This window comes from Ictidomys tridecemlineatus, unplaced genomic scaffold, assembly GCF_052094955.1.
Source record: "Ictidomys tridecemlineatus isolate mIctTri1 unplaced genomic scaffold, mIctTri1.hap1 Scaffold_132, whole genome shotgun sequence".
NCBI classification, from domain to species: domain Eukaryota; kingdom Metazoa; phylum Chordata; class Mammalia; order Rodentia; family Sciuridae; genus Ictidomys; species Ictidomys tridecemlineatus.
Window position 1 is genome coordinate 1 of NW_027521185.1, and position 144,179 is coordinate 144,179.

Sequence of the window (144,179 nt, forward strand, 5' to 3'; positions counted from 1 at the left end):
TGTTCTAGAATTCTCACTTCAGCTGATTATTTTCTAGAGTTTTAAATTGTATAGTAATTGATGCCCACCAACACTGAAACATCTTTGGGCAGCTCTTTGTAGTGGCTGTAGAATATGCAAACTGCTAGGCTAGGACAGTTCTTAGATTAGATGGACTGAATGGATAAAGTCATCCTGTTTGTTGTTGCTGTTCCTAAAATTTCTTTATAATCTCAGGGGCCATAAAATCACTTCTGTTGCTTGTTGGACTTCATTGTTGGTAAAGAGAGTTCTTAGGATTTAAGCTGTGACAGCAGTTCACTGATTACAGAGAACTCATTTGTTTTGAACTCTGCCTTCTCATTGTATTTCCCATTACATGCATCCCTCATGGCTTAGAAATGCATGTGATGAGGAGAGGAAATCACTCATCCCTACTACATTGAACTGCCTCCCCCACCCCCGGAACCCCCGCAGAATATTATGAAGATTTAATTAGGAATGGAAATTTTTTAAAAACATGTCCATTCATACTATGGCTCCTTTTATATCAATTTGCTTACTAGTAGCAAGAAGGAAGACTAGATAATATACACATAATCCTGAGAGAGATCTTAGTGACTGTGAAACCCTGATGAAGAGAAAGGTGTATACCTTGTTGAATTTTGTTTTCAGTTTGTTCTTGTGGTAATAATAATGTGAGGAGCCTCCTTAATATCATTCTTTATTCCATTCAATGTACTTGTATCTCAGTAAGATACTTTAAAACTGATTCATTTTTCTCAATGCTGCAGGATCTTCCAGCTTCTCCTGAGCAAATGATTAAGAGTTAAATTTCTGAAACATAGGTGTAGATATTAAGAGCTGGAGGATCCTATAAGTGATACCTTGCCTTTCCCTACTTATGTTCAGAGCAAATTGAGAGAGACCCAAGAGTCAGGCAGTTGGAGACCAAATTGTCACCATTTTTACTCATTATGCTTTTTAAAGAATATGACCCATGTTAAAAAAAGAAAGAAAGAATAGACTTTCTAACACCGTAGACTAGAAAAAGACAGATTTACTCAGCCATAGATGGAGTTAGGCAGTGGGGGTTGGAGGAGGGTAATCTGGTTGACCTCAAAGATTCTTTAGAACCAATCCTGAATTTGGGAGCGTGGATGAGTTTGCTTTTGTGATACTTTGTTATTGACACATTAATGGTTTTCTTTTCCTTACAGGAGACAGATTTTGTTTGTTTTGATGTTGGAGGAGATGATTTTGATAATTATAACGTAGAAGAACTTCTAGGATTTTGGGAATTGTATGATTCTGCAAATGAAGATTCTGAGAAAGCTATAGAAAAAGTGGGACAATTTCCTGAAGTCTCCCAGGATGTTGAACCTGAACCTAAACCAGTAGTAGCAAACTCACAACAAATTGAAAGTGCATTCTCAGAAAACACTGTGGATCTTGAGGAACAATTTTTGGCTCAGAAGAACCATCCTCATGCAGATAGTCAAACAGATAATGCTCAGGGTGAACAAACTTCACTTGAACTTTTTGAAGAAATACTACCAGATAAATTGAAAGTGCCAGAAAGTGAAAATAACAAAACCAGCAACATTTCTCAGGTCTCAAACGAACAGGAGAAGACTGATGCTTATAAACTTTTGAAAAAAGAAATCAATCCTTATCTAGAAACCAAAGAAAACAAACAAGAAATGAATATAATTTGGAAGATTTTAAAGAAAACTGAAACCACAGCCAAAAGGGTAGACATTTCTCAGGTCTCAAACGAACAGGAGAAGACTGATGCTTATAAACTTTTGAAAAAAGAAATCAATCCTTATCTAGAAACCAAAGAAAACAAACAAGAAATGAGTATAATTTGGAAGATTTTAAAGAAAACTGAAACCACAGCCAAAAGGGTAGACATGATGGACAAGGAACGAGGTGATATGGAAATGGGAAAGGAGGAAAGTCCTCTGGCAGATGAGGCTTCTTTATAAATTTGACTGTATAGTTCAGTCATCCTTTAAATGGGATGAAAACAATTAACCCTCCCGTATCCTTGCCCAGTTGTTCTCATGGGCTCATGCCAGGACATGGAGGGCAGTGTTGACGTATCTGGAACTGTGTGCTGAGGGGGAGTGCTGATCATTGGGCTTAAGTGGGGGTAGATAGTGTCATCCATCTGGCTCAATGCATTCTTCTCCCTTGTAGAGATGCAGCCATCCCATGAAGATGATTTTCCTAAAGAGAACACAAATCGTCTTAATAGAAATCTTCATGAAGAGCCAAACCTCCTGCGTCATCATTTTAATATGAACCATCCTGAAGAGCCCAGCCTCTTGAATCAACCTGTGACTGAGGACATGGGTGTTTCAGAAGTGTCTCAGATCCCAAATACTGAGAAAGTAGACCCAGGTAAAGCTTGCCAATTTTTCTCTACAAAGTAGAGGCATTACCATAATAAAGGCTTTCAAGGATATTTGTTGCCAAAGGTACGAAATAGAGCAGAGAGTGATATAGGTACATGTGAGTTCAAAAAAAAAAAATATCTTAAGTGAGAGAAAAGCAAGAATAAAGATGACTAGAAATCAAAAATAGGCCAGAGACTGTAACTCACCTAAAAGCAAATGTTTAGGTATGACTAGCTTGTGTAAACCATTTACAACTAAAATATTTTTCTTCAAAGGCCTTATGCTCTAAAACTGTAGTTTTCAACCAGACCAACAGCACCAGAAACTCTAGGGGTGGGACCCACAATCTGTGTTTAGCAGGCCTTCCAGGAAAGTCTGGCCTAGTACAAGTTAGCTTGAATAATCACTGTTCATAGTCTCATAAATTCTGTGTTTTTCTTCCCTTTTCTTCTAAATGGAATATAATATAGCTCAAGTCCTGTTTTGACTTGCTTCCTGGACATGGTAATTAAACTTTTTCAAATGCAGTCAATGGTCCAGATCTTTATACTATATACTTACAGCAAACAGTACAGAACTGCAATCGATTTTAGATTGACACTTACGAATACTTCATCATAGTGCACAGTATCCAGTGGGAGATGAGAAACAATTTTTCAAAAAAATCCCCAATAATGGCATCAACAGCATTCTACTTTTGTGTTGCTCACTCTCATTTTATCAGTAAATTAGATGATGACTAATTGTTTATTTTAATCCATCCAGTATGGTGCTATGAAGCCATAATTACTGTATTTTGTGTTTTTAAAGGTTCTGGTCTGTAAGCATAGCTATAAGCATTATCCTGCACCAGTGCAGGGCTTGGCAGCACTGATCTGAACCTCCCCCCCCACCATCTGCACACACAGAGTGTAGGAGAACTCATAGCAAGGGGGGATTCAGTTAATTTGAGAAGGAATAACATATGAGTTCTCCCATTTTCCAGAAGACATTGCATCCATATATGAACACTACTGACTTCTGAACTGTCTTTAACTCTATAAGGTTATGAAAATGAATCACGCACCATTACAATTTGTTATTTTCATGATCCAAAACTTTCAAGAATAGGGAAAACTTGACTTACAAAATTAAGAATGAATTATTTCCCTGGCCTTTTAAGTTCCACCACAAAATGATGTCAATGACCTTTAATAGGTAAAATCTTCCCTAATGTCATTTAATGTGTCTCAGGTGCTGAGATGCTGAGCCAATGGGGCAGACTTCACCAGCAGTCAAATTCATAGACCAATAGTGAATGGAGGGCCTGGGGTTGTAGCTCAGTGGTAGAGCGCTTGTCTAACATATGAGGCACTGAGTTTGATTCTCAGCACTGCATACAAATAAATAAAATAAAGGTCCATCAAAAACTAAAAAAAAAAAAATTAGGCAAAAGCTTAAAAAAAATAGTAGTGAATAGAATCTCAGGGTTGAGAAAGACCTTAGAGGCAACTGGTCCAACTTCTTAATAACTGCATGCTGGACTCCTGCTGTTTAATCAAACATACCCCAGGCTCATGTAACTCATACTGAAATTCCACCCCTACAAGCTCTCAAGTCTAACTGGAATTCTACCTCATTCACAGAGCCTCAATGCAGGTCTGTACCCAATTCCCTTTAGTCTCTCTTGGTACTACTGTGTTCTTTTTAAATAGTTGTCATCTGTCCATTCAATAAATAATTGTTGAGTATCTCTGCCAGGTGCCAGATACTGTGTTAAGCCTTGGCCCATTCCACCTGCAAATCTGCAAACCAAGACTCCCTCTCTTTCAGCTTTCCTAAAATTTTAAACACAAAGTTTCACCAGCACTAAATCCATGTTTTTTGAATGTGACCCTGTCTATATATCTCTGGTTTTAAAAATTTTCCTTGAGTAAATATTGTTCTGGTAGCAGTTGTATGGCCATGGAAGTAGTGGAGAGTAGACTGGAGATTGTTCATTTTATAATTGAAGGGTTTGACAGCTCTAATTAGGATTTTGAAGTTTTCTTCTCTGTTGTGTTAATTGTCTTTAGGAGAGCCACATATTCCAGGCACTGTGACTCATATATTTAGTGAAACACTCGATGAATATTGAAACTGAAGAGAGACAATTCTTATTCTATAGCATAAAATAAAATAGCAATTTCCCCTTTCAATTTTAGAGCTACTTATAACAGAAGGTACTCCTGTTGATGCTGCTGATACAGAAAACCAACTAGAGATAAAGGTCGAAGAGCCAGCAGATGCCACCCTTTTGGACAACATACTTTTCTTGTTATATTCATTCTTGCTTTATTTGTCTAAGATGGTAAGTTTGACATAGTTTCTTCAATTAGAATGTTGATTATTTATTAGTTTTTAAGTGGCTTCTGGTCATGAAGTGAAAAACTTAAAATGTCTTTATGAAAATGACTCTTGACCCTTTGAATAGATAGCTCCTGAAACAAAAGCCATAGGGGTGTGGCTTTAATGGCTACTTGGTTTAGCACATGAGGAAGATTTGCTGTTTACCAAGGCTGGACATTTGCACACCTGTAAAAACTTGGTTCTTCCCCTTAGAACCTTTCATTCTGGCAGGGAGATAACAGCATTCACTTGAAACACAGTAAGATAATGGCAGAAAGAGAGGTATTTATTCGATGGTAGAACATTATTGTCCATAAATGCATTTATTATGGTTGGAAGGGTGATCAGTAAGGTCAGAAAGTGGTTGAGATGTGATTGAAGCACAGGCAAAAGGCAAACAGGAGTCTGACATGTGGTTTGTTGTTGATTAGACAGGCTGGGGTGGTGGGGGAAGCTGGCAGTCAGAAGAAATGTGTTCAGAGAAATGGAAACATGAAGAAAGGATATTTGGGGAGGGCAGGAGAATGTGAATAGTTGGTGTTGTAAAGTGTGAAGTTGGAGGGGGATGGGCCTGTTGGAGAGGCCAGCAAATCTTAAAGGAAGTCATGAGCCAAAGTAGCAGACCATTAATAGTGGGGATCCTTAGAAAGTTTTAAGAATGAAAGGAATTAGGTTAGATCTGTTTCTTAGAAAGAGTCACTTAAGGCTGATCTTTCTAAAGAAAATCATGATCCAAACAAGACATTTAATCTGTCTAGAAGCTTATCTAAGCATTTTAGGACTTACCTCCCCCCTATTGGTATTTGTTGATATTGGACTTTTAGAGTTTAATTATAGGAATGAGAAAGCTTTTAGAGGTTGGAGGATAAGATGGTCCTAGGGCCATTGTGACAGTAATCCTCCTCAACTGAAGTTGTTTCCTGTAGGTTGTGTTATTTCAAGGCTTGTGTAAGAAAGATGATGTTGTTGTTTTCCTTGTAAAATGTGTAGATTTTGAAGCCAGGTAGATCTGGTTTCAAATCCCAAGGTTATCATTTAGACGTGTGGGCAAATAACTAAACTTTTGAAAAAAGTTTTCCTCATCTGAAAAATGTAGATAATGCTTACTCCAATCATAAGAATTAAATGATTTGACAAGGTAAAATGTCTGGTGAGGTGTCTGGCATTTTGAAGGGTTTTACCCCTACACATGCCCTAATTCTCATGTAGACAGTCAGAAGGTGATATAAAGACAATGAATACCTGGGGAGGAAAGACCACCAGGGTGGAAAAGATGTGGTGGGGAGAAACAAATCATTTTTCAGTTGGCTCCATGTTTGTTCATGATGGTGGCAGCCACCTGGGTAAGGGGTATGTACGAGCCAGGCAGTTAGAATAATTATATTTCCAGTGATTAAAGCAGTCTTCTACAGTCATAATTTGATTATCAGAATGAATCAGCATCACTTGGAAAGTTAACAGCCTCATGATATGGGAAGGATTTCTTTATTCATATTTTTTAGGTATGCACAGAGCCCTCCTCTAGGTCTAGGTCAGGGGACATGAATGTGGTGCAGGTATGGTCAGTGATTGTACGGTGATAGGTAAGACATAGACGTGAGTGGCAAAGAAGAGGCACAATGTTAGGAGACTGATTTGAAAGGAGATTTCAAAAAGGCATTTTGATGGCCCAGTATGTACAGGACATTGTGTGAGGACTAAAAGAGTCTAACAGGTGTAAGGTATGATTGTGATTTTTGAAAGCCTTAAGAAAAGGACTTAACAAATATATGCAAAAATTATGAACAAGTCAATGTAAAATCTTAAACAAGTAGTATGATATCTGATAGGACTGGAGAGTAATAGGCTCTGATGTGTTTGGGAGATGTGCACCAATCAGATTCATTGATCAATGGAATCTTAGCAGAATCTTAGTGTTAGAAGAAACCTTGGAAGGCTGTTAGTCTAGTTTCTCACTCATTGCTGTTATTTTCTTTACTGTGGCCCTGACGAATAGTTATGAGGCCTGTACACCAGTATTTCCTAGCATGAGTCACTCTCTTACAAGGCTATATGTTCTTCTGTTGTCTAGTTCATCCTTGTATTGACTCCAAATTTTCCTCCACATGATTTCCTCTATAAAATTGAATTCTTTTCTACATAGAAATCCTTTAAATATTTGAAGTTATATCTTAATTTAAAAATTATTTTTAGTATTTTTATCATGGAAACTTTCAAATAAGAGCAGAGAGAATAGTAGGGAACTATAGGTAACCATAACATACTGTATATTTTAGAATACTAGAAAAAAAGATTGTGAAAGTTTTACCATAAAGAAATGATGTTTGAGGAGGTAGATATATTTAACTGATTTAAACATTACATAGTGTATACATGCATCAAAATGTCATGTTACCTACTTCAATAATTATAATGTTTGTTTCTATGTACTAGTTAAAAAATAAATTTAATTAGAAAAGCTTTAAAGAAAAGCATAGAGAATAGTATAATGAACCCACGGGCCATCACACAACTTAACAGTAATTCCTTGATAGCCAATATCAGTGAGTTTTTAAAATTTGTTCTAATTGGTTATACATGATAGCAGAATGCATTTCAATTCATTGTATATAAATGGAACAAAACTTTTCCTAGTTGTACACAACACGTGTAGTCCTACATGTACCTCGGGTAATGTGGTTCATCTCATTCCACCATCTTTCCTATCCCTCTTCCCCCTCACCTGTCCTACCTCCCCTTTGCCCAAAGTTCCTCCATTCTTTCCATGCCCCTTACCACCCACCTCACCCCCATTATGGATCAGCATCCACTTTCAGAGAGAACATACAGCTTTTGGTTTTGGGGATTGGCTTACTTCCCTTAACCTGATATTCCCATTCACCCGCAGATGCCATAATTTTTTTCTCTTTTAATGCTATAAGTAATATTCCATTTCATATATGTACCACAGTTTCTTTATCCATTCATCTGCTGAAGGGTTGGTTCCACAAAACTATGGAATACTTCACAAATGTGGGTGTCATCCTTGCTCGGGGACTATGCTGATTTTTTCTGTATTGTTCCAATTTTAGTATATGTGCTGCCAAAGCAAGCACACTCTGAGTTTTAACAAATGTAGATACCCATGTAAAAACTACCATAATAAAGATATAGAACAGTTTTTTTTTTTCACTGGAAAAGGGGTTTCCTTGGGATCCTTCCCAGTGAGTGCCTTCACCAACTGTTCCAGGCAACCATTGATAACTTTTTTTTTAAACTATAGATTCATTTTTCCTACAGTACTGTTTCATATATATGCCACTATAAGTGGACTCATATCTAGGAGTGCAATTGCCTCCTACGTTTAATGTATGTTTTTGTCTTATGTGATACTGTCAAGCCATGCTAAAAAATGACCACAATCATTTTATACTTCCACCAGCAATTTAGGAGACTTCCACTTGACTTCATCTTCACTAGCACTTGGGCCATTTTAGTGGGTATGTCTTTGTGAGTGTATTTCCTGATAATTAATGATATTGAGTGACCTTTTTTTTTCTTTTGAGATAGGGTCTCATTAACTTCCTTAGGCCCTTGATAAGTTGCCAGCCTCACACTTGGGATCTTCCTGCCTCAACCTGGGATTGATTGCTGGGATTACAGATATGTGCCATGATGCCAGGATCAAATACTTCTTCATGAGCTTGTTGACCATACTGTTTTTGTACGTCAACTCTCTCTGGCTAGCTGGAATCCAGACTTCTCCCAGCTCAGTGCCAACTGTGGGATTGGTTAGCTTATAGTTGTTCTTGGCCCTCACAGGTACTGCTTAGAATGTAGCCCCAAACTGAAGACCACCTCCATGCAGATTTCTGGAACTCTTTTTCTTTGTGGCTCCCATGTTTCTGGTAGTTTTCTCTACATATTTTTGGCTGCTTAATCTCCTGGAACTCTGGTCTCTCTCTCCTCAGTGAGACTGTTGTGCCCCATTTGTGTTCCCCTTTTCAAACTGAGGTCTAGAGGGTGCCTCCAGGTAGAATGCTCACCTATTTGTTCTCCTGCTCTTAGGGGTGACAGTTGCATGTTCCTTGTGGCTTTCTATCTGAAAAATAGCTCTTTAAAAATCTTTTTTGACTGGGCATGATGGCACATGCCTTAATCCTAGTGGCTCGGGAGGCTGAGACAGGAGGATCACAAGTTCAAAGCCAAAAGTGAGGTGCTAAGTAACTCAGTGAGACCCTGTCTCTAAATAAAATACAAAATGGGGCTGAGACTGGGGATGTGGCTCAGTGATCAAGTGCTCCTGAGTTCAATCCCTGGTACCAATATATATATTCCAACTTTCTGGTTGCTTTCAGTGGGAGAACAAGTCTCATATAAGTTACTCTCTATTGATTTCTCCTTTTGTTGTAACTTTTTGCAATAATTGAAAAAAATATGTTTGTGGGACTTCTAGGATATATTGTAGTTAGGGTGAATAAATGACATCCCCCTGGTACAACAATTTAACCTGTTTTCTCTATTGCCTTTTTTTTTGGTGGTGCTGGGGATTGAACCTCGGGCTCCATGCATTCTAGGCAAGTGCTGAGCTAACAACCTCAGTCTCTCTCTGTTGCTTTATATTTCTTGGAAATTGGTAGTCAGGTTTAGGTTCAATTCTGTTTCTTATGAAAATTTAATAGGAAATATTGCATTGACATCTGCATGTCCTCTCCTTTGATGTTGACTACTAGTCAACAGTGACCTTGGTGAGATTTGCTAATATATTACAGGTTGCAAAATAGCAATGGTCTGAATTGCTGGGATTTTTCTTTCTTCATTTAAAGGCTGGGATGCCTATACAAATAAAAATTTATGATTGATTATTCTTTCTTTTTTTTGGTACTGGGGATTAAACTCAGGGGCACTTGGCTAATGAGCCATATCCTCAGCCCTATTTTGTATTTTATTTATATACAGGGTCTCACTGAGTTGCTTTAGCAATTCACTTTTGCTGAGGCTGACTTTGAACTTGCTATCTTCCCTCCTCAGCCTCCCAAGCTACTGGGATTGCAAGTGTGTGCCACAGCGCCTGGCTATGATTGATTATTCTTTACACAGATATTCGGTTTGTATAGTTAAGGCAGGAGATAAACATTTGATTCCTTTTCTTCATTTAAACACTTTTCAAAATAGTAAGGTATTATTCTAGCATTATCAAATGATACCCAAAGTGGCTTTTGAAATCTTTTTAACTTTTATTTAAGAGTCAATATGATGTCATACATTTAAAAATATTTGGTGTGTTTAATCCAGTTAGGAATAGTAATTGTTCTTATCTGATGCTCAATTTCTCCCCCTTTTGCCTTGTAGAAGCCTCTTTATCTTGGCTCCTGGGACCCTTTGCCACCACCTAGTGGTCATTGTTACCTGTTTCCCTTGCTTTTGAACTATGAGATGTTCCAAGTTCATCTTAAACATTTCCTATCCAGACCTTGAAGGAACTATTTCTCTAAAAGAACTTTGGTTTCTTTCAATAGGAAATGATATTTAGAGGCTACATTCCAAGTACTAGGATTGCTTATTGCTCAAATTGACTGTCATTTGTAAGCCATTTTAGTGAACAAAGCTCAGAAATATGTGGGGATTTTTGATCATGTCATTTAGATAATTCCCATGAAAATTCAGGATGTTAGAGAGATTTTACTTCACTTCATCTATCTTAGATTTGTGTTTTCTTTCTCTGATGTTGGAGTTCCAGTTTTCAATGACATAAATATAATTGTTTACAGTCTTGTGCCACTTAATGACATTTTGGTCATTAGTGCATAATAATGGAGCTAAAAAATTCTTGACACCTAGTATTTTTAATCTTTTTTGTGTTTTGATATGTTTAGATATATAAACATTTACAATGTTACAATTGTCTACAGAATTCAGTATAATAATATAGGTTTTTATCACCAAAGCGATGATATACCATATATGAATACCTACGTGTGGAAATGGCTATATTTTCTAGGTTTGTATAAGTATACTCAATGATGTTTACACACTGAAATTGCCTAAGATGTGTTTCTCAGAATTTATTCCCATTATTAAGCAACACACGACTATATTTATGTTGCTTAAAATACTTTCAGGAATGTATTCCTGAAATGAAATGAAATTCTCTTGTCTTTAAGCTATATCCCACTAAAGTATGTTTGAAATAATTCATTTCTGTGGTTTGTCACCAACATGATATCACAGGTTGTTTCATTCTTGCTTTCAATATTTAGGTGTTAATTTTTAAAGATTTTTTTATTTATTTTACAATTATTTAAATATTTAGAAGAGCCAAAGTTAATTTGTGAAAATAAGTTGTTTCTGTTTTCTGGTACTGGTGATTGAACCCAGGGCTCCTATCCACTGAGCCACATACCTAGGCTCTTTATTTTTTATTTAGAGATAGTTCTCACTAAGTTGCGTAGGGACTTGCTAAGTTGCTGAGGCTAGCTTTGAACTTGTGATTCTCCTGCCTGATTTTGAAAGAACTCTAGCTTTTGCCCAGTTCTGTCTATCCTGATATTACTCTCTTTTATAGTTAACTTTTAAAATTTATTTCATTATGCATTCTGCTATTAAAAAAATAAGCAAATGAGAAAAGGGATATGCAGCTCAGTGGTAGAGCACTTGCCCACCACACAGGAGGCCATGTGTTCAATCCCCAGCACCATAAAAAGAAAAAGAAAAGCAAATGATTTTTACATCTAGCTATGATAGCTTTATATAGGTACTGGCTTCACCTTCCCAACTGAAACAACTAAAATAAATATGAAAAAAAACCCACAAACATATAAAATTTTAAGATCCAGTAACATTGAAGATCAAGCAACAAAGAATGATTCTGGAAACATAAAGAACAAATGCTATGAGCTCTTTAGTTGCCCCAGCTTTTACTATGTTAAGAGATTCCCAAGCCATGACAAAGAAGGGGAAGTCAGGCAGAACCAGAGGATACCATGAATTGAGAGATGGTGCTGAGATTCCAGGAAAACCAAAGTGACTAGAATTCACAGGGTGGAGTACCAAAAGAAGGTTGCTACATTGAGAGACATTCTGGAAATCTGTGAAAGGCTCTCTGAGTGTTCAGCAGGGTATTGATCTGCACATAAGTGTGATGAAACTGCTTAGCAAGTCAGAGAAACCATCTTAAGTGATTAGAAGGAACAGGTCTTAACACAGGGACCAGAATAGCACCTGGAAAAAACTATCTAAGGAAGTTGGGTAGAATAATCAGAAGGGTGTTACCTCGGACTGACTATTACAATTTATGTCATACCTAACAAATATTCAGACCCAAGAGAATCAAATTGTTTCCAGTAATTTAATTGTATACGAAATATTAAGAATAGTAATTCGTAATGTATGGCATCGAATCAAAGCTTACCAGGCATGCAAAGAAGCAAGAAAAATACAATCCACAATGATGAGGAGAAGAATCATCCAATCAAAGCCAACTGAGAACTATCGGAGATGTTAGAATGAGGTAATGGCATTTTTTAAAAAGTCATTACTACTATATTTCGTGTGTTAAAAAGGTAAAAAGAGATATAGAAGATATATTTTAAGAAAATCAGACTTCTAGAGTTGAAAATATATGATAAACACAGTGGATGGGATTAATGCCAGAATAAGCATTGTGATGAAATTGTTAGTGAACTTGAGGACATAGCAGGAGAAGTACCCCAAATGAAACAGGGAAAATTTCTTCTGTTAAAGAAAAGTGAACCAGAGCATCAGTGAGCTGTGGGACAGTTTCAAGTTGAGCTATGAGAGGTATTCAGAAAAATATTTTAAGAAATGATGGCCAAAAATTTGTGGAAACTGTACATCTGCAGATCCAAGATATTAAATGGGACTACAGTACAAAAAGCATGAATAAAGCTATATCAAGGTATATTATATCATAAATAAATTGCTCAAAACCAGTGATAAAGAGCAATCTTAGCAGTTAGAGAAGACATTTATGTAGAGAAGAACTAAGGATGACATCAGATTTCTTGTCAGAAATTAGGCATAAGAGAATATAGTGGAGTGATACCTTTAATATATTTGAAGAGTAATAATGTTGGCCAATAATATCATGCCCAGTGAAATATCTTTCTAAAATGAAGACTTGTACTGACATACAAGCTGAAAGAATTCACCTACACTTGCACCAAGACAGCAGATGGAAATAATGGAATAAAGGAGTAAAGAACACTGAAAATGGTGACTGTGTGCATAAATATTTAAAATAATTTTTCTTATTTGAACATTTTAAAAAGTCATTGACTGTTTAAAGACAAATATCAGTGTAGTATGGGACTTAGAAAACATGTAAAGTAAAATACATGACAACAGTATAAATCTCAGAAGGGTAGTAACTATTGTAACGTTCTTATTGAATATGTGAAGTAATATAGTATCATCTGAAGGTAGATTGTGACAAATTAAAGATGTATATTCTAAACCCTGAAGCACTAAGATTAGAAAACAGAGTTATAGCTTAATAAGCCAATAGAGGAATCACTAAAAATACCGATAGTGGTATTTCTGCAAAAGAAGACAGAAAGAAAAGAAAAAGAACAAAGAACAGAAGGAACAAATAGAAGATTATATTAAGCTTACACCTATGCACGGCAGTAATCCTATTAAGTGGAAAGTATCTAAATACATCAGTTAAAAACAGAGATTGTCATATTGCCTAAAGAAGCAAGACCCAAATAGATGTCTAAGGGAATAACACTGTAAATAGAAAGACACAAAGAAGTCAAAATTAAAATGATTGAACAAGGTATCTCATGTTAAACACTAGTCAAAGGAAATCTGGAGTAGCTACATTAAACCAAAAGAGGTTGTGGGGCAAAATATATCATCAGGACTAAAGAAAGTTATTTCCTAATGATAAACGAATCAGTCAAGATTATATAATAAACCTAAATGCTTGTACTTTTAATATTAGACCTTCAAAATACATGAAGTATCAAAATTGATAGAATTATGAGGAAAATGATGAATCCTATAGATTACATTTAGAGATTTCAATATCCTCTCCTCAGCAATTGGCAGAAAACGAAAAATAAAAGTAAGGTTGTAGAAAGTGTGAATGACATAATCAATCCATCCATTTGAAATTAATTGACATTTATAGAAAACCCCCAAGGAGCTTAGTGCACATGGAACATTTACCAAGATAAACTATATTCTGGATCTTAAAAAAATTATCAGTAAATATAAAAGTATTCAAAGTCAGGCAAAGCTTATTCTCTGAACACAATAAAATGATAAATCAATAATGGAAAAATCTGGAAAATTCTCAAATATTTGAAAACTTAAGTGCCAGGCTGCTATCTGCTATCTATCTATATCTATATGTATATCTGTATCTATCTATCATATATATATATTTGGTATAAATGAACAACACAGTACATTTATTTTTATGTGGTGTTGGGGATCAAACCCAGTGCCTCACACATGTGAGGCAAGCACTTTACCACTGAGCTACAACCTTAGCCCCCACTGCTAAATAATTTTTGAGTCAAATAAATCAGAGAAGAAATTCATATTTTGAGTTGAATAAAACTGAAAACAACATATCCATTTGTGCAATGTCACTAAAGTGTTATTGGAAAACTTATAGCACTACCAGGCCCAAGATAGCTTTATTAAAAAATAAGTCTCCAGTCATTGACTTAGTTCCTACTATGAGAAACTAGAAAAGGAAAAATAAGTTAATCTCCAAGTAAGCAAGAAAAAAAGATATAATAAAGACCATAAGTCAGTAAAATTTAAAAAAAAAAGGAAAATAAGAGAAAATCAATGAAACCCAAAGCTAGTTCTTTAAGATGAATAAAATTGATCAACATCTAGTGAGGGAAATAAAAGAGGAGACACGGGTTACCAATATTCGCAATCAGAGAAGGGATATCACTACAGATTTCACAGATACTAGACTGATAATGGGGATATTATGAACAGTTTATGTTAATTAACTTGACAATTTAGATGAAATGAAGAAATTTTATTTAAGCCACAAATTGCAAAAGTTCACTCAAGAAAAACAGACAATTTCATAAACCTTGTTGACTATTAAAGAAATTGAAGGTATAGGTAAAAACCTTTCTTCAAAGAAAAAAATATAAGACCAAGATAGCTTTATTGGTGATCCAATTAAACCTGAAAGGAAGAAATGATATTAATTCCTAATAGTAGTAGTAATACTAAACCCTTGTAGAATATTAAAGCAAGGAAATAGTTCTCCTATGAATCCAGTGTTATCACTACACCAAACCAAGACAAAGATATAATAAGAAAAGAAAACCACATACCTCTCATGGGATCTCCAATGAATCTGTACAGAAATCCTAAACAAAAATTTAAGTCAAATACAACAATATGTAAAAGGAAAATACATCATAGACAAAAACTAGACGGATGATGGGGATTTATGTCAAGAATCCAAAATTTATTTAACATTTGAAAATCAATGAAATTTACCACATTGATGTACCTAAAAGCACAATCTTTGTGTTTAGCTTGAGAGATACAAAACAAGCATTTAAAAAATATAGCAGAGGGGGAAAATGTTGGGGAGTAATATTGGCCAAATTATATTGTTATTTTGTGTGCATGTACAAGTAGGTGACAATAAATCGCATCGACATGTAAAAAAAAATCAGCCCTGATTATTAATTAAAAAAATTTTTTAGATGTTGATTAACTTTTATTTTATTCACTTATTTATATGCGGTGCTGAGATTTGAACCCATTGCCTCACACATGCTAGGCAAGTGCTCTACCACTGAGTATCAACCCCAGCCCCTCAGCATTGATTATTGATGTAGAAAAACAAACAACAAACTAGGAATAGAAGGGAGCTTAAAACATCCTCTGAAAAAATGCAGCTAACCTCATACTTAATGGTTGATAATTGAATACTTTTCCCCAAGATCAGAAACCAAACAGAGATGTCTACTCTCATTACATCTATTCAGCATTGTACTGGGGTGCAGTAAGGAAATAGCTAGTATACTAAGGCAAGAAAAAGAAATAAAATGCACTCAGATTGGAAAGGAAGAAATAAAATTCTCTTTTCTTTTCAGATAACTTGAATATATATATAGATACAATCTGGTATGATCTAGAAAAAAGCTATTGTAAGGTTGACAGATAAAATTTACATCTAAAAGCAATTATATTTTCTATATATTAACAATGAATAATTAGAAATTGAAATTTTAAAGATTTCCATGTACAATAGAATAAAAATATGAAGTATTTAAACATAAACGTGGCAAAAACTAAAATGTATATATTAAAAACTATAAAATATTGCTGATAGAATTTAAAGAGAACCTAAATGGAGAGATATACCTAATTTATGAGTCAGAAGACTAAGGTGTCCATTCATCCCAGTTTAATCACCAGAGTCAACATTATTCCAATCAAAATCCCTGCAGAGTTTTGTAGAAAATGACAAGCTGATTGCAACGTGGCTTCAAGACTTAATCTAGGGCTGGGGATGTAGCTCAGTGGTAGAGGACTTGCCTAGCATATGCAAGGTCCTGTGTTCAATCCCTAGTACCATACAAAGAGGAAAAAAAATATTCTAAAGCTACAGTAATCAGGATTGCAGACAAAACATCAAGAATTCAGAGATAGATACACAATATATATGGCAACAGTCATTGACAAAGATGGAAAGACAAGTAGAGAATGGAAAGTTTTTTCAGCAAATGGTACTGAAATTACTGCATATTTATATGCAAAATATTGATCCATGCCTTGCATTAGACACCTGAATTAACTCACAGACTTAAATATTAAACTCAAAACTACAAAACCTCTAGGAAAAAAAGTAAGAGAAAAAATTTTGTTGAACTTAGGTTTGGCAAAGATTTCTTAAATTTGACAACAAAAGCATTAAAAAGGATTTGACAATGTGGGATTCATCAAACTAAAACCTCTGTAATTCAAAATACACTTTGAAGTCAATGAAATAGACAAAACACAAGCTGGGAGGAAATTACTGTAAAGCATTTATCAAGACTTGCATCAAGGATATATGAAGAACTCTTAGAACGCATTAGAAAAAAATATAGTCCTGTAAAATAACACTTCATCAAAGAAGATAAACAGATAGTAAATACATTAAAAATGCTTGACATAATTATCAGGGAAATGCAATTTTGAAGCATAAGAGTTACCACTACACACTTATTAAATATCTAATATTAAAGACAATTGTGCTGAGTGGTTGGAGAAGAGATGGAGGAACTGGATGGGTACACATCTGGTGGGGATATAAAGTGGTAGAATCACCTTCTTAAAAAGGTAAACATACACCAGTCATATCCAACCATTCTTTTCCAAAGAAAAGATAAGTTATATAGCAATAGGAGGAATTTTATATCAGTGTTCTTGGCTATTTTATTTGTAAAAGCCCCAAACTGGAAAAAAATCCAAATGTCTATCAATAGATGATAGACAAATTGTGGTATGTACATGTAATGAAATGCTACTCAGCAATAAAAATAGATGATAGATAAACTGATGTAGATGAATCTCAAATTATGCTGAATAAGAGAAGCCATAGAAAATACAATATATTATCCCATACACATAAAACTTGAGGAATACAAAGCAATCTATTAAGATAAGACATTTTGCTGGAGGAATGGGAAAGTGGGGGGCAAGAAAGAGGGGTGACAAAGGGCAAAATTACCTAGAGAATGAGAATAATTTTGGAAGTAAAGGATGTGTATATTATCTTGATTATAATGGTGATTTCATAATTTCATGTTAAAATTCATCAAATTGCACACTTTAAATACATGTAATTTATTGCATGTCAGTTTTACCTCAAAGCTATAAGAAATAATATATTCATCTTTTTTCATTTTCTAAGATACAAATAGTATTCTATAAATATTTTTCTCTACTTCATTTTTAAAAAATGTATTCCGGAAACCAGCTCTTAGCAGTATTTAAAATTATTTTCTTTCTTCTTTGGTTTATTCAACAACTTTCATTGATGACGGTTGTTTCAGCCTTTTGTGACCATCTTGTATTGTTATAATTAATGCTTGAATAACATAGTTTTGTAAATACAAGTTTTAAACATTTGTTGTTGTATTCCCAGTATCTTTAGAAATTAGGGCTGGTGGACTATAGCTCAGCAGTAGAGCACTTGCCCAAGATACCCTTCCCCAGCACTGAAAAAGTTAAAAAAAAAAGTGGGATTGTTGAGTTAATAGGTAAATATATAAGCAGTTTTGGGAGATGTTGCCAAATCTCATTCATAAGGGTTGTATCATTTTGTATACTTATTAGCAGTGTCTGAGAATTTGTATTCCCCCACATTCTCTCACCTACTGAGTATGTTTTCAAACGTTTGGATCTTGCCAATGCAAGTGAGAAATGGTGTCTTGGTGTGGTTTAATTTGTATTTTGTTCATTATGAGCTAAGCAGAGCATGTTTCCATATGTTATAGCTATTTGCATTTCTTTTCCTGAGATCTGTTTATTTCTTCAGCCCATTTTTGTATAGGTTTGCTGGCCATTTTATTTATAATGTTCTTTATATTTCAGGAACATGATTCTTTGGACAATAATATGTTGCAAATATTTTTTCTCAGTTTGTCATTGTCAAACTGCGTGTGTGTGTGTGTGTGTGTGTGTGTGTGTGTGTGTGTAGCAGGTTTAGATACAGCCAGGAAAGATTTTTTCAATGAGGCAGGTTTTGCCCACTCATAATACATAGAAAATTTCACTTAATATTTTCTAGTACTTGTTTATTTTCTATTTTTACATTCATGTTTCTTATCCATTTGTAGTTTATCTTTTGAATAAGTAGAGAAAAATCCAATTTTATAATTTTCCATGTGGTAACGCTACTTATTAGAAAGTCTATTTTCCCCAAACTAACTTTTATTGTACCCCAAATGTCCAGTTGGTTCTGTTTCTGGATTCTCTATTCTGTCCCACAATCTCTATGTATTCCTGGGCTTGGACGAGGGTACATGAATTAATTATATAGTCTGCCCTCCCTGTACCCTTCATTGCTCTTCTTTTTCAGTGCTTTCCTGCTTATTCTTGTTCTTTTGAATTGAATATATTCAACTTGACGACAGATTTTTAAAGATCCACAGATGTTCATTTCCTCCCCAAGTTAAATGTCCCCAGTTTCTTCAATTTTTAGCACGTGCTTTTCGGGCTATTCATGATTCTGTTCTTTTCCACAAGTCATGCAACCCTAAAATGTGGCATCCAGAAATGAAGCCACCGGCGTGGGGTGATAATGACATGATTCCTTAGGGTTAGGCTTTTTTAAAAAGAGTGTCATCCACGAGTGAGCAGGGAAGGAAAGCCCAGCAGTAGTCTTTTAGAAGGGAGCAGGAGAAGCTTCTCCTCTTCTGTCTGCACTTTTGGGGCAGGTAGGTACCTGGTGTCTCAACACGTTGACAAAAGGGTTTTGCTCTGGGAGGGGCTGGGAGGCCTGACTTTCTCCTTTTTCCTAGTCTCTGCCTATAATCCCCTTCTGCTAGTTCCCTGGCTTCCTCCAGGGCCTTCTAAATCGCCGGTCCTCTCCTAGTTCCGGGGACAGGTGAGCCTCTTTCCTTCTGGAGTCCTTTCATTTGGACTCTTCCGCTTGGCTCTACTGGCGCTGTCCCCCGCCGGGCTCCGCAGTTGGTTCTTCCCGCTCCCCGCCACGCCCCTCAGCATCCTCTGTCTGCTCACTGCAGTCCACCCAGGGGCTTCCTCTGCCTTGGGCGGAAAGCGCCTGTGGTGGAGGAAGGCAAAGTTCACTCCCAGTACCCGCCCCCTGCGCTGGGTCCTACTGAAGTAGGAAACGGTGAAAGAGAGGGTCCTGTGCTGTTCTGCAGGGAAGCGTCGCTTCCACTCAGCTGTCCATAAACCATGGACTCAGTACCTGCCACTGTGCCTTCTGTCACTGTTTCCCTGGGGGACCCAGAGCTCCTGGGACCCCTGTCGGGTGGCTGAGTTCTGGCAGAGTGGGTGCACTGACTGTCGTGGCGACGGAGAAATGGAGTGTGTCAGGCCCAAGGCAGGCAGGACGTGACTGTATGGTTAAGCGAGGCCGGTGAGAGTGTACTTGAGCTTTCCCCACTTGCACTTTTTTTTTTTTTGACGGAATAGAGGTGACAACCTCATGTTACGTTCTGAAATGCAGCCAACAATCCAAACAGCTAATGTTACTACAGGTCTTTTCCCTAAGGAGACTGCTGGGGAATTGGGCCCAAGTGACAGTTATCTCCTATTACGTGTAGAGGGCGGTGAAAACAGGGAAGAGTAGGCAGGTGTTTACTGCACTGCCTTTGAGCAACCATTTAAAATTAGGCTCTGAATTTTATAGAAGGATGTTAAATTCAGAGAAGTTTATCTAAGCCAGTTTTCAAGAGTTGTCTGAAATTACATGTCACGTATCTGTATATAAGAGTGGAATGGAAGTAAGATTTAAAATCTTATACATATATCGTCATTGTTTTTATTTGTTGCCATAAAATTAATTAGTTCTTTCATATATTTAAGTTTTGTCTTAAATGAATATTTTAAATTATAAAAACCAGGTTATCTAAGAGAAAAGAATGATCCAGAGGGATTCTAGCCAGGTGTTAGACAATGTGATGATATAGGGCCTGTTACAAACTGGAAATGTATGCTCAATTTAAAGTATTTAGATTCGGGCTGGGGTTGTGGTTCAGTAGAGCGCTTGCCTAGCATACATGAGGCACTGGGTTCGATTCTCAGCACCATATAAAAACAAAACAATGTGTCCACCCTAAAACTAAAGATACATAAATAAATATTTTTAAAAAGTATTTAGATTCATTATACTTGAAAACACTGGAAGCAAACAAAAAATATGAGACTGCCAGTATCCTCTCTCTTGAAGAAGCTGTTGGAAACTATTGAGGAGGTGGATTTCTGATGAGGAAGTTGGTTTAGAATTGCCATGATTCTTTGTGACTGTTTTGTTATAAATTTAAGGTTTCCCATTTCTTCTAATTTGTCTGTTTAAGCTGTTTACTACATTGCCTGATGATACTCAACCTGGGCCTGATTTTTATGGACTACCATGGAAGCCTGTAGTATTCACTGTTTTCTTTGGGATTGTATCCTTTGTCATTTTCTCTTGGAGAACTGCTCTTGTGAGTAAATTAACTTACTTATACCTTAGCACATAAGCACAAGGATTATTTTATATAGTCACTGCCCCCCCCTTTTTTTTTCTTTTTCAATTGCTAAAACACAAAATAGTGGTTTAAGTCAAACTAACATTATAAAATAATTTAGTGTGGGTGCAGTTGGTAGAACTGGTAATTCTTACAGCCATCCTGACCAGTAGTTTCATATGTATCAGAAGTCTTAAAAGTGGGATAAAAGATGGGATAGGTTAGATAAATATCCTTTTATGTAGCATATATGTCTAGTAATCTATCTTAAAGAAATAACTATGCTTTGAAGATTTTTGGTAATGTTTTTCAATGGAACAGTGTATTAGATTGAAGACTTAGCACAACATAATTCATTTAGGGGTTATTGTATGTTCGATTAGTGGAATAGTAGGCAGATTTATTTATTTCAAAGCTTTGAGGTACAGAAAATGCTCACAATTAAATGTGAAGTGGGAAAAAAAAGCAGAAACTAAGATTTAAATGTTGATGAACTGTATGTTAATATAAACATACAAACAGGGGGAAATGCTACAAAGAAATACAGTAAAATGAGAAAAAGGAGATGATATAATTTTTCCAGTCTTTTATATAAATTTTTCCCAGATTTTATGATTTGATCATATGTACAGAAAATACCTTTTTATTTGGAAGTATAGATTATGTGTTGTCCAAAATCCATTAAATGTTTTGTTCATTAAGGTTTTTTTTTTTCCTGAGCAGAATTAGTCTATCTCTGTGTATGTGTGTACATATATGTATAAGTGTGTGTGTGTGTGTGTGTGTGTGTGTGTGTGTGTATGTGTGTGTATATATATATATATATATATATATATATATATATGCGCTTATACATACTTATGTTTGTACTGTAGGTCATTCTGTTTCATAGTTATTTAACATAATTGGAAGAAAATTATTTTAGGTAAATGGACTTTGCATATGAAAAGCCTAACAGTTAAAGAGGCCAAAAACATTGGATACAAATCTTTTCAAATCTGAGTGTTCTTTTTCTGATTTCTTAATTATTTCAGACATATCATTGTTAAGATAAGTTTCCTCTCCTTGTACAATTGAGTGTAAAATCTCTTAAAAAGTATTCCCTTCTTAAATAGAAGAATTGTTTGCCTGGATTCCTGTGAGGAATTTTCTAATCTCATTGAACTTTTTCTCAGCTAAAAGTAAAAAGGAAATAGAAGGATAAAGAGAAGGGAAAAACATGAAAACATTTTATATTTCTCTCTCTTGTTTCTTTCATTTCAAGAACCCTGGTACCTGTTTCTCTTTTCACTAGGTTATGTGGGATGTGGTTCCTAGCTTGTTGCTCCTCAGTTTCAGCATTTGACTTTAAAACTTTAGTCTCCCTACCTTAGATGACTGCTTTTATGCTACTTCCCATTTTCCTCTGTTGTCATTTTGAGTAAAAGGTTAGCAAGGCTATGACATTAAAGAAATGTTCATTTTTTTCTGTGTTGGAGTTTTCTGAATGCAATTTCCTGTTACGAAGATCCCCTGGATGATCTGTGGACACATCTGAATATCCCATCACCATTTATAACATTTGAAAGGACAAGTAATATGCTAAGTTACAAAGAAATTTAGTGATGTTTTAAAAAAATTTCTGCTTAGGTTTTATTATCAGGTAGTTTATTGCTGTTTTTTGGAAACGATTGTTTTTGTCCTTTCCAGAATATGTTAATTGTCATTTTTCTTATTGCTTGTGCATTTTCTTCAAGCAGTCTTTCCTTTCAGATTTCTTGCTATATATTTAGTGGTTTGCAGAAATAAGATGATGTAGCCTCTTAGTTTCTAAATTCAGCCAATAGCCAAATTTAAATTGGAGTTCTAAGATGTTTTCTGGTGAGTGAAAGTGGCATATCTTAGTACAAAGATTATGCATTTAATATTGTTTCCTCAGATTTATTTTGAATAGTCATTGTTTCTAGACTTTATCCTGGTTATTTAGAATTGTCAAGTAAATGATTTTGAGTATACACACACACACACACACACACACACACACACACACACATACACACATCTTTGCTGTGAAATAAGGTACATATCTTAGTGTTTTTATGTCAGAGGCTATTTATGAAATATCACTACCAATTAAATTTAAAAGGCTTGTTAACCTTTACTTATTTTTAATCCTATAAATTATTATCCTGAACCAGAATGTTATTAAATTCTCACTTGGTTATGATTCTGACTATTGTTTTAGGAATGCTGTTTCTATTGAGCAGATGTTTGACATCAAATTTAATCTTTTTTCTCTCTTCTAGGTAAAAGATAGAGTATATCAAGGTAAATTTTTAGGTTTCTTAAACTTGTAATAACCCTTTGTATTGGTGTTTGATGTGTGTTTTATTTATGTTAGAAGTAGATACAGTGACTTTTAATGTCTATTATCTTTTTTACCTCCTGAAAATTTTACTATTCCTAGGTTGCTAGCATGGATAATAGAGTAGATGATGATGGTTCCAACTCTGAGATAGGAGATAAAGAGGAGGAACAAATTGTGGATAGGGAGATGATGATAAGTTTTAATTTGGGGCAGATTAACTTTGAATATTGATGTAATGCAGATGTATTACATTTGAAGAGTATTTCTATGCTAATGATTTAATCATGCATTAAGTAATTGAGTAGATAATTTGAAGAATGGTAATGTGAATCAGTATGTTTTCATTTCTGTTTTTCTTTGCAAAGAATTAAATGATTCCATTTTCGGAAAAGAAAGTGTTTTGAGAAGGGGGGAATATCAAGCTACAACACTTTACTGTATTTCCCATCTGTGAAATAAGCTTAAATTGAAATATCATTTTGGATGAGAGGGGTTCCTGGGATTGAACTCTGGGGCACTCTACTGAGCCACATCGCCAACCCCCTATATTTAGAGACCAAGTCTCACTTAGTTGCTTAGTGTCTCGCTCTTGCTGAGGCTGGCTTTGAACTTGGAATCCTTCTAGCTCAGCCTCCTGAGCCACTGGGATTACAGGTGTGCACCACTGCACCCAGCAAAATATCATTGTTCTTATATTTTTCTTAAATTCTAATAATTTTTATACTCTTATTGCTAATAAGCATAGATTGCTTTTTAAAAGCATAATAGTTATGCTAAGAAGTATTTCCTCATAGTACCATATAACATGTCTTTGCTTTTAGTAGATTGAGTAATTGAATTTCATTTAGTGATTGTAATAATCTTGTGTATTTCCCCCTTTTAGTCAATGAACAGCAAATTTCCAAAAAGGTGAACAATTTCATGAAAGAAAATGAAGAACTAATGCAGAAATTGTCAAATTATGAACAGAAGGTATAATTATTTTTTTCTTTCTTTCTCCCTTGGTTCTAGCTTGAATCATTCCTACCTGTTTTAATTTAAAAATCATATTTTAAAATTTTTGTTTCATTATTTCCTACAAATCATCCAAATTCTAAACAGTCATATGTATTAAGTACTGCTTTCTTCTGGAAAGGGTCACTTGTCTGGAAGTAACTTGTATGGTAGCACTATAATTTGTGTATCTTAATTCTGAATGCTTTATTTACATAGATGAAGGAATCAAAGAAACAGGTCCAAGAGACCATGAAACAAAATATGATTCTTTCTGATGAAGCAACTAATTATAAGGTAAAAATCCCTTCTTTGGGGGGAATTACATTCTAAACTCAAAAGTAAATGTAATGAGTGAGTAATCTTGACACCTTTTTTTTCCAGGATAAAATGAAGCTTCTTGAAAAAGCTAAAGAACTTCTGGATGAGGGAGGTAAAAGTCTTCATGTTATGTTAGAATCTGAGAGAGAACAGAAAGCTAAGAATCAGGACTTGGTAAGAGTTTTGCTGCTAAGTATTACTGCAATTTGGCTTTTGAAATATTTTGTAAAATTGGTTAAGTTGAACTTAGTCCAGCTGTTAACTAAAGTAAGATTAGGAGTCAAGGAAGTTGAACCCACTTCTGCCCATTTTGTGGAACTTTTAAGTACTGATACAACAACTTAAAAAATTTTTACTTACATATTTCATTTTCAATTTCTATAAGTTTCTGTAATTACATAAAAGTTGCAAAAGATGGTAGAGAGTGTGTTCTGAAATATCCTACCCCCAAGTAAGCTTGATCACCTAGCTGAGGTAGTATTTATCAGATTTCTCCACTGTAAAAATTCTTTCCAATCCTTTTCATATTGTATTCTTTGGAAGTTACCATGCACAGCCCACAGTTAAAGTATGAAGAGTTACAAGCTCAGGATGCAGCTCATGGTAGAGCACTTGCCTAGCATGCATGAGGCCCAGGATTCAATCCCAGGCATTGCAAACAAAGATTGCAGATTTATGTCCACTTCCTTAAGGAGCAAGTATCTTTATAATTTTTTTGGAATTCTTCTGTATGTGAGATTAGTCTATTCTTCCTTAAATTTTATCATTTTTTACTTCAAATAAGAAAATTTTAAAAATGATCTTGGGAAATTTTTTTCTCTATCACTAGAAAAAAATTACTAATTTGAACTGGTTTACTTGAAACAGTAATTAATTAGTTAATTTTCTATGCTTTAAAACATTTTATTTACTTATTGCATTATGATTTTCTATACTTTGAACTTTTTTTCTGGTTATCTCATAAACAGTAAGGTTGTGGATGCCATGAAATATTTATGACTTCATTTTCCCTCATCTCTTTCAGTTTTTTATTTTTTGCTTAGTCCAAAGCTGGATCCCCTGCATTTACCTGATATGTAATGGGATGGCTTGACAAAAATTTTGTTGTGTTTATCTTTTTTAGTATATATATGTATGTGTACGTACACACACACACACACACACACACACATATATATCAGTATTTCTACTGAAATCCTAATGCATATTTTGTGTTCTGTTTTCACCTGGCAGATAATGGAAAATAAGAAATCTATAGAGAAGCTTAAAGATGTCATTTCAGTAAATACTTCTGAACTTTCAGAGGTAAAGCTGCCAACTATTGCTAACGGATATTAGTACTACATCTTAGTTTTGTTGCGGACCAAAAATTTGAGGTGTGCTAAAATGTGCAAAAAATGAGAACTATATGATTTCTTGTTTGGGAAAGTATAACTTTGTTTCTTCTTTGGAATTAATTCACTAACTGTAGTGTTTTTCATTAGCTTCAAATTCTCCTTACTGAAGCTAAGCTTCGTGAAGAGAAGGTGAAGTTGAAATGCTGTCAGCTTCAGAAAGAAAATACCATGCTTAAGAAGGAGAAAGAGCAGGTAAAGAAAATTTGATGTCATACATAATGTAAACTAGAGAAGTGAATATCATTATCTTGTATCTTTCTTGGATCTGTTTCTGAGGTAAGGAATTTTCATGCAGGACCTTTTCTAGATATGCAAAGTTTAAACAATGCTCCCCAAATTGAGTGCATATATATGGTCTCCATCTGTTTTGGATTTTTGGATTATTGCTTTTCTTATCAAATGTCAATCAGTTATTAACTTGCATAGCCTCAAAGAAAATTTTTAAACCAGAAAATTAAGTATTTTATGATCCTCTTTTGAATAGTTACTGATTCACCGGCCAAGGGAAGATTACATGATAAGGAATCTAAATTTAGGAGACAGTCATATGTGCCCAGCCATTCCTGCTGGAGATAAATTATTTGAATTGGCAGCAATTTTCTGGGGAATGCAATAAACAGGCTCAACTTCCTGATAGCTCTGATGTTCTTACTGCAGCTGTGAGAGTTGGGGCCACTCTGCCCTCTTCCTTAACCAAGGTCTCAACCCCCTCGATTGAGGCAGGCCACCGAGGAGTATGGCTCTCTATTTCTTTGTCTAAGTCTTGTAGTCCTGATATATCCAGTGCAGAAACCCCTCCCTAACCCATAGGAATTCATGTGTTTTGACTTTTCAGTTGCAGCAGGAAGTAAAAGACTGGAGTACATCACACGCTGAGCTCAGTGAACAAATGAAATCATTTGAGAAGACCCAGAAAGATTTACAAGTAGCTCTTAGTCAAAAAGATGATACTATTAATGTAAGTTTATACTCCAAATACATGTTTCATCTCATGAATTCTCCTGAAATCTTCTGAATTAAAATCGAGAGTCTTCCAACCTTTTGCTTCTTTTCCTAGGCTTTGACTAATCACATTACACAGTTGAATCGGTTTCAATGTGAATCTGAATCTGAGGATCAAAGTCGAGATGAGTCAGATGAATTAACCAATGGAGAGTTAGCAGGTAAGATCAGTCTCAGGGAGGTTGAATCCTTTTTTGCTTTCCTGTCTTACAGATGCCACTTTTCAGCTGGCTTAATTTTTTCTTAAGCTTCAGGGTTGTAGACACATATCACTGGATCTATAGATATGTCTGTTGCATTGGCAGAGGTGGGTTGTTGGGGTATAATGTAGCAATAGGCATGTGAAGAACACTGACTTTTTCTATCCTATTGAAAACTAGTAAGTACACTGCAGCTACAATAGTCATATCCTATACCTCTAAGTATTGAACATTATACAGTAAGAGAAATTTATTTCTTAACTTATGCAGATGATACTTGATTTTGATACTCATCATCTCTATGGCTCTGTGGTTTTAAGGTCCACAGTCAGTCCGGAGGCAGTTGGAACCATAAACTAAGGCTGTGAGAACAGAGGCTAGAGACTATCAGAAAGCTAGAGAGGGAGTGTAACAGTGTTTACTGATGAGGAAAATATTTCCAGATGTTTTCTCCCAAGTTGGATATTGCTTACATAGCAAGTATTTCAAACCACACCTGGTAGTAGATTCAGGGAGAAAATAGAGGATTGAATCTTTCTAAACAAGACACTTATTGCCCAGGTGAAGATAGATCTGAGAGAGAAGAAAAGCTTTTATCTTACAAGAATAGCATAGATAACATTTTAGTTGTGCAAACTAGAAATTCACCTTTTTTTTTAAGACAGACACAGTACTTTTATTTATTTTTATGCTGAGGATCAAACTCAGTGCCTCACACATTCTAGGTGAGCACTCTACCACTGAGCCACAACCCCAGTCTGAAATTCACCTCTCTCTCTTTTTTTTTAAAATCTAAGCTTGCAATTCTCTTAAAAGTCATTAGTCTAATCAGTATAATTATTTAATTGATTTTTTTCTTCCAGTATTTGAACACAATCATTCTTTAGTTTAGGGAAGTTAGGAGAATATAGAGTTAAAAGTAAGGAAAGAAAAAGCTAAAGTCTTTTGTTTATTAGGTGATCGGAACAAGAAGATCAAAGATCAAATTAAGCAGATGATGGATGTCTCTCAGGTATAGTTCTTTGTAAGAGTCCCATAGTACCTGTGAATTCTTCCTGTGCCTCACTTTTAAGAATACCTCTCTTTTCTGCAATTTTTAGACAAAAACTACAATATCAGTAGTTGAAGAGGATCTAAAACTTTTACAACTTAAGCTAAGAGCCTCGATGTCCATAAAATGTAATCTAGAAGGTGGGTTCTTCTTGAGAAGAAATTGCCATGTTGGAAAGACTTAAAAATTTATTGGAAAGATAAAGAATGGCTTCTTGCTTTCATGCTTTTTACTTTTCTTGGCACTACTCCCTCAAACAAGTTCTTAAGTCCTTGTACACATATAGAGATAAGCTGTTTTATCCTTTACAGACCAAATAAAGAAATTAGAAAGTGACTGCAATTCACTACGGTCTTCTAAAGTTGGACTGGAAGAGGAATGCAAAACTCTTAGGCAGAAAGTGGAGATTTTAAATGAACTCTACCAGCAAAATGAGATGGCACTAAAAAAGTAAGATTTCCATTGTTTGTTATTGTTATCATTGTGTGAACTAACAGATAATTTTATCTAGTAGAGATTTGTCTTTTTTCCTTTGTGTTTTGTTTCCTATAAGTTGCATTTTTCTTTCCGTCATCAGTCTTAAGAGTCCTGAGGTAGTTGGAACCATAAACTAAGGCTGTGAGGACATCGTAATCAATTGTCAAATTCATATGAAGGCAAGAAGTGGTAAACTGGTATTAACAGTCACTGATGTGGAAATACCTCTCAAAGATCTAGACCCTTTCTATGATCCCACTATTTTAATTTCCTTTCATTGTGATCAGTTATGTAATTCTAATATTTTGAACTTGTATCTCTAACTCTGGACCTTTAAAAATACTGTTTTGGAATGACATGTTTTAGTAGAATAAAAACTTCAAAAAGGAATAATATTTACTTATTGATGGTACAAGTTTTGGACTTGAGTATCTCAGATGTTCACACTAAAAATTGAACTGTGGCAAGGATTTTAGGAGTTACGATTACAGAAGTACTTGTTTGTAGTATATATTTATATATTAATCTTCTCAGTGTGGAGCTAGTTATTTTTTGGAAGTTCATTTGTAGTTTTTAATCCACAAAAATACTTGAATTCTCTAAAAATAGTTTTTTTGTGTCAGATTTTATTTGTTTGCACCTGATTTATTAACAAGATATATATATATATATATATATATATATATATATATATATATATATATATATATGTATGTATGTATATACAGACCTTCTTATAGACCTAACTATTTTTAGGTATTTTGACTTCTGTTGCCTAATTAATGCATTAAATATTGAAACCTTTCCATTAACTTTTCTAAAATTCTGTGATCTCCAAGCGACCTTTTTAGAATCTCAAATTTTTGTTCAGGCCAGTTCTAAATGCCTGGCCTGTTTCAAAGAAACATTTCTCATTTTATCACTTTTTTTTTCAAAAGAACACTTGTTTTCTCTGTCCCTACTAGTAATATGAATGACCTAAATGGCAATTAATTTTCTTTGTAATGCAGTTAAATTGTAGCACTATTTTCCTCAACTCCTCCAAAATTCATTCAGTCATCATCTGTGGTTTGTACTCTTTTTTTCTCATCCCCAGGTACTATGTTAGTTCATGCCTGTGTCATCTTTTCTGTTTCTAACCTAGGTCATCTGTCTTCATTCTCCATTATTTATATTTTTATATAATTTATTTCAAATTCTTAGTAATTTTCTCTATAGCCGCTTGAGTGGACTTTCTAAAATATAAGTCTGTCCATGTCAATATGTACCTGTGGTTTATGAAGAATTTGCTTTCTATTTGATGACCTGTTCTTTTTTTCTTCCTTGTATCTTTTTAATAGTTTAAATATTTTTAATTATTTTCCTCATCACCTGTATAAGCTTGATATAATCATAAATTATAATGGAATTATAATTATATAATTATAATTATAATTTTATTCATCTTCTCATAATTTAAAGGCCTTGGTATATATTCTGGATTTAATAAAAACCTGACATAGATTAATAGGTTTATTACTTGTTTTTATGGGCTTTAAGTAGCTCCTGAATCAGATAACTGTTGTGGCATCGTATGTTAGTACTTCATATACTGTGAACTCCACAAGACATTCATTCAATTTATACACATATTTAAAGTTTCTGTAGTTCTGCATTCTACACTGTTGGTTTCTTATTTGAAATTATTTTCATTCTATTTGAACATTGTCCTTTAATGATAGATTTGATTAGTGTATCAAAGTAGTACAAGGATAAACAGAGAATAGTATTTTATCCACTAAATATTGCTACCTTTATAATCTGTATTAGGTTGACATGAACTTCATGATTAGAGTTAAAACCAGTTTCCATTTTTAAAGGATCTTTCTTTTGGCTACTGAATTTTGACTGTTACTTAGTTTTAGCAATTTGAAAATATCCAATTAATTACCATCTGTTTTAATTTTTTTTCTTTAAGGAGTCCATTATCATTGTTGTTTGGTCTTATCTCCCTCCCCTAGTTCCTGTAGTCATTTCTCTCTTTTTTTAACAGTTGTATTGGGAAGTGCCTAGGTGTAGTTTTCCCCACCCCACCCACTTTTTCCTCTTGCAGTTATGTTGCTTGGGACCATTAAACATTTCTTGAATTTTCGAGTCTTTTTCTAAATGTTGATTTTACCTCATTCTCTCTTCTGATTATAATAATGCATATTAGAATTTGATTTCCCCTGCCTCCTACATTCTGGATTTACTTCTTCTGGATATTTTCTTCTGACCTGTCTTAAAAGCGGTAGGATTTATTTTACTTCCCAAATCTGATGTTAAAATCATTCATTGAGTTTAGGATTTTAAAAAGTTCAGGGTTTAAAATATTATTTTAGTTGTAGATGGACATAATATTTTATTTTATTTTTTATAGGATTTTTTTAAGAGAGAGAGAAAGATAATTTTAATATTTATTTTTTAGTTTTTGGCGGACACAACATCTTTGTTTGTATGTGGTGCTGAGGATTGAACCCAGGCTGCACACATGCCAGACGAGCGCCTTACTGCTTGAGCCACATCCCCAGCCCGACACAATATTTTATTTATTTTATGTGGTGTTGAGGACTGATCCCAGTGCCCCACACATGTGGGGCACGTGCTTCACCACTGAGCCACAACCCCAGTCCTATTTCAGTACTACAGCTCAAACCCAGGACCTTGAGCCATGTGCTCTACTATTGAGCTACCTCCCCAGACTCCTTGCTCTTTCTCATAAGGGACTAGTGTCTTACTGCTTTCCAAGCTATCTTTAATCTCATCATTCTGCCTCTGCCTCCAAGTATCTTCGACTGTATGTAGGTCACCACACCCAACTATTTCTTGGTTTTATAGTTTCTAATCCTTTGACAAAATTCATAATCTTTTTTTTTCCTCTTTTGTGGTGCTGGGGTTTGAACTCAGAGCCTTGTGCATGCAAGGCAGCACTCTACCAACTAAACTATATTCCCAGACCTGAAATTCATAATCTTGACTTTACTTTTTTGACTATATAAAGCACAGTGATTTTAAAACATGTGCGGTTAACCCCATTAGGTGGTTTCCTTTTCTGTGGGATTTTTTCTCACAGAATTTTGTCTTATGGAGTGCCTGGTCAGTTTTGATTGGCTAACATTGTTGTGATAATTATACATGAAATTTGAGGACTAAGATGAAGTTATCTTCTTATAGAAAAGTGTTGAGGTTACTTGAGTAAGATTGTCACTTCAAACTTAGTCAGCAATTAAGATAATTCAAAAATGACTTGTCTTTTCAATGTTTCAGTATTGTTACTTTTGGATTTTTTGCCTGTTCATCACTTAAGTGTGCAGTACTTTCTAATCTAAACTCAAAGGCTAGGGCTTTTATTAAGGGTCCCTTTATTTGTAGCCCCAAACACTTCTTTTTTCCTCTAAGCCCAGGAATTTGATGAAGGCTTAGTTCAGACTCATTATATCTTTGTGTTATCTTCAATATGTGGGTAAACCTAGGAGAAAAGTACCTTAAAGTGCCAGCTTTACTTGTAATTCTGAGATTCCTTTTTCTAATGGATCTTGGCCACATACATATATCTTCACTGCCTTTTTAGCTTGTATCCTTTCAAACACAATTTTATATTCTTATAAAGATGTTTTGATTGTTCTTAGTGCTCTCAGACTAACTCTTTGGTAATTGGAAACAAAATTCTCTCTGTCCTTCAAGATTCAGTTTTCTCCATATTCCTTCTTAAGCCAGTGGGGAAAATTATTATATTCCTTTAGGCGTCATTTATACCTGAAACAGTGAGCTCTTTTATTCTTTAGCATCTTACAAGGTAACTAGTATATTATAGCCACTCATAAAATACTTGCTGAAGAATTAAATGCGAAGCTATATAAGAATATATAATCCCCTTTTTCTATTTGGTATCAATAATCCTTTTTTACTATAGTTCTTCTGATTTATGGAAAATTAAGTTTCAAGTTAATTATCTTTTGAATTGGAACTATGGCTAAAGTAGTACAAGGATAGCAGAAAATAGTATTTTTAAAATCATTAAATGTGGCTACCTTTGTCTCAGTAGATGAACATCTTGAGTTTCATGATCAGAGTTAAAACTTGTCAGTAGATAATACTCTGATCGTGGGTCAGTTTGGCTTCTTTTTCTGGTTGACAGACATTATCAAAACTCAGATTTGTCTTTTTGCTTAATTGCAATTCTTTTGAAATATATATCTAAAGTGTGAAAAATGTTCTGTGGCTAATTGCATAGCTAAAAGACATATTCTAGAAGATTTTTTCTTTGATTGACTATATCTTTATTATGGTACCAGTCTTGGATTGAGAAAAGAGTTCCTCCATGACAAAGATATACTTAGTGTCCTACCCATGGCAGAAACGAGAAAAGAATTATCCCTTGCTTTATCCTAATATGTTTAATTATGTTAGGTTTATCAGTCCTGATCTTCCACATTGAAGTAAAGTGAGTTTTTATTATCTTACACACAGGAGACTTGCCCTTGGGGCACATGTTGTTTTCACGTTTATTTTATTTACTGGTAATTAGAGAATTAAGAGGAAAAATTAGAAAATGTAAGTGATTTGCCAGAGTTTGATTTACGAAATTGCAGGTTTGAATTCCTATTTTATGTGCCTAAGCATTTTATAGAATTGTGGGAAGTGATATTCACAGAGAGAAACTTTTGATTTGATAACTGGCTTTATTTTAGGAAAGTGAGCCAAGAAGAATATGAGAGACTAGAAAAAGAGCAGCAGCTGTCAGCTGCAGATGAAAAGGTGGTTTCCGCTGTACAGGAAGTTAAAAATTACAAGTGAGTTCAGTTTCTAAAGGAGGGTGTCAATGTCTAATAAACTAGTGGTGGCTTTCTTTTTTAATCTTTTTTTACATTATGTAGATAGAAGAAAATAGCATGGAAGTATAAATAACGAGAGGATATGAATACATTCAATTCACACAGGAGAAAAAATAAATTTCAACTTTACAAATGAAAAATGTTAACAAAAATTTACTTATACCCAATGGGCAAGACCATAGGGAACTTGGTCAATGCAAACAGTTCTGGGGGTTTTGTATGTTGTAGTAATTCTTTAAGAAATCAGTTTGCTGTGTGATGTATCAAGACCCACAAAAGTGTGGCATTTGATAGACCTTGGAAATCTTTTATGGATATAATTTGAAAAAAAGAAAAAAAGTTTTAAGGAGGAAGATATTTCTAGCAGAATTACTTGAGAACACACTGATGAACAGTTAAGGAAATTATAATTTATCATTCAGAATCTCTAGCAATTAAATGATAAAGAAGTTATTAGTATTGGGTCTTTATTTTATTTATTTATTTATTTATTTATTTATTTTTGGTGCTTTACTACTAAGCTACATCCTTAGACCTTTTTTTTTTTTTTTTTTTTACTTTGAGACAGGGTCTCAGTTGCATAGGTTCCCACTTAATTGCTGAGACTGACCTCAAACTTGTGATCCTCCTGCCTCAGCTTCCCAATCATTGGGATTACTGGCATGTGGCATTGCACCTGGCCTGTAGTATTAGTTTTGATCACACTGGATTCATATAACTATAGAAATGTTTTTCTTATGTATGATAAAGTCTTTAAACGTATAGCTGATGGAATAAAGGGAAAATGGTCAGAAATGTTTCAAATGTTATTCAATTGTTGTAATTCTTAGGCGGAGAATTGAAGAGATGGAAGAAGCATTACAGAAAACCAAGCACTCGTTTAAAAACCAGGTAGTCATTAATACTGTCCTGTAGTTGCAGAATTTCTTGATATCTAATACAGACAATTATAGGCTATTATAATGAGTCCCTAAAAACATATTTTTTAATGTATTGTCTTTTTCAGATTGCTATGCATGAGAAGAAAGCTCATGATAATTGGGTAAGATTTTTTTTCCCCTTTTCTTTATTTTGTGCATAGCCTACTGCTACTGAATTTGAATATTTTCTCTTTAATAGCTCAAAGCTCGTTCTGCAGAAAGAGCTATAGCTGAAGAGAAAAGGGAAGTTGCTAATTTGAGACAGAAGTATGTGATTTTGGTATCTTCCTATGTTTTATAGTGTTTTAAGGTTATGCTACATATTATCTATGAAGGAATAGATTGCTGTTTCATAATTCAGTCCATTCTTTCTCAATATTCAAGACTATTGGAAATGACCCAAAAGATCGCAGTGCGTCAAGATGAACCCGGGATTGTAAAACCTATGCTGGGAAGACCAGATTTACAAAATCCTCCTCAGAGAGGTAGGGGGCACTTTGTAAAAGGAGCTATTTTATTTCTTGGTGCAGAATGTATGTAAATTACTTTTTATTTCTGTGTGTAATGGTTATGAAATAATCTGAATGATTTGCTAAAGCAGGAGATGAGGGTTGGTGTCAGGGAGAAGGCTGCCTTAAAGTAGTAAGGTCTTTAGGTCCACTGAGCCATAATGGCTCTTTTGGTCCATCCCCCATGAGTGGTGGAGAATGTTCCCCTCCACTGACAGCAGAGCCAGCTGGGAGACCTCCTTCTGCTACTCTTAATCAAAAAGATATGCCTAGAAACGGATTTGGTGAACATTCACATGTTGCTTTATAGTAAACTGCTTCAAGGTTTTTTTTTCCCCTTTTGAATATTCTAATGAAAACATTGAATTTGGGCCTGTACAATATATAGAAGATAATTTCTTACTTTATCTTAGTGAATGTTTTCTGGAAAATCTGTTCTAGAATAGAAAACATTTTTTTTTCCTGGAGGTCCCTGTATTGTTTTTTTCTTTTAAATTTTACACTGCGAAGTGTAAACCTTTATCTTTAAATTAAATCTCTATGGTGTTCCTTTCCCAAATATTATAAAAGTAGCCTTAAACTTTATGTAGCATACATATTTCCAACATGAAATACTGAATCTTATTTCAAATTCTAAATAGGACTGTAGTCTTGGTAAGATTGGAAGTCAGGTTATACAGACTAAAGAAAAGCCAGCCTACACGTACTTTAAGTCTATAGCTTAAAGTTTAGGACCAGTACTTATTAATCTCCTGTTCTATCAACCCAAGGCAGTTCTTTATTTTACTTAAGTCTCTTCATAAATTGTGATTTACGTATTGGGCAACCCATTTAAAAAATATTTTTAATTGTAGATGGACATGATATCTTTATTTATTTTTTAAATGTGTGCTGAGAATCAAACCCAGTGCCTCACACATGCTAGGCAAACACTCTATAACTGAGCTATGACACCAACCCCTGGGCAACCCATTTTTCATGTTGCTTTCTAGTTATTGTTGAACCCTGACCTGTCCACCAGTGGTTTATTTCTTCTGAAAAATACATACAAGGGCTCTGATCTTTCTTTCCCAAGGTCAATGGATGGACCTTTACCTCGTACTGGTCTTCTGAGGCATCTGGGAAACCCGTTGCCTCTGGTAAAGGGACCAAGTAATTTCAAAGAATCTGTAATTGTGGATGGAGGATTTTTATTCTTTTCATGTTAGAATAGTCTGAATCCATTCTTTGATCTCTAACAGACTCAGGATGTGGTCCAGCTCACATGAACAGCAGCTCCAGAAGTTCTTCTCCAGCTAAGGTGACGAATGAGGGCAAGGTAAGTTCTGTAGTTACTGTGAATCATGTGGTCATGCAGGAACATGTAGCTTTCCTACAGTACTTGCTCTTTGCTTTATCCTTCTTTGTGTTCTATTTGTACTATCCCATTTGTTTTTTAAAAAGCAAACTGTTCCCCAAGAACCTGAGACCCCCTCAGTCTCCACCCTTACTTCTTTGACTGAGCATCCAGTTGGAGTAAGTACTTAGAGGTTGAGAACTGAATTGGGTTTTATTCTGTGCATTTATGGGAAGGATATTCAGAGCATGACACTGATCTTGTTTGCTTTAAACTGCATGCAATATTGAGCTTACTTTTCTCTTTAACTTGGGAATGTTGCTTAAGTGTGTACAACTATAATGAACTACAGAATGTGAAAAGTTATCACTCTAACTTTATATGGTGTTTTGTATTGAATGTTCTAAGGCAAAGTAAATTCATTATAAATTATATAATTCATCATTTTTATTTTTGTTTGGAAGAATGTTATTTAAGAATTCCTCCATTTGTGCAAACCCTATTTTGAGTGATTTGAATTAGATTGGTATCAGATTTTCTGTGAAACAATGATCATCTGAAATGACCTCTTGAGCCAGTCCCAAAAAATGGTCTCATTTGTTCACATAAGTGTATTCTCTTGTAACTGTGTTGCTATTATATCTAGTAGGTCTTCTGCAGCTCTATAATAAAATAAATTTTTAATTGTTTAGTTTCAAACCCACTACTCATAGGAAATGATAAATCAATATCTCAAATGGTGTACAGTAAATGAAAGTAAATATTAAAGGCTTGTCTTCCTAATTTGTGTATATAGCACTGTGATGGAAAATACTTCTCAAGTTCCAGTGTATATATATTTCAGAAATATACATCTCTAGAGAAATCTAAGGGCAGCTTAGATAAGACCCCAAACCCCTTTGTAGTAGAAGATTTAAAAGAGAGCAAAGACCCATTGTTAGAGAGGAATAGAGGTGGGAAAAGTATGGCTTGGAGGCAAACCTGGGATTGAGTTCCTTAATATGCAGTGTGGCCTTCAACAAATTATGATATCCCATTTGCTTTTGTTCCTTCTTATTTAAAACAAGACAGTCTACTTAAAGATCTCAGAGGTTGAATAATATATGAAAGACTTACTGAAGATATAGTAGAATAGTAGCTATTATTACATGAGTAGAGAATGGATTTTTCATTTTATTCTGTTCATTCTTAATATGGAAGTAATGAGCTATTGTGATGAAAGGGAAGTGATGGGGATGGGGGGACTCCCTTTGAAATAGATTGTAGTGAATACAGCATGACATACTGGTCAGAAATCACCTCTGTTAATAACCCCTGCCAGTCCTATTGCCTTTCCCTTTCCTGTGCAGATATAATCAGTAACAAACTGCTCCCTCTTGTGGCATCCTTCCAACTTCTGTAAGCTGTCAGTGGGAATACACAGGAGGGGTGGGTAGAGTTTTGTTGCACTGATGGTGTTCTCTGGACAGGTTTTGGGTTTTAGCTTTTATAGGTATTGGTACTTTGTCTTAATACATAGGAATTTTAAAACTTTTAACTGCTTTCAAATCTTAAATTGCAGGTTCATATGGCTATGAAAGGGCCCCCTCCTTTCTCAGGGGTACCCTTCATGGGACCCCTGATGGGACGGCCTCCACCACCTCCCATTTGGTATGGACCGCCACTTCAGCTCGGTGGGCCTTTTGGGCCTCGGCCAATTCCTCCACCATTTGGTATGATGATCTGAACAGTAGTGATTGACTTATAAATCACATTCATCTTCCACTTCTATTGCTTGCTAAAACAGTTGGTTGCTATCTCAGGTCTTAACAATGAAAGGATAAAGCTGAGTACATTTTAACTTTTCCTCCAGTTTTCTGGGACATATGGGACACTACATAATCTTATACTGAGATAGGCAATAGCTATCTCTCATAGACAAGGATAAGGGGCTATATACAGAAAAGCCAGAAATATTACTTCTGCAGATGTTTGTTGAAAATCTGTTGATATGCACTGCAATAGATGGAAAGGTGGATGAGACGCATGCCATAACTTAAAATTTTGTCACAGATATGAAAATCCTATAACATAGTTTGTAATCACCCATAATGGAAGCATAAGCAGTAGGTTATAGAATATAGAAAAGGAAAAGTCAAACCCTCCTTACCTTGAAAAAAGTCAGAGGGAAGTGTTAAAGAGGATTTAACAGTTACCTAATAAATGTTCCTGGTTTAATTAGGTGGCTGTGGAAGGCCTTTTCCAGGAGGGCATGCGTGCACCTTGATTCTGATGGCATGTGTAAAGTCCATGCTGAAATACTTCATGAATTTTTAATGGATACACTAATAGATAGTGAGCTTTCCTTTTATCAAAATTTCTTTGATGTAGTAAAGTTCTTATTTCATAATCTATCATCTTGTCATGGTAATACTTCCAAATATAAATGGAGCTCTTGTGAGATAGAAATAATTCTGCAATTATATAGTAGGGAAAGAAAAAAGACAAGCCTGGAGCTAGGTAGAGCCATGTTAAATCCTTAATATGTTGCTTCATGGCTGGTTGGTCAAAGGCTATAACCTAAACTTGTTCCATCTCAGTTTGCCTCATCTGGCAAGTCAGGATGTTCACCAGCTGATGTTCTAGGCTTGGGAGACATTAAAGACTATATTAACATACTTGAAATCACCCTAGTTCAGAAATTTCTGGTATTTACATAACTTCCTTTTTATTTTCCAGGTCCTGGTATGCGTCCACCAATAGGCTTCAGAGAATATGCACCAGGTGTTACACCTGGAAAATGGGATTTGCCTTTTGACCCTCGTGATTTTTTTCCAGGACCTGCACCAGCACCATTTAGACCTTTAGGCTCATTTGGCCCAAGAGAGTACTTCATTCCTGGTGCCCCATTACCACCTCCAACTCATGGTCCCCAAGACTATGGGCCACCACCTGCTGCAAAAGACTTAATGCCTTCAGGCTTTAAAGATGAAACTCCACCTAATTCTCAAGAGTAGTGAGGGCTGTTCACAGGCCTTAAAAACAGGGCCCATAAAATTAACCTCTGACACTTAGTCAGAGTTAAAGGATTATTGGATTATTGGCTTCAAAATATAAAAGTTTATTTTAAATGGTTTATGTTTTCAGAATGAAGCTGCCTTGGTGCAGTATACATTTTGAGCCAAAATATTTTCCCCCTAAATATCCCCCACTTAAGCTAGAGTATCCTTCCAATTTAAAAATGTGCAATAAGGAATACCTTTGTTTTAGTTAATGTAGCATATACAATTGCTAAATGATTTAGAATGTCATAATTATGGACATTTCCTGTGGAAATGCTTTAAGAACATGTATTTCCATTATCCTATTATTAGTGTATTCCAGTTGATAACAGAGAAATGGTGTTTTATAAGCTTGATATTTTTTCTCTTTCAATATCTGGTCGCAGAGACTGTTGGGCTAAAAATGTTTACTCAAAGATCATAAACATCATTTTCCTTCTTGCTGAAGTTCTTTGTTGTAATAGTTCATAAAAATTGTTTATTAATATTTCCCAAGTGTCTGTTGATTCATTGGATCGTCATGAGATTTTGTGCCATTGGGGAAGCATGTAAACGCACTCTCAGAACTGAAGATAGTGACTTGGCAGCATATGCCCTGTTGCTCACTGTTAAGGAGGCTGGACCTTGGTCAACTGTGGACTTCTACAGAGGATTTCTTTTACTTGTGAGAAGTCTTGTGGCTCTATTTTTGTAGCACATTCATGTACTTTTTTCTAACCACTGTCCATGTGAGAATGCTTTTCTGAGAATGAGTTTACATTAGTAGCAAGAGCTACTGCTTTTGCCATTATTGCATTGTAACAGTAAAATATAAGGTGGTATGTTGTGTCTATAAAAAATAAGGAAATTTCTTTTTAAAAATGTACACAACACACTCTTCTCTTTCCCATACCTTCCCACTGATTTTCAAGGAATATGATAAAAAAAATTAGAAAAGTATAATCCTCTAAGAATGAATGAAACTCTAAGGCCTATAATGTCTTTACTCAGCAACTACGGGCTGAATTAAATTCTTTTTTTTTTTTTGATAGATACTCAAACATATTTTATTTAAAAAACAATTAAAGAAAGTCCTGGATCTGTAACTACTGTCTTTAAAACAATGTTTCTAAGAACTAGCTCTCCAGAACTGTAATTTTAATTACGGCAATTTTAACAGTACATTTTAAGAGGTTTAAGATGTAAATAAAATTATAAAAGCCTGATACTTTTGTTTACTGCTAGACCATATTCTTCCATTCTTTTAAATTCTAGAAAGTAATAGGATTGTTGAAACCTAGAACATAACATATCATTGTTTTTTTATGTCCCCTAAGTATTCTCAAAATAGGGGCAAAAGCTTCAGTGTGAAACAAAATCTCTGTGAAACAAAATCTCTAAACTACTGAAGATAACTCAGAATAAAAATGAATTCTTCCTAAAGGACTCAAATTCTATCTACATAACCTCCATTTAATATTAGAAGCAGCAGCTGTGTGTAAGAGGAAAACCATATAATAGCTTATGCCATTTTTAACCATGTAAAATAAAATTTAAGTCACAAACACATTTTGAATGTATCTTTCAACCTCTACAGGACACAAGGCAATGCTGAAGTTACTTAACTTCTAATTTTAAAATAGCATTTAAATAAAAGTGATGTCAGCTAGGAAGATAGATTTTCAAGAAAAGGCAGATTTATTATTTTATTCAAAGCAACAGTAGTTTTCCCTCTAAAGCCTTTTTTGTATTTATTCTATTAGTAAGTTATAATGCGTTCTACGTAGTTTATCTGAGCAGTTCTGAACCCACCCATAGTTGCCTCTCCTTACATCCATCTGATTAATTGTACCACTTCTGTAGCAAAGCCCAAGGTAGCTGCCCATATACAGGTTGTGTAGAGAATACTGTCCCTTGATTCAAGTATACTTTTGTATCTCAAAAGTTTTAGAAGTCCTCTCCAGCAAGTTGTGTTTGAATTTAGTTACTAAAATCATTTCATTTGTGAAGCAGTAGTGTTTCAACCTGAAAGTATTATTGCTATAGTTGTAATTATTGTCCAGTAACTCATCTCCTCCCACACTAGAAAGTAAATTTAAACAACTAATTTGTGAGATACAGATTGCTTTGTGTTAACTGCTTCAAGATAAAATCACCTTTTTTTGGGGGGGGGAGGTTTGGTCATTCAGGTCTGAATTAAAGCTAAGCTGATGACAATGTTCAATTTAAGTTTGTTTAATGCTGATGAAAGACATTCATACAAAGCATCCTCTTTTTTTTTTCATATAACCCCATTCTTTGGTGGAAGCTGGGGTTGTGGCTCAGTGGTAGAGTACTTGCCTAGCACAGACAAGGCCCTGGGTTTAATCCTCAGCACCACATAAATAAATAGAGGTTAAATAAAAGCATTCTTATGTGAAGGATGCTAAATGTTTCTTCATATAAATTATCACTTTGAGGGGCTGGGGTTGCATGTGAGGCACTGGGTTTGATCCTCAGCACCACATATAAATATAAAGGTACTGTGTCCATCTACAACCAAAAAAAAAAAAAGGTTTGTTTTTTTTTAAAATTATCACTTTGATATACATGTTTTATAGTATGAGAGAACAGAAAGAACAATGTATCCGTTTTGCTACATTTTAATAGCAGATTTTAAGGGAGCAACATCAAACATCAGTAACATCAAACAAAAAGGTACTGAGTACTCCACAGGGTACAGACTGCTGCCAAGCACCTTGGAAAGTTTACATGACATGGAGAAGATGAGGCCCTTCTCTTGAGAAGTTTACAGTCTGGAAATTTTGACTACTCAGAGTTTCAGTTGAGTGAACATTTTATTAAGGCAAATTCTTCATTTCCTAGAACTACTGTAGACTGAACTATTTTTGCACTTGTGAAATTAACCCAATCCAGATGAAAGAAAAGATTAAATTTGGTTGATAATTCTTTCAGGCTCATATAGTTTTATGAGTCTAGTAAACAAAACTGACCTAACAGACAACTGAAAAATTAAAGACTAGATCTCTTGAAGTGCAAGGGCTAAAACAACTATTATTTGTTTTAAAAAGCAAACGGATGGTATGATTAGGGTTTACACTATTTTAAAAATAGGCCAAGTATTGCATTCCCTTCATGCATTGTTCATTTAAAATAGTGAATATTAAAATACGTGGGTTCTACATGTAACCCACAAAAAAGCTCCTCACAAATCTTTATGTTCTGTGTATCAAATATGCACCTTGTGTACTATGAAAGTTTTATTTATGTCTCATCAAGTTAAAAGTAATGTAAATAGTGAAATTATAATAGGCTAATGACCTGCATATTTTTATATGAATGTCAATATATCTAAATAGGAAATAAATGGCAGTCATATCTACCTATATTAAAAAAAATAAAATATCTTTCCAGATTTTTCATACTTGCCGAAGTCTGGCTTGGCACAAATCAGGAGCCACTTGTCAAAAAGAAACTAACTTTATTTTTAGAACTACAAACGCCAAACAAAACAGCTCCTCAGGGAAAAAACCCTCAGAGCCCAACTGCCACCACCGGCTTCCACAAGCCTCTCACCCCCACACCAGCCTCTCAGCCTCCCACAATCCTCCTGCTCTTGAGGCCGATTGGCTGGGTTGCGTGGGCAGAGCCAAAGAAGTCACCAATGAGCAGCTCCGTGGAGGAGCCAATCAGCTAGATGTTGCTGGGGCCGCTGTGAGCCAATCATCAGCTGGCAGTCTGAAGGGCAGGGAAACAGCCCAATGAACATCACCGCAGAGGAGCCAATCAGCTAGATGTTGCTGGGGCCACTGTGAGCCAATCATCAGCTGGCAGTCTGAAGCTTTCTGGCAGCTGGAAGTTTGCTGGGGCCCCTTTGGCTGTGGCTCTCAACACATACTCATCACTTTATATAAAGACAAGGTATGCAGGTTTTAAGGTTTCACAATCAGTTGTCAGAAAAACAGCAGTTGTTCCTAAAGTATCTCATTAGCATCTGACTCAATTTTTTAGATGACATGATTTAGAAGATGTAAACCCACTCCAAAATTTGTAATTATTCTGAGAGAGATGGTTTTAATGTTAACCCTAGAATCATTAATGTTAACCCTAGAAACAATAGCAATGTGATGTAGAACAACTAATCAACATGACTAAAAATGTGCTCACTTTCAGAAAAACAATCTGGTCATCTGGAAAAAAAAATCACAGCTACAATCTGGGGAACACTCCCATATAGGATATTGATCTGATCAAGGCACACTATTTCTAAGTAGAACTATCAGATGAGGGTGAATTTAGGCCAGCTCTAAGGAACAGCCTATAAGACAGACCATAACTAATCCAATTTCCTTTCAAAGCAATCTGGTACTATCCTACCCACTTCAATTCAAAAGTTTGAAGTTAATTCAAATCAAAAGACCATATTGGAGCAAAAGTGAGCAAATGTGTAAATCCTAGCACATTCTTATTGCTGTATTAAGTTTGAAGATGAGCATACCTACCACAGCAGTATTGTTCCAGGAAGCAGGGTAGGAACAGTGGTAAATTAGGAAATAGACTATTAATTGCACAATTAATAGGAAAGTAAAAACAAGTTTCAAAATCTACAATAAACCTGTATCCAAAGGAGTCATATCAATGAGGTGCTGGACTTTAGTTCTGTGGTACAGCTTTGCAATGGACTCACTGGCCTATAGGTACGGCTCACTTCCTGCCTCCTGAAGGATGAATATGCTACACAGAGCTATGATGGTTTCTACTGAGTGGTAAAATTCACAGAAATTAGACATTACTCATGTCAGAATCATTCCTTGTGCAAAGTTTGATGTAGATGAAGATAAAGTGGTTTCTTGGTCAATAACTGCAATTTCTTTTAAAGTCAGTGGGTTTCTTGTATCTGTAACCACAATAGATTTAAAATACTTTGATGATTGATCTACTCCAATGTTACATTCTCGATAAGAGGGACTAAGAAGAAACATGAACTAGTAACCATTAGAACAGTATGAATCCTATATGTATATCACTTACAGTTCTATTACAGTTGGCCCAGGTTTAATCTCATCCATCTCCATGAAAGCAAAACATTTGGTGCTGGTAAACCTTTTTGTAAGCTTGTAGTGTTTGAATTCAAAGAAGATAGCTGCACCTAAGGAATTAAAACAAACAACATAAGCCAGAGACCACACATTTCTTATGTGTCACCAGAAGCCTATGATTTTACAAAGTAACGTGTCAAACAGTCTGATGACACAACTGTTGATAACTCACTGTGGCTGTCACTCCAAGCTCTGGTACTAGCATGTCTGAGTGACATTTCTCCATATCATTTAATTCTACAAAGTACAACAAAATTTTATAGCAAGAATGTAAGTTATGTACACAGGTAGAATCATAAACTACCAAAGAATATAAAATATTAAATACTACAAGAAAAACAGAAGTTACTTAAGTATCAGCAGTACCTATAAAAATGGTTTCAATAAGCACCAATATTAGATAGAATAGAAATTTAAGAGTTCCTTTAAAAAAAATTCTACCTTATATCATTTCTCTCCCTCCTGAAACAACCACACCCAGATTGTCCTTTCCATATTCTTACAAACTAACTGCCAGTTATACTATCTTTTTACCCAATGCATCTTATTGAAAGAAAAAAAATAATTTAACTGTTAGAAAGTAATCATTAGGTTCCTAAAAGGACTTAAGGTAATTATTAGGGAACCTGCTTCCTTAACTCTGTATTATGAGAAAAACTTCCCTATCAAATAATATTTAACCACATTATTACACAACTAGATAATGCAACTGCTAATTCTCATATTTTAAAAAAATTGATTTGACTTTAAGTCAATATTCATAACTATGTGACATAAGATCTTGTGTTAAGTACACTATGAACACAAACCCAGATAAGTACTGTGTCCTTAAGAAGTCAGTAACTGATAATTACAAACCTTTGGTTAATTTTTCAATATGCTTCTGGAGCTCAATGTCCACATTAAAATGAACATATGTATCTTCTTTTCTTGAAGCCACAGGTGTATCTTGCACAGGAGTTAAATCTATGCCATTCAGATCTGGAGAAAAGTTTCTGCTTATGAGCATTCACATATACAGACGGAAAATATAGAAACTGCAAAGGTTACAGTTCCTAAAGAGGCATGGAAAGAGCTGAGAGGAGATTCTCAGGTTAAGAGATTCCTATTTGGTGTGAGCAAGTATGTGACAGTTGTTGAAGTTCATGGGGTATGTGGAGAGAAATGAATATAGACTGGATAGGAGACCTCATGAAGGGGACAAGGAAGCCTTTACATGGCCAAGTGGACAAAACTTGATCTTCATAGTGAAGTGGTAAAAAGAACAAACATGTTTTTCTTAGGGAATAGCCCACTATATTTTTCTATGCAAAAAAAAAAAAATCTGGAGTATTTAATTTGCCACAATGGAGCTCTGCCACCAATTTCTAACTTTGATCAAGTATGACTTATTTAGAAAAGCCTTTAAACCTAACCTTATCATAATTTCCCTGTTAAGAACCAAAAATGGATGAGAACAGCCAACAAAAACCCTTTTGTTAATGAATAATTTTTCATATATATTATCTAAATTCTGGTTATACTGTTTACAACATACCCTGAATTTACAACAACCAGATGGTACGTTATATATAGTTTTAATTTTCTGGTTTTTAAAATCTCAGTTTAGTCAAATGCAACATGGACTCATTTAATAACTCCTCAGTGTTTATGTGTTATTCATTTATGTGTCTCAAAAAGCTCAAAAACAATTTAGTACATTTAATAATTAAAAAATATTTACATAAAAATATTTCAGTATAACATATTCAAAGGTAATTTAACATTTACAACATCATTAAATATTTTTGTGTTTTAAGTATACTTTCTGAATGAGTATGCAGTTTTACAAATGGCCTATCAAACAATGTAAATATTTTCCAGTATACTATATATTTGATAACTGGTAACATCGGAATTTAAAAGTGTACCAGTATTAGTGCTGTGGATTCTGTTCTTTAAATAAATGTTTTTCTTTGTGGTCAATTGATAAAAGTTCCTCCATTTAATTTCAGCACCAATCTGTTCCTTTGGTGCAAAACTATAGATTAAAATAAGCCGTTTGTACTAACTATAGTTATTTCTGTAAAATGGTATAATTTATTCCTTAATCACATCATCATCCCACGGGATTGCTTTCAGGGCATGGATGTTATGGACGCACCCTACTTCCCTGTCCCCTGATTTTCATCTGCCTCTGTAGGACTCACCTAAGTAGATACCTCAGTAGCACAGGAAGAAGAAGGGGTTGAAGCAGGAGAGATGGGAAAACAGGACATTGGGCTTTGTGGAGAGAAATGAATATAGACTGGGTAGGAGAAGGTGAGGGGTGCTATTGTTAATCTACATCCTGAAGGCTGTAGCTGCTTTTAAGGATAATGTGTATGTTTAGTCTGCACGTTAGATGGAATCTGAAGAGCAAAAATCTATACAAACTCAAAAGCAAAAGTGAGTGTATAAGTAGGAAATATTTTTTGTAAGTCTTTCGAACTATGTTCTGTTATGATCTCTTCTAGGATTTTGCCTCATTATAGAATGCATTAAAGTAAGTTGTCACATATACAAGATCATCCCCTGTCAAAAACTTTGTCCCATATGAGAAAAAACATAATGCAATTTGCCAGTTATTTACCCTTTACACTAACTGTAATATAGGGATCGATGCACTGTCCAGCGTCTTTCAGACCAATTTTCTCAATCCTGATAGTGAGTAATGTCATTCCCGGTTCTGATGGCAACCTTGGTAATAAAGTATCTGGCAACAGAGAAACCTCAATAAAAGTTAGCTCCACCAATAATGCAGAGTAAATACTTTGACAAACAGAAGATATAGCCTACCTCTTAGGAACTAGCTAGGCATTATGTATTTTTATTTCCAAAATTCATGAACATCTGATGTTATACATTTTTAGAAAAATATTTAAATTTACACATAATATATCTGCATTTCCCAACCATACAATCACCTTTAAGCAGAAATAATAATTTCTATAATAATAGTATATAGTATGTATAATAAAAGTATGTTAAAAACATCACTTGAGGAAGCCCAATGATACATAATAGTATAATATGCTCACATAATATTTATATTCAATATGTACTTCTATATTATATTCAGCATCTTAATATGAAGTGGTAGAACAAAGACAAGAAAAGCTTTTAAAATACTTGTTATACTGTTCTAAAGTCTGAGACATTTAATATCACAGTTGATCAATACATTCTTCTCTTTAGTTACTCCTAATAAAGAAAATAATTTACAATTTGATATTTATGTTTTAATTTAACTAGATAGTCTAACTTCTATTCTTCATTCTATTTTGTATGATTTATTCCCTCAGAAATTAGTACTATACAGACTGACATATAAAATGGCCATTTGTATAACTGAACATTTTTTCCAAAACCAACTAAAATTTTTAAAACTAAAACCCACCCAGAACAACATGACAACATTCACCCACCAAGAACATATGAAGGAAGAAATCAACTGTTCAGTATGTTCCCTTTTTTGAAACTACCAATAGAGAACAGATGCAAATAAGCTGATTTTAATCAAGTATGTATACAGAACCTCAAAATACACTTAACAAAAGATTTTGGTTGATGTTTTTCAAGTTTCTATTCAACAATGTGTTATGCTACTTTTAATGATGAGTTATTTGAAATACATGAAGTAATCAACACACTACATTTGAAAATACACATTTGATTGATGGCAAATGTGGCTTGAGGAAATTTTGGGAGGTGATGGGAATGTTCTGAACTTGTATAGTGATGGCAGATGCAAAACTCTATAGAGGTGTCAAAAATCGATGAATTTTATACTTACAGAAGGGAAATGTTATGAAATGCAAATTGTACCTCAACAGTGCTGTTAAAAATGTATTACTTTCTAATTTAAACAAATATGAAGACAATACAGACAAATGCAATAATAGGAAGGCCTGGAGGCTGCATTCCACTGTTGCATTAACAAACCTAAATGGGCTCAGGCTGATATCATTAAATATATACATAATACCTTTTATGCATCTTCTTTGATTGACAAATGAGGGTACTTTTAGAAGAGGGGCTTGTACCTGGACATCTGGGATGAACTTCAGAAAGTTAAGAAACACTTCTGAAATTTTATGAAAAATGTGAATATGTATACATTTATATTTATATATATACATACATATTCATATGTATGTATATCATATATGAATTTTTCTGCAGAAAAGTTCATTCTATTATGTAGTACATGGCTGTATAAATATGCTACAGTTTATGTACACATTCTTGTGTTGATAGACATTTGAATTACTTCAAGTGTTTGGATATAGTTAACAGGCTATTATAAATACTCTTCTAACATCTTCTAGTGCCCATAAGCACCCATTTCTGAAACAGGGGAATCACTAAGTCACCTGGCATGTTACCTCCATACCTACTATGTAATGACAATCCATTTCCCAAGGTGGTTGTGCCAACTTTTATTCCTAGCCCAAGTGCAGTAGTGTTCCCATTGCTCCACATCCTCACTAGGTACTGTTTTCTCAGATTCTTCATGTTAGCCAATTTTGGTATAAAGAGATCAATCATTTTAATTTGCATTCCTCTGAAGATTAATAAGGTTGAGCACCTTTTAGAATAAATCAAATGTATGATTTCCTCTTTTCTGAAGTGTGTTCAATTATTTTGCTCGATTTTCTATTGAGATGTCTATCTTATTGAGCTGTAGGAGGTCTCTATTATTTTGCTGGACAAATGTTTTACAAATAGCTTCTTAGTAGTTTTCCTTTATAAAGACTTTTTGTTGAAGTAGAGCATATACATTTTAAAATGCACAAATTGTTAGTACAGTTTGCTGAACTTCCACAAAGTGAATACACCTGTATAACTAGTATCAGATCTAGGAAAGATATGATCAGCCTCCTGGGAGTGTCCTTCCCCCCACCCTATCCAATTCACTCTTCCAAAAGATAGCAACCATTGCTAACTTCTAACACCAAGTGTTAGTTTTGAATGTTAAGAATGACTTTTCTCTGCCATGGTGTCTTCTGATTATGATAAATACTTACTGCTAGTAATATTCAAATTTCTTAATATCTTCCTTTACAATCAGTGCTTTTTATGTCATATTTAAGAAAACTTACCCCACTCCAAAATCATAAAGGTATTATCTTGAAAGCATAGTTTTGCCATTCACACTTAATTCTATATGTCACATAGAATTATTGACTACGGTGTATAGTAGGAGCTTTAATTTTATTCAATTTCACATAAATACTCAATTGTCTCAGCACTACTCATTAAAAAGACTGACATTTTCCACCACTGATCTGCAGTCCCACCTCAATCATAAATCATGTGGCAATCACTTTCTGAGTTTTCTATTCTGTCTTACCGGACTGTTTATCCTCTTACCACTAATACAGTATCTTAATTCTACAGCTGTATAAAAGGTCCAGGAACTGCAATAAAAATTCAGATGAGTTTCAGAAAGAGTCTATCTTTATAAACTGCTTCTTCTAATTTATGAACTAGTATATATCTTTACATTTTAAAAATCATAACAATTATTTAATAGAATTTTATTTGACCTAAAAGCCTTCAGAAATAAAGACCTACAGATCCAGGGAAAACTCCTGTTTTTTTGTTTATGTTCCATGAAGAATGTATGGCCATGTAGAAATGACTGGAAAAGGGGGTGTGAGCTAATGGTAAAAGGCTGCCAGGGTCCCAGCAAGCCCTGTCTGGTCAGATTCTTCTTGGCCTCTCTGTATAGCTTTCTTTCCTACTGGACCTAAGGCAGGTCCTGTCTGGAATGAGGGTTTGTAAGGGAGGGGTAAGGGAGGGTAGGGGGACAGTAAGGGAATAGCAGGGAGGGAAGGAAAGAGAAAGAGAGAGAGAGCGCTTTCTAGGTTTTATGACTGGCTTTGGGAGAGAAGAATGAATGGACAGGAGGGCAGAGGAGAGCAGAGGCTTTGCTGCTGAGGTTGCTTTTGGGATTCCAATCTCCTTCAGTTAGAAGTTCTCAGCAGGCCAAAACCTCACCCTTTGGGCTATCATATTCTGATCTGACCCTGCCCACCTTCCCCCTCTCTCTCTCCCTCCTCCTCCCTTTCTCCTTTTAAGAAGGGAATTTGTAGATCTTTCCATCTTCTAAGATCTTCTTTGATTTCTCTCTTTAGGGTTCTGTAGTTTTCATTGTATAGATCTTTGACTTCTTTCATTGATTCTCAAGTATCATTTTTTTTGAGGTTATTGTGAATGGAGTAGTTTTCCTCATTTCCTTCTCAGAGGCTTTGTCACTGATATACAGAAATGCCTTTGATTTATGGGTATTGATTTATATCCTGCTCCTTTGCTGAATTCATTTACTATTTCTGGAAAGATCGACCTTGCTCTTGGATAGGCAGAATTAATATTATCAAAATGACCATACTACCAAAAGTGCTATATAGATTTAATGCAATTCCAATCAAAATCTCAATGGCATTCCTCATAGAAATAGAAAAAGCAATCATGAAATTCATCTGGAAAAATAAGAGACCAAGAATAGCTAAAGAAATCCTTAGCAGGAAGAGTGAAGCAGGGAGTATTGCTATATGAGACCTTAAACTATACTACACAGAAATAGTAACAAAAACAGCATGGTTTCAGCACTAAAACAGACTAGTAGGCCAATGGTACAGAATAGAGGACACAGAGACTAACCCACAAAATTACAATCATCTTATTTTAGACAAATGTGCCAAAAACATGCACTGGAGAAAACTGGAAATCCATATGCAACAAAATGAAATTAAACTCATAACTCTCACCATACACAAAACTTAACTCAAAATGGATCAAGGACCTAGGAATTAAGCCAGAGACTCTTCGTCTAATAGAAGAAAAAAGTAGGCCCTAAACTTCTTCATGTGGGTTAGACCACAACTTCCTTAATAAGACCCCTATGGCACAAGAATTAAAACCAGGAATCAATAAATGGGATGGATTCAAACTAAAAAGTTTTTTTGTCAGCAAAAGAAAACAATCCGTGAGGTGAACAGAGAGCCTACATCCTGGGAGAAAATTTTTACCCCTCACACATCAGATAGAGCACTAATCTCTAGGGTATAGAAAGAACTCAAAAGCTAAGCACTGAAAAAACAAGTAACCCAATCAAAAAATGGGCCAAGGACTTGAACAAACACTTCTCAGAAGAGGATATACAATCAATCAACAAATATATGAAAAAATTTTCAACATCTCTAGCAATCAGAGAAATGCAAATCAAAACTAAGATACAAATCCAGTCAGAATGGCAGCTATTATGAAGACAAACAACAATAAGTATTGAAGAGGATGTGGGGAAAAAGGCACACTCATACATTGCTGGTGGGACTGCAAATTGGTGCAGCCAATCTGGAAAGCAGTATGGAGATTCTTTGAAAATCTGGGAATGGAACCACCATTTGACCAAGCTATTTCTCTCCTTGGACTATACCCAAAGGACTTAAAAACAACATACTACAGGGACACAGCCACATCAATGTTTATAGCAGCACAATTCACAATAGCTAAACTGTGGAGCCAACCTACATGCCCTTAAGTGGATGAATGGATTTTAAAAAATGTGGCATATATACACTATGAACGTTTTTAAAAGAGAATAAAATCATGGCATTTGCAGGTAAATGGATGGCATTGGAGAAGATAATGCTAAGTGAAGTTAGTCAATCCCCCCAAAACAAATGCCAAATGTTTTCTCTGATATAAGGAGGCTGACTCATAATAGGGTAGGGAGGAGGAGCATGGGATGAATAGATGGATTCTAGATAGGGAAGAGGGGAGTGAGGGAAAGGAAGGAGGCAGGGGATTAGCCTCCTAATGAATGTGATGGACATCATTATCCAAAGAACATGTCTGAAGACACAAATTGGGTGTCAACCTACTTTATATAGAGAGATACGAAAAATTGTGGTATATATGTGTAATAAGAATTGTAATGCAAAAAAAACAAGTACATGAATAACGTGAATTGGCGTGAACATACTTTATACAAAGTTAAAAAAATTGTGCTCTATATGTGTAATAAGAATTGTCCATTGTCGTGTATTAAAAAAAATAAAATCAATAAAAGAAAAAGAAGGGAATGGGGAGTGGGTAGAGAAAAACTGTGGAATGAACCCAAACTAACTTTCCAATGCACATATGTGAATACACTATAATGAAACTCATCATTTTGAATATCTATAAGATACTAATTTTAAAAAATGTAAATAAATAGATCAGTAAAGTGGATGAAAGGGAACAGTGGGAGGGAGGATGAGGAGGGTGAAGGGACTGAACTGGAGCAAATTATATTCCATGCATTTATAATTAGTCCAAATGAATCTAATGTCAAGAATAACTATTATGAACAAATGAAAAAAAGAATAATGACTTCACTGTTTTTATAAAATGCATTCTCATAAACAATTCAATTGAGAGAAATGAAAAAAGTAAAAGAGAATGTATAATTCAACATCTCACAAACCATAACAATTATTAAGTCACTCTTCCATCTTTTTCTCTAATTTCAAGATGGCTCCAGTTTCATTTTCTTTTGATATTCTTTTATTTTTTCAACAAAGGTTTATTTTCTACATAAAATTCTTATATTTCTTTTGTTGAATTTATAATAAGGTCCTTGATATTATTTAATACTACTATAAATATTATAATAGTTCATTTTCTAAGCAACTATTATTTGTTTGAGATAGAATTGATTTGTCTGTACAGATTTTATATCCAGGAACCGCATTATCTTATTAATGAGTTATGAATAGGTTTTTGCATATATTCTCTATATATTCATAAATATGCAAATAAAGAACATCCCCCCTTTTATATTTCATTTTCTTGTCCTAGTGCAGTAGCTAGGGCTTCCAAAACAATGCTGATGAAAAGAAGTAATAGATAATCTTGTTTTGTTCAAATTCATCATTAAATGATTTTGGGCTGTAAATGTTATGTAGCCATGTTTTATCAAGTTAAGGATGTTTTTCTGTTCTTTGCCAAGAATTGTTTAAAATCAAGGCTGTATTTCAAATTTAACTGAAAACTTTTTCTGCATTGTTGACAACTTTATGAAATCTTTCCCTTAATTTGCTAATGTGAACTACCTTGATAAATTCTGCTAACAATAATTTGAAAAATCACTCATTAGTTCAGGGAGATTTTCTGAATTATTTTCCACAGCATCCTATGTTTATTCAGTCAATCTTCATTTGGCAGTTACATTATTTCTATTTTTTTATCATTATAAAAAACACCTAAACAGAGAATCTTGTGTATATGCATATGTTTTCCCCTCTTTTTCCTGTATTTTGGGGGTGCATCTTCAGAGTAAATTCTCAGGAATGGGATTGCTAAGGAAAAAATATGTACTTATATTTTGTTAGAGAATGCTCAATTCCCCTCCAAAGGAACTGTACCATTTTTCTATTCCCACCAGTGATTAATAAGTATCTATTTCCCCTAAGACTCTCCAACAGTAGCTTTAATTTATGTTTTTATTAAAAATAAAGTTGAGTATCTTTTTATATGTTTAACGGGTATTTTTAAAATGTGTGTGTGTGTGTGTGTGTGTGTGTGTGTGTGTGTGTGTGTGTGAACGCTCACGCGCTTGCTCATATTGTCTGTTCCTCTCATGTATTCTGCTTTGGTTATTACAATTAAAATTTTTCTTTATACATTAAGAATGTTGGGTTGGGATGTAGCTCAGTGGCAAAGTGTCTGCCTTGCATTTGCAAAATCCTGGAATCGAACCCCAGTTCTAAAAAAGACAAAAAAGAACCCACCCCACCCCACCCCCAAAAACCCCCAAGAATGTTACCTCTTTTATGTATTACCTCTTTACTACCTGTTTTGACATTCAAAAGATGATTGCTTTACAACTTTCAAAAAGTCTTTTTGATGTTAAGATTATTTTTTGCCAAGTTGATATTAAACTTGTTGTTACTTTGGGGTGAGTCAATTTTATAAGCTGTCATTATCTAGATCTTTCAGTTGAAATGGTAGGGCTGATGCTACATTCCTTACCAACAATCTTTTTGCCTGAGACTACACAGTAAGGTTTAATGTAATCATTATGCTTCAGATAATTTAATATGGAGGCAGTGATTTCAAGTCTGAATTTCTTGTTTAATTCAAGGTAGAATGTCAAACATTGTGTTCCATAATGAAGGAAGCTGACTGTAATTAAGATCATAGATTACATAGAAAGGTGCCTATTTAAGGTGTTTCAGAATGCTCTATGATGTGCTCTCTCTACATGGTCAACTCCTACATACTCAGTGAGTCCTAAATCTGGCCAGATTTATTGAACTCCCTCAGCCCTTCTTTTTTGCCAACCTACGACATTGGTGCACATCTCTAATCATAATCATGTGCTTTTGGCTCTGTCTTGCTGACTACACAATAAGCATCCTGAAAGGTGTGGGAACTGTTCCTTTTGTGGTATGCACAAGGAATAAACAGATCTTTGTTGAAGAAATATTTTATTGAATGAATGAATGAATGAATTTCCAGTTCTAGAGGTTATCATGCTCTAGTAAACAAATGGCTAGAGAATCTATATCAATGAGTGAAGAAATAATAAACATAAAAAAAGATCAAATACTAGAATAATACCATACCATCTATAGCTCCCAGGTAGATGAAAAAGGGTGCAAGGGTGCATGTTTTTGCATCAAAGATAGAACCATGATAGTTGTAAATTGAGCCAATGCATTAAAAGGAAGATTTCTAAGTGAAGAATTAACATATCCAATTACATAGTGTAATATGAGAACAAGTCAACTACATTCATAAAATTCGAAGACTAACAAGGATAAGAAAGAAATCACTACACACAATCCAGTGTAAACTGTGCTATTCCAGCTAAATCATCTGCTCTCAGATCTAGAGCAAAGATCAGAAGAAATGTTCTTCCACATGGAACTGCTATGTAAATAAGAAATAGCTAACACTTGTGAGTATTTGTGTTGTGCCACATACTATCCTACTCCTCTCATCTAATCCTCACAACAATAGTTTAGTTCTATTTTTCAGAGGTGAAAAGTGAGGCATAGAAAAACAAATTATCCATAATCACACAGCAGTTTGGCTACAGAGTCCATGCTTTTAACCGTCATGTCTCATTTTAACATTTTTATTTTAATTGTCCCTAAAGCCTTAAAAGGAACTGCAGGAGAACCTCCCCATCTCAAGCTTCTGCAAAGTTCCTTTTGCCATGTAAACATAACAGTCACAGGTTCCCAGGATTAGAATATAGACATTTTTGTGAGGCCACTATTTGTGCCTCATACTTTTAAATATGGAAAACTCTAAATAGCTACAGCTGTCCAAACCAAGTTTTCAATAACATCCCAGGGATGTTATTGAGCTGTCACTAAGAACTCCCAAGTAAGGGATTGATTAAAAAATAGTAACATTTGAACTTTGTACACTGAGCAGTGCACATTCACAGGAATGGACAGAGACCGAGTAGCCCAGATAGCAATATGATAGGTCTTTAACACTCATATAGCAGTGAGCAGCAGGACTGTGTTCATTTGGTTAATTCCACTTTCAGTTTTTACTGCAAGACAAAGGAAGCCATTGGTAGCTGGTGAGCCCCAAGTTGTACTGAACACAGAAAGCACGTCTTTTTCTGACTTATCTGCCCCCAACCACCTCTTATGCATCAACCAGAGCAAGCATGCTCTCACTGGTGTCAAAAAGAGTTGGAAGGAATTACTGAATTCAGTGTGATTTTCTGTGAGAGGAAGATTATAAGCCTAAACCTAAAGACAACTCTGATAAAATAATGACAATGAATTGGAAGGTTTGGAACCATTTTACCACACTACTGTAATAGGGGATACCAAAAAGTCCATCTTGTTGATGGAAACTGTTTATTAACAGGTGGTACTTGGGTAAAAACTTAAGTTGCTCTATTTCATTGTGCTTCATCTGTGGAAAACAATTTATGAAGGTAGCTATGGATCCCCCAAATGGCTGTTTGTTAAACATAGACAAGTTTGTTTAAGAATGTTTTAAAAACTGTGTAAAAGCATCTGACCTAGCCAAGAATGTTACAGCAACTGCCACTGTGGAGAGGAAAGGGAATTGTGCAAGTAAGGCCTCTGCCTCTGCTGGGCACCCAACAGCACTGACAGACCGAGCAATGAAACACCACTGTACCTGCAACAGGTACAGAAAAACAATGGGAGAACATCTGAAGCCCCTCACCCCCCCCGCCCATAACTTCTTTGTTCCAAGAGGGTGCTGAGAAAAATGAAGGTCTAAGTATCAAGTAGGATGGCCTCACATTCAATAGTCTCTGTGTAGCCATAGAGATCATGGAGAATCAGACAATAAAAGGACCACCAACCCGAGGATGAGTCTGGAGTGACATGGATATGAAGGTCAGTGGGATCCTTAAGGCCCTGTCCTCACATGCAGAAGAGGAAGTCATTCTTTTCTTTCAACTTTTTATTTTTGCTTTTTAAAAATTTCTATTGATTATATCTCATATCATACCATAAGGACAATTTCTAGTCCAAAATTGGAAATGGCATGACAGTCTTTGTTCCAAAATAGTACATTATTGTCTAGGTAAGAACATTAAAAGAGGAAAATTACCAAAGATTATATTTTTTTAAAACACTGATTTGAATTTGCTTTTTACATGATATTGTACAAATGTTTGTCACATGCATTTACTTCAATAAGAGGAGAGTCAGTCTTCATTTTGCCTTGGTGCTTGGTGAATTAAATGTCATGAATAAGGAGTACAAAATTTGTTGTCCATACTTTTAGGACAGAGATGGACCTGATATCTAAAATGTAAACTAAGCATTATCATATGTGTGTGATTATATATTTATGTCTTCTTTGTTTTAGATTTATCATACTTGCAATTAAATTCAGATGTTTGATACTACCAATTCAAAGTCTGTCACACACATTTTTAAGTGCACATTTCTTTGTAATTTTAAAATCCAATAAAAAGGATATATATAAAATAATATTTTCTATTATTTTGGGATAATTTTAACATAATTTAAAATAATGGTATTGTCAAATCATTATTTGGTCATAACATTTTGTAAATGGCACAAAACATGAAATGGGTCTTAAAAATCTAGCAAGAGAAAAATTTTGCAATTTGTACTGCACATCTGCAATTTGTACACACATACAAATTGTGTGAAAATATGAAAACACATGCACAATTTCTTTTGGTTGGTAACTGATTAGTAGTTGAGGAACTGCTCCAACCTTTCAAGATAAAGAGTAAAATCATAAGAAGTTTATTCACTTTGAAATTATATTAAAAGTTTGATAAAAATCTTAGGGGTCATTAGCATTCAAACAATAATATTTCTAGGTCTGTCAAAAATTATACTTTATTAAAGTTGTTTGTATATAGGTTATATGAGTATATTCTTGTTTTTATTTTCTTTATTGACTGGTACTAGAAATATGTATTTTTCTGTGTTCAGAAATATGTGATTTGGATAATGGCTGAATTCTTAAGTGTCACCATCATATCTGGAAAAAAATAATAAATACTCTCACAAAACCTAAGATGAATCAGTGGGTATATGCTTCATACACAGATGCCATTTAGCATGCAAGGAAGAGTTACTACAGGTGTTGGGTTAAAAATTTGAGTGGCCAGAGGACTTTCAAGAAAAAGCAGGCCTGGGGCTGGGGATGTGGCTCAAGCGGTAGCGCGCTCGCCTGGCATGCCTGCAGCCCGGGTTTGATCCTCAGCACCACATACAAACAAAGATGTTGTGTCCGCCAATAACTGAAAAATAAATATTAAACTTCTCTCTCTCTCCTCTCTCACTCTCTCTTTAAAAAAAAAGAAAGAAAAAGCAGGCCAGATGTTGCTTAGAGCCTTGATGAAGAGCCTACTCAATAGACATTTCCTCTGAACCAATTTCTGCAAAGCTCTGGAGAAAACCTTTTGACTTCAAGTGACAAGATTCATGGATTAAAAAACAAAACAAACAAAACAAAACAAACTGAGCCAGACATAGTGCTGCATGCCTGTAATCCCAACAACTTGGCAAGTTAAGGCAAGAGAGGCCAGCGTGGGCAACTTAGCAAAACCCTGTTTCAAAATAAAAAAAAAAAAATCAAAGAGCTGGGGAAGTAGCTAGGTGGTAGAGCATCCCTGACTTCAATCCCCAGTACTACAAACAAACATGTAGAAACAAATTATAAAAAAGAAATCTTTCAAAACTGCTTGAGAGTAATAGAATATTAACAAGCCTTAAAACTATTGAAAAACAGCTAGGAGAACTACCAGATAACATTGAATGGTACTTTCCTTTCCTTTCAATATAAGTACATGACTGGATGAGGGACTCTGGCTCTGACTGTTTGGCTCAGTCTGAGAATTTGAGACTTTGAGAGAAAGGATGTGCTCGGAGAGCCAGAGTCTATCTGCACACTTTGGTGGTATTTACTGTTTAACCCTAAATATATTCTGAAATTCTGTGAAATAAGGATGCCCTAATATTCATGGAACAGCAATGAATATTTTGTTGCAGTTTTCAACTTCCTATATGCATGGGTAAGAAAAAAACTGCACTTTAGCTGAAAATGAAATACATATTTGCTTAACTCTCAAGTTCAACTCAGAATTGAATATTTATGCAGGAAAGAAACAAGTACAGGTTTGATATTAAAGAAGTAAGATTCACTCTTCATTTTGAGTTTCAAAAAAACATTTTTTGTACATATCTAAGACTATATAAAAGATGAATAACCAATACAAATCTAGAATAATGTTGAGATTGCTAGGCTTATGTTTAGGTCACTCAGAAACGTTTTTTTTAAATTTTGTCTAAAATTGTGACATGGCTATTTCTGCACGTGGTACTAGGAAATGAATGTAGGGCTTCACACAGGTGAGGCAAGCACCCTACCACTGAGCTACATCCCTAGTTCTTTCTATTTTGAGACAAAGTCTCTCTAAGTTGCCCCCACTGGCCTCAAACTTGCAATCCTCCTGCCTCAATTTCTCAAGTAGCTAGGATTATAAGCATATAATCCTGGCCAGCTATTTTTTTAAAATTTGTATTACTTTGGTTTATCATTTAGAAGCTTTAATATTCAACATGATAAATAAATTTTCAGGTAATAAATAATAGGTTATAAATTTTTATCCTCTATTTAAATGAAATCTACTGAGATTACCTTAAGAAAATTAAACTACTATTTGGATTTAAGCCAGTTAGTGTTTAAAGCAGTACAAAAAAGTTACTGTCTTATGAGAATTGAAGGCTTTGAAAATGATAATAATGTCAAAGAAAGGTTCAACAATTTTTTATTCTTTTCAAGAAAGGTTGGATAAAAATCCATTTTTGATTTTAAATGGGAATAAACTACTCTTGATCATACCATATTCATATATTATACTTTATCTCATTAGCTTAACAGTAGTAGTGTTTACCATGTGTGTTTGTCAAAACTTATAAAGCTGTACATTAAAAAAGATGCCTTTTATATATGTAAGGGACACCTTAATAAATCTTTTTTTAAAAAGATCACAATAAGCTAGATGCTATAGCACAAGCCTGGAATCCAGGTGACTTGGGAGGCTGAGGCAGGAGGATCCCAAGTTTAAGACTAATCTCAGCAACTAAGTGAGGCCCTAAGCAACTAAGTGAAATACTGTCTCAAAATAAAAAATAAAAAGGGCTGAGGATGTGGCTCACTGGTAAAGTACCCCTGTGTTAAATCCTCAGTACCAAAAAAAAAAAGTACAACAAACTTACAATTATATAAATTACATAAAATAAAGGTAATAAAAATGTTATAATTCTTAGAAGCACCCTGCCATGATAATGTAGACACAACAGCCTTATCACGAATGAAATCTTGGATGTCCACAGTATAACAATTTTTTCCCATTCTACAATTAAGTTAAAGGTCAAATTGTCCTTCAATGACATTTTCAATTTTATAATGACACAGGCCCTGGAAAATATGATCAAAAATCAAATATAGCCAATTGAACTATATGTACTCTTTCTTACTTTGAGGAAAATAATTCATGGAATAGAAAGGTTTAGTGAGCTTTCTGTATCTCTGAAATAAAATACCAAAATGCTATATCAGAATAAAAAAATCTAATTACTTTGGGCTTAATCTTTCATAGCAAATAGACTTAATTTACAGAGTTTCTTTTCAACTCAGCAACCTGAACCCCATAAAGACCTGTCCATTTCATGACTTACATCATCTGCTTTAAGGATCTTGTTTGCTACAGAAGTATAACTAGTGAACAAATAACCAAACCCAGAAATTTATAGAACTGGAATCTATTTCAATTACAGCATGTGGTTTAAAAAGGAAATAAAAAATGCAGAAAAATTTTAGCAAATTTATTTACCTCATCATCTCAGCAATCTTGAATTTCCTACAAATATAACAAGTAAAATATAGCTCTTTATTCATAAAGACAAGCAGATTGGAAATAATTACCTTGTACCAAAGAAACACTAACAATAACATTTTATAGTGATTGTAATTTTTCTAATAATCCTATGGTGTAGGACTGTTAGCATCATTTATAGGTGATAATGAAAATACAGTAGCCACCACTACCCCAGCAAATGAAAAGTATAATGCCAAATGATTTGTATGTGGTGCCTAATTTTCATTGTAACCCTATGAATTAGACATTGTCAACATCTCCTTTTATAAAGAATTAAGTACAGTCACTTAACTACTGATTGGCAGATGTTAGACTCAAAAGCGCAGGTATCTTATTGGTCTAAGCCTATACTGTTTATATTTCAAACGTCTTCTACCAAAGAGTATTTAAATTACTGGAATATGACTTTAATTATGAAGTTTTCTGGATGATATGTATATTATATTTAATTATACCATAAAGCATAGAGTCTTTTAAAAAAATGCATCACAATAGTACAGTGCTATTTCTACACTTCCAAAAATGAACTAATTCATCAGAAGTAAAAACTGTGCACTGTATAAGAACAGAAGAAAGTATAGAAGTAGAAGAGGCAAATAATTTACTCAGGGTGCTTGACTAGGGTATTTTACAACCTTGTCAAGATCTTCCAAAAATAAAAAGGACTTGCTATGTATTCTTTATTTCCCTGTTAAGGGCAACTGTTTAGTATCTATTCCTCCAGGTCCAGGTTTCACAATCATATATGATTATTTAAAGAACAGCTAGATATATAAAGAAAAGAATTAACATAGCAAACAGTTACTCTTGAAAGCCTACTTACAATGTTGGTCTATGGCTAGCATCTGGGAACCTGGATTTCAGCAGGATTCCCATGATGCCCTGTTAAGAAGATCACTGTGCCTAAACCGTCCATGCAAACAATATGGTTTGTGCTGAACACTTGCTTTCTTCCTGGAGTCTGTAGTTTTGATTCACGCTAACCCCAATAAGTGTCTTGTGCACTGAATCTCTACAGTGCTTCCCCAATAGACAATATTTTTTCATTTCACAGGTGTGAAAGAATCTTGAGAGAATCAAGTACATATTTGACTCTGCTGGGAGAGGACTCTTAGAAGTTTGGTTTCCTCTGGAATTTGCCTGTGTGCCTTTACCCTTTGCTGATTTTGTTCTTATGTTTTCTTGTTGTAATGACTCAGAATACAACTGTGAGTACAGCTATATGCTGAGTCCTGTGGGTATTCCTAGCCAATCACTAAACATGGGATGTTTTGAGGATCCCTGACACAAATAGTAAGATACTTTCACAATAAACCGATAGCTACCGCTAACAGAATGGCCATGATAATTTGCTTAAGATTGGCAAACCTGGAGATGTTTTACCCGCCACTAACAAGTACAAAAGTAAGTTCCAAACACCTGACCTTGAATTATATAATGTACATTTTTTGAACCCACCAGGCACTCTAGCAGGAAAAGAATTAGGAGACCCTGCTCCAGCACCACCTTCTTCTTCATCTTCTTCAAATTCCAAATGCTCTTCCTCACCAGGGGCTAAAATTCTCCTATATAAAAAAGGACAGAAAAATTAGTGAGCTACTCCACTTAATACACCAGCTAACCCTCATAGCCACTAACTTCCCAGATAAGATGCTGATTATTAGGTTGATGTTGATATAAATGTCAATGTCAATCATCTCATTGCTACCAGTCATATCACCAATACCAAATTTGATAGGGAAAAAAATACAGAAATATTTGAAAAACAGGCATAAAATAGATAATAAAATCAGAAGACAAAATATGGATGCTTATTTATTTACCTTAATGGGCTAGGCTGAACATCAAATGGAAATTCTTTATTATATGTGAGAATATTTTTTAGGACTAGAATAAAGACATAGACAAACATTAGTCTTATATCTTAGTCTTACATGTTATGTAAGTCTTATATATTAGTTAGTCTTATATGTTATATCTTAAATTGATACTTTTAATCATATTTTATAGTGTATTAAGCACACATTAATATATGTATTTTAAATTCCGAGCTTCACTATCATTTTAAGACTCTGCAATTGACTACTGAGTGTCTTAGCAAAATAAAAATGTCCATAGTGGACTGCAGGTACCAGTATTTTCAGAGTACTGTAAGATCTCCAAGGAAAGTCTCAGAGCCCTCATAGAAAATGAACCATAAAATAGTTCTCCAATGTACAAGGTCCTAGGTGATATGGGGTACCAGTGAAAGAGAATACCTCTTCTCCTGAAGTATTTTAATTAAAAGATTGATACTGAAGATGACTAATTAAAGAGAAATAGATAATCACATCTTATTCTTTATCCTAAATAGATTTCCCTCAATACTTATCACACTGGTAAGGTTTGTAGCAGCAAGGTTATAATTCCAATATTCCTTTTATGATGAAATTTATTGTATATGTGTGCACACATATATACATGCATATATATATATATGTGTGTGTGTGTTTGTGTATATATATATATATATATATATATATATATATATATATATTTACACGTGTGTACACACACATACACATACACACACACACACAGCAGACTTTCTCCTCAGGGAAGTCATCAAACAACATAATGCTATCACTTCTTGTGTCCTGGTTGATTACTTTCTGGCATGTAAGCCTACAGACAGATGTTCTACAATTCTATCTGTATCTGGAAAAGTATTTTATGAAATTTATTGTTTCATTTCCCAATTTATGGGTTCCTAGTGACTACCTGCAATTATTTTAAGGTGAATATTTAGCATTATTAATTGGGCAACCCATGGTTTTTACTCTAATTACTCAGACTTTAATTTTGGAGTCTTGCAGATTTCAGTTAAAAGGAGTATGGCATATTGGGTTCCTAAATAAGGAAATTCAAAAAGAACAGGTTGTAATTACATTACTTATTCCAATAGGAGTCAATCATACAGTGAGAAAGAAGTTGGAAACTTGTACCCAGATTCTCATTACTCACTCTTATTCTCTCTCCCTTTAGCTCTTCTTCATCCTTTATCTCTTTCTTCTTCTTAACAAATGCATACCGAGTACTCACAATGTTCCAATCACTGTTTTAGGTGCTAAAGATACACAGTAATCAAGAACTCATATTTGGACCTTAGACCTTACTAAGGAAAAGTAAACAATAAATATGCCAACAAATAAACAAGATAATGTAAGATGTGATTAGTGGTATGAAGGATACAAGCAGGATGCTGTGTAAAAGCAGAGAGAACCTGGTAGAGTAGCTAAGGTAGACAGGGTGCCTTTCAAAACTAAACTGTAAGAAGACATTTGAGCCAAGACCTGAGATGAGAGGAATCATTCATAAGTGGCTCTAGCATAAGGCTTCCCAGGTATTAAAGAACAGGCTGGAGCAACAACAAAGGTTCCAAGTAGGAAACAGTTTGCCTTATTCAAGGCACAGAAAGGACTGTGGGAACTTAAGTCTGACAAGCAAAGGGGAAGCAGCAGGAGATCAAAGTAGAAGGTTTAAACCAAAACCTAGCCCTACAATTACAACAATAACTTGAACATTTACATAAATACTCTAATCTCCCCAGTTCTAAAATGAGAATGCTACTTCCTTTACAGGCTATTGAGAGAATTACAGCCTAAATAAATGTATACAAAATGGCAAGGGAAAATCTAAAATGGACATTCACTCTCTCCATGACCTTTTTGATCTAGTTGACTAGAATCCTAATATTTCTTATCTCACTAAGAAGTACTGTTTATTTTTTAATACAAGAACATCTTTTCTATACTTCTGCATGATCATTGTTACTAAACTATTAAATCAACTCAATATTAATAAGTAATATTAATAAATATTGATCACTTACACAACAATGGAATAGATACCAAGAATGGGGAGCAGGTAACAAAAAGATCATGTCTCACTCATACCAGAAACAAACACACAGAAATGATCATATTTTAATAAGAGTTTAATGAAATGAGCAAAAAAAATCAACCATTAAAAATGTATATAACAATAATTTTTAAAAGCTGATCCTGTTATGGTGGCATGTGTCTGTAATCCCAGGTACCAAAAGCCTGAGTCAGGAGGACTAGAAGTTCATCTGCCTAAGCAATGTAGGGAGACCCTGTCTCAAAATAAAAATAAAACAATAAAAGGGCTGGGGTTGTAGTTCAGTGGTAGAGTGCTTGCCTTGCACATGTGGCAATGGGTTCAATCCTTAGCACTACATGAAATGAATAAATAAAATAAAGGTATAGTGTCCATCTACAACTAAAAATGTTTTAAAAAATAAAAATAAAAAGGACTGGAAATATAGCTCAGTGGTAGAGCACCCCTGGGTTCAATCCCCAGTATGTCAAAAACAAACAAAAAAGTTGAAAAATATCTTGGTTATTAAGAATATCTTGGCTGAGTGTGGTAGTGCACACCTGTAATCCCAGAGGCTTAGGAGGATTAAGAATTCAAAGCCAGCCTCAGCAAAAGTGAGGCATAAGCAACTCAGTGAGACCCTGTCTCTAAATAAAATACAAAATAGGGCTGGGGATGTGGCTCAGTGGTTATCTTGCATTTGTATTGTAACAGAATAATTAAATAGTATTTTCATTTCTTTGGTATCAAAGCTCTGAAGAGGAAGTATTTGCTTTAGAATAATAGCTTTGTTATATTATTTTTACAAGTTAAAGTACTATGAAACATTTAATTTATGTGAATAGCTTTAGAACAAATTTAAATAGCTTTAAAACAAATTCTGTTTTACTTTCTACAACTGTATTATAGGTTTACATTTTCAACAACTATGGAATAACAGATTCTATTGTTCTTTTAAAATAGCTTAAACTTTACATAGAGTTTTCTTTCTACCAATACTAGCAATGATGTCTTAGGAGGAATTGAGGAGGAGCTTGAATTTTACAAAAGACATTATCATAAGTATGAAGCATTGGCTGATTTGGTAGGACTTACACACTTTGGATCACTACATGGCAGACATCTGATGCTACTCCACCATGGAAAATTCAGCACTCCCAGCCTTTCTCTTGGAGCACAGACCTACCAACCTCCTGAAGCTAACCCTCAAAAGATGACACACAGGCAAATATCAAAATGCATTTTGCTTTTGGTGACTGACGTGTTTCATTTTCGTGGTAGGAAAATGGGCAGCTGCCTCAATTTTGAAAGGTTATTTTTTAAATTATAGGAAAAGATTCCTTCAAAACATTCAAATCTATTTAACTCAACACAATCTTGCCAAGTTCATACTACATTTAAAGCATTCAATAGGCTCTGGGGTGGGGGAAGAGTTCATTCAAATCTCTTTGAGGACTAAAACAAATACAAGTGAAAATAACACATGTGAGAATCTGACAATGGATAGTTAAAATGATTCTATACAGGAGAGGAGGCAGAGTTTAATTTTGCCTCTATAGAGACAGCAGAGAAAGCTTTCAGGGAGAGGTGGGATTTCTGTGAAGCCTTGAAGGGTGGCTTAACAGAAGGGAATTTTGCAGGGTGGTGGTGGGGAGATATGCTTGAGTAAGCAGCAGTACATTACTGCAATTAACATAAGAAAAAATGGCTCAGACTTTCACAATCATAGTTTTAGTATTTTCAGCAGAATTTAAAAGATTTCAAAATGTTCAAGTAAAGAATACATCAGCCTAATAAACCAGCCAAGAGCTAGTGATGTAGCTCAGTGGTAGAGGATTTGCCTTATATGGGAAATGCCCCGGGTTCGATCCCCAGCACCACACACACGCATTAAATTTAAAAAAAAAAAAAACTTTTTTTAAAAGAAAGGAAACCAGTTAAGTTCAACATATTAAAAGTTAGAATTCACTATTTTCCTTAGAAGAGGCTTAACATTTTAAAAAGAAAGCTTGAATAAGTATACTTAATCTGAAATATTACTAAATACCAATTTGTAGAAAATATTTAATTCCAACTCAATAATTAACTCACAACAAGTGCCCTGCTTGGATAAATTCCAAATTACAGAGTCTACCCTACTGAAATACAGAATACTCACTTATGTTTCTTTGAGAAGCAACAGCAAATTAAAATCATCTAAAAAGATAACTATCAAGAAGGGAAAAGTACAAATGAAAAACATTATATAAAGTATAATAAAGTGGATCTCCAAAATACTCTTTCCATTTCTATTCCAAATCTTTTTTAAAAAGCCAAAAAAGTAATAGATTTTAACCTGATCTTCGACTAATACATGGGTCAATAATTTCTTAGGAATTTGAACTGGAGAGCTGTACTTAGGAATGATGTAGTACAGCACCACTACAGGTATTACTAACAGCATAGTGAAAGAACCAATCCAGGTGACCCTAAAACTCATTGCTGGGATTTACAAGCTAGTGTCGGTGTTGTCCTTAGCAGAATGTTACTGAGAGGATTCGAGTGCTTAGCATATAGATGCTATTCTAAAAAAAAAGGCAATTAATGAAAGATCTTGTGAGGCAATAGAAGTACTTGAGTATGCTCAGAGAAAGAGAAGAGATAATAAATATATGAAATAAACATCCACAGTCTTTACGGCCACTTTGTGTATCTATAAGATTCTTAAATTTTGTTTGGAAACAAACAACTAATAGGAAATAGTGACTGAATAAGAAGCCAAAATCCTAATAATTTTTATCATAAAAAACTGAGGGCTGGTGACATAGTTTATGGTAAAGCACTTGTCTAACATGCCCAAAGCCCTTAGTTCAATCCCCTGCATCATCTCTCTCTCTCTCTCTCTCTCTCTCTCTCTCTCTCTCTCTCTCTCACACACACACACACACACACACACACACTCACACACAAACATAATTTTCAGTAGAACCACCATATAAACAACTGTTGCAATCTTTTATTTAAAGCCATCAATGTGTTTTTCTCAAAATAATCTTATATGTAGCCAGTCATAAAAGATCATATATCATATGAGTCCATTTAAATAAAATGTCTACAATAGGACAATTTATAGACAGAAATCAAACTAATGGTTTCATAGGGCTGGGAATTGGAAGGGATTTTAGGGGGATGGCAAGAAGTGAATGACTGCTCATGGGAATAGGGTTTCTTCTTGTGGTGATGAAAATGTCCTAAAATTGATTGTGGTGATGTCTGCATAACTCTTCCAATTTACTAAAAAAATTGAGTGATACGTTAAATTGGTGAATTGTGCTTTATATAAATTATATCTCAATCTTATACAAAGTATTTATTAATGCTTTTGAGAAATAAAGTTTTAGGTATAAAAAAACCCCAAAATTTGTGAGAAATATTACATTGATTAGTATCCTTATATACATTGGATATAGGCATAAGAACTATTTCTGAATATAAGTTGTGTCTCTTATAACATCTCCAACTCTTATGATCTAGGGCTGGAGATGTAGCTCAGTGGTGAAATACTTGCCTAGCATGTGTGAGGTCATGGGTTTGATCCCCAGAACCACAAAGAAAACAAAACTTTATGATCTGGATTACGTAAAGAAACCAAAACTATTAAAATGACAGAATTCTTGCCATATTCAGAAGAATGGTGTTCTGAAGAAATGAAATATGATCATCTAAAACTGTGGAAAAGCCACCAGAATCACAACAAATCTGCTATGCATTCCTTTGTTGTTGTCTGTTGTTGTTGTTAACTTCTCTTTTCCAACCCAAACAACAGAAAATCAGATCCCCTTCAGTATACTCTGAGAATCCTTTTTCTATCCTGGATCTGCAATACAATCACATTTCAGCTATCTCAATAATATATGTCTTTGTTAGAATTGCTATAATGAATTAGATATTGGCAGTTTGTGGAATTTATAGGAACATTCTATTTAGTTCTTTTTTTGGCAGGGGGTACTGGGATTAAACTCAGGGGCACTTGACCACTGAGCCACATCCCCAGCCCTATTTTGTATTTTATTTAGAGACAGGGTCTCACTAAGTTGCTTAGTGCCTTGCTTTGCTAGGGTTGGCTTTGAATTTGATATCCTTCTGCCTCAGCCTCCCGAGCGGCTGTGATTACAGGCATGCGCCACTGTGCAAGGCTCTCTTTAGTTCTTAAATTAATATTTTATCTCTTACTCAAAGCATGTTTACATTAAAAGGATTGCACTAGTGTGAACTGAGATACACTGACAAATGTTCTGAGTTTTAGGCCCTGCTCAGTTACTGGAGATTGAAGTGAAACAGGACAAACAAATCATTTCATTTCTTTCCTCAATAGAGAATGTGATCACAAGTCTGAGACTCCTTTCTGTTTGAAAATGCTTTGATTTAAGATTCCCTACTTAAAAATCTTACTTAGTTGGATAAATAAAATCTACTATTCCCTAGTCACATAAATGCACTGAGATGTGCAATCTTATCTCAATAAAAAAAGAGTACAGGAGCTGGGTTATAGTTCAGTTGGCAGAGCATTTGCCTTGCATGTGTGAGGTACTGGATTCGATCCTCAACACCACATAAAAACAAACAAATAAAATAAAGGTATTGTATCTGTCTACAACTAAAAAAGTTTTTTTTTAAAAAAGGCTACATTAACTTACATTCATTCAGTTATTCACACTGTGCCTTTGCCCATACTGCAGACAGTTCTAAGAGAGCAATCATTTGAAACAGCAGAAAGGCTTTATTTGGGAATATCCTAACCAACAAGATAACTGAAGGAATTGTTTACTTTTTAAAATTTTGAAGAAGGGAAAAAAATGGAGACAACAAAAAAACACTTTGTAATGCATTCCCAACATTCAGACTGTAGTTTTCAATAACATGTAATGTGAATGGGCATTAATTACTGTAACCTTATATTCTCTACTGGACTCTACTGAAAATGTTTATCAAAATAATTATAATCTTATTAAAGCCATTAAGACAAATTAAAGGTTAATTTGGATATTTAGATGAAGTACAACATATATATTCTATAATAAAGATTAAATCCAAATGGTAATTAAAAATACAAATATTGTAGGAATTTTAAAAGCACCAAAAAATAAGAGAAATAAATCCAATCACTTTCTGTGCTAAACAATCTTAATATTCACAACAGATAAAACTCTCTTCCTAAAAAAATATCACTAAAAAATATAAAACAAAACTTACTTGGTTCTAGCTTCTTCAGGTCCTCCAGTTTAAATTCTTCCTGGGACTGTGTGGACTAAATTTAAAATATGCATATTATATCTTTTCATTACAAAGATTTCACTGCACCCCATGTCTTTTAAATGGCAAGAATAAAATATTTAAAATAAATATATTTCTTGTTTTAAAGGTAGAAAATAAAAAGTTCCAAACTGATTTTTGGAATATTCAAGCTAATAGAAACAGAAAAAATTAGAATCATATCTTTTATTTCTACCGTTTACAAAGTATGAACTAAATCATTTAAGTGTGAGTTCAACTGATCAATTCCAATTGTTATAAAACCCTTCTGAGATAATATTGCTTTGGGCATGAATGTCTAATATCTTATCAGAACAATTTAGAATAATTCATTTAAAAAAATCCATTTATCTGTAAAGCTGCACTTCGCAATTCCAAGCATGTTGCAATTTTGCCTATGGTTTTCTGTAGGAAAAAAAATGCTATAAATCCCAAGATAATTTTAACTGTCAGTTACTAAAATCAAGAATTTTTATTTATAAGAGATCTATAGGGACTGGGATTTTAGCTCAGTGGTTGAACACTTGCCTCACATGTGTGAGGCACTGGGCTCAATCCTCAGTACCACATAAAAAAAATAAATAAAACAAAGATATAGTGTCCATCTACAATTTAAAAAATTTACAAAAGAGATCTATACTTCTTTAAATAAATTATTATTCCTTTTCTAGCACCTTGCAGATTTTAGAGAAGAGAATCAGAAGACAAAGGGCTGAGAAGTGGGAGAGAGATGAGTATATATTCTCTTCTAAACTAATATGCCACAACCAATTCTAAATCAAGTTTGGTTTGGTGATAGGTCTAGATATGATTTAATTATATATAATTTAATTATATATTATTTTAATTATATATAATTTAATTATATATAATTTAATTAGATATGGTCTGCAGTTACACCTGGCAGCCAGAAATGCCTCCTGGGCAGGTATTATAAATAATATGTTCCTCAGAAATCAGGCTTCCAGGAAAGGAGGAGGTACAGACCACTTCACAGGTAGAGGTCACTGGAGTTTTAGGAAGGAAAGACCTTTTAAAGTCACTTAAGAGTTCTCTAATCTCTCATTTCTTATATAAGGAAAACCAGGCCCCAGAGCCAAAGCCAGGATGCAAGACTTAAGTCTTCTGACTCTAGGTCTCAGCTCTCTCCCCTAGGTCCTGCAGCCTCCTGGATCTTTTGGAGTACAAGATCTGGGGGTCTTTATAACCAAAGACAAGCTGGACAGCTATAAATTAAAGAATCAATAGCATTATCAACAACAACTCTAGTCTCAGAATAATAAAGAAAATGAAGAAAAAGTTAATTTTTTCCTCATCACTTAACAAGGTTCATTTTTTGATATTAACCTGTTTGTTTTGTAATTTTAAAATGTTTTAGGAGGTCAAAAGACTTTAATCTCAGGCCATGTGGTTCACAGGTTCTACTCCTGAGCAACAAATGCTGGAGAAATCTAACTAATTGAAGGCAAATAGGTGACTAAAATATGGGATCATTAAAACTTTTTTACATTTTTTATTGTCTTCATATTCATAACATACTTCATTAACTATTAATTTATGTACCTGGATATCTAAGATTCTATTCATCAAGATTTAGATATTTTAAGTCTTAATTCAATGATGCCAGCTGATCACTTCCTAATCAGTTCCTAGATAGATTTCACAAATCTTACAGAAGTGGGATAGTGTATAGTCTTTGTTCCTTTCCTTAAGCATATCAGCTATTTCCTTTGTGATAATTATTTTCCAGGACTAACATCCTAAGTGTCTTAAATCTATTGTGGATATTAGCACTTACTAAGGAAAAACGAAAAACACCCTTTCAAATTGTAGTAACATAATTTTTTAAAGTAGATTTTAAATATTTTAAAAATACAAATATATTTGGGCAAGAAATACAGCTAACCCTCTGGGGGCTTTTTCTCCCCAAACTCCTGGAACTAAGAATCAATAAACACAGGCCTATGGATTAAAAACTTGCTTAAGTTTAATTAAAAAGTTATGCAAAAAATTACTCCCATTTCCCCTTGTGCAAAAAAAGAAAAGTATTAATAAGACTGAATTAGGTCACCAGGGTTTTCACACTGCCTTTTCTTAAGAGATGAGGAAAAGGGGGATAGTAGAGGATAGGAAAGGTAGCAGAATACAACAGTTACTAATAGGGCATTATGTAAAATTGTGGCTGTGTAACCAATGTGATTCTGCAATCTGTATTTGGGGTAAAAATGGGAGTTCATAACCCACTTGAATCTAATGTATGAAATATGAAATGTCAAGAGCTTTGTAATGTTTTGAACAACCAATAATAAATAAATAAATAAATAAATAAAAATAAAATAAAATTTATTCAAAAAAAAGAGATGAAGAAAAGACTAACACATATTTTTCACTATCTACAAGATTAAAAATTGACTTAACACTACTTACTCTGAGCCAGGAGAAAATAGGTGTTGTTTCCTCCCATTTCTTCTCTTCTTTTAGAATAAGTTACTTTAAAGTATCCCCTTTTACATAATCTCTATCAGGGAATCAACTTGACATACAAAAATTTTAATTCAAGGAAGAAAGAACAGTAGTGAAACATTTTGCAATCTTATATGTTTATTTAGCTGACAGATCTGTATGCCAAGTTCTTGACTTGACCTAATTTTTTTTCCATTTGTTTTTTGGTTTTGGGGGTTTTGTGTGTGTTTTCCTTTTTGGTTTGAGAGGTGATACATAAAGAGTTATGAAAATTCAGAGTTAAGCATTGAGGTGGAATGCACTTATTCCCAATCCTTCTGTTTTTCCAAGTGACTCGGAACAAACTCCAGTCTATGGGTTACCCATGCTTTTCAACTAAAGTGTGGATGACTTCCGTTAGAGTTAAATAAGGCCTAAATAGTTAAGAAAAGAAATTCATTAAGTGATAAGTTATATATCTGTATAAATGTTCACTTAATGTTAGGCAAAGCATGATCAATCTGATTTTTTTTTACTTAAATATAACAGTTTTTTGTTTATTTTTCTGCTTAATGGACTCAAGAGCAATTTCATTTGGAATTGAATATATCTAGATATTATTTGATGGTACCTTTTGCTCTTCTGTGAATTCAGAATTGTTGTGTTGAGCTTGGGCCTCTTTTTGTAGATGTCTTGCTAATCTGTAAGAAAACATTTTTTTTAAGGACTGAAAGCAAACTATCTCAACTGCAACAAAGTAAAACAAATTAAATCTCTTAAAAACAATAAAGTACATAATACTTCGTTCTGTTTTTGAAGTAATTCCACATTTTCAAGGCAAATCTACATTACCCTGAGAATCAAACTTTTTACAAAAAAAAGTTTGTACAAAATAATGATGCAATAAGATACTTTTCATACCATTTCACTGGGACAAATTTCAGAATCTTAAAGCTGTAAAGAATCTCAAAAAGCACATAATTCAACTTTCTTTATTATGCACTAATTTCTTCTATAAACAACCAATAAATAGTTTTCTAGATTCTACTTTAACACTTCCAGTGAGCACCGATAAGAGTATCAACCATAGATACGTTATCATTCTATCATAATTAATTTCCCAATAAGATTTGCCCAAATCCAAATTACAGCCATGACAATAACTCCATCAAAATATGCTTTTGAAACATTTTTAATGGAAAATAAAGAAAAGCCGTCCACCAATCAAAAACAGAAAATACTGCTTGCCCAGTTATCATCATATCTAAAAATGGCAGGTAGGCCTTGAGTGAGTTTTCCAGGATGAATTTATGATGCTAGTCCAAGCTCAACAGTGAAGATCCAAAGCTATTTCTGAGACAGTAAAAGGCAAAAATTTACTCTTATGAAGAAAGAGGGGAAAAAAAGACCAATTTTAGACACAGTATTTGATTAGACATGTTTCTAAACAAGATATAAAAATGGCCAATAAACACATGAAAAGATATTCAGTATCATTAGACATCAGGGAAATGCATATCAGAATCATAAAATAATTACTTAGCACCCATGCAGATGGATATAATTTAAAAAAAAAAGAGAGAGATGAAGAAAATAATAGGTGTAGGGAGAGTACGAAAAAAACTGGAACCCTCATGCATTGCTGATGGGAATGTAAATTGGTGCCAGCCGTTGTGGAAAAGTTTAATATAGTTAAATACAGAGGAACTGTATGCTCCATCAACTCCTAGATGGATATATCCAAAAAACTAAAAATAAATGCTCGCACAAAGCACATGTACACAAATGTTTATAGCAGCATTATTTGTAATAATCAAAAAGTCATACAACCAAATTGTCCATCAATTAATGGATGAACAAAACGTGGTACATATATTCAGTAGAATATTATTCGGTCATAAAGAGGAATGAAACTCAGATAATATGCTAGCTACAGTATGAATGAACTTCAAAAAGATTATGCTATATAAAAGAAGTCAGATGTAAATGGTCATGTTATATGATTCCATTTACATGAAATGTCCAGGAAAGGTAAATTCATAGAGAAAGAAAGCAGATGAGTGGTTGCCAGGATATGGAGAAATTTAGAATGATTGACACCAGGTATGAAGTTTCTTCTGGGAGTAGGAGAAATTTTTAGGAATTACAATAGTGATGGTTATAACACACTGTGAATACATTAAAGACCACTTCACTGTACACATTAAAAATAGTGAGTTTTATGGTATATGCTAAAAAAATGCAAGAAAAAAGCTAGCAAAAGATTTTGAAAATAAGATTGCTATTTTGGTTGAGGTATAGGAGTAGGAATGGCAGCAAGTGCTAGCTAGAAAAAGGCAATTAAAAAAGAGAGTTCATCACAGTTCCAAAAAACAAGTACTAGATAAGAGTTCTACTCTATGCAATCATATCCTTAAAGATCAAGTAGTATTCTCAATGGTCTCTATCCTCTTTATGAAAAGTCTGCATCCTTTATCATTAAGCAATAAATTCTTACAAGAAATCTTAACATTTGCTAAGATAGCTCCACCATGTTACTTAGTCAAATTTTCATCCATTTACTTACTTGCTTCCAAAGCTGGAAACCACACAATATATTTTCCTAAAATGTCATTCACTTACTCACAGTCTCACAGTTTTATGAATTCTTATGCAGGAGAAGGTACAAATAAATATGGCCCATTGTCCTTTTTCTGGATTTGCTTTCTTTTTTTTAAACTCTTGCTGACCTATGTGGACTCTTAAAGGAATTCATGGTCTATACACCCTTAGCAATGTCAACTATACATCCCTGAGTTCAGGGAAGTTATAGTGTAATAGTTTCTTTATTTGAATATTTCTACATATAATTTGCTTAGTGTGGCTATCAACCTAAGCAGGATTCTTTTTTTTCTTTAAATAGTTTTGTTTTGTTATTTTTTTAGTTGTAGTTGGAGCCAATACCTTTTATTTTATGTATTTATTCTATGTGGTGCTGAGGATGGAACCCAGTGCCTTGCACATGCTAGGCAAGTACTCTACCAATAAGCCCAAGCTCCAGTCCCAGCCCCTAAGCAGGATTTTTGTCAGGAAAAAAAAAAGTATAGCTTTCAACTCCTGTTTAAATACTAATAATCAGGGCTGGGGTTGTGGCTCAGTGGTAGAGTGCTCGCCTGGCATGCACAAGGCACTGGGTTCGATCCTCAGCACCACATAAATGTAAAGAACACCTACAACTCAATAGGTAAGAGATAATTCAATTTAAAAAATAGGTAAAAGATTTGAACAGACATTTCACAAACAAGATTTACAGAGGGAAAAATAAGCATATGAAAAGACATTCAACATTATTAGACATTAGAAAAATGTAAATTAAACCTATAGTTAAGTATACTGATAATAGCTACAATCAAAAAAATAATAATAAATGCTGCTATACAGAGAAACAGAAAACCCCTTCATACTGCTGGTAGAGATATAAAATGGTACACCCAATTTGGAAAATTTGACAGCTACTGTAAAAAGTTACAAACTGAACATATGACTCAGCAATTCTACTTATAGGTATTTATTCAAGAGAAATGAAGAATGTGTCCACATAAAATATTGACATGAATGTTCAATGCAGTTTTATTGATAATAACCAAAATTCAAATGTCAACCAACTAATGAGTGAATAGGCACATAAAACATGAGACAGCCATACAATGTAATACTGTAAATTCACCAATAAAAAGGAATAAAATCATAATACATGCTAACCCTAACCCTAACCCCCAACACTAACCCAAAACCCTAAACCCTAACCCTAACCCAACCCTAACCCTAACCCCAACCCCTAACCCTAAACTCTAAACCCTACCCTCACCCTAATCCTAACCCTAAACCCCAAACCCTAACCCCAACCCCAACCCTAAACCTTAACCCCCTAACCCTAACCCCCTAACCCTAACCACCCCAACCCCAACCCCAACTCTAACCCTAACCCTAACAACCCTAACCCTAACAACCCTCACCCTAACAACCCTAACCCTAACCCTAACAACCCTAACCCTAACTACCCTAACCCTAACCCTAACCCTAACCCAACCCAACCCTAACCCTAACAACCCTCACCCTAACAACCCTAATCCTAACCCTAACAACCCTAACCCTAACTACCCTAACCCTAACCCTAACCCTAACCCAACCTAACCCTAACCCTAAATGCCTATTCTGTCTCTAGAAGCAGGTTTCTGCTCTCAAGGTTCTTGAGACAAGTTTTACTTATATAATTAACCAGAGAAGAAAATAAGGCTATGTATAATGAAATGCTGAATTAGCTAAATGAACACAAATGAAGTAAATTCAGAGTTAGGACAGGATCCAGGCTTGAAAAAAATTGGCTATTTGCAGAGATAGAATGTGGATAAATAGGTACCTTAAGATAAACAATAAAGCTGGGCCTGGTGGTATACACCTGTAATCCCAGTAGCTTGGTAGGCTGAATCAGGAGGATCATGAGTTCAAAATCAGCCTCAGCAAAAGCAAGGTGCTAAGCAACTCAGTGAGACCCTATCTCTAAATAAAATATAAAAAAGGATGGGGATGTGGCTTAGTGGTTGAGTGCCCCTGAGTTCAATCCCTGGTACCATCTCCCCCACAAAAAAAAAGATAAATAAGAAAGTTTTCAAACCCTGCTCTACAGGAATCCTCAGGATCTTGTGAAGGGCAGGGCTACTATGTAAAAGTGGAGAAAGGACACTGCCCCTGCTCCTACCCTGGACTTCAATCAAAAGAGCTCTACTTTTTCTTGAAGTCTGATACTGGGGCTGGGGATGTGGTTCAGTGGCAGCAAGCAAGCCCTGGGTTCATCCCCTGCACCACCAAAAATAAAATAAACAAATAAATAAATAGCGTGACAAGCTCCTTAATTTACAAATGCATTTTTTTAAAATCCATAGAGAAATGTCTCAAAGCTATGCAACTAATTAATGATACAGAACCCAGGTCTGAGGAGGGGCTTGAGGGGTCCTCTGAGCAGGGGCATTGAAGTCACACTTCTGTCCCCCTCTGGACTGCCATAGCCTTAATAACTGGCTGTTTCAAAGGGTCTTTTATGACAAGAGCCCTCTGCTACCCACACCCCCACAGGAGTCTTTCTTTTCCCTTCACCAGATTGGAAACTACAATGGTAGGTGCGATGGCTGGAGAAGGTGCTCAGAACCCAGAATAAGATTAGCTCACAGTCACTGACATCTCAGGGGCCCTGCAGACACAGAGGGGTGGTCCTGTGCATATGTATACACGTGGTCCTGTGCATATGTATACAGGTCCTGTGTTGTTGACCGGTGACTATTGGCCGGTGACGAGTCCTTGCTTCCCCGATGTTGAAGAATAACACCAAAGAAGCACGCCGAGGCAAGGTCAGAGTAGAAATTAGAAGTTTATTAAAGGACAGCAGAAAAGACTTCTCCCGGAGGAAGAAGGGGACCGAAGAGGTGGAATCTGTGGAAGTGCGGTTGTCTCCCCTTTTTATAGTTTTGGTGATGGAATGTAGGTTGGAGGGCCCAAGGGGTGGGACACAGGTGGGCCAAAGAAGTAATCTGATCAGGAAGGACTTCATTATCACTTCTTTGGGATGGACTTTGGCATAGGGCCTTTTTGGGACTTCATTAACATTCCATGAATTGTCCTGTGTTTTCCCTGAGTCATTCCCAGCATGGCCTCCATTTTGGATTTCACTCGATATTAGACCCAATTTACCTAACTACACTGACTACCTAACTTTAAATCTGGCTTCAGCATCACGCTATGATCCACTGAGTGACTGCAGCAGGCGGGAACACAGGCCATGCCCCTGGGGATCTAGCTGGAGGCCATGCAACCGCAGCTGCTTAATGGCCCAGTGTTCTTGTCCCCATCTTCCTTCGGCTGCCCCCACTGGTCACCTGCTCTTAGTGCCTGCCTGGGACATTCTAGTCCCCATCCCCTGGCAGATGGGCTTGGAGTGGTTGTCACAGCTGAACTGATGAGCTTCTCCCCTTTTCAAGGTGATGTCCCCTCTAGGCCTTCTATCTACCTGCACCTGGGGGGACATGGGGCTCTAGTAGCTTAGAGTTTTTCAGAGACACGCTCCTCCCAGCTGTGGCCATGCAGGCCAGTGTGTGTGATGCACAATGACAGACGCAGGGGTACATGAGCTCAGGCTTCATTCCTCCCCGCCACCTCGGTGTCTGTAGGAGACACGTTCTGGATCCCTCAGAAAGCCAAATGTGTGGCTGCTCAAGTTACTTATGTAAAGTGGCCATGTATTTGCACAGGACCTGTGTAAATCCTCCCGTGGGCTTCAAACCATCAGATTAGTTATAATACTCACTACGATGCATGTGCTACATAAATCGTTGTTTAGGGAAAGTCAAAAAGTCAAAAAAAGTCAAAAAAGAAAGTCAAAAGTGCATTTTGGTTTTGTTTTGTCTCTGCCAAGGATTGAGTGTGAGGAGGCAGAACCTGCCAGCAGGTGGACCAGCTGTGGCAGTGGCTATGCACAACCTGTGCTCCAGGTGGGTGAGCAGTGTTACTATGGTTCCTAGTACCTACCGGAGTCGGATGAAATAATTTGTGGAAGGAGAAGGGGCAGAGATGACTTGGTGATGGAAGGTGTTCCCAGAGGGCTGTCACAGTATTTCCAGAGCCAAGGTTACTGGGGTATTTCTTTCCAAAATGAGAAAAGTTTTCTCAAATAAAAGCTGGAGTAGATGAGAGATTTTAGAGGGCATGACCAACTTTCCTCCCTTGGTGACAGCTGCTTGGCCAGCATCCCACCTGCTGAGAAAACATGGTGCCCCGTGGGCCTGCCCCCATGCATTTGGAATGAAGGCAAAGGTGTCCTCAGTCCCACGTGGTTTAATGAAATTCAGGTGTCACTAGTTTGTTATAAATTAAAGATTAGTTTATGTTTTTCATTTGGCTCAAAAAACAAGGTGACAGCCAGTGGATTAATGTGATAGATGTTCAGGAAATCACATTAGCCCGACTCCTGTAATAAGGAAATGGGTGTGAGTAGACAGGAGAGGTCTCAGCAGGCATCATCTGCTGGCTCCCTTATGCCAAGGCAGGTGTGGGGCAGGCTTGTGAAACTCAAGGAGAGCCTGGTGGCACAGGGCTGGGTCAGCAGCCCAGGCTGGGACTGGAGGGCCCAAAGAGCAGGGATCAGAAATGCACTTCCCACATTTCCCTCTCGAGGGGGCCTCAGAGCCGGGGAAGCAGAGGCTGGTGGAGAACAGGCCAGACAGGTGCCCCTGGGGTGATTCTGCTACTATCCGGGGATGGCAGCTGGGGGGCATGGCCACAGGGCACAGTTCTGCCTGAATTAGGAGGATCTGAAAATTTGGTCTATGAGGATTCCTGAATTTTAGATTTTTTAATTTTTTTTAAGTAGTAGACAGAAACAATACCTTTATTTTATTTATTTAATTTTATGTGGTGCTGAGGATCCAACCCAGTGCCTCCCATTTGCCAGGCGAATGCTCTACCACTGAGCCTCAGCCCCAGCCCCCAACTTTAGATTTTGATAGCTAATCCTGAAAGGGTAAAGTTTCTAAACTGCAAAGCATGGGTTAATTCCTGAGGCAGTTAGGACAAGGCTCCACTGGCCATTTAGTTGAATTATGGCCTGGAGTCCTGTGCAATTCCTCACGTAGATATTCAGGGTCCAAACCAATCAGTTTAAATGTAACCCCCTCCTTAGGAAAGACCTATCACTCCAGCCAGCCCTGTTTCCGCCAATAAATGTACTAATCAAGTCTAAGAATTATTGTTTGATTTTCCCGAGGTGTAAGGTGATTTGTTAAAGGAGACTGTGATGTATGCAAAGCCCCCCCCCCCCAGTCCTCCCCAAAAAGTGTACTTAAGCATTGTTCAACTCCTGCTCTGGGCTTTGGGCTGCTCTTGCTTCTTGAGTGGGCCTAGAGTCTCAGCGCGCTGAATTGGATCCTAAATTTAAAAATCCCCTTGTGTGTTTTTCATGAAGCCAGTCACTTGTGGTCTCTTTCTCCGACGCTCCGCCGGACCCTTACAATCCAAAACATTCCCTGGCCTAGAACCTTCCAAATGATTGACACACTTGATCAAGGAGATCTTAAATTACAGTCATCTCTTAATGGCCCCCTTACAGGACCCCCCTGTCTCCAGTCCAGTGGTGCCATCTGAGAATGGAGGTGGGTGTTGTCAGACCTTCCTGGCAGTAATCCCATAATTAAGGAGGAGAGTGCTGCCCAGGGCAAGGCAGGCTGGGGTTGCTGCCCTCAGCCTCAGGGGCAAGGTGTACCCACTGAGCGTCCCTGGCCTGCTGTGAGGTGTGGCTTCCTCCCTGGAGGAGGCTGGAGGGGGAGAAGAGCTGAGAGGAGCGATGGTCAGCCCTGAATCAAAGGGTCCTGAGCTGTTCACACACCAGGACCATAGCAGACTGCCATGGGGGCCCAGCAGGGCTGCCCAGCAGGTGCTGGGGTTGCTGCCCTTGTTGTCCTGGCCCCGCAGTAGAACCGCTGGCTCACTACAGCACATGTCTTCCCCATGAACCACCCAGCCTCACAATGCTCCCCACCCCAGGGTGACTTTGAGGCCTGCTGTGGCTCCACTCCCAGGACACCTTGTCCTTGAGGTTTCTCTGGACCTGATGGCTCACTTACCCATGCTGGATCCTGTGCAGGAGTTAATAGAGCAGGCCTGGGGCTGCCACTCTCAGAAAGAGGCTTCCATGACACGTGGGACTTGGTTCTCTAGAGTGTGGCACCCCTTCTGTGCAGGATGGTGTAGTACACCCTACTGCTGTCACTGACAATGTGGTTCATGCTGAGCACCTGCTTCCAGAGGTGCCCGAGTGACCCACGTCCAGGACAGCCCTGGACCTTGAGCCTCTGAAGCGCAGCCTGACACGCAACTTGAACACAAGTGGTCACAGCTCCTTGCTGGAGGAACGAGGCTCATCCTGTGGGACCCTGCTGGGAGGGGACTCTGGAAAGGTCCTTCAGGTTTGCTCTGGACCTTGCTGATGTGGGCTGAGTTTTCTGTGTGTGCTTCTATGGTCACTCAGGCGGTTGGAAGCACCCAGATTCTTGCCCCTGTAGGCACAGGTGGAGGCTGCAGAGCCTCTGACAGCCCATGCCTGTCTCAGGGTGTCACTGTGGGGCCTTGGGAACAAATTGCAGGTCATCCTGAGCTGCAGCACGGCCAGCTTCTTCAAGGACCAGGCTTGTTCCACCCACGCTCTAGATCCCTTCTTAGCAAGGGAACAGGCACCCAAATCTCTGGCCCCAGGGGACTCAAGGACACAGGTGGCAAGGACACAGAGTCTGCTTGAGCCCTTCCTCTAGGGTAGAGCAACATAAATTTTCTGCTGCTGACATTCACTTGCTCAGGTGAGTATGACAGATAACAGGCAGGGGAGAAGAGGCAGAGACCAGGACCAGTGCAGAGCTGCCTAGTGGTGACAGCAGGCCACCCTCACATCCTGACCCCGGAGCAGAACAGCTGGCTATTACATCGTATGTTGTTCCTTTGGAAGGAATGATTTTCATGTTTTATAAAATACACTGTAGGGCTGGGCACCTCGGACCACAGTTTCCCACAGACTTTGGAGAACACCCACAGCAAGAGCTAAAGCCTTTGGCCTATGGCCCTAGTGACCCCAGGTGTCCTGCAGATTCAGTCAGGATGCCTTGGTGGCTGCCGCAGTCTGGCTGGGCACAAATCACGAGCCACTCAAGAAGGAACAAACTTTATTTCTGTTCTCCCTCGAATGCCACGCACATGGCCTTCTCCCGGGACACACCACATACCAACTGGAAATCCCTCCTCCGGCAATTCTCCAACCAATGAGAACTCCCCAGGAATCCCCACGAGAACTCCCAAGTAGCCAGCGCCTGAGGCGGACAGCAGGGGTCTAATATACAATTGTATACACAGCTTAACATAACCATCCCTGGCTTCACGTCTCAACCACTCCATTCTGGCAAAAATGCCATGCGTCATTCCAACTCAGCTATGGCTCTCAGCAGGTGGCCCTGTGCTCCTTGGTACGCAGCCATCTGCAGTTTCATACATTTAATTTAGTTGACTTGTTTTCTTGACTTAAATATTTACTCATGGTTTGTCCCATGAAAGGATGCATTTGATGTGCTAATTATACTTCCCCCTCAACCTACAATTAGAATATGGCGAGCAATTAAAAAGGAGGCTTGGAAACGAATACAACAAGGTGTTCTCAGTTGTAGAAACTCCGCGAGGGCCATAAGCACATTCACCCTGCTGTTACTTAAGTTCTTATTTCATGTTCACAAGAAAACGATGTGAATTGAGAAGCAAAGCACATGCCCACACCTCCCCAGGAATTCTCTCTGCTCTCCAGCGCACTCACACACTGGAGTAGCAATGACTGGCCTGCCTCCCTGTTCTTCTCCATCTCCACAAAAGCCAAGCAGTGTTCTGGGGCTGCGTTCCCAAGCTCCCTGAGGGCTCTGATGGTCCCCAGCATGTCCACCTGCCTGATTGCAGCTGAGTGGCTCCCCGCCTGCTGCCTGCCCCCCAGAGCCCCAGTTTCCTCATCTGTCAGAGGGAAGGGAGGCCTGCACGGGCCCCGGGCTCCTTTCCCAGGACAGCAAAACAAAGGGAGGCAAACAGGCTTGTCAGACCTTGAAGCGCGGTGAAAGTTGGGGTGTTCTGAGACCTACTGATTCCCCTGTCCCAGTTCTTCCAGGACTGTGCAGCGATGGTCCATTGGTTGCCATGGCAACCAACTCCAGGGAGCAGAGGAAATCTCCACCTCCTCCTGTACCACTGGCCCTGAAGTTGAACAGACATCGAGCCTCGCCCATGAGTGGACCCTGCTCGTGCTAAATGACTAGGTCATCACTGTGGTCAGAAAGGCTCATACTGTGCTCATACCTAGCACAGCCACATGATGACCAGTGACCAACACCATCTGGAGACGTAAGATGCTGCCCTCAGCCACACGCATGCTGCCCTTGTTCAGAGGGCGGCTTAGGTGTTTTTCCAAAGGACTCAGCAATGGGAGCAGCTCATCCTGCAGGTGCCTGAGGCCTCAGAAAAGAAAAATCAGCCCAATGAAACCAAATCAGGATTCAAGTCCAAATGATGGACCCATCATCATTCAGCAGGAAGCCAGTACCTCTGCACCCTTCCCTCTTTCCCAGCTCCTGACCCTCACTGGTCTGCTTTCTTCCCCTCTGGATTCACATATGCTGGACATTTCACACAGGCAGAGTCAGAAATAGGGGCTCACAAGGCAGTGCTGGTCACCATGGAATAAACCTTCCCAAGGTCCCTCAGCCAAAGAATGGCTAAGGAAAGGGTAGTCGTCCACATTCCGGGGTGTCCTCCAGCCCTGGAAAGGAAGGAAATTCAGACCCGTGCTATGGAATGGGCAAACCTGGGAACACCCAGCTAGCTTAAGAAGCCAGATCCGAAGGGTAGATATTTCCATGATTTTTTTTCACAGTTAGTTTTTCACAGAACATTCTATTAATTGAAAAAAAATCAAAAAAATTAAAAAGTAGGTGTCTTAAAAGTTGTAATAATATTTTTAAATTCAAATACTTCACTTATACCCCACACAGATGTTATTATAACTGCTTTCTTGACCTATTGAATCATCAAAATCAATTTTGTTAAAGCTTGGGTCACTGAGACATCCATGGAGCACACATGCAGAGACATATACAGTGCCTTCAGTCTCGGGCTTCAGTACGACCCACAGGGAACCTCACCTTGTCCTTATTTGACATTTTGACATTTTGTCCATCATGAATTTTTTTCCTGCATTTATTATAATGACCTGGAGCTTGATTGCTAGTGTCTGTGACACCCCTTCACTACTGTGTCTCAAGGAAAGCCCAAGTTTTCTTGCCAATCCCAGCATCTGCTGTTCCCCAGCTGCTGCTGATGAGATGCACTGATCATGAGGCTCAGGGAGAAGCTTCCCAGGGCTGATGCTGGGCCAGGCCTATTCAATGTCCATTTACTCCTCACCATGGTACCTAGCAGGAAGAGCGCAGGCATATCATGTTGAAGATGCAGCAGTTTTAGTCTTAGAGAAGCAAAGTCACTTGCTAAGCGGTAGGAAAACTGGACTTTAAACACAGCCTTTAGGTTCACGCAGAATCCACCCTCCTCTACCCCACTGTCCTGCTGTCCCCACAGCTTTGAATGCAGAAGGACGGTCACCTGGTCCCAGATTGTCTGGGACATTTCTGGCTTTACCACTCAAACATTTTTATCCCAGGGAAGCCCTGAGTCCTGTCACAGGGGACTGTAGGTCACCTTGTCAACAGGGCACAGGGACAGGGGTTTGCAGACCCAATTCAAGTCCTTGTCTCTGTGGCGAAGTCCCTTCGTGATGGGGCTTTCCTGTCCTCCTGCAAGGATTCTTCCTAGGATAGTCGTCCTTTCAACCCCTGTTTGGCTCTGATGCGGATTCATAAAAGAACAAAACAGGCAGGTTAATGTAACTGGAAAAAATAATCCAGCTTAGAGGAGAGCGACGCGGGGGTAACAAGTTTAGGATTTTTAGTACGAGGCATGTTACTGCTAATATGAAAACCGATGTCTGAGAAGGATGGGTTCTCCCCAGAGGTTCCCAGTCACAGGGGCTGGAAGGGGGAGCAGGGCGAGGAGGCGCTGGGGAGGTAGATGCTGGGCTGGAGCTCAGGCATCCTCTCCCCTGTAGCCAGAAGCCATGCACAGAGGCACGTGCAGAGGCCAGGGCCGTTTAGGAGGAAGATAGGTTTGGTGGCCGTTGAAGACACATAAGATTTACAGGGGAACAGAAAGCACTGGGAATGGAGACAAAGCCTGTAAGGCCCAAGCCCTCGAGAGGAGCAGCACGGAATGGAGAGAGTGGGGCCTGAGCCTTCTGTGAGAATGTTCTGGAAGGTCTCTTGTTCCCATGACCCAAGCCTGACAGACCATCAGATGTCCCATGTTCCCAATATCCCTGCCACTGGCTGATCCCTCCAGTGGTTGTGCTGCTGTTGCCCCTGGGTGGGCCCTTGAGTGCCCACGCTTGTGGGGTCTGATCTTCAGAGCTGGCGAGTCTCGCCCCTCCCCGTTCCTGAGGTCCAGCCCCACCTTCAGGAATCCCTCAGGAGGGCCCATTGATCTACTATGACACAACTCGTTTTGTTCTTCAAAGCCTAAGTATCAGGCTGCCCCCCCCCCAGCCCCATACACTCTGGTTCCTAAGCAAGACCTGCTTCAGAATTCCCTGGAAGGCTGTAAAAACAGGGATTGATGTGTTACCTGTTTACCATCCGAGTAGCACGTGCAGTGCCCTCCTCTCCTGGAGGTTGTCAATTGCACTTTGCAGCATGTGGTGGCTTTGACAAGATGGCCTTTTGTCAGGTGTGGCCACACCTGGCAGGTGGAACCTGAGATGATGGTCAATTGGTACCTTGGGGAACATTCACTATGTTGAATGAAGATATTTTTCTTCTCTGTGTTTTTCCCTGGGGAAAAAAATGGATTCAGACAGCAGCTCCTCCCCTCATTTAACCTGCCGCCAGCCCCCCTTGGCTGCCTGGTGGAGGGGGCTCCTTCTTGGCACCTGTTATTTGGGAGCCCCTGAGACCAGGAGCTGTAAGTGGAAGAACAGAACAGACCAAGGGAGGACTGTCAGAAAGCGACAGCCCAAGTCCCTGGCTGATGAGAGCTAAGCCTGCCTTCTTAAAAGGCAGAGAATCTGAACAAAAGAGCTCTTTACAAAAAAAATTTAAATGACTTCACAAATTTGGCAAGAAATTCCAAACTCTGTTCGAATGCCTAAGAAGCCATAGCTGCCCAAGGCCGTCCCTAATTACACTTCTGAAGTGGGCTTGAAACAATCCATTTCCATTATCTTTCTTTCTCAGTGGGTTCTGGGAGGGCCTGGGGAATCAATTGCAAAATTCAACTTCAAGTTTTCTTTGCAAGAAACCTGGTGACACGCAATTTAACTGAATTTCACTTGTTAGATACTAATGGAAGATCCGAGCAGGGGCTTGATAGACTGGGGGTTTTCTTTTTGCAGCTAACAAAAGCCAATTCCTGGGAGGTCACGAGTGTGAAGCATGGTTGGCATTCATCATTAGAGCCCTTTCAGTTAATCTTCGGTAAAACCTGGGTAAAACCACAAAGACCTAGAGTCAGCCTTGCAGCCATCATTGCTGGACACAGGAAAGGGGGAAGTGGCGTCTCCTTGGCGTCCAGGGACAAGAAGCCTCTAAGTCAATTATGAAATTGAGAATCCTGAACTTGGATTTACACAGGCAAGTCAGAGCAAGCCTGCTCCAGGCCTGGAGAATTGCCAAGGTGCGGAAGCTCCTGGAAATCACCTTGGAACCATGACCTGGTCCTGCAAGGTCAAGCTCCAAGGTGCCTCACTGGTTGGAAGTTTGGTAGCATGCTCATAATGCAAACCACTCAAGTCAGTATGGTTCAAGCTTATGGGTCTTAAGTCTTTTATTATAAATATATGTTTCATAGTAAATATATGAAATAAAAATTACTCAAGGACCAACTCTCTAAAGTCCACTGCCAAGGGCAACCAATATCATCACTTAGAAAGTATTCTACAGATTTTCTTTTGATCAGCCAAAAACATTTGGTCCTTAGAGCATATACATTTTAAATTACATAAGCATTTTGTTAATATTTATTATTAAGTATGTACCACTTGACTCATTATTTCCAGCTCCATTACTATTCCAAATGGTACACTGAATTATAAATTAGAAAAATCTGCCTCTTTGGTAAGATACTTAGCAGTAATCTGCAAGAAAATCACATGATACATGTTGAATGTTGCATGGACTATCAATATGAATGATCATCCCCCAGAGTTGTAAAGTGGGAAACCTGCCCAACTGGACTGTGGTCATCTGCCAATGTGGAACCTGTGTCATGGCCCCCGGTGAAAGTCTCAGGCTTAAAGACCTTGGTGGGCTTCCCTGGGTGAAAATGTTTCTTATGGATTGCTGAAGGTCACGGCTAGATGAGAAAACCACTTCCCATGTGACTCCCTGAGGAAGGGCTCTGGAGGTCTTAGCTCACTCCTCCATGCTTGGTACACCTCTTGCTGTCCCTCCTGTCCACCTGCAGGCATGAACCTTAGCCAGGACAGTGACTTTGAGTCCTTCTAGCAAATCATGGTGAATTGGTCTTGTGAGTCCTTCTAATAAATCCCAAGACTTGAAGGTGGTCATGAGACACACTTCATTTGGAAAATGGAATAAATATCCCCCAAGGTAAGACATTTCTCCCAGAATTATCCATTGTCACACAGCCACCAGCTGAGCACACTGCAGACTTGCTTAACGTGGTGCTCTGTTGTGACACCACAGGAACCAAAGGGAACAAAGCCTGGTGGTGTTACAGCACGGTCCATCCTGACCACACAGGCAAGTGTTGAAACCAGAGGTGACGGACAGCTGCAGCTTAGGTCCTCGGTGGGCATGACGAGCTGGCCCTTACCTCCTCATTTTACAGATGAAGTGATGCAGGCGAGGGAGGAGTCCATGTCCCCATGCAGCCTGATCAGACGCAGCTGGAGGGCCCATGGTACACCAGGCTCTGGGCATCACCTGGAGATAGAAGTACCCATCACCAGGACATCCATGCTGTGTCCAATCCATCAGCAGAAGGACCCCAACCTCCCTTCCCTTGAGTGACCACTGACACCTCTTCATAGATGGGTAGCCATGTGCCTTCCTGTCATGTCCTGTAGTCCTATGGACCCAGTCACCTCTTGGGGGACCTCACTGCTGCCCTGTAGTGGCGCCCCCTTCTCCGCCAATGCATCTTAATTAAGCTTTTACAAAGACCCTCACCATAATTGTTCTTTTTTTTTTAAGAGAGAGTGAGAGAGACAGAGAGAGAATTTTTTAAATATTTATGTTTTAGTTTTCGACAGACACAACATCTTTGTTTGTATGTGGTGTTGAGGATCGAACTTGGGCCGCATCCATGCCAGGCCAGCGTGATACCGCTTGAGCCACATCCCCAGCTCACCATAATTGTTCTTGTTAACAAGATGCCAGAAAAGATATCTGCAGAAAAGTTCCATGTGTTTAGAACGATCTATTTCCTGTTTCTCTGTCTTACAAAAAGCTCAGTTTAACCATGGACTTGATGATGTTGCTCCCGCTTTTGTGGTAAAACATGTAAAACCTCTGACGCTTCCAAAAAAAAAAAAAAAGTGACAAAACTTACTTTCTGAGAATTCAAAGAAAAAAAATTACTCTTATGTAGACTCTGGCAAAAATGTAGACGCATGGTCCAGAGAGTTTTAGGCAAGAGCCCCTCTGACCCGACAGCCTTGGCCATGTCCTTCCTCTCCCGACCTTGGTTTTCTCTGGCTTCCTGATCCTGCGTGATTGCACATCCACGGACCACTTTAAGAACCTGCCACCAGCCGAACACAGCAGGTATGGACATGGATGCTGGGGTAACCACCACGATGGCCTTCTCTCTCCTTCTTTTAATGTGGAAGCACGTCTTTCAGATGCCAACTCAACTTGGGAAAGAGAGCGGAAGGGAACGTCCCCTCCCACCAAGCCTCACCTGCCTCCTAAAAAAATGCTCTGCAGAGCCGGCCCTGCGTAGCTCTGCGCCTGGTGAGGCCCTAGGCTTGCTGTGCAGGAAGGAGGCACACTTAACACTCATTGGTCTGTGCAAGACATTCGGCCAGTCCTCCAGCTAGGTGGTCACTGAATGAACAAGGAAGGAGACCAGGTTCCAGGCTTCCAGCTTTCTGTTCTGCTGAGATGGGAGGGTAAACTCTGGGGACAGTGCCTGAGGACAGAACCTCACCCACCACCAGGGCAGCATCAGAGGACGAGGTCTGGATCCCCGCTCTGTTGACAGCCCCAGGAAAACAAGTCCGGGAGCCTGGGCACCCTGTTTCCTGCTCAGCTCCCACCCCATGGTCTGTAGGACATGATGAGGGCTCTGGGCTCTGTTCTGGGTGGATAGAAGGTATTGGAGGGTCTGGAGCAAAGGAGTGAGGCTGTTTGTATGGCATTTAGGAAGCAGCCCTGTGGCTGCTGTAGGGAATAAAGGGGAGATGCAAAAGCAACAGCCAGGGACTGCCAAACCCAACCTTGAATTTTTACAAAAGAAAGAAGATCATATGTTAAGATACACTTAATGAATCTAAAAAAAAATGTATAATCAGTATAAGAATTTAGGATTCTTTTGTAATTTTAGTACTTATGGCATTAGGAATTTTGAAATATAGTCTGTAGTACTTCACTTTCATGGTAATGAAAAAAAGTAAATGTTGTATATAAAATTTAGTATTTGGATGTTTAATTTTTTCTTTTGAAAGTCTGGGGATTTAACCTATAATTTAATGTATTCTAATAACCGTGTGCTTTACCACTGGATTACACCCTCACTCCAACTTAATATTTTTGTCACTTGATTTGAGATAGTTCTCACTTGAAGAAATTAGGAATTAGAACTGTGTAATCATTGAATAATCTTATATTCATTTTTTTATTAGGGATCCTGTTTGCCCTTTTTATAATCATCAATTAAGAAGCAAGCACCTGGCCATCAAAAAAACGAAAGAAATTCAGAAAAACATAGATGGATGGGAAGGCAAAGATATTGGACAGTGCTGCAATGAATTTATAATGGAAGGACCATTGACAAGAACTGGTGCTAAACATGAACGACATATTTTTCTCTTTGATGGCTTAATGATCAGCTGTAAACCTAATCATGGCCAGACCCCGCTTCCAGGTTATAGTAGTGCAGAATATAGATTAAAAGAGAAGTTTATCATGAGGAAAGTACAAATCTGTGATAAGGAAGATACTTGTGAGTGCAGACATGCTTTTGAATTAGTATCCAAAGACAGCATAATATTTGCTGCTAATTCTGCAGAAGAGAAAAATAATTGGATGGCAACCATTATTTCTCTTCATTATCATAGTACTCTAGATAGAATGCTAGATTCTGTTTTATTGAAAGAAGAAAATGATCAGCCACTGAGATTACCAAGTCCAGATGTGTATCGTTTTGTGGTAAAAGACTCTGAGGAAAACATTGTTTTTGAAGACAACTTGCAAAGTAGAAGTGGAATCCCCATTATTAAATGAGGAACTGTGGTGAAATTAATTGAAAGGTTGACATATCATATGTATGCAGGTATGTGAAACTCATTGTGAGTACTTACCTAGGGCCTAATTCCCAAAAGCTTTTAAATGGTGTTCAAAGATAATGTATAAACCCATTTATCCATCATCCAACTTTAATAATTGTCAACTCATGTTTCATCTGTTTCATTACAGATTTAAATACCTACTCCCAGAATTATTTAGAAGATCTCAGGAAAAAAAAAATGAATTGCCTCCAGAATATTAAAATACTGCAGAATCAAAAGGGATAAATAGCTAATTAAATATTGTTAACTTGATTAGTTATTAAATAAGTGCTCATAAAATTTGCATATTAATGCAAATTTTAAAAATTTGAAAACAATCCTTATTTATCAAGAAAATACCACAGTTGGCAGGAAGAACCAAACTAAAAAGGAAGGGAAATATGGTATTTTGAATTAATTAAACTGAAAAATTGAACATGAAATATGTTTATGCTCTACTTTTTCAGATCCCAATTTTGTTCATACTTTTCTTACTACATATGGTTCGTTTTGTAAACCAGGAATTGCTAAGCTTACTGATTGAACGGTGAGAAAAATGTATATTTTACTTGCATTAATATTTTATAAAAAAAATTAACTGTTCTGTACCTTGCAAAGTGCCTAGTAGCTGGTACCTACTCAGGTAGGTGTTGACATAATTTATTTGGCATTACATTAGATGTATTACCATACTTTTTAAGTAGTGTTTGCTGTTTGTAACATAGTTCTTTTCAGCTATTAGCAATATTCCAAGAGGTAATCTTAAATACCCAATTTAATACAGTTTTTGAAAATATTTTTTAGTTGTAGTTGGACACAATACCTTTATTTTATGTATTTATTTTTACGTGGTGTTGAGGATGGAACCTAGCACCTCACATGTGCTAGGCGAGCGCTCTACTGCTGAGCCACAATCCCAGCCCCTTAAAGACCCAATTTAGAGAGGAAAAAAACAACATTATAGTAAAATTTGTTCTGTTATTTAAGGAAATTTTCCACTTTTTGATTTTAAAACAAATTTGTTATGGAAAATTTCAAACATGTGCAAGAGTAGACAGAAAATATAATGAACCCATTTATCCATTATCTAACTTCAATAATTATCAACACATGTTTTATCTGCTTCCCTACAGATTTAAATATTCTACCCCCAGGATTATTTTGAAGTAGATCTCAGAAAACATATTTCGTCTGTAAATACTTCTATGTGTATCTCTGAAAGTTAAAAATTTTTATTTTAAATAAATCATGTATTATTATTAAGCCTAAAAAACAATTCCTTTATTATATTTAAACATTTTTTGAATTGAAAAAAAATTTTTAACTGAATGTTTTTACTTAGTGATACTTTAAATGCTTTGTAGTTTAAAAAGAAGAACCTGGCTGGATGTCATGGAATGGGTCTATAATTCTGGTACTTGGGAGACTGAGGCAGAAGGATCATTTCAGACAGCCTGTGCAACATAATGAGATCCAATTTCAAAAAACAAAATGTACTAAAATACATATATACATACACAAATATGTATATGTATATGTATATACACACATGTATATGAATATGTACATATATAATCTGAACTACAAAATGATTTTTGTTTTACGTTTATAAACTTAACTAAAATTTTGTCTTGACCCCTATTTCCATTTTGTTCTATGAAATTAAACTTACAAGACTTAGTATAATATGTTCTGAAAATCTATTGTTCTATTTCTGTGTCCAAAATAAGGAAAGTATATTTGCTAGACTTACATTATAGCTATATTTCCTAACTTACATTATAGCTATATTTCCTCTGGTTACGCAAGGTTTTTGGTTTTTTAATTTTGATTTTTTACCTTACCCACTTAGGTTATGTTCTTAATTTAAAAGTTCATCTTGGGCTTCCTTTTTGAATTTCATACTCACGTATTTAAGGAAATTGATTAGTCCGCTTTCATTTTATGATATAAATATTAAGGATAGATGGTTAGATAAGTCCTTTCTTTCACATTATGGTACTGGGGATTGAATACAGGGACTCGCAGAAGCTAGCTAGAGCTCTACCACTGAGCTACATGCTCAGTCTCTTTTATTTTATTTGAGACAGTCTCACTGAATTGTTGAGTTTGACTTTGAACTTGCAGTCCTCCTGCCTCAACTCCCTAGTAGTTGAGATTACAGGCATACACTAAATCTCCCAGCTCTTTATGATCTTTAAAGAAGTTATATTCCTGTGGATTCTTTTCTTGGATCTTTTCTTGGATCTTTTCCATGAACCCTTTGTTGGTTGATTAATGCTAATCATAAAAAACTTTTTATAAAGATTTGATATAAAATCTTAGGATCATATAGCTGAAGGCAATTTTTGTACTTGTGTAGTATGGAGTACTGCAGGGAAGGCTTAACAGTAATTGCACTTTCTACAAAGTGATAGGAAAGGGGATTCTTTGGTCAATTTTTTTTGTTGTTGTATTTAAAATATCTTTCATTTATTTATGAACAAATTCCTGTCCTTTTGGTTTTCTTCTTAGATTTCAAATTCCAGAGCCAGAACCTACTGAAGCAGACAAATTGGCAATAGAGAAAGGTGAGCAGCCAATCAGTGCAGACCTTAAAAGATTCCGAAAGGAATACGTCCAACCAGTACAACTTAGGTTTGACCTGAATATTACATTTCTTATGTGCCATTTTCAGTATATAGTTAACACAAAATTCTTAGCTCTTAATTAAATATAAATATTATTGTTAATTTATGACTGTTAAATTTCCAAATTTCTTTCACTGTGAAGCTATTTTAAATAAATATCCTGAAGAAATTTATATAAGTATACCATGTTATTTACATCAGCTCTCTCTGACATGTGATATATTTACAGATCAAAATAAATGTGTGTTATTATAAGTAAAACTTACATATATAAGCTTGCTTACTGTCAGCTTTCCACTTTATTTCCCTTATGTCCCTTTGTAATGGTACTTGGTCCTTGTTTGTTTTTTTATAATTTTTAATATTTATGGAAGTTCTACTGCTTTTTCTACTCTTTATCCTATGTAAAATTACCTAAGGAATCATTGCAGTAATTTCTATAATAGATTTAATTATAGAGTTGCCAGTTAGGTACTTTCTGTGCTAGATATTACCCTAAGTGCTTTATCTTTTTTTAATCTCATCCTCAAAACACATTTTTTTATGGTGCAACACAATGATTATTCTAACTTTGTATATGAAGAAATGGAAAACTTAGTATGATTAAGTAATTTGAACTTGGGTCATGTAAAGGGAGTGACAGGATGGGACCATATATGACCTCTTGAGCCATTGTGTTTTTGTTTCACTAAGCATTAAAAATTGGAAGCTCCTTTAACCTTCTTATAATCCAAATGAAAACTAAAGTATTATCTACCCCTTATCATTGGATATTGAGTTATCATATTAACTATATATGATGTAAATATTTTTTCTAAATATTGTTTCCTTGATTACTGTTAACTAATAAATTATAGTTTTGAACTGGATTTATTATTTTCCAGGATAATTACCATAAATAAATTTAATTTTAGAGGAATATTGGTGTTCCTAGCTATAAGTCTTTTAGCCAAAACTTTTAACATGTCATTCTTTGTATAAGAAAATGAGATTTTTTACCCATTACATTAGCAAGAAAGAAGAATAATTTTTCTCAAGTAACTGTAATGCATTTGCACTAATCTACTCAAATGAGGCATACATTTATGAGGTCCCTATTATAGGGCAGACAGGAAATAAGATCTTAGATCTCAGTCATGTGAATTCTTTAAATGTTTATATCTAAGCATGTTCTCAGTTGTATACTTGTCAACTTATGGTGAATACAAAAATAATAGACTGTCATGATATGGTTCCAAAATATTATGATTTTATTGGGGTAAAAATATACATGAAATAGTTATACATTATACTACTTTGAATAGTTCAATGGCTCACAAAAATATACCCCTATAAAACTTCAGGAATAGCTAAGATTAGACTCCAGTAGTTAGGGAAGACATCTTAGAAGAGGTAAAATCTGAGATTGTCCCGAAGGGATGTGTAGAATTTAGATATGCAGAAAGGTGATTGAAGGTATGGAGGGTACCTAGAAGTAGTATGAACAAAGGTTAAAAGACAGGATTGAGAATGGTGTGCAGAGGAAATAGGTAAGGAAATTGAACTTAGAGGAATGAAGACATTGTATTGTAAGTTGTAATAGAGGAGATTAACTATATTGGGGTAGAGTTGAAGATGGCTTTGAAATTCAAGCCAGTTTGTTAAACTTTTTCTGTGAGCATTGAAGGAATTTTAGTAAAATGTAAGCTAATATATTTTATTTAGCAATTTATTCTGACATTTTAAAAAAGAGAAAAATTGAGAGAATTTCATAGTGAACAATGATAAACCCACCAGATCAACTGTTAACATTTTATTTTACTTACTTTTATCACATATATTTACTTTTCATTTTTCACTCAGTTCATTAATCACCTAATCTTTTGAATGTGTTTCAAAATACACTATTTCTTAAATGCTTCAACTTATATATCAATAACATTTCAGTATTTATTATTCATTTGTTCTAAAATGTTCATAACATGAAATACACACATTTTAAGTGTACTTTGGTTAAATTTTAATGTCTTTGTAATTCAAACTCCTTTCAAGATACAGAATGATAGACCACAACCCAGAAAGTTCCCTTGTGCTCCTTCTAGTCAATTTTTGTTGCTACTGCCCAAAGGCAGTATTCTGATTTATCCTGCTATTGACTCTTTTACTTGTCTTAGAATTTTGTATAAATTGATTTTTACACTTTTTTGTTTTTGTTTTGAGGAAAAGGAGAGAGAAGTTTTATTGCTTTGCTAGCAAAAAGGAAACACAGGGGACTCCAGTCCCAGAGGCTTTGATTCTGCTGATCAGGGGGAACAAGGGTTTTAAAGAAGCGTTCAAAGGCTACATTCCTTGCTCTCTGTTCAGGAGTTGTAATTCACTTGTTAATTTAGAAGATAATAATTTCTGAGATCTTTTGGTGCCATCCCCAAGTCTGAATTACTTCATTCCTGTTGTGGGTGTGACTCTGACTAGTATGGGAAAGAAAGGTATGGATTCTATAACTTTCATGCCTGACTCAACATGCTTTTAAGGTTCATCCATGTTGCTTGAATCAATGTTTTTTTTTAAATTTTATTACTAAGATAGTTATTTCCTTATATGAATACACCACAGTTCATGTATTTTTTCCCATTGAAGGATACCTGGACATTTTTTCCAGTCTTTGATTATGAGTAAATTTGCTATGAACTTTATCTTAGAAGTCTTAGTGTGAATGTGGGTGTGGGTGGGTGTGTGTATTTCTTTTTTTCCCACTTGGGTAAATAACTCAGAGTAGAATAGCTAGGACATAATGTAGATGTGTGTTTTCTTTTAAAAAGAAACTGTCAAAACTTCTTCTGAACATTCTCACCAGCAATATATGAGCATTCCATTGCTGCATATCTTCACCATTGTTTAGTGATGTTATTCTTCATACCTTAGCCATACTGTTGGGTGTATAGTGGTATCTCATTGTGGTTTTAATTTGTTCTTCCCTATTGACTAATGATGTTGAGAACATTTTACTGTCTCTTATTGGCTAGTCATTCTTCATCTTTGAAGAATAGGTTTGACTCATGTCTATCATTTGTTGAGTTATCTTTTTATTACTAAGTTGTATAAGTATATCGAGTAGGACTGGATATAGTCCTTTGTCAGAAAAAGGTTTTGTAAATATTTTCTCCCAGATTGTGGTTTGCCTGTTAGTTTTCTTAATGATACTTTGATGAGATGAAGTTTTTAAGTTTGATGAAGTCTGATTAGACTTTTTTCTTTTATCTGATCGTAATTTTAAAATTACATCAATACTATAGAAACTAAAAAGAAAATATAAGCAGAACTGTTTGAACTGATATAAGTGGAAATTAGAAGCTAACAATTTATGATCTTTTGATATATTTTCTAAGCTCCTGAACTTACCAGACCATAATGACTTAACGTTGTTTTAATATAAATAGCATGATGAAGACTGGTAATTAAATATACTTGCATAGTCTGAGAGAAATATAGTTGTCTGTGGTAGGGAAATAAAAATCTAACCTGCAAATGGCCATTTGTTGAAGTAATGAAGAAAAGTAATATTATTAGGATGTCTCTGGTAGAGAGCATTTTATATTTGTATAGATAATTAAATACTTGCAAGATCAGGAGTAATCATTTTTGTGATATGCAAAACAAAATCACTCTCTTGACAAAAATATTTTTGTCTTTTAAAATGAAATAAGGTTATAGGCATATTTGTAGGTTACAGGGAAATTTGATGATAGCATTTGAATTTATTTATTTATTTATTTATTTTGGGGGTACTGGGAATTGAACAGAGGGGTGCTTTACCAATGAGCTACATACCCAGCCCTATTTATTTATTTATTTATTTATTTATTAATTATTTTGAGACAGGGTCTCACTCAGTTGCTTAGGGCCTTGCTAAATTGCTTAGTCTAGCCTTGAAGTTCAGTCTTCCTCCTGTAGTCTCCCAAGTCACTAGGATTATAGACATGTGCAACGACACTAGGCTAGCACTTGAATTTAGAAATACAATAAATCTTAGTTAATTTTCCATTTTATATGAAAAATACATTAAAAATTTACAGCTTAAAATACTTTTTCAATTTAAAAACTTAAAATAGCTTTTCTATTATAGAGCATGTATTTTCTACATATGAATAAATAAAAGACACTTTTCCTTAACATTAATTGGTGATTAAGCACAGAAACCATAATCTTTATACAAATACATATTTTAAAGTATAACTTTTATGTTTATTTTTATTTTTTTGCAGTACTGGGGATTGAACCCAGGGGCACTTTGCCACTGAGCTACATCCTCAGCCCTTTATTTTTTATTTTGAGATAGGGTCTCACTAAGTTGCCCAGTCTGGCTTTGAACTTGCAATCCTCCTGCCTCGGTCTCCCAAGTAGCTGGGATTACAGGTGTTAGCCACCACTCCTGGCTAAAGTATAATTTAAAAATAATGTACAGTTTGGAGATTGATTTTCTTCTTCTTATTGAAGCACTTAAGGTATTCATTAAAAATGGAGACTCTAAGTATTATATTGATTGTTGCATATAAAACTATCGCCATGGCATTAGAAAAATGAAAGAAGTATAATGAAGAAGTATAGAAGTAAAAAATGTATAATTGAAGATTTCACTAAAATGTGATTCTTTTATTTTACCAGGATTTTAAATGTATTTCACCATTGGGTTGAACACCATTTTTATGACTTTGAAAGAGATGTGGAATTGCTTAAAAGACTGGAATCCTTCATTTAAAGTGTAAGAGGTATATTATTTAAAGTTTTGATTGGCTCTTATGTTGCATTTGAGCTTATTTTCAAAATTGTATGACTAAGAATGTAAATTGCTTTCCATTTTTAAAAAGCTGAAATAACATTTGGAATGATCTTTATAAACTCCAGTAAGCTCACATATATTTAGAACCATATAAAGTCTTAGAACCTTGTCTTCTCATATTTTTATTTGTCTGTGATGCTGAGGATCAAACCAAGGCCCTTGCACGTGCTAGGCAAGTGCTATACCATCGAGTTATACTCTTAACCCCCTTTTAAGTTTTTTTTTTTTAATTTATTTTTTAGGTGTAAATGAACACAACACAGCACCTTTATTTCTATGTGGTGCTGAGGATTGAACCTGGGTCCCGCCCGTGCTAGGCGAGCGCTCTACCACTGAGCCACAATCCTACCCCCCCCCTTTTAAGTTTTTAAGGAGAATATTGCTTTTAAAAATGTCAAAAGTCCTTTTTAATAAATTAAAGCTATTTAATTTTATGTCCCCTCAAGTTTGCCATTTGTTTCCATTAAATAAATAATATATATATAATTTTATGCTTTTTGTTGTTGTTGTTTTGGTACTGGGGATTAAACTCAGGGGAAGGGCACTTGACTACTGAGCCTAATTCCCAGCCCTTTGTTTATATTTTATTTAGAAACAGGGTCTCGCTGAGTTGCTTAGGGTCTTGCTAAGTTGCTGAGGCTTGACTTTGAACTTATGATCCTCCTGCCTCAGCCTCCCCAGCCACTGGGATTATAGGTGTGCATCACCACACCCAGCAATTTTATGCTTTTTTATTCTCATTAATCTGGTACTTTAATTTTAGATGATTATCAGCTTTTTAAAATAATATTTCCTCTCTTAGAAACATATTCCAGAGGAATACATTTTTTAAAAATATTGTTTTTTTAGTTTTAGGTGGACATATATCTTTATTTTACATTTATGTGGTGCTAAGATCAAATCCAGCGCCTGCGATGCTGAGGATCAAACCAAGGCCCTTGCACGTGCTACCTCTGAGCCACAACCCCAGCCCCCAGAGGAATACATTTTTGTGTCTAAAAGATAGGAATTTCCAACTTGAAGTTTCAAACATAGCCTATGTGATAAAATTCCAGGCTATAATATGTGTCATCAAACATGTTATATTAAGAACATTTGTGTTTTATCTAACAGTATAAGATATTGGTTAAGAATCCTATTAAAGTATTCTTGGCAAGTATTCATGTAAAAACATTGATCTTGCTGGGCACAGTGGCACAAGCCTATAATTCCAGCACCTTGGGAGGTTGAGGCAGGAGGATCAAAAATCAGCCTCAGTAACTTGGCAAGTCTCCAAGTAACTTAAGAAGACCCTGTCTCAAAATAAAATATAAAAAGAGAAGAGCCAGGGATGAAGTTCAGTGGTTAAGTGCTCCTGGGTTCAGTCCCCAATACTAAAACAAACAAAAACATCAATCTCTATGTCTCTGGTTTTCAGAAAATAGGGGGGATAGAGAAACATGGCAGATGATACCACAGGGGTACAGTTGGCAAGACAGACTTGAGAATCACCACAATACAAGCAATTCCATTTCTTCAACAAATAAATTGCAAGCAAAAATGAGACATAAAGGGAGAACCTGTAGTCCTAAGGAAACTTAGGACATATGGACTAAATATAATTAAGTAAATGTTATTTATGTCCTTTTAAAAAAATTAACTATAAGAAAAATATTTAAGAGATAGAAATTTGAGTATTAACCAAGTATTTGAAGATTTTAAGATCTCACTTTTTGACAAAGAAATTTAGCAGCTCAATTCAAAATAGCTAAGCTATGGAACCGACCTAGGTGCCCTTCAAAAGATGAATGGATAAAGAAAATGTGGTGTATATACACAATGGAGTATTACTCAGCCATAAAGAAGAATGAAAGTATGGCATTTGCCAGTAAATGGATGGAACTGGAGATCATTATGCTAAGTGAAATAAGCCAAAAAATCAAAGGCCAAATGTTCTCCCTTATATGTGGATGCCAACACACAATAACAGGGATGGAGAATAAAAGTTCATTTGATTAGATAAAGGGGAATGAAGGAGAGGGAGTGGAGATGGGAATAGGAAACAAAGTTGAATGAATCAGACATAACTTTCTTATGTTCATATATGAATGAATACATGACCAGTGTAACTCCACCTCATGTACAACCACAAGAATGGGAAGTTATATTCCATCTAGTATGTCAAAATATATTCTGTTATGTATAACTAAAAACAAATTTTAAAAAAGAAAAAAAATGATTCATTTTTTATATGTCATAATGACCTAATGATTATTTTAAAAAGACTTAAATATAGACAAAATGATATGATTTTTGAATTTGTTTAAAGAATAACTAGGGCTGGGTATAATGGTGTATGCCTATAATACCAGCAACTCAGGAGACTGAGACAGGAGAATCACAAGTTCAAGACTAGCCTTAACAATTTAGTGAGATCCTCAACAACTTAGCAAGACCCTGTCTGAAAATGAAAAACAAAAAAGGTCTGGAGATGTAGTGCAGTGAGAAAACATCCATGGGTTCAGTTCTTAGTACCAAAAAAACAAACAACAGAGTGAAGAAATGGCATGATTTGGGTTAGATGAAGCAAAAATTTGCCATGAGTTGATAATTGTTGAAGTTGAGTGAACGTTAAAAATTATATGAAGATCTACAGTTATGTCTGTCAAGTAAAAGACATTCTAATTATGTGTTTTTTCTAGGGAAAGCTATGAAGAAATGGGTAGAGTCAATTGCTAAGATCATCAAGAGGAAGAAGCAAGCTCAGGCAAATGGAATAATCCATAATATTACCTTTGAAAGTCCACCTCCACCAATTGAATGGCATATCAGTAAACCAGGGCAGTTTGAAACATTTGATCTTATGACACTTCACCCAATAGAAATTGCTCGTCAGCTAACACTTTTGGAATCTTATCTCTACAGGTAGGTAATTGTTATTTCTTGGTCTATTTTCAAAAACCTTGAGCATACCTCTTACCTATTTTTTAAACATTTTGCTACATATCATGACAGCTTAAAAATATCTCATCTATTTTCCTGGGTTTGGAGGGAAGCTCATAGCAGTTTTAATCACAGTATGTCCTGTAGGTAAGTCTTCTAACATGTTGCTATATAGACCTAGATTAAGGATGAGCAATCCTTCACAAGAGGAATGGTAGGAAGACTAATGCACTACAATAGTAACAACTATTCAACAGTAAGCCCCTGCCACTATCATTCCATTAAAATCTTTTCTGTATCCAGGAGCCCTCATTTGAAATATAAATATCTAGAGAAGTTATCCTAATGATAAGCAGCCATGTAATGAGTGCTCATGTATAACAAAAACATTACAAATGAAATTGAAATTCTATAATTCTCCCTAATTCATTGCTCTCCTTTCCCCGCAAGAAATAACAACTACTAACCAACAATAAAAAAAAATAACAACTACTCAGAATTTGATGCTTACTCTGTTTGTCTCTCTCTCTATACACACACACATTTTCCTAAATAATATATAGTATTGGCTTGTACATTTTAAACATACTTATTCTGCATCATGTTTTTACTTATATTCTTTTTGATATCTGTTAAAGTCCATGAATATAGTTCTAGTTCACTTATTTTAGCCATTCTATGAGTATTCCACAGTTTATTCAGTCTCTTTTTGGTGAACTGGTAGATTGTTTGGCGTTTTACCTTCTGTAAATAGTGCTTCAGTGAACAGTCTTGTGAATGAGTTCTTGTAACTTTCTGTAAGAGTTTACATAGGAATGTACTTAGCAATAGAATTGTTGGGTCAGCTAGTATGTATATCTTTAGTAATGGAAGATCCTGCTGAATTGTTTTACAAAGTGATTGTATCAATTTTTACTTGCATATTGGAGTTGGAGATTATTTTATCATTTCTTACCAATTTGATATTATTAAGGTTTTGTGGCTTTGGCAATAATAAAATGGAATTTTATTGCAGTTTTTTTTTCCTGAGAGAAAATATTTTTTCATGTTTGTCATTATCAGTTTTTAAATTAAGTTTAGCAGATCTTTAAATAATCTTGATACTAATCCTTTATAGATAGATTAGGTTGTACTGATTTTTTAAAATTTATTTTTAGGAAAGTCCAGCCTTCTGAACTTGTAGGGAGTGTGTGGACCAAAGAAGATAAAGAGATAAATTCTCCAAATTTATTAAAAATGATTCGCCATACCAGAAACCTCACCCTGTGGTTTTAAAAGTAAGTTTTGTTTATTCTTTATTATTGCTTCTTAATCATCATAATAATAAGTCCTATTTAAGCTTGAATTCTGGCTCTAAAGAAGTTTCTTATTTCTTAAGTTAGGTGGAGAAACTTTTCTAAGCCATGGATTTTTTGTTGTTGTTATTAGATGCATTGTGGAAGCAGAAAATTTTGAAGAACGGGTGGCAGTACTAAGTAGAATTATAGAAATTCTGCAAGTTTTTCAAGACTTGAATAATTTCAGTGGTGTACTGGAGATAGTCAGTGCAGTAAATTCAGTGTCAGTGTACAGACTAGACCATACCTTTGAGGTAAGTTTTAGGCTTAAATATTTCATCCTTTTGGGGAAAGATAAAATGAATATCAAAGAGATTGCTCCTACTGCCTGTCTTTTTGGTACCAGGGATTGAACTTAGGGGCACTCAACTATGAACAACACCCCCAGCCCTTTTTATTTTTTATTTTGAGACAGGGTCTCATTAAGTTGCTTACAGCCTCATTAAGTTGCTGAGGCTCGCCTCAAACTTCTGATTCTCCTGCCTCACCCTCCCAAGTACCTAGGATTACAACCACTCCTGGCTTGAATTTATCTTTGAATGAATCCATATTTTCCACTTAAATATAGAAATTTAAAGATATTTTTAAAAATATATCAATATATACTAGTAAGTTTAGGATTTGTCAAAGAATATAGGACCTGTACCTCTTTTTAATGTGCTTAACCTAAATATAATAAAGTTTCACATGAATTTCTTCAATGGCACTTTGATAGTCTCCCATAAATGACAAATGATATTAAATATAATCACACAAATAACTTTTTTAAAAAATTTATTTGTTCTAATCAATTATACATGACAGCAGAATGTTCTTTGATTCATTGTACACAAATGTAGCACAATTTTTCATTTCTGGTTGTACACAGAGTAGGATCACACCATTCGTGCAATCATACATGTACCTAGGGTAATGATGATCATCTCATTCTACCATCTTTTCTATTCCCATGCCCCTTCCCCTTTGGCCAATCCAAACTTCCTCCACTCAACCCATCCCCCTGTCCCCATTATGGATTAGTGTCCACTTATCAAAGTAAACAATGGACCTTTGGTTTTGGGGATTGGCTTACTTCGATTAGCATGGTATTCTCTAACTCCATGCATTTACCTGCAAATGCCATAATTTTATTCTCTTTTACTGCTGAGTAATATTCCATTGTGTATATATACCACAGTTTCTTGATCCATTCATCTATTGAAGGGCATCTAGTTTGGTTCTACAGTTTAGCTGTTGTGAATTGTGGTGCTATTAACATTGATGTGGCTTTGTCCCAATACTATGCTGTTTTTAAGTCCTTTGGGAATAGACCGAGGAGTGGGATAGCTGTGTCAAAATGGTGATTCCATTCTAAGTTTTCTGAGGAATCTCCATACTGTTTTCCAGATTGGCTGTACCAATTGCAGTCCTACCAGCAATGTATGAATGTGCCTTTTCCTCTACATCCTTGCCAACACTAATTTTTGCATGTTTTCTTGATAACTACTCTTCTGACTAGAGTGAAATGAAATCCTAGAGTTGTTTTAATTTGCATTTCTCTGATTATTAGAGATGTTGAACGTTTTTTCATGTTTGTTGATAGATTGTGTATCTTCCTCTGAGAAGTGTCACCTTTAGATATAGTCAAAAAATAATATGGAAAGAACCCTTTCTAAAATTTTATCTTTTAAATTATAAAATAATGTGTTTAGTGTATAGAAAGATTTTATGTCTTTTAATAACAAAATTGAGATTATATTATAAGTAGATTTTTGTAGCCTACATATTTTTCTCTTTAACACTTTTTTTTAGTTTGTTGTCAAAAACAAGATTGTTAATGCCTACATAGTTTTCTGTCTCACACATAAACCATAATTTATTCCATCATTCTGTTGTGGAACAATTAAGTTATTTTGGATTTTATTGTTGTGACAAATAATTTATCATAGACCACCCATATGTAGATATATTTTTAAGAATATGATTATTTCCTGGGGCTGGGGATATGGCTCAAGTGGTAGCGCAATCGCCTGGCATGCACAGGACATTGGATTCGATCCTCAGCACCACATAAAAATAAAAAAATAGATGTTTTGTCCACCGAAAACTAAAAAAAAAATAATATTAAAACACTCTCTCTCTCTCTCTCTCTCTCTCTCTCTCTCTCTCTCTCTCTCTCTCTCTTTATTTAAAAAAAAGAATATGATTATTTCCTTAGAAGTTTCTAAAGATGGTACTTTTGCCAAGTGTTTTCTAGCAAAAAATATGATAAATGATTCTGGGTATTACTGTATTGAAAACTTTAAAGACTTTATCAGCCAAAAATAAAAATTCTCATTTTAAACTTGTGTTTTTAAAAAGTGGTGAGATGTTAGCTATTTTCAAATGCATTTATTGGCTACTAGTGATATTGGATATTTTAAAATGTATTTATTGGTCACTTTTATTTTTTTTATGATTTATTTAATTCATGTCTTCTTTCATTTTTTTGGATGTTTGCATTTTTACTTATGGACTTTTTAATATATTAAAGATATGAAGACAGTCAAACTATATCTTTTCAGTGTCTCTTTATTTTGCCTGCTTTTTAATTTAAACATTTTTATACTGCCTTGATATATAGACTCATAAATCAATCCAAATTTATGGGGTCTTCCTGTGTTTTTACTATGAAAGACTTTTTCTAAGTGAAAGCTAACAAGGTAAAAACTCAACTATATTAATATTGCCTTTGGGAATATAAATTTGTAAAACCTTTGTGGAAAGCAACCCAGCAATGTATGTTAAAATTTAAAGTACACATACTCTCAGACCCAGAATATTAAATAAATAAAATCTTAAAGAAATAAAAGCACCACAGTATAAAATTATATGTATGAAGATATAGTTATTTTAGCATTATTTTAGTAGCAGAAAACTAGAAATATTCTTCTTTCCATCAGCAGAAGAATGATTAAATACATTATCTTATACCTATAACATGGAATATTGTTCTATAGAAAAAAATGATGTCATTTTTGTACATTATCTTGCAAGAATATATGTGATATTTGTGGGGAAAAAATCATAAGGAAGTTCTGAATGACTATAGTGTGATTCCATATTAGTACAACAAAACAGAACAAACCCTAAACCTCTAAGTGGAGTTGCATGAATATTAAGAATAGTGTGGAAAAATATGTCTTTCTTCATTAATTCTTTTAGTGGGTTGTGATTGGAGGGAGAAGAAGAAAAAATATTTTTATGTTTGAATTTTTCTATTTGGGTATTCGCATTTTATTTACTTATGAATTTTATATATTAAAGAAATTAACTATCTGTTCAGATTAATTATTTCAACTCAGATATTGAAAAACTCTGAGGCACTTTATTCATTTTACAGGCTAAGCATTCATTTTAAAAACTATTGGACAACAGTATTTCTTTTTTTCTTTTTTTTTTTTTGAGAGAGAGAGAGAGAGAGAGAGAGAGAATTTTTAATATTTATTCATTTTATTTTTTAGTTCTCGGTGGACACAACATCTTTTGTTGGTATGTGGTGCTGAGGATCGAACCCGGGCCGCACGCATGCCAGGCGAGCACTCTACTGCTTGAGCCACATCCCCAGCCTGACAGTATTTCTATAATTATATATAAGGTATAAAGAATAAAAATATCTGTGTACCTAGCATTCAGTTTAAGAGCCCCTCCATTCTTTCACTGTAATGAATCTTAGGCTTTTAATTCTCTTGCTTTTATCTAACCTATATTGTTTTATTTTGCATGTTTCTTAATTTTATAATTCTTCAATGACTCTTAGCACTGTATTCCTAAGATTGATCCATGTTGTTTATAGCTATAGTTCATTCTTTTTCATAACTATATCATAATTATAGAAATCAGTTTACCAAAATTTAATCATTTTTTAATTAGTTAATAATCATTTGGAATTGTTATGAACAATATAGCTGTTAACATTCTTTATATATATCCTGATATACGCAAATATATTACTCTAAAAGTAGAATTTAGGATATAGATGTCTTCAACTTTACTAGATAATGCCAAGTTGTTCTCTCAAGTAATTGTACCAATTCACACTCCCATCAGAAATGTATGAAATCCAGTTATTTTATATTCTCATCAATACTTGATATTTTCAGGCCTTTATCTTTTCCATTATTGTGGTTTTGTTTTATATTTTCCTGATTTTTAATGAGTTTGAACCTCTATTTGGTTCTTTGTTCTTCTTGTGGAAAATTTTTAACTTTAAATGGTTATATACAAATGCTCTTATATTCTGGATTCTAAAAGATCATCATTTATCTTTTCCCAGATAAAAGCTTCCCTTTTCATCATTTTTGTGGTGTGTTTTGATGAACAAGAATTCTTAATGTAGTCAAATTTACTTATTTTTTTCTTTGTTATTAATGCTTTTGTTCTCCACTTTAATTGCCCCCCCATTATCCTAATGTTTTATCTTTCTCATTAAATCCTTACTCTAGGTGGAAATGAGTTTTGAATATGGGGTGAGGTTGGAATATTATTTCATTTTTTTTAAAAAAATTTTTAGTTGTAAATGGACCTTTATTTTATTTATTTGTATGCAGTGCTGAGAATTGAACCCACTGCCTCACATATGCTAGGCAAGTACTCTACCACTGAGCCACAACCCCTACTATTACATTTTTTTCCATAAGGCTACCCAGTTGTTTGCATTCATTTATTGTTAATTTATTTTTCCCCGTTGACCTATAGTATCAGCCGTCATAAATTTAGTATCCTTATGTGTAGTCCTGTTTCTGGTCTTTTTATATTTTTTTCTATTTTTAGTTGTAGATGTATGTGGTGCTGAGGATCAAACCCAGTACCTCAAATATGCTAGGCAAGTGCTCTGCCACTGGGCTACAACCCCAGCCTACTTGTATACTAATTCTTGAAAAGAAAGTATAGCAGATCTTTTAGCAATCTTTCAAGGTTGACTTGGTCTTAGCCCTTTATATTCATATATAAATTTTAGAATAATTTTAAGCTTCATTTTTAAAAATTGGATTTTATTATTATTATTGGTACTGAGGATTGAACCAGGGGGCATTTTACCACTGAGTCACATTTGTAGCCCTTTTTATTTTAAGACAGGGTCTTGCTTTGTAGCTGAGGATCTTGCTAAATTGCTGAGGCTGAATTTGCAGTCTTTCTGTCTCAGCCTCCTGAGTTGTTGGGATTACAGGCATGTGCCACCATTGCCAAGTTGAAAATTGGAACTGTAATAGAAGTTGAATTAGATCTGTAAAATCAATTAGTGCCAATTTACAGTCATGAGTCTTCCCAACTGGGAACATGGTATATCTCTCCATTTATTTATCCATTTAATACTGTCTTATGGTTTTCTTGATAGAGACTTCATACTTTTTTGTTAGATTTATGTTACACTTTTTAAACAAATTATTTTCCTTATTGATGAAAGATTTTCATATCTAGTTGATTTTTGACACAGCAACATTAGTAAATTCTCTTATTAACACTTTGCAGATAGAGTTTTGGAGTTTACTTGCGGATAGTCATAATCTCTGTAAATAGTGACATTTTTCTTTCTTTTTTTTTCCTTTTCTTTGCAATTCCTAGTTATTTATTTTGTTTCTTGTCCCTTTTAGCTAGGACTTTTGGATAGATTTGAATAAAAGCTATGGTGCACTCTTTCTTCATAACTTAAAGGAAATATATTGAATGGTTCTCAAGTATAATGTTTGCTCTTATCAAGTTATAAACTAACATCTAGTAAGAAAATCTAACAATGAAATTTAAAAAGAAATTCCTATGTTTATTACATTAACTAAATTTGTTAATGCTTTCTTACCCTCCTGTAGTCATCTCTTTACCAAAACTCCACCCTTGTCCCCAAAAGACCTTTCAGTGGAAAAGTACTTAAATGTTGAACAATTATGATTCTCGCTTCCTACATCTAAGACTTGAAACTCTGGCTAATCAAAATTATGACTATCAAGGTCCTGAGGATGAAATTTTTTGATTGCTTAATCTTCTAATTTGTTTTAGAAAAATTTAAGGTTTTAGATTTTATATTATAGATAAAAAGAGGAAAAATCACTTTAGGCAAATGCCCAAAGGATTACCTCTCTTATTTTAATTTTTTAAAATATTTAATATCAAATGTTTGCAAAATTTTATAATTTCTAAATTTCTGTATCCATACATTTGATTGAACTATAAATGGAGATTATGCTCATTTTATATGTTTTTAAGGCATTACAGGAAAGAAAATGGAAAATTTTAGATGAAGCTGTGGAATTAAGTCAAGATCACTTTTAAAAATACCTAGTAAAACTGAAGTCAATCAATCCACCTTGTGTGCCTTTTTTTGGTAAGTTACTAAAGATGGATATTGTATTTTGAGGCAAAATGTGTTATAGTCCAAAGAGGCCAGTCTTTAGAGGTCAGTTGTTCATATTTTATATTACCTTGTCTATTTTCATCTGTATTGATAAATAAAACTTAAAACTCTATTATTTATTTTCCTGTAAAATGCAAGTTATAATACTTACCTCATGGAGTTGTAAGAATTAAAAATATTTTATCTATACAACCTAATACAAATTCTATCAGAAAAGGCACTCAGAGAGTGGTAACTATTGTTTTTATCTATTTATGTCATATCTACAGTGTTCGTTTTCTCTTTATTAAAGGCTTTTAAGTGATTTGTTAAAACTCAGAATTGGAACAACTTTGAACAAATTATATTATTGTGTGCATGTACAAACATGTAACAACTAATTCCACTATTATGTATAATTTTAATACACTAATAAAAAGTAAACTCAGAATTGTTATATATTAGGCAAAGTTTTATAAAGTGAACTTTTCTTAAATACATTCATGCATTGCTTAATGACAAGGACATATTCTGAGAAATGCATCAGTAGGCAGCAATTCTGTTCTGCAAACAGTGTATTCACACAATTCTAGATGGTATAAATCAATCACTCAACATTGCCTGTTTGTTTTGTTTTGCTTTGCAATGGGGTCTTGCTATGTATCCCAGGCAGGTCTCAAATTCCTGGGTCAAGCAATCCTCTTGCTTCAGCCTTCTGAGTAGCTGGAACTTTAGGTGTGTGCCTCTGCTTTGAATGTGATCTCTTGATGCATTCAACATAGATGATACATGTGAGGCTGCTGGTGGCATAATATGGAATACTGTTTTGTAGTAAACGTTTTTGTTGTAAAGTAATGATAAAAAGTGTAGTATAGTAAATGCATAAACCAGTAACAGTCATTTATTACTATTATCAAGTATTAAGTACTGTTCATAGACAAACATGCTATACTTTTCTGACAGGTCTGTTTATGGAGGCTTGAAAAATGTGTTATGTTGGCATCATGACAGCTACATCTCTAGGCAATGAGAATTTTTCAGTTCTATTATAATCTTACGGGACCACTGTCGTATATGTGGTGTGTTTTATGTGCTATACTTTAATATGGTGGGCAGCAACAGTGTGTTTGTTTACAACAGCATCACCACAAACACTTGAGTAGCATATTGTACTATAATGTTACAGCAGTTTTTCAGCTTAATTCTAGTCTGTGTGTGTGTGTGTGTGTGTGTGTGTGTGTGTGTGTGTATGTGCGTGCGCACGCGCACGGGCACACACACATTCATGCTGGGGATTTAACCCAGGGCATCTCACATGCTAAGCACCTGTTCTTATCACTAGGCTATATTCCTAGCCCCTCCATTCTAGCCTTATAGATCATTTTTATATAAATATAATAATGTGATGTATGACTAAACTGTTGAAATTGTATAATTTATTTAAATCAAGGTTTTCCAACCTCAGCACTATTGGCATATGAATCAAATAAATGAGTAAATGTCATGTGCTTGTAGGATGTTTAGTAGCCTCCAAGTTTCCTGTTTACTATATGCTGGTAACACCTACATCATGATAACCAGAAATGTCTCCAGACATTTCCAATACACTCTTAGGAACAAAATTATCAATTGATAACTACTAATTTAAATATATTAGTAATTATTCAAAAAAGGAGATTAAAGTTTCTATTGTGAAAGATCAAAATATAATTGGTTTTTAAATCTAAATCATGGGCTCTGAGAAAACAATTTAAGTCTGAACTCTTATTAATCAGCAGTGCTTATGATATTGATGATCACTTAAAGATTATTGAAAATAAATATTTAAAATCAAGCATTATTACAGAGGTAATAAGACCATACTCAATAAAAATTTGAAAGTGTTGTAATGTGAAAATAAATAAATAAAATAAAATAAAATCAAGCATTAAAAATTTTGGTTCGATTTAAAACTTATAATTTAGACTTTATAAACACGGTTTAGGAAAGCTCAATTTGCTATTTCTTAGACTAGTAGCCTTTATTTTCTTTTTATTTTAAATTTTTTCTATGTTAAAAAAATTAATGGAGAATTAATCATAACCATAAAGTCTATCAGAGCCTTGCCTTATCAACATTATGGAGTGGAATTGCTAGTAAGTCTTTTAGTTTTACAAGATTGTTTTCCCAAATGATTGATTAAATGACCAATTTTAAAATAAATTTTCTTTAAATATTTTTTTCACTAGGAATATATTTAACAAATATTCTGAAGACTGAAGAAGGGAATAATGATTTTTTAAAAAAGAAAGGGAAAGATTTGAACAATTTCAGTAAGAGGAGAAAAGTGGCAGAAATTACTGGAGAAATTCAGCAATATCAGAATCAGCCTTATTGTTTACAAATAGAACCAGAAATGAGGGTAAATATTTTTTTTCCTTGTCTTTAAAAGGGAATGTGTTAAGTACTCGGTGATCTCTACAAAATACCATAATCACATATCATGCTGTTTATTTTGCTTTGTAAAAAAATGAGTTAATAATTGGTAGTTAACAATGTTAAATATTATACCTACACTATCTGCAGTTATTTATATGAAGTGCTTTCTCTTGAAAATATTACTTTTTTGTTGAGTTGGTTCAAGCAACACTTCCAAAAAAGCGAATGGCAAAGTTGAACAAAAGAAGTTTTTCTGATGTCCATGCAGTAAAAATCCACTACTAATTTCATCATTGATGGATAACCATTTTAAATATTTTATGTGAGCCAGTATAACATTAAACAACTTATCTTCTCAGAAGATGACTATGCTTAAGTAGGAGAAGAGTTTGGAAGAGTGGTATATATGCATAGCACAAAAGGGCTTTAATATTCTATCAACTGATGTTCTATTTTGAACAATGGTGTATAATACTGATACTGTGATACCATAAGTGTGCATTTTCTGGCTTTCCTACAGGTATACTTTAATTCACTGGGAACATACATTCTTGCTAATATTTTGGTAGTGGAAATCACATGATGAACCCTCTTAGAAACATTATGCTTAGTGTATTCTATGGCTTTGTCTCATTTTAAGTTGAGCATTATAGGAATGCATTATTTTAGTTTTAACTCTGCCAATATATCTATCTAGTGACCTGTTGCTATTTCTGTCTTTATTGAAATTTTTGTCCTAAGAAAGTTAGGATTGTACTTTTTTCCTAACAGGGGAAAAATGTGGGATGCCATCTAAATTAGAGTGCATTATGATACCACGTTTATATTAAATGAACTTAATATATCATATGTATTTGAAATTGAGAACATATTGTAATTTAACTTTTCATGTTAAAAATTATGCTACATTCTTAAAAGAATCTACAAATTGGGCATATTGAATGAAAATAGCCACTATCATTTCTACCTTCCTGAATTATGAGATAGTTACTATTCTTTGTTCCCAGTTCAAATACTCTACAGTCCTTAGAAAGAATGACCTAAAGCATACCATTAATTAAAATGCAGACATATAACTGTTTTAAAGTAAATAGTAATTTTTGTTGCCTATTTCATTGAGCCCACCCTCTCTATGTGGATCTTCAGAAGGCTAATAAGAAAATGTGTTCTTAAAGTCAGATTAGAGTTCACAATATATTTTTTCCACAGAAATAATTTTACATTGTCATTGGGTATACTTGAAATAATACTTTAAGCATTTGTATCTCAGTAGCATATATGCCAATAGGTTTTTTTGTTCTGATCTAGGTTTCTTACCATCATTTAAAGCATTTTGGAGAAGGGGAATGCCTCTTTATGATTGAATCAAAGTACATTTAAAATATATACAAACTAAGCTATTCATTTTACAAAACCAACATTAATCAAACAAAATCGTATTTTTAAGTTAGAACAAATGATGAGAAAATTAAAAATAAAGCTTTCTAAAAGTTTTTAAATTACCGTTGGCTAGTGTAATATAAGTTAGCTAACTTGAGTATAAAAAATAATTGTTTCTGTTAGAGGAGTGATATACTTTTCAAGTTCATTTTGCCTCTTACAAAATCCAAACCCAATAAATATCTTTCACTTGCTTCTAAACACTCAAAAATGAAATAAAGCTAAATCCAGAAATTTGCGTCTAAGGAATTTTCAAAGATAACCATAAGAATTATGTAGAAAAATATTTGCACCAGGAGTTAATAATTATTATTATAGCAAAGAATTAAAAGGCTTTTATCTGGATAACTGCCTATATAGGGATTAGTGAAATGAATTCTGGAACATGTCTGATAAAATTCCATAGACTTAAAATTTGTACTTTATAAGATAAGTAAACCACATGGGAACAACTTGACTATAAACTTTTAAAAAGATTAAAAATAAATACAGTGTTACCCCAATTTTGCAAAAAAGAAAAAGTTTCTATTTATTTATTTATGTATATATAATCACACATAATAAAACACCAGAAAATATAGTAAAATATAAACAGGGTGGTTTCTAATTAGTGAGATTCCTTTTTTTTTTTGAGGGGAGCACTTTGCTAAAGTATTAAATTTCCTACTTCGGAGCTTAAATTTTTACTTGCAAAATATTTGGTGAATATTTTTTGATAAAGATAAAATATTTTTGATAAAAATACTTTTGTACTAGAATTTGACACAGGTAAGTTATAAAGTTTATTATAATTTCTGTTGATTACTTTTGAATATGTCTTTCCAATTATCAAAGTTCTATTGTGGTTTTTTAAACTATAATTTTGGTTCTAAACACTTTTGTTAGCTTACTCGTGATCATTATGTTATAATTAGTAGGACTACTAAAGGATAAGTGTTAACTACTGAGCCATTAAAACCTGTTCATCTTATAATCATAATGTTTGACTAGAATATGACTTCCAGAGAAATTATGTAATCTTATTGAAAAGTAGAGCGACTGGAATAAACAATCTTTGTAACCTTTCCAGACATTGTGATCTCTTAATTTTTTAGTTTTAAAAATGATAAAATAAATAATTTTCACTAAAAATTTGAGTAAGTATATACTTAGGAGTATTTCTTTAATTCCAGAGGTTCTTTGAAAACCTTAACCCCATGGGAAGCTCATCTGAAAAAGAGTTTACAGATTATTTGTTCAACAAGTCACTAGAAATCGAACCCCGAAACTACAAACAGCCTCCTCGATTTGTAAGTCCATGACAATGTTGGAAAATATTATTTTTAATATTATTCAACCTATTTCCTTAAAATTGTAATCAAATAGCTATTTTTAGATATTTTATAGTACTATTTCTAAAATTATGTATACTGTAAAGGAAGATATCAGCTTTTTTGATAAAATCTGATGTATCCTTTGTCCTACTACCATTTATCTGTCAATTTTTGATCCCTTCTAGTATAAGAGAAACAGGTGTGAGAATATGAGAGCCTAGCAGTAGCTGAATGGAACAAAGGAAGTGAAAAGAACTGGGAAAAGAGTAAGCAGTAGTATATAGGTTTTTTTTTTTTTGCTTGACCATTGGCTCTTGCCATTAGGGCTCCATGGTCTGTGGTTGCCAGTGAAACCCATCTCTCACACTAGGAATTGCTTCTACACTTTCTAGTTATTCCACAGGTTTGCAGTGGCAACAGAAATAATGGAAGACTAATTCTAAGTCACTGAAAGTGAAGCAAGATTTGGAAAAAAGTAAAAATCATTTATAAACAGACTCCCTTTGGCAAAGCAGTAAACTAGGTAGTTGCATGGTATCTCATTCTCACATCAGTATATGATAGAGATTATCCTTACTTTATAAATAAAAAATTGAGGCTCAAAGAGATTAAATAACTTTTTCAAGACTGAACAGGTAGTTTTTGGCACAGTTGAGATTTTAACTCAAACTTTTTTGAGTGGGTGCTAGGGATCTATCCCAGGGCCTCATGCATGGAAGGCAAGGGCTCTACCACTAAGCTATATCCCCAGTCTTTTTAATTTTTTTTTTAATTTTAGAGACAGGATGTCTCTTACATTGCCCAGTGTTTTAGTCACTTTTTCATCACTATGACCAACAAGAAGAACATCAAGAGGAAAAAGTTTATTTTGGCTCATGGTTTCAGAGGTTCAGTCCATGGTCAGTGGACCCCTAATTTTGGGCCTGAGGTGAGATAGAACATAAGGCAGAAGCAGAAAAGCGTGAAAGAGGTAAAGCAGCTCAAGATGTGGAAACCAGGCAGCAGAAGCACTCTTTCTCACCAGGGTCAAAATATAAACCCAACGGTATAACTCCCAGTGATATACTTCTTCAGCTATACCCTACCTGCCCATAGTTACGACTCAGTTAATTCATTGAAGTGAATTAATCCACTGATTATGTTATAGGTCTCATAATCTTATCATTTCACCCCTCAACATTCCCTCATTGTCTCACACATCAACTTTTGGGGGATACCACATATCCAAACCACAATATCCAAGCTGGCCTCAAACTTGACAATCCTCCTACCTCATCCTCCTGAGTAGCTGGGATTATAGGCATTTACCACAGCATTTGCCTCCAACTCAAATTTATGAATCTGAGATTTTTGTTTTTTCATCAAGTTACCACTGCCAGAGTTTTAAAATTGGGATGGAGTTTAGGATAGGGAACAATGATAGCCCTCTTCACCAAAGGGTTTTGAAAGCACTGTTATAGAGATTGAACATTTAGTATAAGAAAAGGGGAAAAGGGGACTTTTTAAAAAGTGAAGCACATAACATAATATAAACATAAATTATGTTACCAGTAAATATTTATTAAATTGATATAAGTTATTTGAATAAAAGTTTAGATATAAGTGTTTTAGGAGCTGAAGGTTGTTTTGACACAATTTTTTAGGCATTTTATTTCTACAGTTATTGAAAGAGATTTACTTATATTCAAGTTCATTTTTAAATTAATCCAGTTAAATCCAGAAGTTATTACTAGAATACCACAAACTGCCCCTGCAGATTGGTATTTTGTTGCACACTTTTAATTTATTCCTTGAGAATTAATTAACTGGTTCCTTGAGAACTAATTAACTAATAATGTAACTCATGAAAATAAATGATACTAATTATGTTTACTTTTCCTAGGCTAGGAAATCAACCTACTCCTTAAAATCTCCTGGAATAGGGCCTAATTCAGGACGGCATGGCTCTACCTCAGGCACTCTATGAGGTCATCCAACACAATTAGAAAGAGAACCTTATAAGATAAGCTTTAGTCAGGTTGCTGAAACTGAGCTCGAATCAACAGTGTCAGCACCAACCTCTCCAAATACACCATCTACTCCACCAGTGTCTGCTTCTTCAGAACATAGTTTTCAGATATGGATCTCAATAGTTCCTGTGGTAAGTATTTGATACAAACCATTTGGTAAAAAAGGAATTTTTGTTTCGGATAATTCTCATCATTTTAATTAACAAACTACAGAATCCTTTGTAATCAAATCAGTATGAAAAGTAGCATCTAAGTGTGAAAATGGTGATTATCACACTTATGCATTTGTTAATAAATGTTGTTTTCTGATTTATTCATTCAAAAAGATTTATTTAGTACTTTTGGGACCTCACCACCACTTGAAAGGGAGCAACAGGCAGTGAATAAAAAAATAAGTACATAAGTTCAGTGAGGAAAATTGAAAGGGACTGTGATAGAAGGGGAACCATTTACACTAAGAAAGAGAAAAACATTCTAGGTACAAGGAATACTTAGTTTCATCTTTCTAAAAAAACCTGACACATTAAAAGATGGTGATAAAATTTTGTGCTATGTATATTACATGTTACTTTATGCTGACATGTAAAAATAAAACCATACATGTTACCTATCTTTTCAAATTAATTTTTCTCTTTCCAATAAGTAGCAATAGCATCTTTGCTACAGTGCTCTTGCCACATTCAAGTAAGTATGATTCTAATGAAATTACTATAATAATAATAATCTGGTTGACCAAATTTGTATTTGAACATTTGAGGCTTAGCAACATGGAAAGAATAAGAAAATTTTTTCCCTCCCTCCTTCCCCTCTCCCCTTCACCCTATCCCTCTTTTCTTCTTTATTTCTGTTGTGCTGGAGATTGAGCCCCAGGCCCTATACATTCTAGACAAACCCTCTACTGATGAGCTATATTCCCAGCTTGAAAGAAATTTTTATAAATAAATTGAATTATTTGCTTATTGTTATGTAATATTTAAATTTTCCTATAGTTTTTTTTAAATTATTTTATGACCTGTGTTCAAGGGACTGTGTGACCTTGAACAAATTATTTTTTATCTCCAAACTTATTAAGGACCAAATGAAATAACTATTTAGAATACCTAATTTGTTTCTTAGCACAGAATGAACAATTATTTCATATCAGTTGCCTATCTTCTTCCCCACCCCTTCCAATTCATTTTCCTGTAGGAATAATACACAGTCAGCACTTTATATATGTGGTTTCCATACCCATGGATTCAGTCAGCCACATATTGAAAATGTAGTTATACCTACAGTGCTTGCATCTGTACTGAACACATATAGACTTTTTTATATTGTCATTGTTTCCTAAACAATACAGTGTAACTATTTATATAGTATTTCTACTATAGCAGGTATTATAAATAATCTAGAACTGGGCATGGAGGCACACACCTGTAATCCCAGCTACCCAGGAGGCTGAGGCAGGAGGATTGCAAATTCAGTGTCACCCTGGACAATTAGAAATACCTCCAGGGTTTGTATTTAAAAAAAAAAATAAACAAACCCTGCACTGCTAAAGCACTGGCCTAGCATATGTGACACCCTGGGTTCAATCCCTAGTACCCCACCTCAAAACAATACTAATAATGTAGAGAGGATTTAAATTTGCAGAATATATGTAGGTTAAAAGCAAATATATCATAGTAAATTGCATTATATAACATTATTATGCATTGTAAGAGACTTAAACATCTGTGGAGTTTGTATCTGTGAAATATGCTATAATCAGTCCCAGATACCAAGGGATGACTATATTAAATGTTTATTTAAAGTTCCCAGGATAGCGGTTGATAATTTATTTCTTGATATCTTATTTAGTTAAAGTAGTATTTTAAGAAAAGCAGTATTTTATCATTCTAAATTATTTCATCATTTATTATCAAAATGTTATTAACTTTCTGTGGCAATTTGTTTAAGACAAAAATAACCCAAAAAGGAACACAGCAGCTTTGGGAATAATTCTCTCAATCTGGAGAACCTCCCGTCTAACATAGTAAAATGTATATGTTATAGACAGTAGCAGGAATTCCAGTCTTTTCAATGGCTCTGAGTCAGAGGCTGAGACAGCAACCAATGCAAACTGGTTAAACACTTAAAATGAAATTAACAGAAGCTCCCTACCCCATGTCTCTTCACCCCTTTTCTTGTTCCTCATTGAAACTTCATTTCTAAAATGATTTTTTATATTGCTTCCTCTTTTGAATCATTAATTTTACATACTATTTACTGATGAGGATTTCATGTTCTGCCTTACCTATACTTATCACATTGAGGGCAATGTGATATTATTCACTATTAGATCAAATGGTATTTATTGTATTTCCTTTTTAATACACTTTTATTTCCTGGAGTTAAGAATTTACTCATTAAAGCATGGATTTGTTTAAGACATTGCTTGGTCTTCCCATGCCCTTTTATAGCACATTTTCATAAGATCAAGCCTATTAGAAAACCTATCAGAGTTTTCATTTATCTTCCCCTTTCCACCCCTTCTCCTCTTCCACTTGGAAACCTCCTTCCTGACATTTTCCAATTTGAACTGGTTGCTGTCTTAGCCTCTGACCCAACCATCATCTTAGAAGTTTCTTTATCATCCAGAAATTCCCTTCACCTTCCTCCTGTATTGAATTTTTGTTTCTTAGATTCCTTTCTTTATGTGTTCCCTCATTTTGGTAGGGGCACATACTTGCATAGTAACCTGTTAAAGTATACTATAGTATATAAATGTTTAAGTTCTTAAGTTTCTGGAAGTGTATTATACATTTAATTGTTAATAGTGTGCCTGAGTATAGAATTTAAATTATCTTTACTGTCTTCTAGCTTTTATAATTGCTAATACCATATTAATTCATTCACATATTGAGTGTAATTTTTTTCCTTTTTTTGGTAGTACTGAAGGTTGAACTCAGGGATACTCTGCCACTGAACTACATACACAACCTTTTTATTTTTTATTTTAAGATAGGGTTTTTTAAATTTTGAGATAGCTGCCTTGACTAACCTCAAAATTGTGATTCTCCTGCCTCAGACTCTGTAGTATCTTGGATTATAGGCATGTGCCACTGTGCCCAGTTCAGTACATATTTCTGAATGCTTGATATGTACAAGAGATATGGCAGTGAACAAAATAGACAAAAATTATTCTTTCAGTGACCACAGTTTCTGTTTCCTTTTTTTTAAAATAGCCAAGGTATAACTACAGTTGTAAAAGGATTTAAATGAAGTAAAAGTTTATTTCTCAAAAAAGCCAGAACAAGTAGACATTTCTGCTCCACAGGATTTTCAGGCTAGCAGGGTGATTCAGAATTCTCAAGATGTGGCTTCAATCTCTATCTTGAACAACTGCTCCAATAGTTACCATTTTTCAGCTAGCAGAAAGGTGGAGAGCAAGAACATTTGTTATGAAAGCATGCATACATCACTTCTGCTCTCATTCCAAAACTTAGTCACATGGGCTTACCTAGCTGCAAGGTAGGTTAAGAAATGCTGTTTGTAACCACACAGCCTTTCTTAGCCTCTGGTATTAGCTGGCAATTCTTGTATACCTTTTCTTTCTGATATTTTATTGTACACAGATTTTTGTTTCATGCACAAAATTATTTGCCTTCAGGCTCTCAAAGATGAAACATAAATGAAGCCAGGCATGGTGGTGCATGCCTGTAATCTCAGTAGCTTGGGAGGCTAAGGCAGGAGATTGCAAATTCAAGGCCAGCCTCAGCAACTTAGTAAGAAGCTGTTTCAAAATTAAAAAAATTAAAAGGGCTGAGGATGTGGCTCAGTGGTTAAGCACCCTTGGGTTCAATCTTTAGTAACGACAAAGAAAAGGAAAATAAAATAAATGAATTTTGTGTTTACCTTCAGGCTATGTGTATAAAGTGTATGTGAAACATAAATGAATTTTTTTATTTAAACTTGGGCCTCAACCCCCAAATATCTTATTATATATGTAAATATTCCAAGTCTAAAATCCTTATTACTTCCTGTCCCAACCATTTTGGATAAGCAGTATTCAACCTACACTTAGTTTGTACAGCTTCTCAGCTAAGCACAAGGGATTTGGTGGCAAACAAGAAAGACTTTCTGCCTGTTTATACAAAATACCTCCAAATTTTTTGGAAAAAAATCATGTGCATGCAGATTATATTGCTCATCTTCCTCTCTTGATTTTTTACTTCATTTATAGCTCCTTGGTCTCTTATGTTAGTTCCTCTTCAGCTTTCCAAACTGTTAACATTGGAAAGACTTGATCTTGAAACCTCTTTGTTTCTTTGTTTCTCACTTACCTCATTCATTAACATATCATTTATGGGATAATTTCCAGGTTCATATCTCCAACTAGATTTAGACTCATATATTCAATGACCTGTTCCACATTTTCATTTGGATATCTGATAGGAATCTAAACTTAACCTTTCCAAAACTGAGCCTCCAAAGCTGTTTTTCCTACCGCCTTCTCATCTCAATTCAGTTACTTAGGCCAAAAATATGAGAAGTAGCTTTTCTCTCTTTCTTCATACCTCAAATGTGACCCAATCAACAAATCTTGATTACCCTCAATATATATCAAGAATCTAACTATCTCTTACCATTTCTACTGCTACTACGCTGATAGCCACTACAATCTCTTAACCTTTTTCAATATGATAGCATCCTAATTTTCCATTTTTCTTGCTTTAGTATATTTTTTTCCTTTTTTAAAAATTAAAGCATTATAATTCTACATAGTATTTGGGTTCATTTTGACAAGATCATACATACAAGGAATTTGATTTCCTCTCCTCCGAATTTTCTCTGACCCTTACTGATCTTCCTTTCACTCCTTTATTTATCTATATTTAACTGGTATTTTCTACATATACATTAAGGAGAAATTCCCTTTGGCACATTTACATATGTATATAAAATGATTTTGTTAAATTCATTTCATGTTTCTTTAACTTTCCTTTCCTTTTTTCTTCTCGTTTTCATACTTCTACTCCAATGTGATATTCCCTGTATCTTTATGATATCTACTTTCCTCCCCCAAAGCCTTCTTTCCCTTATTTTGTTCTAGCTTCCACATATAATAGAAAATATTTGATCCTTGATTTTCTGAGTCAGGCTTATTTCACTTAGCATACTTTTCTCCATCTTCATCTGTTTACCTGCAAAAGCCATTATTTCACTCTTCTTTATGGCTGAGTAAAACTCCATTGTGTATATATATTTGCCACATTTTTTTGATCCACTTATCTGTTGACAGGCATCTGGGTTGGCTTCATAATTTGGCTATTGTGAATTGTGCTGCTGTAAACATTGTGGTGGCTGTATCACTATAGTATGCTGATTTTAGTTATTTTGAACAAACACTGAGGAGTGGGATATAGCTGGGTCATATGGTTTTTCCAAAGTGGTTATACTAATTTGCAGTCCCACTAACAATGTATGAGTGTACCTTTTTCTCCATATCCTCATCAGCATATATTATCTATATTCTTGATAATTGCCATTCTGATTAAGTGAGATGAAAGCTTAGTGTAGTTTTGATTTGCATTTCCCTGATTGCTAGAGATTTTGAACATTTTTCATATACTTGTTGGCCATTTGTGTTTCTTCTTTTGAGGTATGTCTGTTTTTTGTCTTATAACTGTGAGGTTATTTTGGCATTGAGTTTTTTGAGATCTTTATATATTATTAATATTAATTAATCCCCTGTCAGTGGAGCAGCTGACAAAGATTTTTTCCCATTTTGTAGACTCTTTCTTCACATGCTTAATCATTTCCTTTGCTGTGTAGAAAGAAACTTTTAATTTGATGACATCCCAGTTATTGATTCTTGGTTTTATTTCTTGAGCTTTAGGGGTCTTGCTGAGGAATTGATGCCTCCACCTATAGATGGGGTGTTGACCCTATTCTCTTTGAGCAGTTTTAAGATTTCTGGTATAATTTCTAACTCTTTGATCCATTTTGATTTGACTTTTGTGCAGAATGAAAGATGGGGATCTACTTTCATTCTTCTACATAGAGATATCCAGTTTTCCCAGCTATTTGTTAAAAGACTGTCTTTTCTCTAACATGTATTTTTGGCATATTTTTCAAGTATTGGATGGCTGTAGAAATGTGAGTTTGTTTCTGTCTATTCCACTGATCTTCAGGCTATTTTTGCTGCTGTAGCTCTGTAATATAATTTGAGATCCTCCTGTATCACTTTTCTTATTCAGAATTGCTTTGGCTCTTCTGGATATCTTAATCTTTCAAATAAATTTAAGGACTGTTTTTTCTAGTTCTGTGAAGAATGTCATTGTTATTTTGATGGGAATTGAGTTTTTTAATCTGTATATTGCTTTTGGTAATATAGCCATTTCGACAATATTAATTCTTCCTATCCAAGAACATGGGAGGTATTTTTATGTTCTGAGATTATCTTCAATTTCTTTCTTCATTTTTCAATGTAGAAATCTTTCACCTTGTTTAGATTAATTTCCAGTTGTTTGTTTGTTTAATTTTGAGGATATTGTGAAAGGGATGATTTTCCTGATTTCTTTCTCAGCTGAATTGCTTTTGGAATACAGAAAAGCTATTGATATATGAGTGAATCCTGCTACTTTGCTAAATTCATTCATTAGCTCTAGGAATTTTATGGAAGAATTTTTTTGGTCTTCTAAATATAAGATCATGTCATCAACAGACAGTGATAAGTTTGACTTCTTATTTTCCTGTTTGTATTCCTTAATTTCCTTCTCTTGCCTGATTGCTCTGGCTAGAGTTTCGAGAACTATATTGAATAGAAGTGGTGAGGGTGGACATCCTAGTCTTGTTTCTGATTTTAGAGGAAAAGCTTTCATTTATTTTTCATTCAGTATGATGTTTGCTTTGGGTTTGTTGTATACAGCCTCTATAATGCTAGATAAGTTCCTTCTATCCCTAGTTTCTACAGCATTTTAACATGAATGGTTGCTGTATTTTATCAAAGGCCTTTTCAGTATCTATTGAGATGATCATATATATGGTTTTTGTTCTTTATTCTATTTAAGTGGTGAATTACATTTATTGAATTGTGTATGATGAACCAACCTTGCATCCCTAGGATGAAACCTACTTGTGGTCATGGTGTATTTTCTTCGTTATATGTGTTTTAATGTGATTTGCTAATATTTCATTAAGGATTTTTGCATCTATATTTATCAGGAAATTGGGCTGTAGTTTTCTTTCCTAGATAATTGATAATTGCCATTTGGTATCTGGTTTGGATGTTAGGGTTATACCTGCTCCAGTATACATATATTTTTAAAAAATATTTTTTTTAGTTGCAGTTGGACACAATGCCTTTATTTTCTTTATTTTTATGTGGTGCTGAGGATCGAACCCAGGGCCTCACACGTGCTAGATGAGCGGTCTACCACTGAGCCACAACCCCAGCCCCTCCAGTATGTTTTTAATACAACAGCCAGACTGATTCTTTTAGGAAATAAATAAGACCTTAACTCTCCTGTATATAAAACTTTCCATCTCACTCAGATTAAAAGTTAAAGTTCCTTCATAGGGCCCACAAGGCCTTACAGGGCTTAGCTTCCTTTGATCTGTGAGATCTAATAATCTGCTGTTTTCTTCCCTTACTCTTCACTGCTTTAGTTATTCTGCCTCTAGAACACAAAGGCACATTACTACATTAGGACTTCTGCTTTTGCTATTCCTTCTGTTTCTAATGCTCTTTGACCACTTGGCATCATGGCCTGCTCCCTTGACTCCTTCAAGTTTTTGCTTAGTGTTTCCTTAGTGAGTTCTTCCCCAATCACCTGTTTAAAATTGCTTCCCATCCACCTATTCCTGAACCCCTTTCCTACAAATTATTTCTTCTTATGGTGTATAGCTATGCTACTTTTACATATTTATTATTTCTCTCCAACCAGAATATAAACTCCATAAGCAAGTCACTATTATATTGCTATCAAGTAGAACAGTATTTGGCAGTATAGTAAATAGCCCAATGTTAATGAAAACAATCTGGTAACAAAATGCTCTTTATTGAAAATAAAATTGTGTTCACACAACAAGGGTTATTGAGTGTCTACTTTGTATAAACATAGTGGTTATGTGGTGGCTATAGAGTCAGACTCAAATTCAGAAACTATCAAATATGTCCCACCATCATTTAGATATCTTCTGTTTCCATGAGTCTATGTGTTTATAAAGAAGAAAAGACTCATGTCAGACTACCTTAAACAGTAAGAACCAATTCTGAAACACATAATTGGAACTGTATAGGAAAGCTGATTTAGGACTAGTTGATTCAGTGGCTCAATGATGTTATTAAAGACTGAAGTTCCTTTTGACTCTCATTGTTTTTCCAGATTAACAACTTTATCTACAGCTGTTTTTCCATAAGGTCATAAAAAATGCTGGCAGGAATGATAAAAGTTATATGTTTCTTTATTCAGCAGATAGAGAAAGGTTGAGAAACAAAATGGCAAAGTACTTTTCCAAAATAACAAGTTGTAAGTGGGCACAAGTTTTTAAGTTGTTAAGTGGGCACAATACCTTTATTTTGTTTTATTTTTATATGGTGCCAGGGATCGAACCCAGTGCCTCACGCATGCTAGTCAAGCACTTTACCACTGAGCCACAACCCCAGTCCAAGGGATATCCTTTTTAATAGCCTCCAGAAAAATCTCCTTTGGTATTTCAGTGACCAGTTGAGTTCTACGTGATGAGTTTAATAGAGTAATTCCATTTCTTTAGCGGGAATTTTCAGACTTGAACTAATCAGGCCTTATTCCTGTTGCTAAGGGGTAAGGTCAGCTTTCCCTGAAGCACACATGGCTACATGTATGAGAAGGTGGATAAAAATCTGATTGGGGTAAAAAATGAGAAAGTGAATCCCGTGCCCACTTCTTATCAATACTCCCAAAAGTATACTTTTCGTATCAACTGTTGGGTCCCTGAACCAGCAGAACCCCTGAAAGTAACTGCAGAGTCCACATAATCAGGGCAGCAACTTTTGACATGGAATAATAAATTTAATATCTGTATTTGAGGAAAAAGTTCCAATTCTGAGTCAATCCCTTTTCCTGGCTCCTTGTTCTTCATCATGAAAAATGTAGCAGTTGTGGAGGGGTAGGAGGGAATCTAAATGCAGTGACCAAGACCATGAATGGCTGCTAAAAATGTAACATTCTTGAGAAATACTAGTGAGATATGTCAAGTTCTGCAAGAGGATTGGAAGTAAAAAATGTACAGTAAAATTACTATATACATCAGTATAGAAAAGTTTTCCTTTTTAAAAGAAACACAAATCCATTGCTTTATAGGAAAGACAGTAGAATTAGACATAACTTTCCTTTGTTCATATAGGAATACATGACCAGTGTAACTCCACATTGTATACAACCACAAGAATTAGAAGTTATACTCCATTATGTATAATTTGTCAAAATACATTCTGTCATGTATAACTAAAAAGAAAAAATAAATTTTTTTTAAAAAACATAGCTCTATAAGTCAGTGGAAAGTGACTTAAAATTATCAGATGTGTTTATATCACATCTTATACACTATTTTAATGCCCCTAATGCTTTGGCATTGCTATTCTCTATTTATTCCTTATTTATAGCTCTGATAGCTTTAATTTTCTAAACAGTCATTCGCTGCATACATCTATTGTACCTGGTTGAAATGTAGTAGAATCTGTGAGTAGTGATGAGTAGTAGCTATGACTTGTTGACATTTCCATTAAATTGTTTATACATACATTACAAATGTGGATTTGTGTTGTATTGGGCTGAAAGTTAACAGGCTTTCAGCCACCACTTTTTAATTTTTATTTAGATTCATTGTGTATGTAGCAAACTCTTGTCTTTTATTTTTTTACTGGTACTAGGGATTTAGCCCAGGGGTGCTTTAACCACTGAACTACATCCCTAGCCTTATTTTATTTTATTTTGAGACAGGGTCTTGCTAAGTTGCCCAGGCTGACTGGACTCATGATCCCCCAGCTTCAGTGTCTCAAGAGGCTGTGGGATTTCAGGTGTGCCACTACCATGTCCAGCAACTCTTGTCTTTTAAAATATAAGAATGGAAAATATTTCTTGTAATCTGCTCTTTTGCAAAGACTATTTAATTTTTAAACATTATGCAGGCAGTGAATTGTATGAACCAGATCATTTTTGTATTGATTGATTAGTAAAACTTCTATAAACTTATATTTATTAAAATAATGGCAGTACTTAGTATTATTTGCAATTTGAATCATTTAAATCTAATACTAGTTGGAATATTTTTTCTAAATTTTATGCGCTATCAGTGAAGGTCTGCAAAAATGTATAAAATTAAATAAACAATACATAAAATTTCCTTTTTATTACATAAAATTGCAATGCATACCTAGTAAATCTTGAGTGGTTATTTAACAAATTACTAGGTAGGTAGTGTCTTTCAGTAGGTATTTAATATTTTCTGAAGAAGTAGGAATTATGAGTTATATCTTTCTAAAATTATTTGTGTGCCATTGTTTTTATCCTTACAGTTTTAACTCATCAAAGCAATGATCCAAAAGTAAATTTTAGGAAATTTAGGCTATTATTTGTTCTGTTATTCTAACAGTCTTGGGAATTTTTTTTACAAAGACTACTATGAATTTGATTTTATTTCTTAAATTTTGAATTTTGTTATATATCATTTAAATGATAATATAAGCATTTACACTGTAGTAGCATTTTTAAAATAGCAACCTTCTTTGCTATTTTATTAAAAATCTAGGCTTTTCACCCTTTTGGCTTTTTGAGGAGGGTGGTACCAGGGATTGAACCCAGGGTAAGTTAACCACTGAGCCACATCCCCAGTCTTTTTAGTATTTTTTTATTTTGAGACAGGGTCTCACAAAGTCCTTAGAGTCTTGCTAAGTTGCTGAGGTTGTCTTGAATTTGCATTCCTCCCACCTCAGCCTCCTGAGTTATTTGAATTATAGGAATGCGCCACTGGGCCCAGCACCCATCTGACTCTTAAACTTAGTATCTTTACAAAGTGCACTGGAAGGTCTGTTACTGCAGAAGGGTTGGGAAACAATAAGACCATGTGATAAAGTCATTTGATAATGAACACTGTGAATATTTCAAGTTTGTTTTATAAAATCTAAAAGAAAACTTTTGTCAAACTACAAAATCTATGTATACTTCTAGATTGTAAGACTTGATAGTTTTATTTATGACTTTGTAGATTGTTATTTGGATATGAAACAAAACAGAAAAATATATTGAGAAGGAATATGTTTGACTTCTTTAATGTATCACATTTCTTAAAACATTTTTAATGTGTGCTTAATATTTAATAAACCAAAAATGATACAATTACAGTGTCATGCATATTGTCAATGACAAAAGTAAAATTATTTTGTGGTAGCAGGAAACAAAAACTATACTTTGATGTCCCATAAGCAGTCACTTAGCATGTTTAAAACTAAATTCATCAACTTCTTTCCCAACTTATTCCTGCAAACTCAATCTAAGTATAATGACAAATAAGACATGATGAATGTCTCTATAATAACTGTGAATGTGGAGAAAAATTAAATGGGGAGTTGGACCATAATTTTAGAGTTCTTTAAAACCATATAAATAAGACAAAAGAAATTGATCAAAATGAAAATAGTTCTTATTCTGTACCTAGTTGACCTGTTCAGGAGTAATTTTCCTCTAATACTTTATTATTTTGTAAATTTTCTTCAGTGTGACTCTATAACATATACCTTATTATTAAGAGATTTGCAAAGAGAGTTATATGATATATAACCCTACTTTATGGTCTCCTATATGGAGATTTTATTACCTGTGTAGTCATGAAACTGATTGTAGCTGCTTCAGAGTAAATGTTTTCTGCTTAGGATAATTTTTCTCTAAAAGTAACTACATATATACATTCATGTTTTTGTTTGGTTTTGTTTTAGATTTTAAAAAGACTTTTGGAGGAGGAGTCTCATTATTAATCATAACTAAATAATGTGCCTTCACTTAGCTATCATATATACTGTGTACCAGGAACTGTGTTAGGTACTAGGGATACAAAATAAATGAGCTGTCCTAAGAGAGCTTACATTTTAGAAGAGAAGATAGATAATATATAACAGGCATTACAGTCTGATAAATGCCATGGCAGAAGTGATCACAGTTGCAATGAAGTTTTGTTGGATTAATTGCACTGTAAATTGTGGTTAAACTAATCTTTGCCTCCCTAGAGTCTGTCTTCAGTTCGTGTGGTAGTTTAAATAAACCAAGTGAAGAGCTACTGATTCCTCCTCCACTTCCTCCTCGAAGAAAGTTTGACCAAGATGCTTCAAATTCAAAGGTAGTCAACAGGACCTGGATTTGCCTTAATTTATTTAAAAATTTATGGATTTTCAAGATAGGACTTTATTTTTATGAATTTGTTGTATTTTGGCTTTTCTTTATCATTTTCCACATTTACATTGTTGTATTTGAAAAATGCTTTTAGTAGTTGTTTAATTCTTATAAAAAAAACTTTCCTTTAAAAAAGCGGGGGGGTGGTGCTGATTCACAGACTCAGAAATACACTTTTTTTCTGGTACTAGTATGTGAAGGATTCTTCCAACTTTCCATCAGCTTTTCAAATTTAATTTTTGGAAAGCTTGTTAAAACCTGATATGTTAACCCTTACTCCTGTTTTTGATTCAGTGGATCTGGAGTGAGGGCTCAAAAATTTGCTTTTCTAACCAAAGGCCCAGTGTTCTCTCCAATGTGCAGTTGCTAACTCACAATAAGCAGTGGGGAGGGGAGAATAGAAATTCACTGGCTCAGACAAAGGGGAATGAAGGGAAGGGACGAGGAATGGGAATAGGAAAAACAGTAGAATGAATCAGACATAACTTTCCTATGCTCATAAATGAATACATGACTCCACATCATGTACAACCAGAAGAATCGGAAGTTATACTCCATGTATGTATGATATCTCAAAATATAATCTCCTTTCATACATAACTAAAAAGAACAAATAATTTTTAAAATAATTTGCTTTTCTAACAAGTTCCCTACTGGTACTGATGTTGCTGGTCCTTGGATGACCCTTTTAAATCCACTGTTCTGAGTGTCACTGGGAAAAGTAGAAGTAAATGCTTAATCAGGAGAAGCTGGACATTAAGTCTCCTTAACATCATGTCCTTTCACATCTACAAAACTCTATATTATTTTTGCTTACCTATTTTTATAATTAAAATTCATGAATTTCTTAAATTTATGAAATAGTAACACAAAGTAAGATAAATTGAAGCTTTATGTTCTAAGACTTCAATTAAAACATCTCATATGTAGAAGTATTAAACAGAGCCCTTGATTAAACTAGAAGTGATGTACTTATAAATCTGATAATTAAACCAGATTAATTTACTTTGAGCTTCTGGATTTAATTCGTGTGTTGAGTTAAAAAATTCTTCTGTGTGAAGAATTTTTCAGACTTTTAAAATTGCCTTGTAAGTTTTTCAGGAGAAAAGAAGTATAGTTATATAACTTTTTGTTTTAAAGGGAACTGTGAAATCTGATGACGACCCTCCTGCTATTCCACCAAGACAGCCTCCTCCCCCAAAGATAAAACCCAGAGTTCCTGTTCCTACCAGTGCATTTAATGGACTTCTGCATAGTCCACCTCCACCTCCGCCAACAGATCCTCTTCCTGATACCCCTCCACCAGTTCGCCTTCGACCTCCAGAACACTTTATAAACTGTCTGTTTAATCTTCAGCCACCTCCACTGGGACATCTTCACAGAGATCCAGACTGGCTCAGAGACATTAGAACATGTCCAAATTCACCAAGCACTCCTCCTAGCACACCCTCTCCAAGGGTACCATGTCGATGCTATCACAACAGTCTTGCTCATCCTCAAGCTCCCCCTGTTCCACCAAGGCAGAATTCAAGCCCTCACCTACCAAAACTTCCACCAAAGACTTACAAGTGAGAGTTTTCACATCCCCCATTGTACAGACTGTCTATGGTAGAAAATGCAGAAACTCCTCAATAACCTTAGCCATATGTAGTCATTGACACTGGAATAGTATTTGTAAAGCTTTTTTTTTTAATTTATTCAAAAAGGCATAGTATTTTAGTTTTTTTGGTTTTTGTTTTTTGTTTTTACAAATAATGCTCTTCAGAAATGCTACTGATCAAATAAGCTTTTAAGAATTGGAAAGATAAAATACAAAAGTCCTTTACCAATATCCTCAGGTGATCAGTTGCATTGCCTTGTCTTGGATCCTCAGTGCTGCCAAAAGGCCAGTATAATGAATTTATATTTGCACTGTAGACTCTGCTAAAATATGGTTTAAAGTGACTTTGTTTGAACTGAAAGGGGATAGTGTTTTTGTGGAATTTTTCAAATTTGAGTAATAGAGGCCTTTTTTTAAGGTAATGAATTTACACAAATATAGAGGTGTATGGTGTTACTGATTTTTAAATCTCTTTGACCATCTTCTGGAAGGTTTTTACTTGTAGTTTTTACATCTAGGAGAATTGTGAATAACACCCACTGTTCTTAAATTCTTTAATGCCATGTCTTAAATGCCAGTATTTGCTGCTGAAGACAAAAATGAAATGTGTAATGAAAATAATAGAATGCACTGTGTATATTATTTTGTCAAAATGTAAACAAAGAATACATAACCCAATTATAGAGGAAACAAAGGGCATGTATCTCATTCAGATGTGCCTTTTGTTTTTGCAAAAAGTTGCCTATTGCTTTGGAACACAAAGTTAATATGCCATGTATGTACAGTTTTGTTTATATTGTATATTTAAAGATAATGTTAATAACCTATATAAATTTAAGTGACTTGAGGTCTATAATACAATCTGCTACTTTACTAATTCATATGTTCAGAGGAAAAGTTCTTATGGCATAGGAACCAACTGCCTTGCCTTCAAAACCTAGTGACTTTCTCTATAAATCTTGTGTTAACTGAAATTTTTAAAAAATATTTTTTTAGATTGGTAATATTTAAACCAGCAAATACTTAATGCTTTATTAAACTTTTTAATCAGAAGCGAGTAAAACTTTTATTTGCCATTTGGATACCTTCACTCAAAGTGATGAAAAGTATGTTATGTGACAGGCTGTAGCAGTGGTTGTAAAGTAGCCAAAAGCCACGTTCTTTATTTACTGGTCTGTGGCCTTTTACTGTGCTTTGTATCAGAGTTCTTAACAAGATTAATTAAATCACCTCAGTCTTAATTTTTAAAAGACTTTTTAAAAAATGTGTTTTCATTGTAAAGAACAAGGGGATATTAGAGTACTGTAGATATATGTATACACACATTGAGTTATTTCATGCAACTTAAAACTACATAATCCCAAATAATTTATATGATGTAAATTTTAGAGGGATTAAAAAAAATTTTAACTGGTAAATGCAAGCTGCAAGTTTCCAGCAATCCTTTTTATGCATTCATACGGAAAAAGTAGGAGCACACTTGGAAACTTCCTGAGAAAGATAATAGACACCTTTGGTAAGCTGCCTGGATTTAAGGTAACTACAGTATGAGTCAATCTCTAACCACGTAAAAATGCTCCAGTGTTTGCTTTGTTTTTTCACAGAGCGGATTATATTAGTTTTATCTGGGAAAGTGACTTAAACTAGCTGTTCCTCAAGCCAGGCGCATTTTACAGGAGAAGAAATGGAAGAGGGCGGTTAGTGCTGGGTTACACCCAAGGTGCTGCAGCCTTCTGGGCTTTGTTGACTTGCGCACGCGTGAGGTGCCAAGTCCGCCACTAGGAGGCGCGGGCCCCTCTCAAGGCTTGGCCTGTGAGCGGCGCACAGATGAGTCGTCACTAAGGGAGCGGCACCCTTTAGCCGGCAGAGATGGCGGCTGCTGTGGAGTCGGTGGTGGAGGATCCCCTGCGGAGCTTTGTGAGAGTTCTGGAGAAGCGGGATGGGACTACGACTGCAGCGGTATGACTCCGGTGGTGTGGGTTGCATTGTTTGGGACGCTGCCATTGTGCTCTCTAAATACTTGGAAACGCCGGGGTTTTCTGGAGACGGGGCCCAAGTGTTGAGCCGGCGGTCGGTGCTGGAGTTGGGCTCAGGCACCTGGGCGGTGGGACTCATGGCTGCTACCCTCGGGTAAGAATTGAAGGGAGGGGACATCGCTTTGCTTTGAAACTCATATTGCCAGTTACCCACCCTGTGCTTACCCCTCAATCAACGTTATTTTATAGGGCAGATGTTGTGGTCACCGATCTTGAGGAATTGCAAGACTTGCTGAAGATGAATATTAATATGAACAAACATCTTGTCACTGGTTCTGTTAAAGCCAAGGTACTGAAATGGTTTGTATGGCCTTTCAGCTTGTTTTAAAATACCAATTCATAGTTTGTTTTAAATTGTATCTCGTTAAAGCCATGATAATACGAAATGAGCTTATTGGCTCTTGCTTATAAAGCAAGAGTATTTTAAATTATTAACAGTTTAAAATACTTGTTTGCCATTTTGAAGGGGGGAAGAAATAGAAGACTTTCCTTCTTCACCAGACTACATACTGATGGCTGACTGCATATACTACGAGGAGGTAAATGTTCAGTGAGTGAAATCTCTCTAATCGATTAACTGTTTTTTGTATTCTGAAACTACATTTCTTCACATTTTAACATCTCTGAATTCAGGATATTTGTCTATGGATGATAGATGGTTGTAGCAAAAATAAAACAAAAGTCACAAGAGACTATGTATATACATTCATATATACCTGCAAATCATGTTTAGAAGAGTGTTATATGCATTTTATTAGAGGCTTCTTCAAAAGTTTTAAAGGATTTTACCACTTGGATCTGTTATGAAAAGCTATGATAACCTTTTAAAAAAAAAAACTTTTTGGGGGATGGCAGACATTAGGGGGGCTGTAGATCAAATCCAGGGCCTTACACATGTGAGTGCTCTACTACTGAGCTACATCTCCAGCCCTAAAATCACCCCTTAGCCTCCCACCTCTGCCCTTAGTTGTTCCCAATGAAATGTTTCACCAGGAGAATTAAGTTGCATTTTTTAAAAAATTCATGGTTTTGTGGCAAGATTTACTAGATCAAATATTTTTCTTTTTTCTTTTCTTTTTTTGGAACTAGGGATTGAACTCAGGGGCACATGACCGACTAAGCCATATTCCCAGCCCTATTTTGTATTTTATTTAGAGACAGGGTCTCATTGAGTTGCTTAGCGCCTTGCTATTGCTGAGCCTGGCTTTGAACCCAGGATCCTTTTGTCTCAATCTCCCAAACTGCTGGGATTACAGGCATGTGCCACTGCAATATTTTTCTTTAAATATTGGTTTATGATAGCATTGTGGGTATCATTTATATTTAAAATAATGAGCATTGAGCCAATCCATGTTCAAGTTAAGTTCAGATTTACTTTTGTAGGAAAAATTGTTGATTTTTTAAATCCTACATTAAATTAGAGTAAGTGAAATTACTTTTAAGAGTGAAATCAACACTATTCGTTTATTTCCATGGGAACTTCAAAACACAGTCACTTGAATTCTTTTTCTGAAAACTGTAGTATAATAATTAATTTTTAAAAAATTTTTTACATGTCGATGGACTTTATTTTATTCATTTATTTTGATGCGGTGCTGAGAATTGAACCCAGTGCCTCATTCATGCTAAGCAAGTGCTCTACCACTGAGCCACCACCCAGGCCAATAATTAATTATTAATTTATAATAATAATTAATGAGTTTACCAATCATTATTAGAAAATGTTAACTACATGTACTTTGTTGTATTGATTCAAAAATTAATAATAGGGGAATTAATCCTTTTACTCCCCTAACCTTCTCTTAATAGAAAATTTTTGAAGTCATGAAATACGTTTTTCTTTTATAGTCTTTGGAACCATTGCTGAAAACACTGAAAGATCTCAGTGGATCTAAAACTTGTATCATATGTTGCTATGAACAACGTACAATGGGGAAAAATCCAGAAATTGAGAAAAAATATGTTGAGGTAAGGACTATAAGATCTATCTTTGTAGTGAGTACCCTTCAGGGAGGCTATATATGACTAATCTAGTATTTTATGGCAATTTTGGAGATTTGGACAATCTGTTTGTATGAACCCAGCCAGTAGGGGACTCTTTAAAATCCACTATTCCACAAAGCCCATCCCCATTTTCTATTCTCATCCTTTATTTTTTATCTAATTAGTTGATATTGTATCTACAGAACCGTGTAAAATAATAATGGTGACACTGTCTTTTCTGAGAAAGTTCTTAATATTTCTTAATTGTTGGCTGTGGGGAACATATCAGTGATACATATAGTGCTTTTAGAGAATTCATGATAGAGGGGCTGGGGTTGTGGCTCAGTGGTAGAGTGCTCGCCTAGCATGCATGAGGCACTGAGTTCAATCCTCAGCACCATATAAATGTAAAATAAAGATATTGTGTGCACCTAAAACTTAAAAATAAATATTTTAAAATAGAGAATTCATGATAGAAATGAGGAGGTGATAAATTTGTACTTCTCTGTTTTTCTCTACATTTTTATGAAACCTCTGACCTACATACCTGTTTTTAGGGACTTAATTAATAGTCAGAAAGATTCACAGGAAGTTGCAAATGTAGTACATAGCTATTTTTGGTACAGGGGATTGAACTCAGGGGCACTCAACCACTGAGCCACATCCCCAGTCCTGTTATGTATTTTATTTAGAGATAGGGTCTCAATGAGCTGCTTAACCTGTCGCCATTGCTGAGGCTGGTTTTGAACTTGAGATCCTCCTGTCTTGGTCTCCTGAGCCGCTGGGATTACAGGCATGCTCCACTGCACCCAATACATAACATCTTACGTATCTTTTAATCTTTTTCCCCCAGTGGTGACCCAGGCCCTTTTTATGGGCAAAAATTCATCCCATTACAAGTAAATCTTTTTGTACATCTGTATAGCTCTGCAACTTTTGTCTGCTGATGGACTGCTTTGGTTAATGAGAAAACAAGAATATGACTGCCTCAGATAATATATGATAAATTTTTTTAAATTTATTTTTTGTAGTAATAGATGTAGATGTATTTTTATTTATTTTTTTTATCAGTGCTAAGGATTGAACCCAGTTCCTCACTCATGCTAGGCAAGTGTTCTGCCACTGAGCTACAGCCCCAGCCTTCATGTTTTTCCTGAATATGAAGAATGTTACTGAGATTTTGGGACTCTTAATTAATTTTTTATATAGTTAAAATAATTTTTATTGAGGTAAAACATAGTTAAATGCATATATATCAAGCACTCAGCCACATAATTACTACCCAGCATAAAAATATACATTTCTAAGACCTCAGAAGGTTTCCACAGTGCCCCTTCCTAATCAGTATTCCTACAAAGATAGCCACCATTGTACCTTCTTTATCACAGGTCTGTTCATATTATTGAGTTTAAAGTATATCTGTTAAATTTATAGCTGCTTCAGCTAGACTTTGATTTTGAAAAAATTCCCTTGGAAAAACATGATGAAGAGTATCGAAGTGAAGATATTCATATTATATACATCAGAAAGAAAAAATAAGTAAGTACATTTCCAGTTCTTCATCTTCTGAGGATATTTCATCATCTGGTCACTGTTTCTGGGCTTGTGTGTGGTCAAGGCCTTGATTTTGATGTGGTAAAACAGCTATGACTCTTCAATGGACTCAGGCATTGACTCAGGATTAAGATCACTTATCTGTCTTGCCTTTGGTTCTTGTTCTAAGTAAGGCAGGCTTTTTGTTTTCTTTCATGCTGTGCTGGGGATTGAAGTCAGGGTCTTGCATGTGGAAGGAAGCACTCTACCACTCAACTAAACCTCCAGCCCAGCAGGCTTTTTTTAAATATACCTTTATAATGGGATGTGTTAGTAAGCAGCAGTTAATGTAACAATGCCTGAGGTAACAACTTAAAAAGAGGAAAAGTTTATTTTGGCTCACATTTCTAGTGTGTAATCCTTTTGCTCCATTGCCTTATGACAAGGCAGTATGTCATGACAGAGAAAGCCCAATCACCTCATAGCTGGGAAGGAAAAGGAAAGAAAGAGGAAAGGGCAGAGTCCTATGGAAAACACATCCCCGATGACCAGAAGACCTCCCCCATAAGGTTTCATCTCGAAAGATTTCACTTCCTCCTTTAATATATGGGCCCTTTGGAAACACTAATTCAGACTATAGCATTGGGCATTAACCCAGACAGGTGACTTAACTCTTTATATTGTAGTTTCTCTTAACTCAGATTTTAAAATGCCAGTTCATACTTTTGTGAACTTTCTTCAGTCATTCAAATTATTTTTAACAAAGTAAAATGTAATCAGATCTGGGGCTGAGGATGTGGCTCAAGTGGTAACGCGCTTGCCTGGCATATGTACAGCCCGGGTTCGATCCTCAGCACCACATACAAACAAAGATGTTGTGTCTGCCGAGAACTAAAAAATAAATATTTAAAAATTCTCTCTCTCTCTCACTCTCTCTTTAAAAAAAATAGACAGATCTGTTTATAAAGAAAAATGCACCTAATTAAATAGAATTCATTTTTTTAAGTTGTACATAATACCTTTATTTTATTTATTTATTTTTATGTGGTGCTGAGGATCGAACCCAGGGCCTTGCACATCCAAGGCGAGCACTCTACCCCTGACCCGCAACCCCAGCCCTAGAATTCATTTTTGTTCCCCTTGTTTGGTGCTTCCTTTACATGATATAACAATCACATTTTATGCAAGTTGCATCTGTGACACCTACAGTTTTTAACTTGTACAACTGTATCTCATCTATTTTGTAACTCCAGCACCTTTTATAAATGTGACAAAAATTTTAAAATGTTTTATGCCTTAAAGTATTTAGTTTTTGATTTTGGTACTGGGGATTGAACCCAGACAGATGTTGCTGAGCTACTAGTCTTTTTTTTTTTTTTTTTTTTTTGAGACATGGTCTCATCAAGTTGCTCAGGCTGACTGCAAACTTGTGATCCTCCTGCCTCAGCCTTCCAAGTCACTGGAATTACAGGCGTGCATCATCACAGCCAGCTAAGGGATTCAGTTTTAACTAAAGCATTATACAGTTTTACAAGTAGAAATTTTTGAGGCATAAAGATTTTGGGTTCCTAAATATATATATATATATATATATATTTTTTTTTTTTTCGGTACCAGGGATTGAACTCAGGGGCACTCAACCACTGAGCCACATCCCCAGCCCTATTTTGTATTTTATGTAGAGACAGGGTCTCACTGAATTGCTTAGCACCTCGCTGTTGCTGAGGCTGGCATTGAACTCACAATCCTTCTGTTGCCCCAGCCTCCTAAGCTGCTTGGATTATAGGAGTGTGCCACGACACCTTGCTTCATTTTTTTTAATTGATAATAATTCCCATACCATGAAATTCACCTTTTTGAAGTATACAATTCAGTATAAATATATTCACAGAACAAAGTTTTCATCTTTCTCAAAAGAAACTCCATACCATTAGCAGTCACTCATTTCTCCCCAGTCTCTAGCCCCTGGCAGTCACTAACCTCTATTTCTATTTATCTGCCTATTGTGCTCATGTCATGAATTATTCACATTATATGGTCTCTTACGTCTAGCTTTTTTACTCAACACAGACAGTGTTTTCAAGGTTTATCCATATTGTGGCATGCTTTTACTCTTATGTCTAAAAAATATTTATTTGTATGAATGTGTACATCTTGTCCATCCATTCATCATTTGGTGGCATTTTACTTTTTCAGTCTTTAGCTGTAATGAGTGGTGTTGCTGTGAACATTTATGTAGAAGTTTTTTTTTGTGTGAGCATCTTTTCAGATCTCTTAGGTATATGCCTGGAGTGGTATTGCTTGGTTATATGGGAACTCTGTGTTTAACTTTTTAAGGAATTGACAAACTGTATTCCTAAGCCATTGTCCATCGTTTTAACTACAGCCATCTTAGGAGGTGTGAAATAGGATCTTGTGTTTGTTTGTTTGTGGGGGGGTGTGCTTGGGATTGAACTCAGGGGCACTCAGTCACTGAGCCACATCCACAACCCTATTTTGCATTTTATTTAGAGACAGGGTCTCATTGAGTTGCTTACCACCTCGCTGTTGCTGAGGCTGGCTTTGAACTTGCAGTTCTCCTATCTGTCTCCTGAGCTGCTGGGATTACAGGCATGCGCCACTGCCTCCGGCAGATCTTATGTTTTTTTATTTTCATTTCCCTAATAACTAAAGATTAAAGATGTTGAATATCTTGTCTCACTTGACAAGATATCATTGACCCATTTTCAAATTGAGTTATTTGTCTTTTCATTAAGTCTAAGAGAACAATTTGGATACTGAACATCAGATGTTCAATTTGCAAAATACTCTCTCCTATTCTGCAGGTTGTCTTTCTTGTTTTGGTATTATGTCTTTTATAGCAAAAAGGTTTTGAATTTTGATAATGTCCAGTATATCTTTTTTTTTTCCTTAGTTGCTTGCAGCTTTAACATGTGTCAGCTTAAAACTTTCTAAACATTATACTTGGTTATTCATTTGACTTTCATTTAGCCACTGCTCGGCATATTGCTTAGTATTAAGTACTCCATAAATAGTTGGTGAACTTTTTTTTTTTCTTATAGAAATTGCCGTCATGAAACTTTGTCATCTTACCCAAACCTCTAACAACCTGGGTAAGCTAAAGATGTGAATGAAGCATGTGAATACAGCATGGGAAGATTGTGTTTACAGATTTTTCCAGCATGTCCTTAGAGGTCTGATATATGGATGACAACCACCATGGTCTGCCTGCAATATGAAAAATGACTGCCTGCCTTTCAGTGGGCCTGAAATCCATCTTAGGTTTACTTAGCCTCAGCATTAAGTTCTGCTTAAAAGAAATATTGAGATCAGTTACTCAAATAAAAACTGGTATTAGGATTAGGCTAAAATCTGCCAAAAGTAAATAGTGAAGCAACATGGTTGATTTGACACATTTTCAGGAAACTAGAGGTAAACTGATGCAATTTTTAGAAGTATATCACTATCGAATAATTTTCTAAATTCAAACCAGTAAACATTAGTTTGCCTTGGGAATAAGTAAATTTTAAATATTTCACTTTTACATAATTAGGCAATAGTTTTGTCTTTTGCTTCATATGGTATCTTTAATGCTTAATTGTCCTTTTACTTAAAAAAACAAAACTATTGTCTTGTATACTTACATTTACCAAAGTTTTATTCTTTTCAAATAAATATGTAAGTACTCTAAATAGTGAACAATATTATAATTAGTTACAAAGAAGAAAAAATAAGAGATTAGGGAAACAAAAGGTACCTTTACAAAATTTTTCATTTGGGAATGGAGTGAGAATGGAAAGCCCAGTTCCAGGGTTATTCACTGGTATAGCTCATGCATTTTTCTTTGTGATTGTCTTCCAGGAAAATCTGGTTTAAGAACACTGGTATTAAGTTAACTTGTTTACATGAAACAGTAAAAGATTATTGCGTAACTACAAAAAAATGTAGTTGTATACATATCTATCAAATTATTTTTATGCTGTGTCATTTCTATTTCGTGTTATGATAATCTTCAGCACACATGGACTGAAAGTCAAGGACTTACATTACACTGGTTCCAGAGTGGTGACCAGATGAAATTCTGGTATTTACTGGCATTGGTGCTAGATGTCACATTTTATGTGTTAAAATAAACATTGATTTTGAGACCCTGTGACTTTGTGAATGTTTCAGAAATAGCTTTAAAGAAAATAAACATCTAAAGCAGGTGACTGCCTTCCAGAAAGAGCAAAAACAGCCCTGTTTAGAGACTTTGAGGATCAAAGCAAAGGAAATAGTTCTCTCCTTTCAGGCTTACTTTAGTCTTTAAAGTTTGCTTTGTTTTTTGTCAAAATACTTTGTTCATATTGCCCTAGCATTTCATTGAGCACTTTTTCCCCCTAGGCAGTTCGTGTAACCTAAATGTGTGATGCTTTTGGTAGTTACAGATAGCACTATCTATCATTAGTGAGGTCTTAGGACAAATGACAACTTTCTGGCTTGTTCCAAAATATTATGGAATTGTGAAGATAAATTTGACGTTGACTGTGGTAGTCTAGCTGGATTTCTCACATCCCTTTTCATCTTCCAATTTTTATGCCCTCCTTTCTTCACTGTGGTTTTTAATTTATAGTGTTTGTGAGTCTTTGGCCTGAAGTGTACCCATAGATTTACTATATGAAAGCCCAGTTCCTTTATCTCAAAAACGTGCTATTTATAGTCTAAAACTTTCTGAGTGAATCAGACTGAAGTCAGCTTCTACACAAATTTGCTGAAATCATCCCTGCTTGCCTTCCCTGCCTTGCTAGTACCACCCCTTTACTTATCACTTGCATAATAAATCACTTGCATACTTTCATCTCATTGTATTTCTGGGGAATTTACCTAAGGCACTGACAATAAAAGTGATTTGTAACAAAATCAAATGGGATTTCCCCTATCCCATTCTGAAATATCAACATTGGCATCATAGCATGCCAGTTCCACAAGATCAAATAGCCACTAGTGTCAGTACCAATGACTACTGCAGAGAGCTTACTGTAGAGAGCTTACTGAGGGCTACCAATTGAAAGAACTTGCTCTATCACCAACTATCATGGAAGCCTTGGGAGAATTTCCCTCTTGGAGGAATACAGTGTTTGGAAATGAGGTTTAGTCCTTTGGATTCTCCATTGTATGGGGGAGGAAACAATGTATCTGCACTCAGAAACCATAGGAAGGATGCCTGAGGCAATACTCAAGATTCAAGATGATTGTAACAAGGGAAGACCAATATTTTCTCCTCTGTTTGGATTTATCCAGATTAACTCAGTTGTTTTATTCCAGGGCATGGAGACAGAATTGGAGGGGTGATGTGGGCACTGTGTAGCAGTTGGACTCTGTCAGCCTGAGGATTGATCCAGAATTGATCCATGAGCTGGGAGCTAGAAAGCTTCTACAACAGCATAATTTGGGGGTGGGGGTTAGCTGCAGCAAATGAATGAGGTATGATGCCACTACCTGGGGGTCAGCTACCATATAGCTAACTGTTCATCTCAAGGCACAGCTAGTGACTGGGGAAACAGTTCAAGAACAAGCCAGGAGGGCAAGAGGGGTTGCCACTGTGCACATTGGAACCCATAAACCACTTAAGAGTGCTGTTGGAGCCAATTAGGGAAAGGGCTACAATCCACAGTAAGGCATTATTTCTCAAACCAGGTTGCATGAGAGATCACTTGTAAAATTGAAAGCCACAAAATCTATACTCAAGCCCCATCCCAATCCAAGGAAGTTAGAGGTGTGGGATTGTTGCTAAAGGACTCCAGATAGTTTTAAAATTTAGCCTAAATGAAACCATTGCAATAAGGAAACCTCTTTTAGCCAGGGAAGACAGCAGAGAGTATATAAAAATGAAATCATCTGTGGTTAGAGTAGGCATATGCTGCATAAAGAGGAAAAACTTTGATTTATAATTGTCTATGAAATAGGAGACTTAAAAATAGGAATGAGCTTTAGAAAGTGAAATGGACTATTAAAATGCCTAAAAATTTAGAGAATTTAGCCAAGAAGGTAAAGGTGATGCTACTCAAGAGGAAAGGGTGATCCAACAGTTGGAAAAAGAAAACTGTCACAGGTTTATCTCCAAAGACTTGAGTCTTTCTACTAGCTGTAACTTTAAAGACCTTTGAGGTTGTGTAGCTTTGCATCTTAACCTGCTGCAGTTTCTAACCAAGTGTCTGTGAATCATGTTAGGTGAATTTGAAGTTAGGTTACTTTTAAGAAGTATTGATAATCCATAATGTTAGTGGGATTTTTTTTTATATCACACACCTTTTCAATTCTTTTACCCCTTTTCTTGAAAATTTCCTTGTTCAGTGACATTACATATGATATTAACTTAGATTTTGGATATTAAAGAGTCATAGAAGTATAACTGTTGTTCTGAAGGTTCCCTGTAGATGGCATTACTTCTCTTTGTGTTTAACAGTTTATAGGAAGGAAGTTGTAAACATAGAATCTATTTTGAATTAATCACAGTTAGATTTTTAAGGTGAACTAAATTTGTTTTTTTTTAAATAAGCCTATTATGAGCTCCTTTCAGAAGATAACATGGATCACTTTCTTATAAACTTATATTTGGCGTGTGTGTGTGTGTGTGTGTGTGTGTGTGTGTGTGTTTATTTTAGTTGTAGATGGACAGAATACCTTTATTTTATTTATTTTTTTAGAGTGGTACTGAGAATCAAACCCAGTGCCTCACATATGCTAGCTATGCTAGCTATGCTAGCTCTACAACTGAGCTACCACCCAAGCCTCTATTTTTGTTTCATTTTGATACGTTTGAATATCTTTCATAAAGGTACATGAATTACAATTCATTAAACATTTTATCTGCTACTGATATCGTCTGTAAGAGTGATATATGCTTTTTTTTTTTTTGGTTCTGGGGATTGAACCCAGAGGCACTCAACCACTGAGCCACATCCCCAGCCCTGTTTTGTATTTTATTTATAGACAGGGTCTCACCAAGTTGCTTAGGACCTTGCTAAGTTGCTGAGGCTGGCTTTGAACTTGTGATCCTCCTGCCTCAGCTTCCCAGGTATACAGGCATTTAAGAGGCTAAATTAGTTCAAGTGAACCTTTGAAAAAATTAAATTCACCTTGAAAATACCTTTTACATAATACATGGTTTTACATCTGAGGACTTGAAACTTCTAATTAATTTTAATTAGTTTTTCAAATCAGTGTTCCTTTCTCATTAGAGTAGCACTTTTACATCAAAAGACTGAAGCCCTGTCTTTGGTTATCTCACAATCCTATAATCTTAGGTCAGCTATTTGCCTTTTGGGATTTTTCTCCTCAAGAAACATTGGGATTTGAAAGTATTTTTGATTTGTTTGATAACAAACATTATAAAAGTAGAGTATCCAGATTTTATACCATAGAGACCTAATACAAATACAGGGGGGAAAATGTGCCAACAAAGCTTACTGAAAAGTAAGCAATGGAAAATGAAATGTTTTTACTTTTCATTATTTTAGATAGAAAAGCAGTAAGATTTTCAAACTATTTCCAATAGTTAAGTTTAACTATCAGGGATTAGAGTTAAGACACTGTCTTAAGTTCTCATGTGTTGATGGAGTTCTGTAAATACCTAGGAAGTATTCATCAATTGTGAGATACTCTTAAGTAATTTACTACTAATAGCAAGATATGATAGTTTGCAAATAATAGATTTAAAATATGCTATATTGAGTTATCTGCATGATAATCTTTTTCTCATATTCATTCTGAAAACTGCATGGCAGAGGGTAGGCCCTAAAACCAGATTATCTGGATTTGAATCCCAGTTCTAACATTTACTAGCTGTGTTAGCTAGGGAAACTTACTTAAACTCTCTGTGCCTTATTTTCCTCATGTGTAAGTTGAGGATCATAATAGTATCTATATCATGCAATGCCATGGGGGTTAAATTAGTTTAATATATGTAGTCCATGAAGATACTTAGCATACAGTAAGTTCAATAAATGTGATTAGAGTAGGGGTACAATTACAGGGAGAATTTGGAAAATGCCAATTGATTTTATTTGTTGCAGTGTGAAATATGGGCATCTTTTTCAGAATATAGAATGCATGTAAACATTCCTTTCTGTTAGGAGAGGCAACTGGGATAAAGGAAGATTGAGAACACTGTTCCACCATACAGTTATTTGAACAAGTATGCAGTTTTAGAAAGAGGAAAATATGGTAGAAATAAATCATTGTTTACCCTTAATTTTTTTTACAATTTTGAAGCAAGTGCCATGAGCATTCAAAAGCCAAGGACCAAAGAAATTACCTTCTTTAGGGGCTGGGGTTGTGGCTCAGTGGTAGAGTGCTTGCCTAGCATGCACGAGGCACTGGGTTCAATCCTCAGCACCACATAATGTAAAATAAAGATATTGTGTCCACCTAAAACTTAAGAATAAATATTTTTTAAAAAAAAAGAAAGAAAGAAATTACCTTCTTTAAATAGGGAGTCGGGGTGTGCTGGCTGGAGCTTCAAGATTAACATTCTATTGACCCCAACCCTTAGCCAATTCTGCCTTCTAGTTCTTATCCCTGTTAAACCTGAGAGCAGTTAGGTAGCACGTAATTAAAGTACAGCAGAAGGTCATATTTCTAAGGTCTATATAACAATATTTTCAGAGTTTAGATCTATTAATTATAAAGGAGCTTCATAGCAGTTGCTTTCGGATGAATGGTCTTTTACTGTGTGTGTAATAAGTA

General features: G+C 35.3%; 2 protein-coding genes, 1 long non-coding RNA gene, 1 other non-coding gene and 2 pseudogenes across 5 annotated transcripts; 3 read left to right on the plus strand and 3 right to left on the minus strand.

Annotated features, from left to right (window-relative positions):
* Positions 1–1,199: 1,199 nt before the first annotated feature.
* Positions 1,200–39,872, plus strand: LOC144372564 (transport and Golgi organization protein 1 homolog; the record flags this gene model as incomplete). Its single annotated transcript, XM_078035913.1, has 23 exons — positions 1,200–1,914; positions 2,185–2,388; positions 4,568–4,713; positions 20,783–20,911; positions 23,221–23,242; positions 24,166–24,254; positions 24,495–24,572; positions 24,660–24,770; positions 25,830–25,901; positions 26,081–26,185; positions 26,829–26,951; positions 27,051–27,156; positions 28,152–28,207; positions 28,296–28,386; positions 28,558–28,696; positions 33,433–33,534; positions 34,407–34,467; positions 34,583–34,618; positions 34,696–34,763; positions 34,881–34,981; positions 36,247–36,323; positions 37,903–38,053; positions 39,060–39,872. Coding segments are annotated over 23 exons (3,060 nt in total), but the record flags the coding sequence as incomplete, so codon positions are not given.
* LOC144372576 (U6 spliceosomal RNA) lies at positions 7,740–7,846 on the minus strand. Its single transcript, XR_013432546.1, has one exon. It is a non-coding gene; the product is annotated as a U6 spliceosomal RNA (small nuclear RNA).
* Positions 39,873–44,373: 4,501 nt separating the features above from the next.
* LOC144372570 (axin interactor, dorsalization-associated protein-like) lies at positions 44,374–47,187 on the minus strand. Its single transcript, XM_078035915.1, has 3 exons — positions 47,072–47,187; positions 45,319–45,441; positions 44,374–44,510 (listed from the first exon to the last, which is right to left on the minus strand). The coding sequence occupies exons 1-3, from the start codon at positions 47,157–47,159 to the stop codon at positions 44,389–44,391; spliced, it is 333 nt and encodes a 110-aa protein (XP_077892041.1). The 5' UTR covers positions 47,160–47,187; the 3' UTR covers positions 44,374–44,388.
* An 11,062-nt stretch (positions 47,188–58,249) lies between these two features.
* LOC144372571 (uncharacterized) lies at positions 58,250–73,221 on the minus strand. Its single transcript, XR_013432542.1, has 4 exons — positions 73,149–73,221; positions 62,728–62,791; positions 62,363–62,469; positions 58,250–58,261 (listed from the first exon to the last, which is right to left on the minus strand). It is a non-coding gene; the product is annotated as an uncharacterized LOC144372571 (long non-coding RNA).
* Positions 73,222–89,591: 16,370 nt separating this feature from the next.
* On the plus strand, positions 89,592–130,259 carry LOC144372566 (son of sevenless homolog 2-like; annotated as a pseudogene).
* Positions 130,260–131,716: 1,457 nt separating this feature from the next.
* On the plus strand, positions 131,717–139,600 carry LOC144372574 (protein N-lysine methyltransferase METTL21D-like; annotated as a pseudogene). Its single transcript, XR_013432544.1, has 6 exons — positions 131,717–132,030; positions 132,126–132,236; positions 132,403–132,475; positions 133,785–133,904; positions 135,354–135,458; positions 138,515–139,600. The product of XR_013432544.1 is annotated as a protein N-lysine methyltransferase METTL21D-like (transcript).
* The last annotated feature ends 4,579 nt before the right edge of the window (positions 139,601–144,179 follow it).

Coding starts and splice junctions, on each gene's coding strand:
- LOC144372570 (XM_078035915.1), bottom strand. CDS start 47,159: ATGACATTACTCACTATCAGGATTGAGAAAATTGGTCTGAAAGACGCT. Junction 45,442..47,071: donor TATTACAGTTAGTGTAAAGG/GTAAATAACTGG, acceptor ACTTTTCTCCAG/ATCTGAATGGCATAGATTTA. Junction 44,511..45,318: donor TATTGAAAAATTAACCAAAG/GTTTGTAATTAT, acceptor TTAATTCCTTAG/GTGCAGCTATCTTCTTTGAA.